This window comes from Chiloscyllium plagiosum, chromosome 9 (genome assembly GCF_004010195.1).
Source record: "Chiloscyllium plagiosum isolate BGI_BamShark_2017 chromosome 9, ASM401019v2, whole genome shotgun sequence".
Classification (NCBI taxonomy): Eukaryota; Metazoa; Chordata; class Chondrichthyes; order Orectolobiformes; family Hemiscylliidae; genus Chiloscyllium; species Chiloscyllium plagiosum.
In genome coordinates this window covers 40,017,759-40,143,231 of record NC_057718.1, presented here as the reverse complement: position 1 = coordinate 40,143,231, position 125,473 = coordinate 40,017,759, and the positions used below count along the sequence as shown (strand labels likewise).

Sequence of the window (125,473 nt, the reverse complement as noted above, 5' to 3'; positions counted from 1 at the left end):
TGCCATGCATCTTCCCACTCACCTAACTTGTCCAGGTCACCCTGTAATCTCCTAACATCCTCATCACATTTCACCCTGCCACCCAGCTTTGTATCATCAGCAAATTTGCTACTGTTATTGCTGATACCATCTTCTATATCATTAACATATATTGTAAAAAGCTGCGGTCCCAGCACGGATCCCTGCGGTACCCCACTGGTCACTGCCTGCCATTCCGAAATGGAGCCGTTTATCACTACCCTTTGCTTCCTATCAGCCAACCAATTTTCAATCCAATCTAGTACTTTGTCCCCAATACCATGCGCCCTAATTTTACTCACTAACCTCCTGTGTGGGACTTTATCAAAAGCTTTCTGAAAGTCCAGGTACACTACATCTACTGGATCTCCCTTGTCCATCTTCAGAGTTACATCATCAAAAAAGTCAAGAAGATTCAATCAACTCGACTGCAATATTTTAAATTTGTTTGGAGTGATCCACAAGGCTACATTGTTGTACATATAAGCCAAGGGTTTGAACGTAATTTTGTATACAGAAGGCTATCTCCTATTTTGAAAATATAACACTGTACATTCTAAGTTTACATTTTTGCTTTGTCAAGCAATTACAGGGTGAGGAAATATCCAGTACTTCACAACTGAATGAGCTGATGATGGCATCACACACTACATTGCTTACTGCTATTCCTCGGAACATGCCTGCAGAGTCAGATTTGATTGAAGGGAAGTTTGAAATCAATTTAGAAGGTAAACCAGTCTTACACTTTCATGTAATAGCCTAGAATTCTTGAAGAAACTTGTTGGAAGTATAAATTGGATGAAGAACTGGAATTGATCATTCACAGTAGAATAAATGCATTCTTGCTCAATGAGCAACTGCTATTAGGATCAGTTTTGAAGCCACTTATTCTGGAAATACAGGCACAGTTGGCTTTGTAAGCAAGTCCATGTTTCATAATTGGGTTTGATTTAATTACCATGTGGCTCAATACTAAGACTGATATCAACACCAAGACACTTCAAATCCATAATACAGAAGGTTGATTCAGTCATTACCTGCTGCTTTATTTAATTAACTACTTTGAAATATTTGTTTCATTCTTAGTGCAAAACAGTATATTAAGCAAATAGTAAACTTTTAAAAATATAATTAAAAATCACTGAAAACACCTTGGAAGGGTGACTGTGCATCATGTTGCTGTGAAAAGAATTGATATTGTAATAGTCTTGATTGTATGCTGATGATAGTTTAGGGTCATGATCAAAGTAAAATACCTTAAGCATGTAAAGGGTATTAATTATTTTTGTTCAATTTTAAAGGAAGAAAAAGCAATTTTCAAAACAAGCTTCACAATTCTTCCATCAATCTGATTCAGTAATTAAATTTAGTCCCACTAAAATTTGTATTAGTCACAAAACCATGAGGTTGTATGCCCCCATTGCCTGTAGCGGGCACAGAGGAGAACATAAAATTGTCATGATAGGGAAATAATCAATGGCAAGAAAAGAACTGCAAGATGAATTCAGTATTGAATAATACTAAGTGATTTGATTGATGAAGCATTCAAATTTCTATATATAATGGTAATTATTCCTATTTGTTTAGGTGGCGATATCATTGAGGAAACATCATACAAAGTAATTGTTAATTCGGCTACCAAAGAAAGATGTCCTCGCTGTAAGAAATATACATCGACATCAGCGCTGACACCCTGCCCACGTTGCCTGGATGTTATTGCTGGGAAGTGGAGTGTTTAATTTGTCAAGTTATTCCTGAATATAATAGAGATGTATGAATGAATATGCAACATAAAAGTAGATTCCACCATGGGGAACTAGCTATTTCATCATCACATTCCCACCTTTGAGATCTTGTGTTAAATTTTGGCAGGGCTTTGTCAAAATTACCAACCCCAGTTGGAGATCAGGGGGTAAGATGATTCTGCACAGATGGATATGACATATCAGGTGTTTCTGGAATTAAATTTTGACTATAGTTTTACAATTACCATTGTACAGAGGGAATAATAATAATTAATTCCCTGACTCTAGTATTAGAAAGAGTATGTTTTGATATTTGCTTTTTTAAATAGTTTATACAATTTGGGAGAATTTGCTATAATGCAAACAATTATGTCAAATCTAAATTGTTTAAGAAACAATGTTCACTAAGATTCCAGGTAATACAAATCTATTGGGGATCTAATGAATGGTTATGTTGCTTGTTGTAATGCAGGTTTAAAAGGAATTGTGGACTATGTGTAATAAAGGTTCACTGGATTTAATATATAGAAAGGCTTTTATGTTTCAAAGAACGTACAAAGTGAACTTTAAACGGCAATAGCAGAGTAGGAAAATTAAATATTGTTTGCTAAATATTTAATGTGTTAAGAGTCTGATGGATTGGATTAACCCCTGCCAGCTTTTGGCTACTTCAGTTCTATATGCAAGCAGTGTGCTTCTTGGACCCATTGTATGTAAATAGTCAGAATGCATTCCAAATAAATTATACAGATGTTAGTTTCCAAACAGACTCTTATAAAATAACAAGTCAGACAAAAAAAAACTTGTGTGCCTTCCATGACCCTGGTAATGGCATAAGACAATAATAAGTTTTTGACTAATCCCAGCTAATGCTATTAGCAACAGATGTGAAAATCCTTTGGGGTCACTACTTTCAAAGATATCACCCTAGTATACATTACTTATGTGTGAAGTCCCATTGATTTACTGACTCCTGAAATGCTTCATTTTAACCATCACCTACACCTGCAATCCCAAGAGAGTCTGTTCCATAGATTTGTCACCTGATGTTTTGGGGATCAGGTTTGAATTTATTGCAGGTACTGCTCTCTGGTTCAACTGTTAAAGTTATTAATTTCACTTGGTCTAAATCTATATTTAGTTCCTTTATGAAACAGCTGTTGGGGGAAATCTACCCAATTTAAAACGCAGCATAATGCATCCTTTCCATCCTCTCTATCTTAACCGTTGCCACTTCTTTTAACCATCACAAAGAAATGGACAGTTTTAGCCTTGGTACAATAACCAAGGGCATTTAAAATTCGATTTTCTACTTGACTGCTAAGTCATCAAGTAATTAAAATATCCTTATGTTACCAAATATTAGTGCTCGGGCATGGTGGAGCTTCTATTTTCATAGAACTAGAAGTGATTTATTTTTTAATTGGAAATTAGGCCACTCCAATTTTCGGCAGTGTGCAGATTACTGGAGAAAATGAAAGGGTGCTTCTTTTCTGTGCTTTCAAAACCATGGCCTTGAGGTTTTACAACATCTCATAAATACTACTGTTCCTAGGTTTTCAAAACTAACAGCTAATAAATCAATGCATCCTGAAAGTTACCACATTGTGAGGGCAATTATTTCCAAATCCCGCTAGAAATTTTAAAAAACTGCATCCTGTCAAACTAAATAGCATGGTGTAGGGGGAGTTGCCAATTCCAGCTTCCATGATAGCCTCAGCTACAAGGGGTTGTTACAGTCCACTGGTATTGTGCATACCCTTGTTCAAGTGCCATACGAAACTGTTTCTGCAACAGCGTAGAACACGAGAACAGTCTGCTGGACACTCCTCCAGTCTCCAACATCCCTTTTCGGATAATATAAAGCAGAACACTACTGCAACAGCATATTAGGTACTACTGATAATCTTGATACTCACAATCTGATCAGATTATTCCAATTACTTTTAACAAGCTTTTTTCAATAGGTCAATTGGATACCATTAGTTAAATGCACTTCTACAAACTAACTGCAAAGTCAGGTGCTCCATTTCAGTGCTACAATTTTCTATCACTTTAATTTTCTGTATTTCAGTTAATTCTCAGTTTCACTGTAATGTTTAGTTTGTTTTAAATAAATCAACATACAGTTCCCATTAAGTATTTTACCTGTCATATTCAAGCAATGCACTCCAATTATTTATACAAAAAGCAACTCAGCAGGGATTGAAGTTTTTATTTAGTTATGATCAATAATTTACAATATTACAATTGGTTTTTGTCCACTGATAAGTGTGGAAATGTATCTGTACACACATTAGTGGTGTCTGATCACTGTTCATTTTGTTACTTATACAAATCCAAAATAAATTGAGGGAATAAAAACTTTTGTCTTAATATTAACAAAATAAACTCAAATTTTCCTTTGTGTGTAATACAGTTGCGATATAAGGCTTTTTTTAAATAGACATTATCACTATTCTTAGTAGAATGTTTGGATTGTTTACTGCTGGGAAAACAAGTTGCAAAATTCCTCCCATTTTTTCAGACATTCCAACAATGGGATTAGAAATTATAGATGTATGGACCATACAATGCAACCTTGTTCACTACATAATACCTTGAGAACAGACTTGCTTGAGCTAACATTTAATGTGCATGGCTACAGCAACATAATATGCCATCTTCTAGCAATAAAATGATATGAGTGAGCTTTGCTTCAGCTGTATGTAAATATGGCCATGCAAACTATTTGGGCATTAGGATATCTCACATAATAGAACAGAAATTGAAGAGTCTAACAGAACTTTCAGTACCCACCTATAACAATAAGTATTCAAGAACATGATTAATTGAAACATAAATGGCTCATTTACATCAAAACGATCCAAGCTTTTCACAGCTGGTCATAGCTGAAGACCTATTTAAATAAAGATTGGTCAATTCTTGTCACAAGGAGGATATGGCTTCAACTGCTTCTAACAGGTGCAGCACCAGGCTGTACTGCCCATGGTTTTCAGGTAAGAGTTCTATCAGTTTGTTCACCAGTTTAGCTGTTGCTATAATTGGCACATCTGTGTTCTGAAGATCATGAGGATCCTATAAATAGTAAAAGCAAGAAATCTGATCATGTACAATACAAAACAAGGATTACATAATGAGAACCTCAAATCTATGAAATTTAAGCTCTTCAAAATAGACTTTCATAGTGACACCTCGGATAGCAGACAATAATCAAACAAACAGTATTCTGATTATTCAGTGGATGAGAAGATGTGTAAAGTGTTAGCAAAGAGTGATTTGATCAGGTAAACTATTGATTATGCCATCTCTACATTATAAAGTTGCTACAGCTCTTGGTTGGCTTTAGTTAGAGTCAGATTACAGCATGGAAACAGACTATGGGGCTGACCAGATATCCTAAACTAATCTAGTCCCATTTGCCTCTAAACCCTTCCTATTCATATACCCATCTAGATGTCTTTTAAAATGTTGCAATTGTACCAGCCTCCACCACTTCCTCTGGCAACTTGTTCCACACAGGCACTACCCTCTGCATGAAAAAGTTGCCTCTTTGGTCCCTTTTAAATTTTTCCCCCCTCACCCTAATGTTGAACATGATTTAGTGCTTGCTTACTCATTGCCCTGGCCTGCCATCTGTCGCCTCCCATCACCTCAGAAATTAACACTCAAATGTAGGCTGAAACCTCAAAAAAACAATTCGTTCTGAAGATAGATAAATCTATCTAACTAGGCTGGTGATTAGGACGCTGGTCAACAGGTCACTGTACTCTCAGTTCACACTGACGGATTACAACAATTTTCAAGTCTTGATATTGGGGTTACGGGGGAAAGAGTTGGGAAGCACTTAACTAGATTGCTCCGTACAGTTGACATGGACTTGATGGGCTGAATGGCTTTAGTTTGTGCTTTGCTTCCTGACATTCCATTTAGCACAAAAAAGCAGCAAATTCAGCACAAGAAACACATTGGAGGTATGTATTTTTGGTATTTTTGCACTGGTTCTGAGGTCATGGTACATGTTTGAGAGCTAAAATACTGTTGAACATAAAGGAAGCGTACATAGCATCTGCTTCATCAATTATAATCCCTATGCAGAGTTGCTAAGGTACCTGAGCCAGGCAATTTTGCAGTAACACCAGGGTATGTAAATGCAACCAGACAAGCTGACGAGTTAGGTCTGTGAATCATGGCTTAATTCTTCCCACAAGTCGACATTCCTTATTTGAGCAAACAAAAATTTAGGAAAGTAATGCATAATTGTTTTCCTGCCTTTTATCTCCTGAGTTAACTCAAATAGTCAGCTGAATAGTAATCAGCCTTTAAACCTCCCTTTTCACCAATTTATGTACAAATCTGTTACGAGTTAAATCTGGTACGCTTGATTCACATTAATGGTACCTTATCTGTCACAGGCAAGTAGTTCAGTCATACACTTAATCACTGAAAAATGTGAAGTCAACATTCAGTTCTTATAAAAACTGCGGATGCAGATATTCAAAATTAAACAAACTCCTGAAGAAACTGAACAGGTCTGGCAGCATCTGTGGAGTCACTAAGAGTTAACGTTTAGTCTGAAAGGATTATTCAGAAGTCCAATGGATCTACGGGTGACAAGTGATTGTTATAAACTTTTTCACTATACGTAAAGTGAAAATGTCAAAGCTCCCAAATCCCATGCAAACCAGTTCATGGTTTTCCATTAGATTTTCTTAAAGCAAACAGACACTAAGCTTTAAAAGATGATTTTCTTTTAAAAGGATTCAGCAATAAGACTACAGCTACTTGATGTACTGGTGCTTTTCTCATTACTGTATTTACTATGGAATTATCCTCAAAGAAACAGTCAACATGTTAAATGCTACTTTGTTTCACGCATAGAACCAAGTAACACACAGAACCAGATAATTGATTTTATGTTCTGCCAAATGAAAGTTTAGAGAAAGTTAATGATTTCAAAGTTTTTCTTAAAGTCAAATCATTTTTGTTCCCTAATCATAGAGTAACTGTAATCTTATTGCTGAATGTTTTAAAAATCAGTATTAACTTTATTGATAAAATAGATCCAATACTCACCATAGCCTTAAGCCATGTACACAACACTGGTGGGAGTCTGGCCAGCAGCTCCATGCCTTCCTTAGTCTGAGTATGAAGTAAAGTATATGCAAGTCTCTGTCCTGTCAGTACAAGGAGTTGTGATGCCAGAACCTCTTGATCATGTACCTGCAGAAGGGCCTGGACAGATGATAAACAAAAATCAGATTATAAAGATCCAGACTGAAATCCTGTTTAACTGTCAATATTAGTCCAACAAATGTCCCAAATTATTCCACTACTACATGGATAGCATTCATTAAAAAAGATAGCATACACCAAACAAACTTAAATTATTTCCATTGTACAGCTTTATAAGTAAGTTTGAAATGTTTAACACTTAAAGGCTCTTTGTAGAGAGGGCTTTGCAACTACATTTCCAAGTTCTCCATATACAATCAACTATAAAAGCCCATACAAGCTAGCCATCTATTCCTTGGTCCCACTATCACATGTAATGGGTGCTGGCTATTGTAGGAGATGCCACTTCAACAGTGACAATAATTGGAAGACTGGGTCAGAGTGTGAAAAAAGGCAAAGGCAGACCAAGTTTGCATTTGCAACCTCAGGTTTTAGAGCTGGAAGTACTTTTGAATCATAGGCAGTGTTGAAAGTAGTATTCTGAGTCAAGAGTACAGAATAGAGGGTAGGACCCAACCTTCAACATCATACAACATTATCCATACATGACAAAAGGTCCTGTTAGCAAGAGCAGGAGTTGAGTTGCAAGTTTTATAGCACAGAATTTAACGATTTCACCATACTTTCTGTCAATCAAAGGATTCTGATCTACATTTATCCCTCAAACACCATTTCCAAAGAGAGATCCTCTCCCTTTTTTCTATTTGTAAGTTTCCTACGTATAATTCGTCTGCCATCTTTGCTTCCATAATGGTGACTATAGTTCAAAAGTAATTCAATAGTCAAAGTATTTAATGACACATAGGTGGATTTGAAGGGCAATATATAAACACAAGGACCTGATCTGTTGGTGACCTTAAGCAGGTAATTAAAACTGCCACCGAATCAGATCCACTATTATTCCATAGATTTAATTCTCAATAATGTTGATCATCAGTTTGGCTACTGTCTCATTAGTATTTGTAGACCTTGCTGTGTAAAAAGATATTATTTGCCTAAATAACAGACTACAGTTCAAAAACAGTTCACTAGCTGCAAAACAGTTTGGGATGTCTTTAGAATATGAAAGGCACAAAATAAAATCATTAGTTTCTAATTTATTAGTTGTAATAAATGATCCATCCAGTCTTCCTGTTTAGTGAAAAAATACAACCAAGGAAATGACTTGGCAACTCCATTAATTAATTATATAGTTTAAATAAATGACTCAAAGTATAGATGTGTGTGTTACCTCTTCACCAATATGGTCAATTCCATGATTATACAGCTCACATACATAATGTCGGCGGATAACATCCTCATTCACTTGGAGGTTCTGAGACAGCTCCACTGCCACTGACGGCCAGTCTTCATTTTGTTCTCTATGTGATTGCTGTTTAGAAGTACATTCAGTCTTTGGAGGTTTGATTAGTTCTTTCACTGAAGCACTGACTAATTTCATGAGGAACTGGAAGACAACAATCGATAAGTTATTGCACTAGAAAGTATCAGGAAATAAGACAAAATGCTACAAACACATTGGTCCTTTGTTTTTCCTGATGTATATTTGTGAATGGCTTCAGTTCTGGAACACTTTACATGTTCAGTGACCTATCAGCATAACATGACCAAATTAGTACCACATTAATGATAGTTTTTGTGCTGTAGACTTAGGTACTCCAACCAACTTCATATAATACGACTGAAGTTGAATTCATGCTAGAAATTAATCAGTTTCTAAGCAATTATAAATTGAAACTAAGTTTTTAAAACCTTATGGTTGATGTAGTTTGCAATCACTGAAAACTCAAAACTGCACCTTTGTTACGAAGTACAGAATTTAAATTTTCATACAAAACATTTGCTTTGTTAGTGTAGTTAATGAAGCAAATAATTCAAAATGACAGTCTTAGAGCCACAATTTAGTAAATGATTTGCTTACCTGCTGTCTGAGAGACACTATATTAGGATCCATATCTCCACTTGGCAGCAGCTGAATTGAAGTTAGCTCCTTGAAAAATGCATTTTTACCCTGGAAGTAAAGATGCAGCATAAAATGAGACATTGCTTGTCCAGGACAACAATTTTAACTTTCAATTATGAATGGCAAAAATTCTTAAAATTCATTCATTAATTTATCCTTTGAAGCAACTTCACTTCCATTTCAAAACAGTACTGAATGGTTAGATAACAGTAATATGTAATAATACACATACGGAACATGGAAGGAAATAAAGTATAATGAGTGCTATGTGGACAAATTAATAAGTGTTCAGATGTATATTTTAAGAAAAGCAAATACCAAGTAATAGTTAAACACATGTATAGCAACGAACTTAGAACTTTTAAAACATTAGACTGCAAAACATTAGACAAAAAATAGGACAATACCTTACTGTCAAAGAGACTAAATATTTTGACAGACTTCATTCCAAACAGCATTATTCCATGCATGATAACAGCCAAAATATAGTGGTGCTGAACCAATGGGTAATGAACATGTCTTTGTTCTAGAGCCAGATCCACTATTGATGTTGGGCCTTCCACAGATGACCACGTATCTTCTATGTCTAGAGATGGTTCCTTCATTTCATCACTGCTAACTTCAGCCTAATAACATAGATCATATTAAAAAGGGCAAATTAGTATCACATAAAACTTTGCAACAATATATAAACAAAACAATTAAACCAGCATATTTCCAATTAATTACACAATATCCAGCAAAAACAAACTGATCCATGTTGGTATTAATGCCTCTTTTGAATCTCCCTCTATTCTCTGTATCAAAATCTTTCAACCTTTTTACCTTTCTCCTCTGGTGTTTAACTAGCTTCCTTGAAAGGCATCTATGCTTTTGCTACAACTGTTTGCAAACATGCCCAAAAACAAAAATTCTAAATTCCTTTGATAAAAGGCATTTCTTCAACTTATCCAGTTTCATTAATTTAATTAAGGTTCTTAAAATTATCACCATGTTACATTCTCTACTTGTAAATGCAGTAATTTTTGTTTTCACATGGTCTTGTACAACAATATGACAAAATGCTATTTTACACATTTTTTACCCTTTGTAAACAATGCATCATTATTATTGTTTATCACAAGATGGCATAAGAATGCTTATATGTTTTAAAATGTCAACCTTGCTCATGAAGATTTATTTGGAGCATATGATACATAGGAACATGAGAGTTAGGAGAAGTTAACCATTCAGTTCTTAAAGCCTGCTCCACCATTCAATAAGATCACAGCTGATCTTATGTGTTCCACAGTACCACCAATCCCAAGTAACGGTTAGGTAAGGGAATCAACGAGAACCAAATCTTCCACAAGAAAAGATATACTTGCCATAGGAGGAGTGCAGTGAAACTTCACCAGTTTGATTTCTGGGATAGCAGGTTTGTTATATGGGGAGAGATTGGGTCAACTGAGCCTGTATTCACTGGAGTTTAGAAGAATAAAAGTAGTTCTCAATGTTACATATAACATTCTGACACAGGGGTATGTTTTCTCTCACTGAGGCCTCCAGAACAGCCACAATGATGTTGAATAGTGGAGTGGGCATAAAGGGCTGAACAGTCTGTTTCTGCTCCTATTTTCTATGGTTTTATGTATCTACCAGCCTCCACCTTAAAAATATTCTAATACCTCCAACATCGTGGGGCAGAATTCCAATGTCACTGCAAACCCAACTAAACACTCATTTCCGTCTCCACCTACACAGTACACAATATAAATTTAGGACTAATTTCAAAACAACTTAGCACACTCTATTGCCAAGGTTGTCAAAGCACATCTTTAATAATATGAAGATGCCAGACAAGACTGGAATATTTACATTTTTCACATGCTAAAGCCAATCTCATGATCCTAGAAAATCCATTTCTAATGTTTCACAATATATATATGTTTATGACCATTGCTGTGGAGACCAGACGTCTATGCCTGGGAACTATTCCTTTCCTCTAGCATTCAACTTCTGTATTAAACACTCCTGGTTTCAGAAGAGATAGCAATGAGTTTAAAAATCCCACTCATGCAATTACTTAATTCCAGTTAAAATTCCTATTGTTGCCAGTAGCAGCCTGTTCAAGTTCGGGATACTCAGGTTAATAATGTCCCATTATCTGGTCTCAAACACACTAATAATTTGGTGGGCTGTTCAAGACCAAATACAAAAAAATCTCAACAGCTTCTAAATTGAAGGAATTTCAATCCCATTGGCTATATAGATTGAAATACAAATCCCAAAAGGTGGAAACAACATTCTACAATCTGTAAAAATTAATCCAAACATGTTAACTCTTAAAATGTAATGCTATTTCTTTACCTCCATTAAGGTTTGAAGGAGCAATGAACAAGAACCAAGGAAAGAAGTGATGGAGGTATCACTCATGCCAACATCCTGTCCAGAAAAGAAAAATCAAACTTTATAATCAGACACTTAAAAATCAATCAGCATTTCCATTTGTTTTAAGAATTTTCATGGCATGTTTCGCCTCATACAATCCCAATGTCCCAAACACAAGTCCATGCTGAATGAGTGGCCAGATGATCAGATTCCAAGCTTATGGTAACAGGATTTTACAGTACAGGAGGCCATTCAACCCATCATGTCTCCAAAGAGCTACCCAGGTAGTCCCATTATCCAGCTCTATGTGCACTGCACTCTGAATTCATCACTTTCAAGCATATGTCCAGCCCCTTTTTAAAACTGCTTTTAGAATTGGCAGAACATTCCAAATCCTAATAACTCTCAGTCAAGATGCTTCTCATCTCAATCAGAGCTCTTTTGCTGATTGTCTTGAAATTGTGATCCCTATTTACTAACATAGCAACTAGGAGAAACTGAATAACCTTCTTCACCCTGTCAAAATCGCTATATTTTGAACACTTCAACAAGGTCAACACTTCTGCTGTAAGCAGAATAGGTCCAATTGCTCTAATCTTTCCATGTGTCTAAAATCCCTCGCTCTTGATATCATTTTACTAAATCTCCTTTGCACTTTCACGAGGGCTTTTAACAATCTTCCTTAAATAAGGTTTGTAGAAGTGTAGCATCACTTCTGCACTTTTATACTCTATGCCTTATTTATAAACCCAAGGATCATATAAGCCTTCTTAATAACTTTCATCTTGCCTAGCCACATTCTGAGAACTATGCACATGAACCCCAAAGTCCCTCTGCTTCTGTACTCCCCTCAAAAGTTGCACCACTGGGCCTATATTGTCTCCAAGTTTCTTCTACCAAAATGCATTACCTTACATTTCTTTGCATTGAAATTCATCTGCCAGGTATCTGCCCATTTGGCCAACTTGTCAATTTCTCTCTGAAGTCACCCAGAGTCATCCTCACAATTCACTATTCTCCCAAGCTTGGTTATCATCTACATATTCAGAGACTTTGCTCCCAAATTGTTCTTTTATAAATTATAAGAGCCAAGGGCTCCAACAACGATCCCTAGTTTCAACTTTTCTCCAGTCTGAGAAATGCCCATCTACAAAAAACCCCTGTCTTCTATTAGCCAACTTCTAATCCATGTTGCAAAGGACTCAATCTCAAATATTTTTAATTTACTAACCAACCTGTCATATGCACTATAGGTCCAAATATACAACATCCACAGCACTACCATCATCCACTGCCTATATCACCTCATCAAAAAACCGAACAAAGCTTGTCAGACATGATCTCCCCTTAAAGCCATGTTGACTGTCTGGTTTTGATTTTTTTTTAACACTCACTCAGTTGGCTGAATACAGAGCTTCACAAGGTGCAAGATTAAGGCCACAGTTTGCAAACTCCACTTCCGAATTTATCTGCAAGTCTTGGCAGAACATTCAACCCTCACAGGAACCTAGTACAGTTTTATCCAACAGCACATGTGACTTCAATATTAAATAAAGGCAGAAATCCATTGGGTTAAGTTATACATTTATTTAAGCTGAATCAAAGACTTCAGCATCAAAATTAGATTTAAAAGTTATCAATTTTTTAAATAAAGCTTTCTATATACTTGTTAGAACCCTTGCCATTTTTTCATGATTTTTACTTTTTTTTGAAATCAAATGTTTAATAATGAGCTGAAAATGACTGACGGACTTTGATACAGCTTGGGTTAAAAAGTACATATGAAGACAAGCTTTGTTTATTTGAGAGGCCAGGCCTGAAGGCTAATTGCAAGCTAGGTCTTGATTAAAAGGGTCTAAAAGACAAACTGACTACCAGGAACTGCACTATATTTAAAGAGATTCAGAAGTTGGTCATTGACGAGGTCAGTGCCTGCGTGTTGGTTCCACCAAGTCTGAAGGAGACCTCATATTCAAACAGATGGCACTTGTGACTGAGGCCTCAGGGACAGTCTATCAGAGCGGAACCAGAGCAGACGATGTTTTCTGAGAGATAGTTTTGGAATGCTGCTTCAACAGCATGAGGATTTAAAAGTTCCCTGCCTCATCTGATACACTAGGTCAATGGGTAGAAAGCGGAGTTAGAAGTATCAATGACTTCACTTGTGTGAACTGAGAAAGTGACGCTGATCAACATTTTAGCAAAAACAGCCAAGGAGTCCAATGCATTCTGAAGGACATTTTGGCCAGATTTGTTATTTTGCTTTACTTATCCCTTTAATAGTTGTTTATCTTCATGTTTTTCTGTGAATGGGGCTGAAAACAAAATGTTTCGGGTTTAAAGCATAGATGTTCATCCATTTACGTTGCTGTATAATTTACTCTATGATAATGTTAGATTGTATTTAATAAATTTTTAAAGTCTTAAAACTGGTGTCGAGATGAATTATTCATGAAGTCTGGTTCGGAACTACTGAAGTGACTATTTCGATGTCTTCAACAGTTTAATTTTACTATTTTGCAAATACTGAGGTCGAAAGGCTGCTTTGCTTCAGCTCTCTGTCTCTGTGATATGAAGTACAATTGTGCAATTTATTGGGCAGCGAAGCTGATTGAAACACTGCAGGTTAATCTCTCTTTCTTCTCTTTCCAGGTAAGGAAAAAATTAGTCTCCACCTGTCTCGGCTGGATTCAAGTTCAGGTCCCAAAACTTGATTTATATTATCCTAATGTACAGGATGAGGGCATCACTGGCTAGACCAGCATTTATTGCTCATCCCTAATTGGTCAGAGGGCAGTTAAGAATCAACTACATTGCTATGGGTAGGCCAGACCAAGTAAGTTTCCTTCTCTAAAGGACATTAGTGAACAATATGGATATTTCTGACAATCAACAATTGTCATAATTAGATTCATAATTCAAGATTTGTATTGAATTCAAATTTCACCATCTGCCACAATGGGATTTGAACTTGGGTCTCCAGAACATACCTGGGTATATGGTAACACCACTAGGCTGTCATCTCCCCCTGTCCCATAGCTTCAATTCAAAGTAAACAAAGAAAAGCAGGAAAGGTTTCTAAGACCACTGAAGATTCATTAATGCATTCCCCAATCTTTCAAAAATACTCACTCTTCTGCACAGTCTGTCTTTTGGCGCCTTGCCAACCTATTAAAACAACAACATTGAAAAGGGGCATCAACGCTTTTCATCAATAAAAGTTGAATGACAAGAAACCTTATAATCGTTCAATTACTTAGCATGTAACAAACTCAAGTGCTCCAGGGAAAGCAGGAATGAAAATCTGACAATTTACTTTAGTGATGCTACTACCTACAAGATCTGGATGTAAGATGTGATGATGCTGCTCCTTTAACAAGGTTATGTTGTTCTTGGTTTTTTCTCCCTGCAAGAGAAGTCGGAAAAGACACAGACTCCGAAAAGTCTAAGCTTGAAGGGTTTTGGGGCCAGTTTGGTTATAGCTAACAGATACTGCCTCAAGAAAAAGGCTTTCGAATTTTTGGAAAAAAAAACTTGTACAATGAAAGGGGAGTGGCCAGTTCTCCCAGCTCAGCTTTTCTCTGATTGGAAGTAGTCAGGCATTGTGAAGCTGCTGGACCCAAGAGAGGCAGGTCCATGCTGATCCTCCCTCTCTGACTTCTCTCCTGTGAGACCCTGTGTTTGATTTTACCTTTTGTGCCAATGAGTGTTTATGGGGATTGTAGCATGTATTGGAAACAGCATCATTAAGTTAAGTTAACCTGTTGGGTTTTCAGATAGATTAAGTTATTCTGTTCTCTTTTGTTTGTGTTTAATTCGATAATCTTGTAAATAAATTCTGTTTGAAACAAAGTGGTTTGACTAACTGCATCCCTCCCAGAATATCCACCTTACACCTGCCTAAAACAATTAGCAAAGTTACGGTCTGGGCTACTTTCTTGAAAAGTTTTGAGGGGGTCTGGCCTGGTCTATAACAAAGACAGTCAGTGGCATTACAGCAATTCAGAAGCACCTACTCACTGGAGCAACAGGATATTGTAGTTTGACCAAGATGTACAAAAATAAAATCCTTTACTTTTAAACAACAGTCTAAAGATATAGCTAGTATTGTTACCCAATCGCAATGAAGTATACTGTTAATATTTCAGTCTCAGCATTATTAATTAGTACACCAGTAAAATTTCAGACATCACTGATTTAAATGAAAATGTCCACTAGATGGCAACAAAAACAAAGACCATTCAGTTTGACCAAATTGTGGGTTATACAGACAGAGCTGTATAGCATGGAAACAGACTCTTCAGTCAAGCTCGTCCATACCAAACAGATATCCTAAATTAACCTAGTCACATTTGCCAGCATTTGGCCCTTATTCCTTCTAAACCTTTCCTATTCATATACCCATGCAGTTGCCTTTTAAATGTTGCAATTGTATCAGCCTCCACCACTTCCTCTGGCAGCTCATTCCATACATGTACCACCCTCTGCGTGGAAATGTTGCCTCTCAGGTCTCTTTTAAACCTTTCTCCCCTCACCTTAAACCTATGCCCTCTAGTTTTGGACTTCACTACCCTGGAAGGAAAGACCTTGGCTATTCACCCTATGCTCCTCATGATTTTATAAAAACTTTTATAAGGTCACCTCTCAGCTTCCAATGCTCCAAGGAAAATAACCCTAGCCTATACAACCTCTCCCTTTAGCTCAAACCCTCAAATCCTGAAAACATCCTTATAAATCTTTTCTGAACCCTTTCAACTTTCACAAGCAGGGAGACCAGAATGGAACGGAATATTCCAAAAGTGGCCTAACCAATGTCCTGTACAGCCACAACATAACCTCCCAACATCTATACTTAATGCACTGACGAGTAAAAGCAATGATACCAAATGCCTTCTTCACTATACTGTCTACCTGTGACTCTACTTTCAAGGAACTATGAACCTGCACTCCAAGGTCTCTTTGTTTGGCAACACTCCCCACGACCTGACTATTAAGTATATAGGTTCTGCCCAGATTTACCTTACCAAAATGCAACACATCACATTTATCAAAATTAAACTCCATCTTGCCACCCCTCGGCCCATCTGATCAAGATCCCATTGTACTCTGAGTAACCTTCTTGGCTGTCCACTTTTGGTGTCATCTCCAAACTTACTAACCATATCTCTTATGTTCACATCCAAATCATTTATATGAATGAAAAAAAACTGTGGTCCCAGCGCCGATCCTTGTGGCACACTGCTGGTCACAGGCCTCCAGTCTGAAAAGCAATCCTCCCCCACCACCCTCAGTCTTCTACTTTCGAGCCAGTTCTGCATCAAACGGCTAGTTCTCCCTGTATTCCACATGATCTAACCTTGCTAATCTGTCTACCATGCCAAACCTTGTCCAATTACGGACGTCCATATAGTTCACATCCATCACCCTGCCCTCATCAATCCTTTGTTACTTCTTCAATAAAATTCAATCAAGTTAGTGAGACATGATTTTCCACCCACAAAGCCATGACTGAAAACTCCTAATCAATAAGTGCCTTTTTCAAATACATGTAAATCCTGTCCCTCAGGATCCCCTCCAACAACTTGCTCATCACTGATGCCAGGCTCACTGGTCTATACTTCCCTGGCTTTTCCTTACCAACTTTCTTAAACAGCGGCACCATATTAGCTAACCTCCATCCTGCGGCACCTCACCTGTGGCTATCAACGATACAAATATTTCAGCAAGGGGCCCAGCACGTCCCTAGCTTCCCACAAAGATCTAGGGTACATCTGATCAGGTCCCAGGTATTTATCCACCTTTACGCATTTTATGATGTCCAGCCCACTTACCTCTGCAATAAGAACACTTTTCAAATTCCCGCTATTTATTTCCCAACGTTTTCTATCTCCCATATCCTTCTCCACAGCAAACACTGATGCAAAATACTCATTTAGTATCTCCCCCATCTCCTGCAGTTCCACATATAAGCGGCCTTGCTAATCTTTAAGGGGGCCTAATCTCGCTCTAGTTACCCTTTCATCCTTATTCAAATTAAGGTTTTTTTTAAATATTAGTTGTGAAATTTTCTGTTCAATCCTAAAATGCAGTTTTTTACAAACCCTGTGGTTGGTTTACAGTGCTCTTGTTCATGACGGGCTTTTCTGTTCTACATCACACTGTCATTTCTTGGCATTATTAGAAACAATGTACAGGGAGAAACATTGTCATATCTGTTTACTCAAACACATTTTGGAAGTTTGATTCAAGACTAAAGAGCATTTTATAATCTGTTACACTAATATCGTTTTTGACTTGATCTTCTTAATATTTCATCTTTCTTTTAATCATAATTTTTGTATTAATGATTTATGTAGTTAAGCAATTAGGTTAACACCAAAATAGAAATTAAATATTAAGCTTTACCTTATCCATTAGATAAGCAGTGGCTGACAGTCTCTTTACAATAAAGGTGTTCCACATCATTACAGCAACTCCTGCAAATAAAACACGACTTACTAAGGTGTAGCTGATTACAATGACTCAACCCAATATTTCATCTACTAAGAATAACAATATTAAAATGTTCAATTTTATGAAATAAGCTTGAGTTTAATATTTAAATGTTGTTTTATAAATATCTACAATTGAAATCATGCTTGTAACAATAGGGTTGTGGGTTTCATCCACTTGGTGGCAACATGGAATGATTTTCTGTCATCTGTTACTTTATTTCCTGGACTGCACCAGTAACCCCACCTTGGGGCCTATAACTTAAAATTAAATATTAAATATTTCATTTGATCATTTTTTTAAGAAGTTTTCTTTCACTGATCCTGACATTTCACCCTTGCTAGTTTGCTCCATCTTTTGAGTTTTCAGCTGAACTCAATCTGTCACATCTTAAAAGTGTTCCTATTCAACACTTTATTGTTCTTGTGCTGGTTTAGGCACCCACTATTCCTACTGCACAAGATTACCCAGTTCACTTAATAGCCTTTCTGTTGACTCCAAATGCCACCATCGCTTTTGTAGAAACAAATAAATTAGAAATCCAATGTCAAAATGACTCCCCCATATGGGTGGCACGGTGGCACAGTGGTTAGCACTGCTGCCTCACAGCGCCAGAGACCCGGGTTCAATTCCCATCTCAGGCGACTCTGTGTGGAGTTTGCACATTCTCCCTGTGTCTGCGTGGGTTTCCTCCGGGTGCTCCGGTTCCCTCCCACAATCCAAAAATGTGCAGGTTAGGTGAATTGGCCATGCTAAATTGCCCGTAGTGTTAGGTGAAGGGGTAAATGTAGGGGAATGGGTCTGGGTAGGTTGCGCTTTGGCGGGTCGGTGTGGACTTGTTGGGCCGAAGGGCCTGTTTCCACACTGTAAGTAATTTAATACTGCTCATTGTATTGCTGGTGATTCTTAAAGATACAAATAATTCTATTGCTGCTTTTGGACCCTTGCCATCACCTAAAACTCAATATTTTTGATTGATGTTAAAAAAAATACATTTACAAGGTTTGACAATTTGTGTGCATGTAATCAGGAAAGCTAATAGAATGTCATGTTTTATTGCCAGATGAACCGAATGAAAGAGTAGTGAGGTTATGCTTCAGTTATACTTCATTAGCGAGACCATGTCTGGAGTACTGTGCACTGTACTAGTCACTATACCTGGTCATGCACTGGTAGTAGTTCAAAGAAGGTTTACTAGACCGCTACCTGGAATGAAGAGATTGCCTTACTAATTGGCTAAATAGGCTAGGCCTGTATTCTCTGAAGTTTAGAAGAGTCAGAACTGACTTAATAAAAACATAAAAGATCCTCCGGGGACATGACCAGGTGTTGCCTCATGGGAGAATCTAGAAATAGGAGTCATAGTTTAAAAATAAAGGGTCGCCTTTTAAGACAGATGAGGGAAAAAAATATTGTCTTTGGAATTCCCTTCCTCAAAAAGGCAGTGAAATGCACAATCTGTAGGTGTTTATAAGGCAGAGATTACCAATGGATGAATTATGATCTGGGGTATGCAGGAATATGGCGTTGAGGTTAAAATCTGATCAAACATGATTTACTGAATGGCAGAGCAGGCTCAGAGGCCTACTCCTGTCCTGTCCCTTGATCATATGTTCCTACAGCCTCTTTTTGCACATTAATAGTCTATGTTTCTGTGTTCTAACTTTGCGGTGATCTTTTCTTTAATATTTATTTATAAAATTGATTTATAGTTTGTAGTTTGAAATCTGCAGTTTTCTTTTAGCAACAATCGGAAAAAAAAGTGTGATATGCACTTTTAAGGGTGTAGGCACACTTTGATAAAACAATTCACTGTTTGCCCAACACAGTATTATCTAACGTTAATGACTTGCACTTACACAGGGCAGTTAATGAAAACAAGCGCACAAACTCATTGGGCAAGCAGATGTCGGGGAGGAAAAGATAAAAATGACAATCAAACACTTTCAAATAGTTGGATCTTAGGGTTATCAATGGTGATGAGGCAAATGGAAGGAACTGGACAGAAAGTTAGTCAAAGGAAATGAATGGCTAGGAAGTAGTATCAGCTGGAAGATAATAGAGAAAATGGCAGCAATTTGTAGCAAGGTTGGAAGCTTTAAGTTAAAATGCTCTGAGGCAGCATGGGGAGCCAGTATAATTCAGTGAGAATAGGGCACAAGGATCAGTGCAATTCACTATGTTACAATAAAAACACAGTAGTATTTTGGATAAACCAGAGCGTATGGAGGATGGATGGCATTAAAGTGGCTGTCAAGAGGTAATGAAAGCAAGACAAATGATTTTGGTACTGAAGGATGAGTGATCCTCCCACAATCCAAAGATGTGCAGGTCAGGTGGATTGGCCATGCTAAATTGCCCATGCTAAATTGCCCATAGTGTTAGGTGCATTAGTCAGAGGGAAATGGGTCTGGGTGAGTTATTCTTCGAAGGGTCAGTGTGGACTTCTTGGGCCAAATGGCCTGTTTCTACACTGCAGAGAATCTAACATGGATAAAAAAAGGTTTCCAATATTTTGGGCATAAAAGTGAACAGTTATAGGTATAAATTAAAATATAAATTCAAACAATTAAGCAGAATGTCAAGATGTCAAACAGCTTCAAGTTAAAAGAACAGCACAGAGTAGAGACTGTAGCAAGGTTAGGTAACTTCAGTCTTCTCCCACGTTGTGCTGAAGGAAGCGATCATTCATTGATAAACAAAAAGAGTGGCAGAAACTTTGAGTTATCAGAAGTGTTTATATCAAACATGACCCCAATTAAAACGATCAGTGCAATGTGAAATCTGGCCAACTACCAAGAACCTTTTGTGTGGTAAATTATCCTACCTCATCTTTATCTTTACACTAGTTGTAAAAAGGCTCAGAACTGTTTCTGGGGCTGTGAGATCTGTTGAAACTAAATTGACTAAGGGGTTGTGTGATAAATGGGAGGCAAGACTTTTGAATTAAGAAAGGGACATTCTGTCAGGCAATTTCTTTCCTCCTGACCAAAGTCCACGCTGGACTCACAAGAAGTGTGACTCTATGAAATTTGACCTCTAATCCGACAAACATCTGGAGACTGCCTGATCTGAATGGACCATATGAAGCCATACTGCACTCAATACTCGACTAAAATTATTCATCAATTCATCATCCTCCTCATCAGCACCAATCTCTTCGAGCTTTTCATCAAAACCGAGCAGTTTTATAAACCTGTTTCCTCTTCCATTTCCATCCACAAGTTCAAAAACGTAAGGCACATGGGCATTTAATCACTGAAATGGGAATCATCTGGTCAGCTGCTACTGTTATATTTCTCCCACATTCTCAGCTTATCCATATTCATCAAGCTAGAGCTCCGGTCCTACATCACCTCCTTTCCATCTCCTCTCATTCATCTTGTTCACCCACTTCCATTCTTGGCCTCAATGCCAGTCAATACTAAGTGGGTCCCTCTCCTCAGGTAGCCAAAGATCTCTGCGCAATTTTTTTTTGGCACCGATGAGGTCAACTACAGTACATTATTCATGCAATGATGTTTTTAACCATGGTCAGCACCTGATAAAATTACCACTACCTTTTGGAACAGTAAGTTGCAAACCACTTGAGTGCATTTTTCCTCCTGTATTATTGCCTAGCAAGTCATTGCTAATAACACTAGACAATGTCAAGTACAAATAAAACACATGTTCTTGCCTCGCCAACTGCTTAAACACTGACGAAGGCGGTTGTTGTAGGCTGGCTGGTTAAGACAGTAGTTCTTTATTTTCACATCTTTGACAAGTTTAAAAGGTGGCTGAATAACAGAATTACACAGTACTTCTGAAATCCACCTGTGATTCTGAAGATGTTTCTGCAAAACTAAATGGCCTCTATTATTCTGTGATGGATCATTAAAGTACTTAATAGTCATCACATTTTATCAATAAAAGGATATACATGAAGATTCCGTGGGAAAATAGTAAGAGTTGCCCAAAGATCCCAAGCTTTTAACAGCAAAGACAAGAACAAGTCGAAAATAACAGAAGGGATGTAACACTGAACTTATGGAACTAGGTTCAGAGTTTAGATTACAGATCCTTGAGTGGAATATAGTCATTTGCAGGTTTAAGAAAACTGGAAATCACTAGGTGTGATTTAAAGCATGGATTTCCAATCCTAGCTGGTGCTTGGTTCTCAGACACATTAATATTTCCTGCATTTATACACTTTTAACAGTATTAGTCGAGTTCTGTCTGGTACAGAATAGCAAGTACTAACCACGCTGAACATGAGCATTGCCAATGCATTTCAGATGGTCCACAGATATGCTCAAAAAACGATCTTCCTAGAAGCCAAAAGACAATAACAGATGATACTGGGAAATTACGCTTGAAATTTTTATAGAAAAAGCCCTTAAGAGGCAAATATTTATAAAATAATACTTTTGTATAGAGATATCAAACCAACTATATGCAATACAAACAGAATGTAGACAAAGCCTTTGAATAACAGTATTAAGTATATCTGCACATTCACAGCCATCATTTAAATTGCAAACTGTCTACAAACTTTTTATCGAAAACTCTATGGACACTCACAACAACGTTCATTCAGATATTTAACAGATAAACAACCAATCAAACATGGAGCCAAAAGGAGGAAAGGCAAGGAGTTGTGATGAAAAACCTAGTTAGGGAGGGCTGAGAAGCGAAAATGGTTTCCAGTGAGAATTCAATATTTTAGGATTTTGACAAAGAGGCACAAATGATGGATCAAATGAAGAATTGGAGTCTTAAGAATTGAAGTTATAAACAGTTTTCAGAGTAGTTGGGCTAGAGGAGGTTAGAGGAATTAGTCAGAAGAAAACTATAAAAATGATTGAACACAAAGATGATATTTTAAATTTGAGGTGGAGGTGGACTAGAAGACAAACCAAGTACTGGGGTAATTAGTGGGCAGGATTTACTTCATAGTGAAATACAAAGGTTTGGTGAATTGAAATTGGAGAGCGCAGCATGGAAGGATAGCATTAGGACTGTTAATTTTAGAGGTAACTGAGTAATGGATAGGCAGTCTTCATGATGGTAATGAAATTAATTTGGAAGTATTGCACTGGTTCAATAAAAATATCAACATTTCAAACAGTTTTGTTAAACAGCAGCCAGAAAAAGCAAATGGAATTGGATAGGAGGTTATGGAACACTTATGGAAGGAAACACTTCAATCTTCCCAATGTAACTGAGACATAAATGATAACCTGCAATAACAAAACTGGGTTACCCTTTATAACTTATAAAGGGGTGCAGCTGGACTGTCAGCTCAACAAGAGGAGGATCCTAAAATAATCCAACAATTCAGCAAGGTCTCCATATTTGGGGTGGCATGGTGGCTCAGTGGTTAGCACTGCTGTCTTACAGCACCACGGTCCCAGGTTCGATTCCAGCCTCGGGCGACTGTGTGGAGTTTGCACGTTTTCCCAGTGTCTGCGTGGGTTTCCTCTGGCTACTCTGGTTTCCCACAATCCAAAGACATGCAGGTCAGGTGAATTGGCCACGCTAAATTGCCTGTAGTGTTAGGTGCATTAGTCAGAGGGAAATGAGCCTGGGTGGGTTACTCTTTGGAGGGTCGGTGTGGACCGGTTGGACCGAGGGGCCCGCTTTCCACACTGTAGGGAATCTAATCTTTATGATCGGAACAAAAGAGCTGCTTCAGCATACTTCGATGTCTAACCAAAATGCATAGAATATTAATAGAAAAGCTTAATATTGCACTTTCAGCCTGCAGAATTCTCCCTCATAAATTTTATTAGCGAGAACTCAGGCTCGGTTATAATGAAATTCAAATACTGTCTTAGTCATCATTTGCTTTTGGAGTGCTCATTAAACTAATGGGCATCCGTGAGGTGCGTGTTACTGTATTTCCTAAGACAAATGTGCTTGCAGCAGACAGCAGTCAATTTCAGAATGCATTTTTATTTATGCAATTAAAGGCAAGTATTTTGAAATATATTATTATAGACAAATACTATTGACACAATATGGGGAAGTTCTTGAAAATAATATTTGTCATTTATGATTATCCTCTAAAATACAATTATTTAGTTCAGTCTTTTTATAACATAAACTAGACTGCAAATTTATATGAACACTGAATTTAGCTTCTCCTGCACTAACTTTCAGGCAGTTGTTATTTTAACAGAACATAAAGAAGCCATCTGATGAATTTAATAATGTACAATATTATAATCCATACAATGTGAAGAGTTGTAGATTTGTGTTTACCTCTGGATTTTTGTTCCATTGCACTACATATTCCCAACAACAATGAGCATGAAGAGCATCAGATTCTAGACTGCAGGGGAATCGCTCATAAGCCAACCGGAGCAACTCTGTAACAATAAAAACATTTTAAACAAAAAAAACCCCACAAACTAGCATTCTAAGAATCAGTTTTCTCTGTTAAAGCAGATAACATCAGTTACATAAAAACATAATTCCGATGTCCCAATTCGTGTAGCATTCAGAAAGAGAGCATATATACATTGAGAAAAATCTTAAAATAACGATTTTGACTCAAATGTCGAGGCCATGATAAAGATGTTTGCACAAGGCGAAGATACAAAATTAGTCGTGTGGTTGACCGTGGTGAGAAACGATTTAGGTTACAGGAAAATATCGATGGCATGGTAAATTGCAGTAAAATGGGAAATAAAATGCAATCTTGTAAATTGTGAGGAAATCCACCCTGAAACTTGTAACAAGGGAACACACAATAAATGGAAGATACTAGCAAGACAAAGCAGAGGGACTTTGGAGTTCATGCCTACAGATTCTTAAAAGGAGTTAGATTGGCAAGTAAGGTACCTAAGGCGGCAAATAGCATGCATTATTTTATTAGCTGAGGGATAGAGCAGAGAAGTTGAGGGATTATGCTAAAACTATATACAGCACTCGTTAAACCACAGGTCGAGCATGATAATGCAAATCCAATCACCATATTAGAAGATGATGTCAATAGGCACAAATCATGCAAAACAGACTTAGGAGGATGATGCCAGGATGGAAAAATGTCAGCTGAGAAGAAAAACTGACAGGAACGGGGTGTTTTTCTTGTAAAATTTACTATAAAATTCTGTCATAGCCATATAATCTGTGAACTGTGCATCTGTACAACTTGCTTAGTCCCCTTTTTTGGAACTTTTTTCAAAAAAAAGACTATTTAAAAACAAATCAGCAAAGTTGTACTCCAACAGAAGGATTATTGTACAACTAATGTTGAAAGTTACAAAGTGATAATTATGAAGAACATAAGAACTAGAAGCAGGTGTAGGATATCTGACCCTTCGGGCCTGCTCCGCCATTCAAGAAGATCATGGCTGATCTTTTCATAGCCTCAGCTCTACTTACTCACTCACTCACCTTAATCCTCAATTCCTTTACTGTTCAAAAATCTATCTTTGCCGTAAAAGCATTCATTAAAAGCATTCATAAAAGCCTCAACTGCTTCACTGAGCAGAGAATTCCACAGATTCACAACCATTTGGGTGAAGTTCCTCCTCAACTCAATCCTAAATCTGTTCCCCCTTATTTTGAGAGTATGCTCCCTAGTTCTACTCACCGGTGGAAACAACCTTCCTGCTTCTACCTAATCTACTTCCTTCATAATTTTATATGTTTCGATAAAATCACCCCACTCATTCTTCTAAATTCCAATTTATATTAACTAAAGTACAGATACAAACATTAAAAAGTAGTAATGATGAAAACAAGATAAACATAAGATCAACCTGTTACCATTGCAGGCCTGTTTTTCCTGCAAGACTTTCTTTCCAAAGTGAAGTGGCTGAAGATGAAGACAAAGTCAGAGCTGCAATGGCTTTTTCCATCAGTTACAGCATTTGCAGATTACCTGGACTCGCAACGGAACTGACATGCATCCAGTATCTTCCCAGTATCTGCACAGCCACACAGCTTAGCAGGAATGTTGTCAAGGGCTCACCTTTAATCAGAAATCTAACTAGGCCAACAAATAGTTTGCCCACAAGAACACATCAAGAGATCACATACTATGTGGCTAACATCTCACTACCGGGCTGTCCAAATACTTTCCACAAATAAAAGGTGTTTGAATAAATATTTCCCACCGTGACAAGCAAAACACGAACTACACTCAAAACAGATCTCTTGATTAGTATCCCATCCACCATAGATGTGTGACTACAGTGTAAACCATTTATAAGATGCAATGCAGCAAATCATTAAACCTTTCCAACTTTTTCAAAGTTAATCTGTACAACCTAAAAGGGCCAACAGCAGACGATGAACAGAAACACCATGACTGCTTAAAACTTTCAAAAGCCACACATCACAGTGACTTTGAAATATGGTTGTTTGTTCATCATCACTGGGAGACTGGGAGTAAGACCACCATCTCTTGGTATCTGAGGAGGTGGGCAGCAGGGGTTTGCTCCTGCTGCACACAGGTGATATGCTTCCCACTTCTCAAAGCTTGTGAAAAAAAACGCATGCCCACTGACAATATTATGACAGCAGGGATGAAATTAAGACCCAAACTCAAAAGGCACAAAAAGTGGTTGTGCTAGTAGGCACCTTAACCATCTACCATACAGTAAAGAATGAATCAGAGCTGGATGAAAAAGCCATGGGCTAGCCATCCATCAGACTTTAGATGCATGCTTCCCCACCCCTGCCACCCTCTGCAACTGGAAGGCCAATCTTTAAAGCAATGTAAAAAATAAAGGCCATCAATAATAGCAACTCAGGCTCTTCTACATTCTCCATAAAAGCAAATTACTGCGGATGCTGGAATCTGAAACCAAAAAAGAGAAAATGCTGGAAAATCTCAGCAAGTCTTGCAGCAGTTGTAAGGAGAGAAAAGAGCTGACGTTTCGAGTCTAACTGACCCTTTGTCAAAGCTCTGTTAGACTCGAAACGTCAGCTCTTTTCTCTCCTTACAGATGCTGCAAGACTTGCTGAGATTTTCCAGCATTTTCTCTTTTTGGTTGTCTTCTACATTCTCTTTAGGTTTAGTTACAGCGTATCCATCATAGAGAATCGGTAGGAGACTGACCACTCGCTTACTCTGCTGGACAATAAAGCTAAATATTGGTGGATTGCACATCATGAACACTGGCCGAGGAGTTGCTTCTGGGATGTGCAATGTGCCATGAAACAATTTATATTTTATCTTGCAACCAGAATTTTTTTTAAAAAGTCACTGTCCTACATTGACTGTTTGATGTACAATACTTGAATAGTCTAATAGATTATAATTTTTTTTTCTTAATAACCTTACACCTGATAATCAAGCAATATATTCATTAATGTTCCAGTGAAATTAATAAACACTCTTCTTACCAAGTATCCTTTCTAGGTCAAGCTCTTTGTACTTCTCACTCACAGGAACCCTGTTCTCTTCTTCCACTAGTTCCTCTGCATTCTCTAATCCCTTGGGTTGACGGGCCTGTTTCAAGATACTTGGAACAAGATTTAGGTTGAAAACCCATTTTGCCACTCCATCAGCAACAACTCCTGAGAAAGACAAAGGAATACAGACGGTTAATGACAATAAATTTCAGAAACATAAATGAGTTAATGAAATTCAAAACCTTTTGAAAATATAACTTCTTTTAACAGGCTCAAAACACTACTGTTCAATATTTTCAGGGGGCTAGATTACTTATAATTAAGGGTTTCATAAATATTGAAGTCAGAGTCTACAATAAATCAGAACCAATTATGAATGCTGCAAACAGGTTAACACAAAAGGAAGAAGTTAAACTTGTCATGTATTTTGCTGTGTTTGAGAAAGGCAAATGAAAAGACTGATTTAATAAAGAGCAGATTCCCATGTCACAATCAGCATCAGGCAGACCTAAAAATTAGGAGTCAACTTGACATAACTACAACACAGGACTACTTGTGTACCACAACACCACATGCAACAAGCAACAGACATTGAAATCTATTCCACAACCAACAAACCAGATCTAATCTCTGTAGTCCTGCCATATCTGGTGTTAAGAGTAAATCCCTCTGCTAATTTAAACCAGACACGCAGAAATACTATGTGGCTAACATCTCACTACCTGGCTGTCCAAATACTTTCCACAAATAAAAAGGCGTTTGAATAAATACTTCCCACCGTGACAAGCAAAACGCGAACTACACTCAATAAATATTTGCCTCATAATCTGTTAAATTTCGAGTGGCAAAGAACAATCCCAAATATCACTAAAGAAAAAAATTTAACAATTTTATTCTTGAAGTCCAAAAGAGAACATTAGACAACAACGGTTTACAACTCCTTTCTTAAAACTATCTTTTACCTCCCACTCCACAATACCGACAAAAACACTGATTAAGGCTTACAAAAAAAAATCAAGTTTCAAAACCAGCCAGCTGTGTTGGTTCTCCTTTCTGGATTTTCCTCTGTAGATTTTTCTGGGTCATCTTTTCTTTGGTCTTCTGCTGCAGTCGGCTGGTGCTTGGCTGCTCTTTGCTGTTTGCCCCAGTTGTTCAAAATACCCGATTTTATATACCCCAAAACATCGGGCTGTCTCATTGGTCTGATGTCATCAAAACATAAAAATTCAAATGAGATTGGATTTTGGTATCTTGGGGCATAATTTAAACTTATTGGCCAAATTAGAATTTTTTGTGTACCATGGCAATGTAGCTCCAGCTATTTGGTTCACAACCAAATATTATATTTTTCAATTGTTCAGCACACTATGCTTTCAGTCAATCCTTGCTAGCTTTCACTCTTTCAAAAAGAGTACAAACCTACACCTTCATAACACTAGTTATGAATGACTATGGGTAATTTAACAATTTACTGAGGAGGAAGCTCCACACATATCTCCATCCTGAACAATGGAGATGAACAACGAAATAGACCCAAGTGTGACTGTTTTGACATGAATCATGATGAATAAGTTTCTCAACCACATTCTCCCGCTTTCTCCTTGTAACTCTTGAATTATACAGTGCTGTGACTGTGCATTAGCAGTGGAAGGCATGAATGTTTGAGGTTTTGGTATCAGTAAAGCAAGCTGCTTTGTCCTGGACAGTGTCAAGCTTCTTGAGTGCTGTTAATACTGCAGTCATTCAGTCAAATGGAGAGCACTCATCACACTGCTGACTTTTGCCTCATAGATGGTGGAAATGAGCTGGGAGCCAGTCAGTCAATGAGTTACCTCCTGCAGGATTCCATGCTTCTGGCCTTTTCTTGTGGAAGTAGTATTTACATAGCTCGGTCAGTTCAGGGTCTGATTAATAGTAACTCCCAGGATTTTGATAGTGAGGTATTCAGCAATTATAGTGCCATTAGATATCCAGGGGTCAGGGTTAGTCTGTCTCTTGTTGGAGATACACATTGCCAGACACCAGTTGGCACAAATATTATTTGCCATATATCAGCCCAAGCCTGTATATTGTCCATGTCTTGCTGCATTTAGACATGGACTGCTTCAATATCTAAGTCGTCATGAATAGTGCTGAAAATTGTGCAATCATTAGTAAACATCCCTACTTCTGACATGAAACAGCTGAAGATGGTTGGGCTGGGCACAGCACCCAGAGGAACTCCAGCAGAGATATCCTGGAGTTGAGATGACTGACTTCCAATGACAGCAACCATCTTTGTACCAGACATCACTCCAACCAGCAAAAACTATACTGACCTCCAATTCCCTTTAACTCTAGTTTTGCTAGGGTTCCTCAATGCCATACTTGATCAAATTTACTGCCAATTCTTCAGTGTTGTTAGGTCAAAATCCTGTAACTAGCTCCATTGTAGCATTGAAAATTTACCTACAGGAAATGCACTGTAGTGTTAAAACAGCATTAATTAAAACAAATCTAACCAAATTTTGTAGAGGCAAGCAAGATGGAATAAAGCACATTCATGCCTGGTTGAGTAATATAGCAACTTAGCCAGCATGTTAGATGACTTTGCTAAAAATGAGGATGAGTGACATAGCATCTTGTTATTTCTTCACCTCAATTTTGTTTGCTTTTATGTTAATATCCAGCACTGCTTTCAAAATATGCTATGAAATAGGAAAAATCCATTTGCACACATTTGCCTATAACAAATTCTTCACTGTCAATTTTCCCTATGGGTGAAATTTAGAACAATTTAAAAAAGGCCAAATTGGATTTTCATAAACATACTTTCAAATCTGCAAATTAAGATACAAACTTCATTAAATGAATCACAAGTCCATGTAAATTCAAAACGTTCTGGATCAAATAGGACACTGGGTAACTGTGACAGCAAGAGCAGAATCCTCTTCTTAATTATGTTTGGCCAGTAAAAATAAAAGATCTGACAAAGTCAGTAAAAAAGACACTGCAAAGCAAACCAGTGTATTTTTAAATGACTGCTTAGCAGCAGTCTTACTTCAGTAGAACACAGTTTGATTTATTTCATTATTGTCATGTGTACCAAGATACAGTGAAAAGTGTTGCCTTATATGCTTTACAGGAAGATCATACAGTCAGTTTGAATGTACAGGCAATACTGAAAGAGAGAACGTCCAAGTGAATGTGTATACATTCGTGGAAAATAAACAGATCTCAAAGCTGATCAAACTGCTGGGTCTAACATCACTCACTCCAGAATGCTGGAAGCAAAAGTGAGGAATGTGTGAACAGAGCCCTGGCCTTATGCATTTCAGGATTAGAGACTAGAATTAACACTGAACTGGTGGGAGATTAATGCAATAGCAATATTTAAGAGATGTAGCAAGGTAGAAACCAATGGAAATTTACTAGCAACACCCAATTTGCACCAATAGGCTAGCACATTTTTAATAACAGCTTCCACTACTTTCCCCATGACAGATGCTAAGTTAACAGACCCATAGTTTCCTGCTTTCTGCCTCACTGCCTTTTTTAAATAAAAGGAGTTATATTAACTAGTCTCCAATCTAAAGGAACTTTCCACAAATCTGAGTTTGGAAAAATTAAAATCAATGCATCAACATCTCATGCACTACCCTAGGATAAAATTAATCAGGAATGACTTGCCTGGTAATTGTAATTTTCTTCAACTCCTTCCTCCTTTTCGATCGCAGATGCTATTTCCATGATATTACTTGTACCCTCCCTAATGTAATCTGCTGTTCAATTCACCTGCCATCACTTTATCCTCCATTATTATACTCCCCAGATTCATTTTCTATATGACCAATACTTACACTGTTAAATATCTTTTCTATTTGAAAATTTTTAAGAAACTGTTCGTATCTGTTCTAGACTTTGCCAACTGGCTGTCATTTTCTAATTTTTGGCTTCTTACTAATCCCTCAGTAATTCTTTGCTACATTTTATATTGTCCAATCGTTTTACTGGTCACCTATCTTTGTGCAAATATAGCTTTTCTTTGGAGTTTGATACTATCTTTGACTTTAGAGTCATAGAGATGCAGAGCACAGAAACAGACCCTTCTGTCCAACTAATCAATGCCAACTAGATATCCTAAATTAATCTAGTTGCATTTGCCAGCACTTTGCCCATATTCCTCTGAACCCTTCCTTTCATATACCCATCCAGATGTTTTTTAAATGCTGTATTTGTACCAGCCTCCACCTCTTGGTCTGGCAGGTCATTCCAAACATGCACCATACATTGCGTGAAAAAGTTGCCCCTTCGGTCCCCTTTAAATTTTTTCCTCTCTCACCCTAAACCTATTCAGTCGAGTTCTGGACTCCCCCTTCCCAGGGAAAAGACCTTATCTATTCATCCTATCCATGCGCCTCTATAAGGTCGCGCCTCTATAAGGTCACCCCTCAGCCTCCGATGCTCCAGGGAGAACAGCCCCAGCCTATTCAACCTCTCCCTATAGTCTAAATCCTTTAATCCTGGTAACATCCTTGTAAATCCCTTCTGAACTCTTTCAAGATTCACAACATCCTTTCCATAGGAGTGAGACCAGAAGTGCACAGAAAATTCCAAAAGTGGCCTGACCAATGTCCTGTACAGCCATAACATGACCTCCCTACTCAATGCTCTGACCAATAAAGGAAAGCATACCAAATGCTTTCTTCACTATCCTATCGATCTGTGACTCCACTTTCAAGGAACTATAAACTGTACTCCAAGGTCTCTTTGTTCAGCAATACTCCTCAGGACTTTCCCATTAAATGTATAAGTCCTGCTCTGATTTGCCTTTTCAAAAAGCAGCACCTCGCATTTATCTAAACTAAACTCCATCTGCCACTCCTCAGCCCATTAGCCCATCTGATCAAGATCCCATTGTACTCTGAGGTAACTTTCTTTGCTGTGGTGTCATCTACAAACTTACAAACTACACCTCCTAAATAGTGGCACCACGTTAGCCAACCTCCAGTCCTCCGGCACCTCACCTGTGACTATCAATGATACAAATATCTCAGCAAGGGGCTCTGCAATCACTTCTCTAGCTTCCCACAGAGTCCTAGGGTACACCTGATCAGGTCCTGGGGATTTATCTATCTTTATGCATTTCAAGACATTCATCACTACCTCCTCTGTAATTTGGAGATTTTTCAAGATGTCACCATCTATTTCGCTACCTTCTATATCTTCCATGTCCTTCTCCACAGTAAACACTGATGCAAAATACTTGTTTAGGATCTCCCCATCTCCTGCGGCTCCACACATAGAACAGCAAGGCAGCCTTTGAGGGGCCTTATTCTCTCCCTAGCTACCCTTTTGTTTTTATTGTATTTATAAAATCCCTTTGGATTCTCCTTAACCCTATTTGCCAAAACTATCTCATGTCCTCTTATTTAATTTCAAAATAGTAGTGTTGGATCCACAGTGCATGTAAAGTGCATGTAAAATTCAATCATATTATGATCACTTTCACTAGAAAAAGTCAGTAATTCATCTCAGTTTGGTCAAAAATCAGGTCTAATATACAAAAGCAGAAATTGCTCGAAAAACTCAGCAAGTCTGGCAGCATCTGTGAAGAGAAATGAATTAGCGTTTTGGGGCTGGTGACCCATCTTCAGAACTGATGATAGCTAGGAAAAAGATGCTTTTTATGCAGAATATATGGTTGAGGGAGGGGTTAACATGTAAACAATAGGTGGAGATAGAGCCCAAAGAGACAGAAAAATAATTGGACAACAAAGGATAGTACAGCCTCCTTCCTGGTTCATGTGAAAAAATCCTCATTTAAGAAATTCTCCTGAAAACACTGAATCAATTCATCATCTTGACTACTTTTCCAGTCTTTATATAAGTTAAAATCCCTCATGATAATCAGTGCACCCTTTTGACAAACTCCCATTTTGTCTCTTTTTAATGAAGCACTACTCCAAATGAAATAGTTAATTTTTCTAACTGTCAATCAAATCACAGTAAAATATTTAAAAATGTTATACTCCTGAGGTAGAATACTGTACCTCAGGAATAATGCCATTGCAGGATGCATCTATTTGCAACCAAAATGCTCAAAGTAGTTTGGTAAAATGTTTTGCGGTATCACTTCTTGATTAATAGCACTCAATTAAATACACTGTTATTCAAAAAACGTTTGAGGAAATAACAGGGTTTGACTTTTGATTCATCCTTGTATTTGAAACTTTTAACAGTCTCCAGTTTCAAGCCTTTGATTTTCACAAAGGCAGATACCCTCAGTGTTTCTCAAAATTCTTAACCACTGGAAGAGCCATTGGATGATTGAACCTTCAACTGAAAACCAGAATTTTAATTAAAAAGACGTACCTTTCACTGTCACAGATGTCTCTAAAGACAGAGATAATGAATTTATAGGGTTGAAACAAAGAATATTAAACTGGAGAGAATGAAAAGCAAGGTGGCAAAGGAGAAACTTAGTTGACGAGAGTGAAAAAGACAAAATCCAGAAATCAAGGCCAATGCTTATAAACAATGTAAGAAAGTTGATATTTAGAGAATGGGAGAAAAAGAAACAGGAAGGCCGTACTGAGAATATAACGTTAAAACAAATAGGAACCAAAATCCTAAGTTGATATCAATAAACAGCAAAAGAAGTGAGCCAGAGACCAGGATGATTAATATGTAGTTGCATGGTTGCAATGTTTTCTGAAGATGCAGGAAAACAAAAGTCAATCTGACTCAAATACACTAAAGCTGAAAATGTGTTGCTGGAAAAGCTCATGCCCGAAACGTCGATTCTCCTGCTCCTTGGATGCTGCCTGACCTGCTGCACTTTTCCAGCAACACATTTTCAGCTCTGATCTCCAGCATCTGCAGTCCTCGCTTTCTCCTCAAATACACTAAAGCCAAGAAATGAAAGACTGATCACTATTCTATTTCCTAGAGGGAATCACTTGAAAGCTTGCTGAGAGTTTAAGCTTGGCAATTAAGAGTGTAATTGTAGCCCATGACCAAACCAACAACTTGATTAGCCAAGATTCCAGGAACCAATCACAAAAGCATTACTAGTGTCCAAGTCTGCTGCTGTGCATAAGTTAGGGAGGATGACTTTGGGAAACATCAGAAATTATTCTCCAAGTTTTGAACTATACAAGAAAAGCTTTATGAGCACACACAAAGAGCAATGCTCCCACCTCGACCACCTTCCAAAAGCTTTTTTACAGAAATGCTGGTAAGTGGTTCAGAACGTTGGCAGGTTGTACTGGATGTTTTTTTCCCTCTGCTGTGTAGCAACGTTTGTAGTATAAGGCAATCCTCAAGCTGTCTCAGTAATAGATTCCAGTGTTCCATATCGAGAGACAATGCTTCCCAAGAATCGGTCATTCCATCTGAAGACATAACTTCCAGCTTTATGGAAACAAAAGAAGAAAAAGTCAGATGCAAGGGAGCACAGGAGCAAAAAGCTGGAAGCAAGTCCAACTAACTTTAAGGGAACAAAAACAATTAAATAATGCACCCCACTGAATTCAAATCCCAGCAACAGAAATTAGGTTTGAGTGATCAGCTCTTCAAATCCAGCCAAGATTAATTTCTAACAGTGGGGTCATTAATTCAACTGTCCAATGCCGGCCAAGTTTTCTTCAGCCTCAGCTGTTCTTCTACTTATGCAGATTTTTATATTGTTTAATATCCTCCACAGAGCTCTGCCAATTTAGATTCAAGACTGAAATTGAACTGCTGCAGCTCCCACAAGGACCATGGATATAGAGAGGCAATTTCTTTTCTATTATTTCCAAGTAACAGCAAGCCACATTTTCAACAGAAGTGAATAATATTTATCAAGCATGGCACAAGATTCCAAAAAAATTCCACAGTAATTATTAAAAATACAGAAATGACACACACAAACTGTGTGAAGAAGATGACATGATAACTTTTGCAGCCACTAGTACTACAGAATGAACTGCTTTGTTTCAAAAAGTTAACAATTAACAAAAGTTCTACTCACATCTTTTTCAACCAGGCTGTTTGTTGCATTGATGGCCACACTTCTTCCAACAAGTGCAGCTAACAACGCAGCTCCAATATTCTCAGACTGTGCACACACAGAACGCATTTGTTGCCACCACGGACTCACTGACTGAAGGTCCCACGAGTTATCTATTGCACCTGCAGGGAAACAAATTTCATATTACAAATGGATTAACAACAACTTCATATTTTGTGGCTTTTAATGTAACTGCCTATGAACAGGCCAGTATTAACAGGCAAAGGCACACGGACAATAGATCTACAGTCCTGTTACACAGCCAAACTTGACTTTCCTTCAAAGTCAACACTCAGCATGAAGAACTCAAAGTAAATGCTCTTTAATTAAATTAAATATATTTGTGGGAGACTGAGATTTTCAGGGTTAAAGAGGCCTGGCCATGAAAATGGAGTCAGGAGCAGCTTCATTAAGTATACAAGGGTTCTTATAGTACAGCTTGTGATTCAGCAGGAGCAGGTACACTCAGCTGCCACAATTGGTTGAACCCACCACCCAAGACCAAAATCTTTGATGACACCTTGCCCAAAGCAGCCCCATCCCAATTTCCTTAATTGTTTATCCAAATTTTTTTTGATCATTATTGAATCAGCATCCCACAACTTTCAAACCAGCCCACTCCATATTACAGCAGTTCACTGAGTAATTTTTTTACCCTTCATATTGCACTTAGTTATTTCGCAGTCATCAATCCTTCATTCTAGGAACAGTTTCTCCTTACTTATTTTGTGAAAATAGTTTATCGTTATGAACTCATCTGTCAAACCTCCTTTCTCGTCCCTTGAGTGAATACTTGATCAAATTGTTCAAAACTGTTATATGTGCAGATTTGGGAGAATAGAAAGAGCAGTGAAGCCAGAGAGAGTAGCAGAATGACCTCCTCTGTACCATAACCATTCTATGATTCTACCTTTCAAAGCACTATCCAGGCCTTAGTTGGAATACTGTCCTCCATTCTTGGCACCATACTTTAGTATGGACCTTAAGGCCTTAGAGAGGTTCCTAAAAGACGTTAATTTAGGATATGCCATGGATAAGGGACTTCAGTTACATGGGATGACTGGAGAAGCTGGGATTGTTCTCCTTAGAGCACAGAAGGGTAATAGAGATAATCAAACTTACGATAGCTTTCGATAGATAGGAGCAACAGTTCCACCTGCAAGTGAGCCAGGAGCTAGGTCACAAACTCAAAGCAAATGGCAAAAAAATGGAAATGAAGACATCCTCTTCCCCATCACAGCAGAAGTGTGATGATCTGGAGTTTATGTAATTCTACAGAAACAATATTAAAATTGCCTAAATGTCCTTGATTGCAAGATAAATACAAAGGTCATGTAAACATTCCTAAACAGTGATGCCAGATCAGAAACCAAAGAATAAAATGTTTGGAATGACTTTGATTTATTCAAAAACAGCCCAAATTACAGCACTTAGTTATTTTCAAGCTGTTTTTGGGCAAAAAGATTAACTAGGAGAAAATAAGATAACTTCTATTAAAAAAAAAGCACATGGAGGTATTATTATTTGCTACATTTTAATATTGTTGTGGTTGGGAATGCTATGAAGGCTGCAACTATTGTGAATTCCTTGTGGAATCTGAAGCTTGGTGCTGATAATGAATTCAAAATATTGACCCAGAATTGACAAACAATGGTACACATTCAAAGGAGGATGGCAGGTGATTTGATAGAAGTTTGGAAGTACTCCAAGAATAATACTGTTTTTGTCTCTTCACTAACAAGAGACTGAAGGAAAGGCAAATGCTTTTGAAGTAAGCTTGGCAAATTGTTTCAATGCAACCTGTACAGTGTATATTCAGCCAGAGTCTGACAGTAATGGAGAGATTGATAGCGAATCTAGTAGTAGGGGTACTCTTCATAGCCAAATGTTACTGAAATTGCATTTAGCCAGGGAAGTGGAAACTCAACAGGTCTGATAGTGTCTAATGTTTTGATTCCAGAGGTTATGCTTTTCTCTTCATAGATGCTACCAGACATGCTGTGTTTCTCCAGCACTTTGTTTTCAAAATGAACTATAATATGACTTATTGATAATGAATAATCGGCACCTTACCTTTCATCTGGTTTAAGACAGACAACGTCATGTGGAGGTTGTGAATTGATTCCTCACTCTTGAGAATTTCTCTCTCTTTATAGAGCCACATACTGAGAAGTAATGTCTTGGGGCGGGGGGTGGGGGGGGGGGGGGGGGGAAAGAGAGAGAGAGAAAATATACATGTCCTTAAAACTGCTATAACTGCCCATTCTGTCATCTCCAAAACATACAAAAATAAGACAACTATTGTCAGACTCCAATACTGACAATGAAGAATATAACCCTAATCCAGTTACACTGTTAGTGAGGGGAATATTCATTAATTGATTTCAATATGATTTAAACTACAATTTATAGGAGGAAAGAAATGGTTGTTAAATCAGTATACTAATATGAAATCAAGTGATGCACATCAAAAGGGTCAAGACTTTAGTGGCGGAATTAAAACTTGGTATGTAATATATTGACAAATACTTTGCTAAGAAGCTTCCCATTAGAAGAGTCATTGGTATCAATAATAGTCAATACTGGTGTTCAGTACAATCACTAGTTCCTTGATAAATAGTGGAAAGATAATGCAACACTAAAGGCAAAATTTATTGTTTTCATTTACAGGATTCAGTAAATAGTTATCCATTTTCAACAAGAAAGAAATTGACAGGTTTGTGCCTTTGGAACAGCAATAGAAATAATTGCTCAGTACAGTCATAGAACTTTAAGCATAATATTTTGTAACTCAATGTAAATTGAGCAGATTTATTTCCTAGACATACCTGCTAGCATATTTTTGCTGTGGACTGTATTTCTTCACAGACAAGTCATGTATTGCATCCTATTAATACCATATCACAAACATGAAGCAAATACAGAGCAAGGGTTTACAACAAAATACTGTATATAAACCTGGGCTTCTGTTTCACTTATCTTCTGGTGTGTACAAGGTCAAGACAAATTCATTTACCTCATGTACCTGCACGTACCAGAAACTTACCAAGAACTGTTGAGGCCTAGCTCCTGCAGACTCCAGCAAACGGCACATTTCCTCTGCAGAGCTTCCCCCACAGAGAGACTCCCAAAAAAAGAAATCTCCTGCAACAAGAAAATTTTTAAAAAATAGCATTGAAAATTTCATTTCAGATAGATTGCTGAATTCTTATTATATTTTTCACTTAATGCCAAGCAGTTTACATTAACTGTAATAAAGAAAAGCCATCAAATATACTAAATGAAAGCACACAAGGGCAATTTATATATACAACTTAGCACTGAAGGAAAACATGTGCACATATAAATCTTGTATAATACTGCAGTTGAGATTTTCCAACTAATTGAATTTGATGGGATGCTGCATTGCCTAAGAAGGGTAAGTTATGATGCATAATCAAATCTAGTTTCCAATTTAATTATGCAAGTCTGACAAACAATTCACAAACACAAACAATGTTTTATTAAGTATATGTCAAGGTTTACTATCTTTTTAAATATGCAAAATTCTTCTGAACTTTGTACTGTTCAGCCTTTCTCCATTCACAAATGCTAACCAGACTTCAAGGAGGGATGAAACTTCCCCTGTCATACTATTTTTAAGTGTTTGCACCCCACTTTTGTCCTTCAATCATCCTGCACTTGCTATTAAACAGCAAAATGGAGCAAATCTTGTACTATAGCATTATGTCATGACATTCCACCAGCTGCCATTTGAACATATGTCCCCACAGCATTAGCCTGATATTCTGGAGCACGTGCCCTGTGACGTTAGGACTGCCTCAACTATCTTCCAAAACAAATCAGTTTAGTTTTATATTAGTATTGCTGTCTAGAAAATGGACTTTGGATGGAGAAAATATTCAGAATGATTAGCTAATCCTGTAAAAAAAACATTATTATCAGAAACACAGTGTTAAACATCAAGTGGGTGCATTTCTCTGCAATAATTTTATATCAATTTTTGTGCACAACACAAAGCATCTAAATGTTCATAAGTCTCAAAGATTTATTTATGTATACTTACCCAAAGCCACACACTCATCTTCACTTAGTTTCTTCACATTGATTACTTCTTTTTCAAACTCAAGATATTCCAGAAACATTTGGATTGGTAGTTTATAGTTTTTGTCCTCCTCAAAGTGGACTGTACATCTGGTGTTTCCTTGTTTATAATTATCCAGCAGTGTTCGAATTTTTACAATTTCCCTTTCTTCCAATCGCAGCAAAGTAGCCAAGTCCTGCCAACAAACATCACCAAAAAAAGTGAAAGGAATAAATGGGATGTTAATGTTAACTATTGTCTGTAAAAGTTTATTTTTCTAGTGTTTTCTAATGACAAAATTATTCGAAGCAAAACATACTTGAGAAAACATTCATTGAAGACAGGCTACAAATAGTATAAATCAAATTCCAGCTTTTATTTTTATAAGTACCATCACAATTTAACAATTTAAAACACTATTTCCATTCAATCACACTGAATGCACCTTCACACAACTACTCACATTGCTAGTTTTGGCTTCACCATGTTCAAGTTCTTTAGCATTGAGCTTGTCCACACATGTATAAAGGTGAAGCAGTTTCAGCTGGCAGAGACTAAATTGCAACAATCCTTCATCCACACTTTCAGGATCTGATAAAGACACATGGGGGAAAATGTTGCATTCAATACAGAATTACAACCCATTATACATACTTTGGTGGTCATTTTAACGTCAAAAATAACTACTCTTGAGTAGCACAATCAAGAAAAGCATTCATAGCTGCACTGACACTTAATCCTAGGTGTGTGCTGGAATTACAAATCTCGAACAGGTTTTGCAAATAAAACAGTGCCATTACTGAGACCAGAATAATTGGTATTGGTTCCGGTCTCTCCTTACTGTCAAGTAAACTCTGCTGAAAGTGCAAACCCTTAAATAATCATGTTCTGCTGTGATATCTCCCAACATGGTGGCTCAGTGCAGGTGGCATAGTGGCTCAGTGGTTAGCACTGCTGCCTTACAGTGCCAGAGACCCAGGTTTGGTTCCACCCTCAGATCGCAGATGAAAGATTTACAAGGACGTTGCCAGAGTTGGAGGATTTGAACTATAGGGGAGAGGCTGAACAGGCTGTGGCTGTTTTCCCTGGAGCATCGGAGGCTGAGGGGTGACCTTATAGAGGTTTATAAAATTATGAGGGGCATGGATAGGGTAAATAGACAAAGTATTTTCCCTGGGGTCGGGGAGTCCACAACTAGAGGGCATAGGTTTAGGGTGAGGGGAAAGATATAAAGGAGACCTACGGGGCAACTTTTTCACACAGAAGGTGGTATGTGTATGGAATGAGCCGCCAGAGGAAGTGGTGGAGGCTGGTACAATTACAACAACATTTAAGAGGCATTTGGATGGGTATATGAATAGAAAGAGTTCGAGGGATGTGGGCCGGGTGCTGGCAGGTGAGACTAGATTGGGTTGGGATATCTGGTCAGCATGGACGGGTTGGACCGAAGGGTCTGTTTCCATGCTGTACATCTCTATGACTCTATGACTGTCTGTGTGGAGTTTGCACATTCTCCCCGTGTCTACATGCATTTCCTCCAGGTGCTCCAATTTCCTCCCACAATCCAAAGATTAGCAGGTTAGGTGGCTTGGGCATGGGAAATGCAGGGTTACTGAGATAGGGTGGGTGGGTGGGTGGGATGCTCTTCAGAGAGTCAGGTGTGGACTCGATGGGCCTAATGGCCTGCTTCCACAATGCAGGGGTTCTATGATTCTATGATCAAATAACCTCCCAATTTTCAGCTGCCAGGCTATACACATGAAGAAGTCCTATGATTTTCAGGGATATAGATCAAGTACTGGAAAACAGAATTAGTCTGGGTGGCAGCACTGACATAAATAGGAAAGGTGGCAGTCTTCTTCACCATAAATATTTCTATATTTCAAAATATGCTAAATATTCAGAAAGTAAGAACATGCAGGGTTGAGGAAATCAGCTCAAGAATGTTAAATAGGCATCCAGGATTAAATCCCAATACTCCAACTGTGGTTTGCATAATTACAAAGTCAAGGATTCCCTTGACTTTTTTTTGAACAATATTAACTTGTCCTCAAAAGATCTCTGCAGCAACATGCTCCAACTCCATGAGTCTGTCATAATTGTACCATTTTGTTAAACCTGCCTATTTTCTAACAAAATACTAATAAGTAGTTTGTGGATTCCCTTTTCACCCACATTAATATATTTATACACTCTGTTGCTCCTAATTTCCATTTTAGGTTCTCAACTTCACTTTCTGTACTCAGCTTAGGTTCTCCAATAATTTTTGACATTGTCATTAATAAAACTTTGCAATTAATTTAAAAGCTTTGTTCTTAATGAACACTTACGCTACTTCTATGTAATTATAATATACAAGATTGCACCAGTCTTTAAACAGTATTATTTGTTCACCTTAAAAAAAAGCATGTAGAAATAATGACACAGAACAAACCAATGTTAAAAGATTCTGTACTCAACTCAGATTCTACAATATTCACCAAAATATTAAGCATGTAGAAAACCTGAAGAATATAGAAGTAACCCATTCGACTGAATGAAAAATTTAGTATAAAAATCCCCATAATATAACAAATCAACTTAAAATCCTGAAACTCCAACATGCAACTTACTGATTTGCATAACTACTAAACTATGTAAACTACCCTCAAGGCTGAGAAGGGGAGTGAAACAGACTAAGCAGCTTGTGGTCTAAGTGACATAGTACAAAAGAAATCAAAGCACGCAGCAATGTGGCCAACATTTACAAAAGTCTTATTGCAAATCTTAACGATCAGGTAAATTACAAAAAAAATGCAAGTATTATAACATTATTCTCCAATAGAACTGGAGTGAATAGAATAGAAAAACAAAAAATTACTCCAAGTATATACTCATTTGAATTTATACCTACCTTGACTCATTAAGCTGTCCAACAAAGCCTGAATTAAATTTGTTAAGCTGGATAATGGGATATTTTTACTCGCCAACAATTTTTCTAAGGCCTGCATTTATAAGAAAAAAAACTTGAAATTACAAAATAGGAAAGAGAATTTATGGGATTATTTTTATAAAATGATTTAATTACCTGCTTTTTCATAGCAGGATACTTAATATCAAGAAGATGCATCTTTATTTCAGTTTCCAGATTTTCTGAAATATGAATATAAAATTCATCAATCTATCAATAATAGATTGCAAAATTAATTAAATAGAAGATACAAGCATTCACAGTCAAAGTTTTGCTCCTGCTTATTATTTTTATAAAATGATTTAATTACCTGCTTTTTCATAGCAGGATACTTAATATCAAGAAGATGCATCTTTATTTCAGTTTCCAGATTTTCTGAAATATGAATATACAATAATAGATTGCAAAATTAATTAAATAGAAGATACAAGCATTCACAGCAACAATTACAGTTATTGATCTTAACATTATCGGGTAGAAATTAATATCAGGCAATGGTGAAAACAGGCAGAAACAAATTAGCCACCATGTGGTAGCACCTGATGTTTAATTACAATTGTCGGACTTTAAGGAGTGTTGTGAATGCATGGAATGCGTTGCCAGTGGTGGTGGTGGAAGCAGAGTCATTAGGGACATTTAAGTGACTGCTGGACATGCACATGGATTGCAGTGAATTGGGGGGTGCATAGGTTAAGTTATTTTACATTAGGATTAATCCTCGGCACAACATCGTGGGCCAAAGGGCCTGTTCTGTGCTGTACCTTTCTATGTTCTATAAATCGGTCAATAGGATCAAATACCATGTGCTGCATATAATGGATGGTGATTTGCTTGTATTATGCAACTATTCAGTCAAAGTTTTGCTCCTGCTTCATTTAACATGTATCAATATACATAAAATTCAGAATTAATTCAATAATAATTCAAAATTAAAAGTGAATACCAAATACATTGCAAATATTAATAGCGACATGGATCAAGTTCAAAAGCTTTCAACTCCTCAGTGACATAAACCCAACAAAACGTTTCTATTTATTTGATTTGAGGCAATAGTGCTTTAATCTTGTGTTCATGAATTTCATGTACGCACAAAATTTAAGTCTACACTTCTTCGTATTTATAAACTTGCTAACATGAATCCATCTTGACACATGTGTCAGTGTTATCAAATCCTGGATGCACACTGTGATCTAGCTTAATCAGAATAAGACATTTTCAGTGCAGTTTACAATTTTGTACCGTCTATTTTACTACTGTATAAAAAGGTACTAAAATCTAACCTGCCTGCTAATAATATCTGATTAGATGATAATATAAAAATGCTTTACAACTACAAACAATAATTGCTTTACAACTTCAACCACAAACAACTAAATACAATAATTACCAGAACTTGAGACTTTGGCCTTCAACAAAGTAGTTAGTCGCTTCAATAGATGCATATCCTTCGCTCTTTCACTCTTCTTGTCACTGAAAAGTACTATGACATTAGTGGCCCTTTTTCTTAAAAACTCATTACAACAATAAAACAAAGAACTGTGGATGGTGCAAATCTGAAACAAAAACAAAAATTGCTGGAAGAGTCACTGGGCTTGAAACATTAACTCTGCTTTCTTCCCACTGATGCTGCCAGATCTGCTGAGTTTTGCCAGCAATTTCTGTTTTTGTCTCAATAAAAGGATAGCTCACTCCATTAAAATCAAACACCCAGAAAACTTTACTTTTCATAAATACTTAAGTAGAATACATATTTTAAAACATGCATCAGTAGGTATACATTTTGAAGTACTAAATACAAAACTGACTTGAATAACTCCAAACATATGGTCAAAATGTTCCTTCCACATGTCAATAACTTAGAGTAATTAACTTCAAGATTTATGTGATAGTTTAAAACTAAGTTAAACCTTTTGCATTCTAAGGTATAATTACTGATTTAAACACTAAGGGCACAATTTTGTTCAGCACGCCATCCTGTCCTACCATTTTCACCATTCTATTTACTAAGTAATGGTCATAAGATGGTGAAACAAGATTCCAGCTGGTCTTGGCCCTATAAATACTACTAATTACAGCGGAGAGGAGAAATTTGGATTTTAATTTGATTGCCAACTAGATAACCCAATCAGCAGCAAGACACTTATCACATATCAGCCGTTACTTCTTCAACACTCGTTATTGGTTGGGGGAAAAGACAGATCAACAGTTGCAAGGTATCAAAGTTGAGAGGCTACAGGCATCAGGAAAGAGTCAGAATCGGGCTGTTTTCTTCAGCAAAGCCAAAAAGGCAATGTCACTAAAGGTCATTAAAATTATGAAGAAGTTTGATACTTTATGAGTGGAGGAGGTTTTCACATGTGGGAGGAGTTCAGAACCAGGAGTCATAAATAAAAAATCTTTCAACAACTCAATAATTCAGGTTAAGCTTCTCTACAGGAAGGGAAGTTAGAAGTCGCTCAGGTAAATAATATGGATGCATTTAAGCCCGATATGTATGTGAAGGAGACAGGAATAGAATTACATGTTGATACAATAGGAACACCAACACTGATCCATCGTGCTGATTGGTCTACTTCTCAGTTCAAAGTTACTCAAATACTATGATATACATGTAGTACCTGTCCAAATACTAAATTGTACCAGAATCTTATTTGTAGTGGGGGAAAAAAAAATGAAATAAAAGTACCTCAGAGCAAGATGGAAAGGAACATTGACGGTTTTCACGTTACCATCTACTGGATCAATTAGACAAATCTGAAAGGTTTGTGGCTGCCAGCCCTGGCTGGTCACATTGTTCAATCCCATAATCTTGTATCCAGGATACAGTAACCTAAAAAGGGGGCACATTTAAAGAGTTATGAAGTGTTCAGAATACTATCTAATTTCACAATATACAGCAAATCAAAATCATTCAAACGTTTAGATGTGAATATATTTTCTAACTGCAGTGAGACTTTTTGAAGAACACTAAAAAAATTGAAGTTGGATGATTTTTTGTCTATCTATTCTGTCCATTCAACCATTTAATCCCATATCTTCCAACCACTTAAGAAATTTAATAACTGAATTCCATCAAACACCAGCAATTATTTCTATCTATTGAATCACCAACACTACATTTTGTTTCACAAAGAAAAAAAAGAAATGTGTATCCTAGTCTGGAATTCTCCATCGTACAAAATAACCCTGCACTTCTGAACTGTTTCACTATTTAAAATTTTACCAATAAATTGATTTCCACAATCTTAAAGGATTGCATGTGGAGTAGAAACTCTTGCAATAAATAACCTGTCCTTATTCCTTATCAAATTTACAGTACTGACTGACAGGATTTTAAGTCTATATCTTCAAAATGTCATAAACCACATTCCAGATTAAATATAAACATCACCCAAGAAAGCAAAAATTAAAATTAATTTGGATGGAAAAGAACCACCAAATGAGCAGGATGCATTGGCTTTATGTACCTCAGAAGACAGAGTTGCTCATATTGCTCATCAGCAATAGAGTCCTTTTAAGTCAACAATGTGTACACTTGTTAAGACTTATGACAATGTACTTTCTTTAAAAAGGGTTCAGTTTAGTTAATTTCTATTGGAGTTCAATAATTTTATTCGATAATACAAGCCTTACTGCATGAAAAATGCATGCTATTCCATGGCGGAATACAAGTTTCAAAATCTTTCGAACCATCTGAATGACAAAAAAAAGCCTTTTTTGCCCTGGCGCACCTCTCCCCTTAAAAAGAAATATTGTTACAAAAATGCCTAAAATTCCAACTCTGGACCATTCACCTACCCATTCCTCATGTACAGAAACAGCATTTATTACACGTGACTAAAAATACAACTTGCAGATGTTGTTCCACTTTACAAACCTGCAGTATTTCCCGACATTAAATGCCCCAACCCTTGGACCTTGCTGCGTGCTCCATACTTCCAGGATTCCTCTCCTTGGGGCATAGATCACCAGGAACTGAGCCACTCGTCTTAGGCCTGTGGGACTACTGAAAGGAGAGAAATTGCTCTTCTCTGTTTCTCTTTCTTGAAGATCTTCTAATACCTGGATCCAGCCAACCTGTGCATCGCGGTATCCTAGCAAACACAACAGAATTTTTTAAAAAAAAAACATACAACAGAGCAAGAGCATCCAGACCTCGAGCAAACTCAAATGGATGGCCTTTAATATAAAACTTTTATTTAAATCTTTTACACATTTCGCTCTCCTGCCTAATTCCCAGGGTAGTTTTTAATTATGCTTTAGGACTAAGTGTGCAATAATGCAGCTGCTCAATGCATCTTTCCTGCTCTCTTTCTAACATAATTACTTGGGTTGAAGGGCAGTACCAGAGGACTAAAGCATTGAAAACATTAAAAACAAAACAAGGGTGTAAAGGAAACCTAGAACAAACAGCCCAGTTGGTTTAACTTAGGCTTGGGAAGCATTTACAAATGATCATATGAGACGTTATTAATCATTTGGGAAAATGCAGGTTAATTTGAAGAAAGCAGAATGAATTTGTAATGGGAAATCACTTTTAACTAACTTGCTTGTGTTTTTAATAAGGTAACAAATTAGGTTGATCAAGGTGTAGGAGCAGAAGGATCAGGGTGCATGGGGCATTTAGTGTATGAAAATTTAATAAACCAGAAAACGCCAAGAGAATAGCTAATAAAGCATAGCTTACTCCAGACTTTCGCAATAAGAACAAAGAGTACTAAAGCAAAGAAGTTATATCCAACCTATATAAGCCACTGGTTCGGTCTCATACTGTTTCCAGTTGTGAGCGTCACACTTTACAACGTATCGAAGGTGTCACAGAGGGAACTAAAAATATTCAAAAGAATGGTTCCAGGTGAGAAATTTCAACTATCTAGAAAGAATGGAGAAGTTTTCCTGGGGAAGAGAAGGTTGAGAGATTTAATAGATGATTTCAAAATCATGAGGGGTCTAGACAAGTATATAAGAAGAAATTGTTCCCATCACTGGGGAAAATCAAGAACCAGAGAGAGTGCAGAATTAAAGTAAAATATCAAATGAAGCAATGATAACATGAGGAAACTCTGTTCCTCAGTGAGTGATTTGAATCACTGATGGAGGCAACACAACTGAGACTTTCCAAAGGCAATTGAATAATTATCTGAAAAAGGAAAATTTTGCAGAGCTGCAGGAAAAGGCAGAGGAGGGCACAAGGTGAACTGTTCTTTTAGAGGGCTAGCATATACCATGACAGATCCCAATGGCCTCCTTCTGCACTTCTAATCATCAAAATGTAACCATTACTTATGTGGAGTCAAGTTGATCTTTCAGTAATTGAGACCTGATCCAAAACATGATAAGTTAATTTAATGTTTTGTTCAATTGTGGTCTGTAATGTTCTGCTCCGTCACAACATTTGGCTCAGTGCTAAGTGGAAAGTGTAATCTGCCCTGGGATTAAAATAAACAAATGCAAGAAGATATCAGTTTCATGGTTTTATATATGACAGAACAAACATTATGTCCTTTGAAGTGAAAACTGCTTTTGGTTTCATGCAAAGGCTATGTCCTAAATTGGTTTACTTTTGAAACATATACAAACTCTGTAACAAATTGTGTATGGTTATTTTGAACTTTGTAATTTGTTGTACCTAGCAATATTATTTTGTCTCTTCAATGTTAACATACTTCAGTATAGTAATCAAGGTGCAAGTCTTGGTAAAATGCTGTTTATTTATTTTTGGGAAACAAAATAAGGCAGAACTGTCTTTTGAAAGTTAATTCAGCGAACTAAAACATATTGATATGCTTTGGAATTTTCTTAAATTTATTAGTTACAACATTTCTGACAATACTGGTCATTAGAATGGGCTGGATTGTGGGGAAAGCTGTTTGTTCTAGTCTCTGCATCACTGCTTCTGCTAAGATTCTGATACTGGCGATCCCATGGGTGTCCCGTTGATTTGTTTGTAGGTCTTGTCATTGAAGGTGAAGTGCTTAGTAAGGCACAGGTCTACCAGCTTGAGGATGCTGTCCTTGATGATGGACTTGGTGCTCTCTGGTTAGTTATCAGGCTAAACAGAAACACGCACAGGAATTCCTAGAAGGCCTGGCATTTAAACCAGAACTCCATGAATAAATACATTGATTTGGACCCCATTTACCAACCTCTGAGAAAAAAGAACCGGAAATGATATCACCCACCTTAACAGACCAAGACACATAAATAGAAAGCGGGACAGAACACCTGCGCTTCAACAAAGACTCAGTGACCATGTTAGCTCGCATGGTGATGAAATGTCTGAGAACAAAACTACCAGCTCAGTGAGCAAACTTACAACCTGAACCTCAATCTGAGCTACAAATCTTCTCAAAAATCGCAAAGACCTGTAGAGGCTTAATGCAATCAAAGTTATATTTTGAAAAGCAAAATTTACTATAATGAAATTTCTGGTGTATACATTCTACAAAATTATCCAAATCATTTCACAGGATAATTAATCCCCAACAATGACATAGCAATCATTCAAAACAATGGGATAAATGCAAACTAAAATATTGTTTACAGTGAGAGACAATTATAAGCACATGAAGTAATACGTAAAAATCTTTAAATCTTAAATTTAAATCTTTAAAAATATGAGATTTTGATACTTCAATAACTGTTGCAGGAATTGTATACAAAATGTCAGCCTCACCTTTCCACATGCGTATTGCCACACCTCTTGCCACATCTAATAAAGTGACTCGGCCAAAATCATCTGTCACAGCTGCCAGAGTATTGCAGGGTGATAGACAAATATTTTCTCCACGCCGACGAGAGTCTGGAATGCCAAACCTACAAAATAAACAGAACACAAAAGCATAGCTTACTAACAGCTGTAACAATATTACAACAACTCATTTCCATTCTTGTAAAGAGGAGAAGAAATATTCAAACAGGTCAGTGGAACAGCCCATCAAAACTAATAGCGTGCTGATCAGACAATACCTGGCGTACTGTTTTCAGCTACCATTGCTAAGATGCATTAAAGAGCTACAGGTAGTGTAGTAGAACCAACTTCTAGGGTAGGGTTTTAAACTAAATAGCAGGGTAGTGGGTTCAGCTGCTTGGAAAATGATGGAACATGTTAAAGAGGGAGGAGGGCTCAGCAGAGGTTATTAAGGTTTCCAGAACAAGTAATAGGACAGAGTACGGAAGGGGTCAGGAATCTAAGTTCAGGCACAGCAGATAAGGAGACAACTATGATAAGGGGGCAATCAACACAGGACTGTGCTGTACTTCAATGCACAGTATAAAAAACCAATTAAATGAGCTTGCAGTGCAGATTAAAATGGGCAAGTGTGATGTTGTGGGTATCACTGAACAGTGTGTACAAGGGGATCAGGACTGGGAACTATATATCCAAGGATACTTGCTCTGTCAAAAGAACAGGCAAATGGGCAGGAGGAGTGGGGTTGCCTTGTTGGTATGAAATGAAATTAAATCAATAGCTAGAGGTAATACAGAGTAGGAAAACATAGGATCTGTGTAGGTGAAATTCAGGAACCACAATAGGCAAAAAGACTCTCATTGGAGTTATATACAGACCTTGAACCAATAATCAGGATTTGGGGCAGAAAATAAATCAGGAGATAGAAAAGGCATGTAAGAAAAACACTATTATGATAGTGATGGGGGAACTTCAAAATGCAGGTGGGCTGGGAAAATCAAGTTGGCAGCTGATCAAAAAAAAATTTGTGAAATGTCTAAGAGATGGGTTTTTTTAAAAAGAGCAGCTTGTGGTACAGCCCACTAAGGAACAGGCTATTCTGGATTTGGTGAATGTGTATTAAGACAGACTTGATTAGGGAACTTTAGGCGAAGCAACCCCTGGGGAGCGCAACCATAATATGATAGAATTCCCTCTGCAGTTTGGAGAGAAGCTGGAATCAGACCGAATGGTATTACCATTGTATGCAAAGACATGAGAAGGAGCTGGCCAGACTTGAGTGGAAGGGGGGCTTATCAGGGAAGACGATGAAGCAGCAATGGAGTGTTTTAGCATGATTCAGGAGGCACAGCAGAAATTCATCCCCAGGAAGAAAAAGCAAACTAAAGGGGAGGACAAGGTGACAATAGCTGACAAGAGAAGTCAGGTACAGCACAAAAGCAAAAAAAAGTATACAATGTGGTGAAGATTAGTGCAAAGCCAGAGGATTGGGAAGCTTTTAAAAATCAATAAAGGTATCTAAAAAAGCAGTAGGGAGGGAAGAAGATGAAATAAAAGATAAAAGAACATTGAAAGAGATTTTTTGGATTTATAAAGAGACAGGAGAGGCAAGAATGCACACTGGACTGCTGGAAAATGAGGCTGGAGAAGCAGTAATTGGGAACAAAGAAATAGCAAAAGAGATGAATAGGTACTTTGCATCATCCCTCATGGTGGAAGACACCAACAGCATACCAGATCTTCAAGATGGTCAGGGGCAGAGGTGAGTGTCGTGACCATCACTAAGGAGAAGGTGCTTGGGAAGTTGAACGGAGTGAATGTAGATAAATCACCCAACAGGATGGACTACACCCCAGAGTTCTGAAGGAGTTAGCTGAGGAAACTGTAGCAGCATGGGTGGTGATATTTCAGGAATCACTGGAATCAGAGAGGGTCCCAGAGGACTGAAAAATGGTGAACGTAACACCCCTGTTTGTGGGACGGAGGGAGACGGAAGGTAGAAACTATAGGCCGGTTGGCCTGGCCTGTCATTGGTAAAGTTTTGAATCCATGACTATGGATGAGATTGCAGAGTACTTGGAAGTGCATGGTAAAGCAGACTGAATTAGTATGGCTTCATGAATGACTCCCTCGTTAGGTCCACACTCCCCACCAACCCTCTCTCCACACCTGGCACCTTCCCCAGCTGCCGTCAGAGGTGCAAAACCTGTGACCACGCCTCCACCCCCTCACCTCCACCCAAAGGATCATTCCAAATCCAGCAGAGATTTACTTGCACATTCTCGAATTTCATTTACTGCATCCATTACTCCCAGTGTGCTTTCCTCTACTTCGTAGAGACCAAGCGCAAACTCGCAGAACAGTTCAGGGAACATTTCTGATCCGTACGCACCAATGAATCCCACCTTCCTGTGACCATCCATTTTGTTTCCCCCTCCCACTCCACCGAAGACATGTCCATCCTGGGCCTCCTCCATCACCTAAACAAGGTCACCTCATCTTCTGCCTCAGGAGGCAACATCTACATGGCCTCAACACTGAATTCACCAACTTTAAAATCTCCCCTGCCCCATCCCATCCCAGATCCAATCCTCTGACACCACCCTTTTGACCTGACCTATCTGTCCATCTTCCTGCCCACCTATCTTCTCCATCACCCATCTATTGCCATCCCACCTACCTTTCCCTTAGCCCCACATCCCTCCCACTATTTAGTTCTCAGCCCCTTCCTCCTCTCCAGTCCTGATGAAAGGTCATGCCCAAAACGTCGATACCCTTGCTCCTCAGATGTTACCTGACGTGCTACGCTTTTTCCAATGCCACACTTTATTGATTCTAGCTTCTCCAGCATCTGCAGTCGTCATTACATCCATTGGCAAGAGGAGGTCATGTCTGACAAGTCTGTTAGAATTTTTTGAGGAGGCAATGAGCAAGTTAGACAAAGGAAAGCCAATCGATTTCCAGAAGACCTTTGACAAGATGCAGCACAGATGGCTGTTAAGTAAGAGCCCAGGGTGTTAAAGGCTAGATGTTGGCATGGATAGAGGATTGGCTGACTGGCAGAAGTGGGGAAAAAGATGCCTTTTTCAGGACAGTAGCTGGTGACTAGTGGAGTTCCGCAGGAATCACTATACATTAACGATCTGGATGAAGGAACTTAGGCTATTGTTATTAAGTTTGCAGATGACACAAGATTAGGTGGAAGGGCAAGTAGTCTTGAGGAAGCTTGGAGGCTGCAGAAAGACTTGCTCAGACAAGCAGCATGGACAAAGAAGTGGCAAATGAAATATAATGTAGGAAAGTGTGAGGTAGAGTACTTTCATAGGAAGAATAGAGGTATTGACTATTTTCTAAACAGGGAAAAGCTTTGGAAATCTGAATCATAAAAGGGATTTGAGACTCTTGGTTCAGGATTCTCTTGAGGCTAATATTCAGATTCAATTGGCAGTTAGCAAGTCAAATGCAATGTTAGCATTCATTTCAAGTCTAGATTTACAGGAGTTCCAGAGGAGGTTTACCAAGAATGATCCCAGGGGTGAAAGGTCTGTCATATATGAGGAGCGGTTGAGGACTCTATGTCTGTACTCGATGGAGTTTCGAAAGATGAGAGTGGAGACCTCATTGAAATTTGCAGAATACTGAAAGGCCTGGATAGCTTTGGAGAAAGGTTTCCACTAGTAAGAGAGACTAGGACCTGAGGGCAGAGCCTCAGAGTGAAGGCACAACCCTTTCAAACTTCAATGAGAGCAATACAATACTGGGCAGCATGGTGGCTCAGTGGTTAGCACTGCTGCCTCACAGTGCTAGGAACTCCTATTTGATTCCACCCCTAGGCAACTGTCTCTGTGAGTTTGCACACTCGTACGGTCATAAAATCCTTAAAATGTGGAAGCAGGCCATTTAACTCGAGTCCACACCAATCCTCCAAAGGGCATCCATCCAGATCCATACCCCTACCCTATCCCTGTAATCCTACATTTCCCCCCGTTAATCTACCTAATATGCACATCCCCGCACACTATTGACAATTTAGCATGGCCAATCCACCTGGTCTGCACACTACTGGATCATTCTCCTCATTTCTGCATGGGTTTCCTCTGGGTGCTCCTGTTTCCTCCCATAGTCCAAACATATGCAGGCCACTAATATGTATTTGTATGAAGATTTGGTGTGTGTTTAGAATTCTCACGTCTTTATAAAAGAATATATTTACTTAGTCTCTTTACCAAATTTGGAAGAAAGGTGATCAAAAGGAACAAATTTAAAGTGATTGGTAAAATGTTTTCCAGCACATGAGGAAAACCACTTACATAACGAATGGTTAGGATTTGGAATGCAAGACCTGACATGAGGAAAACAATTGCAGGGATTAGGAAAGAGCTATGGAGTAGAACTAACTGGATTGCTCTTCAAAAGAACCAGCACTAAACTCACTCCATCAAAGAATAAACTCTGAACGACACACACACACACACACACACACACAAAAGATTTTGCAATACCCCTAGATACGTTCACCAATAATGGCTCATCTTGTAGAAACAATGACTTCACGAGGTTATTACAAACAGTCAGAAAACATTTGACAAGGTGACATGATGGAGATCTTAATTTTCCTTTTTTTATTTTGTTGTTAAAGACACATTCGCCCACCTTACAGCAAGCGGAGTTGCTGGCTCAACTTTTGGTTTCTGTTTGTGCACCAGCTCTTCATCATGTTTGCTTTTCCAACCAAGCCATCCACTAGAAAACATACCAAGAAACTCTCATAAAAATCAGAGTCTGGCAAGATTTAGTCAGAACATAAATGTGCCAACCAAACATTTACTTACTTTCAAGTATAATCTTTACATAGTTAAAAGAACCAAGCACTTGACATTCTTAAATCAGCCAGTCAATAAAAGCACTAGCATTGAAAAGAACACCTACAATGTTTGACCCTGAATCAATCTTATGAACTATGCCATTTTCATTACACAATTCTATTTAAAGCCTTTCCAATACATTTACAATTTCTACTCTAACTACAAGATTCTATCACTAAGCATATTTTTGATTGTGTATAAATATTTTTTTTACATTTTTGTAACAAAAGACCTGATAAAAGGACAACTGTTTTATAGACATGGGTATTATCTAACATTTATTCCAGCCAATATCCCGGAGACTGGGTAAAAGGTTACAGGAGGCATCAATTCAACACAAGCCAAAGTGTGATCAGTGCAACAGATGGACATACATCATTCATGACGATGTGAAACATAAGAGGATGAGTAAGTTGTATTTATTAACTGGAAGAGGAGATATTAAGACTGAAATCTCATCTTCTGCAGAAAATGATACATTTATCTATCACACCTAAAAATTAATCATGCAATATACAAACCAAATTAGAAAACAATTCAAAAACAAAAAACGTAATTCAAGATTAAATCTGAGAAATTAAATAATGTATTCATGAGGATGCAGAGGTAATCAAGAGGTTAACCAAGTCAAAAGAAGTTTCAAAATTGAAACTAAAAATAATCCAGCATTAATTTAATCACTTAAATGTAATTTTAACAAGTCAAAGAAAACTGCTTTCTTACCTAGCTGCATTAAATAAAGCAGATGTAAGCTTGCTGGCAACTGCTAAAGCAACATGTGATAGCAATGGCTGGGTGCTACCCTGCAAATAAATAAACAAAATGTTTCATCAAAGTAGTGGAAACGTCCTTTCAAATGCTACAACTAAGTATGTTCCCTGATGGTAAAGTAATTAATTCTAAATGGATTTCTTCTACAGAAATTTTAAACTGAGATAAACTCAAACAAAAACTCACTTCCAAAGCATAGAAGAAACCAGCAAATGGGCCAGATCCAACAGTTACATATTCTGACATTGCTGGTGGACTGCTTTTTACTGTGGCATTAAATCCACCTAAAATAGAGGCAGTCTTCAACTGATCAAATGGACAAAGGGTCATAATACCTAATGTAAAACAGGAAAATGTTATAAGTATATTAAAGCTTATTCCACTGTGAATATAACAAATAAGGTATAAATGCTCAAGCATATTGGTTTCTCAGTTCTGTTCACAGTTCAAATAACTGAGTGAAGAAATGCAAGAAAATCCAAGCACATCACGGACATTGTAAACAGATCTATGGAAATACATACATACATACATGAGGATCATTTGGAAAGCATTGCACAAGTAAAGTTCCTTCAGTGTTGCAAGAATACAAATAAAACAATGCATTTTTATGACTCCATCAACATAACAAGGCATTCCAAAGCTCTTCAATCAGGTAATTCCTTTTAAAGCCTGGTCTATTTTAGTAATGCAAATATGGCAGCCAATTGTACACTGCAAGATTTCATTAACAGCAGGGAATTAACTTGCCACAACGCACTGGGGTATTCAGATGGTCAACAAATCTGAAGCCTGTTAATAAAGATCAAATTATTTCTGAATATGAATCAAGTAAAGTTCCTTCAGTGTTGCAAGAATACAAATAAAACAATGCATTTTTATGACTCCATCAACATAACAAGGCATTCCAAAGCTGAAGCCTGTTAATAAAGATCAAATTATTTCTGAATATGAATGCAAATCCTGAAGAGGCAACATAGATCACCAAATTGGAAATAAACTTTAAATGAACGTCGAATCCCACAGGAATCAGTGCTTCACACAGGAGTTAGATTTCACAGGGCTTTCTTCAGAGGTAAACAAGGTAAAACATTACTCCTGTACGCCAGGTTGAAATTAATTTCATCTGTACTTTAAATGGCTAAATTCCTACTTTGGTAGATGCAAGAAGAACATAAACTTAAAAGCGTAAAATTCAACAGTACTGAGTATTGTTAGGTAATTGGCCTCCCAAGAGTACCTGCACTGACTGTATTCTGCCATTAGGTGGAGTCCCAGTCTCAATTCAAATCCAGAAGGGCAGTGAGGACACAGGAAGAAAGCAAAGGGATGTTACACCAGAAGCCGAAAGGGCAAGAATGGCAGCGGTGGAGTGGTAATGTACTTATTTCTGGACCAGGTTCAACTCCCACCTTGCTTCAGAGGCGAGAGTTAGCATCTATACAGGTTGATTATAAACAACCAAAAACAAATGGAGATGGAAAGCAAGTCTGGGGCAAAAGAAACAGGTCCAGGAGAGTGTAAGGGGACAAGGCCATGGGGACAGAATGAGCCTCAGCATAAGCGAAGGCTAGATTGAGAGAACAAGGTTGTACAGGACATTGGTTAGGCCACTGTTGGAATACTGCGTGCAGTTCTGGTCTCCTTCCTATCGGAAGGAGGCTGTGAAACTTGAAAGCGTTCTGAAAAGATTTACAAGAATGTTGCCAGGTTTGAACTATAGGAGAGGCTGAACAGGCTGGGGCTGTTTTCCCTGGAGCATCGGAGGCTGAGGGGTGACCTTATACAGGTTTACAAAATCATGGGGAGCATGGATAAGATAAATAGACAAGGTCTTTTCCCTGTGGTAGGGGAGTCCAGAATGAGAGGGCATAGGTTTAGGGTGAGAGAGGAAAAATATAAAAGAGATCTAAGGGGCAACTTTTTCACACAGAGAGTGGTACCTGTATGGAATGAGCTACCAGAGCAAGTAGTGAAGGCTGGTACAATTGCAACATTTAAAAGGCATTTGGATGGGTATATGAATAGGAAGGGTTTCGAGGGACATGAGCCAAGTGCTGACAAATGGGACAAGATTAGGTTAGGATATTTGGTCAGCATGGAGTTGGACCGACGGGTCTGTTTTTGTGCTGTACATCTCCATGACTGTACAAGTCTAAGAGAAGAGAAGGCTGGGAAGTAACGAAAGGTTGGAGCAAGTATTGAGATGAGAAGCTAGGGAAAGATGAAACCTCAAGTGATGTAGCCAGGGTGGAGCAAGTCAGGAGACTGGGCCAGGCAGCAAGGCCCGGACAGAGGCAAGATGCTTTGCCCATGGCCAGAACAAAAGGAAGAGCCTGAGTCTGGGATGTGGGTAGTACAATTCTGGGCACTCACGTGCGATGGTAACAGATGCCAACAATTCCGGCTCAAAAATAACAATGAAAAATACACAGGTCATAAAGAACAAACAACATTAAGACGAAACAACAATAAGCAGGGCACCATTAAATGAAGATTACCGATATGACTCAAGCAGTTTACTTTCCAGGTACTCAACAATTCAGAACTTCTTTTCCCATCACATTCTATATTGAGCGATCATACTGAAGGAAGCTTGACCAATCAAATGGGAAATTGCTCCAAAATAGTTCAAAGAAGATGGTCAGATGCTGCTACACTTTGGGCCACAAGGTTAGACCACTGGTGACACAGAGAAGTTATCTCTCATGATAACTTTCCCCAAATTTAGGCCAGCTCCTCCATCTTACCTCCACCTGATAGTCAGTCATAAGTGAAACCATGCTCTTACGTCTGCAGATAATATTTCACAAAATTAAGCATTATGAAATATTGCATTTTTTTTAAAAAGGGATAGTTTTATTACCAATGCTTGCATGATCCACTATCATATCAACATCCTGCAGGCCCCATTTCTTGTAAGTTAGTGGTGGAGGTTGTACGCTTTCAGCACCTGAAGCTGCAGCTGCAAGGAAGTGTAATGTAACAAGAAAATTAGTAAAATGTAATGCTTTATAAGGAACTAAATTCATTTGTTTTATGCAGTAAAATAAGTCACCAAATTCACTCATTAGAGAAGGACTGTTACAGAACTAAAAAACAAATTCCACTAGAGATATTGTAATTTTCAGTACTGTATTACTACCAAATTATGGAATGCAATTAGGAAGTTTCTACAATAGGATCTGGTGGGAGATGCTCCAGAGAGATGGCCTTAAGGTTGGTGGTACAGTTTTAGGACTAAATTCTAGTCACAGTGGGTTGGGGGCTATATAATATGACTTGCAGCAAATGAAATCCTCATTATATAAGCATTGCCAACAATAATAGAATTAATTTCTGACCTTGAGAAAAAGGTGAAGGTTTCTGTGCTGTATGACTCATTAAATTGCTGTAGTCCATGTAATGAGGCTCTTTCAATGCCATACATTATGAAGCTCAAACCAGAGGTTCCATGACAATGAAAAAAAATGTAAAAACATTCAGCTCCTTGAGCCTGCTCCAACATTTAATAAGTTCATAGCTGATCGGTTTGTTTCAAATGTCGCATTCCTATCTATCCTAACAATATTTGATTCCCTTTTCTTAGGACTGACAGGTAAGAATTTATTTTAGGAAGGATTCCTCTAGTTAACATCGTATCTAAACAAGGATATCCACAATCTGGCAGCATATGGAATACAGCCAAAGGACAATCTAGTCAACACACAGTACTATAGTCACCTTCTACAATCTTGTGAAATCACTATGACCAATCATTACCAGACCAAGGTTATGCTCTCATATTACCCAACTTCATTATTAACTTCTTTCAACTTTCCCTTTTATCATTCACCTATAAAACCAACTGACCAATGCTGATGGGTCTGGAATCTAGTTACAAAAAGACAGTAAATCCTACATCTTACAGAACAACTTCCAATCCAGCTTCAGAAATCAGAATTGTTAACAAAGCTGAAAACATTTTTTTTTACCTAGACTAACCAAATGGATGTAGTGATTTGAAGACAACTAGAAAAGTATGTACCTGTTAGGCAAGGAGGAAGCTGTAGAGCACGGGAGCCGTGGTTTACGAAGGAAGTGGAATCTCTGGTCAAGAGGAAGAAGGCGGCTTATGTTGGGATGAGATGTGAAGGCTCAGTTAGGGTGCTTGAGGGTTACAAGGTAGCCAGGAAAGACCTAAAGAGAGAGCTCAGAAGAGCCAGGAGTTGTTGGCGGATAGGATCAGGTTAAACCCTAATGCTTTCTCTAGGTATTTAAGGAATAAAAGAATGCGAGAGTAAGATTAAGGCCAATCAAGGATAGTAGTGGGAAGTTGTGTGTGGAGTCAGAGGAAATAGGGGAAGTACTAAATGAATATTTTTGGACAGTATTCACTCTAGAATACGACAATGTTGTCGAGGAGAATACAGAGATACAGGCTACTAGACTAGGTGGGTTTGAGGTTCACAAGCAAGAGGTATTAGAAATCCTGCAGAGTGTGAAAATACATAAGTCCCCTGGGCTGGATGGGATTTATCCCAGGATTCTCTGGGAAGCCAGGGAGGAGATTGCCGAGCCATTGGCATTGATCTTTAAATCGTCATTGTCTACAGGAATAGTGCCAGGAGACTGGAGGATAGCAAATGTGGTTCCCCTGTTCAAGAAGGGGAGTAGAGACAACCCTGGTAATTATAGACCATTGAGCCTTACTTCAGTTGTTGGTAAAGTGTTGGAAAAGGTTATAAGAGATAGGATTTATAATCATCCTAATGATTAAATTTGATTAAATTTGAAAAGAATAATTTGATTAGGGATAGTCAGCACAGTTTTGTGAAGGGTAGGTCGTGCCTCACAAACCTTACTGAGTTCTTTGAGAAGGTGACCAAACAGGTAGATGAGAGTAAACCGGTTGATGTGGTACATATGGATTTCAGCAAGGCATTCCCCATAGTAGGCTTTTGTACAAAATGCGGAGGAATGGGATTGTGGGAGATATAGCAGTTTGGATCAGTAATTGGCTTGCTGAATGAAGACAGAGGGTGGTGGTTGATGGGAAATGTTCATCCTGGAAACCAGTTACTAGTGGTGTACCGCAATGGTCAGTGTTGGGTCCACTGCTGTTCATCATTTTTATAAACGACCTGGATGAGGGCATAGAAGGGTGGGTTAGTAAATTTGCAGATGACTCGAAGGTCGGTGGAGTTGTGGATAGTGACGAAGAATGTTGTAGGTTACAGAGAGACATAGATAAGCTGCAGAGCTGGGCTGAGAGATGGCAAATGGAGTTTAATGCGGACAAGTGTGAGGTAATTCACCTTGGTCGGAGTCACCGGAATGCAAAGTACTGGGCTAATGGTAAGATTCTTGGTAGTGTAGATGAGCAGAGAGATCTCGGTGTCCAGGTACACAGATCCTTGAAAGTTGCCACCCATGTTGACAGGGTTATTAAGAAGGCATACAGTGTTTTAGCTTTTATTAATAGAGGGATCGAGTTCCAGAACCATGAGGTTATGCTACAGCTGTACAAAACTCTGGTGCGGCCGCACTTGGAGTATTGTGTACAGTTCTGGTCACCGCATTATAAAAAGGATGTGGAAGCTTTGGAAAGGGTGCAGAGAAGATTTACTAGGATGTTGCCTGAGGGAAGGTCTTACGAGGAAAGGCTGAGGGACTTGAGGCTGTTTTCGTTGGACAGAAGAAGGTTGAGAGGGGACTTAATAAAGACATATAAGATAATCAGAGGGTTAGAGAGGGTGGACAGGGAGACCCTTTTTCCAAGTATGGTGACGGCGAGCAGGAGGGGGCATAGCTTTAAATTGAGGGGTGATAGATATAGGACAGATGTCAGAGGTAGTTTCTTTACTCAGAGAGTAGCAAGGGTATGGAATGCCTGCAACGGTAGTAGATTCGCCAACTTTAAGTACATTTAAGTCATCGTTGGACAAGCATATGGACGTACATGGAATAGTGTAGGTTGGATAGGCTTCAGATTGGTATGACAGGTCGGCGCAACATCGAGGGCCGAAGGGCCTGTACTGCGCTGTAATGTTCTATGTTCTATAACTCCTGCTATTTATTTTTTCATATGAAAGAAAACCAACTATACACACAAAAATTTTTTTTAAAAACTCATGCCTACAGCATTTCTACTTTTGGTGGTTTCATGCATTCCAGTGCATAAACCCTACGTCACATAAGTTGATTTTCCAAATTCAAGATTCATCTTAGGTGAACTCTACAAATACTGAAATTATACTACAGTATGAGAGAAGCTTACAAATATGGGAATATAACATTGCTGGGGTAAAAATAATGGATTTCCTCAAAATAGAATCATATAGCATAGAAAGAGACTCCTTCGTTCCAACTCATCCATGTTGACCAGACATCCCAATCTGACTTAATTAATTTAGCCCATATCCCTCTAAACCCTTCCTATTCATATACCACTCCAAGTGCCTTTTAAATGTAATAACTGTACTCGCTTCCACCACTTCTTCTGGCAGCTCATTCCATACACGCACCACCGTGTGTGTGAAAACGTTACCCTTCAGGTCCTTTTTAAATCTTTCCCCACTTACCTTAAACCTCTACCCTCTAATTTAGGACACTCCCACCCTAGAAATAGAGACCTTGCCTATCCACCCGATCTGTGCCCCTCATGATTTTATAAATCTCTATTAGCTCGTCTCTTGCTCTTCAATGCTCCAAAAAAAAAAGCCCCAACCTATTCAGCTTCTCCCTATAGCTCAAATCCTCCGGTCCTACCAACATTCTTGTAAATCTTTCTGGAACCCTCTCATGTTTAACAATATCCTTCTTATAGAAGGGGAACCAGAATTTTAACCAGTATTCCAAAAGTGGCCTTAATAATATCTGGTACAGCCACAATATGACATCCCAACTCCTACACAATGCCTTCACTGGTCATAACAAATGTGCCAAACGCCTTTTTCACACCCTTTCTACCTGCACCCCTACAACTCTTTGTTCAGCAACATTCCCCAGGCCCCTACATTTACTGTCAAAGTCCTGCTAAGGGTTTTAGCAACTGATGATTGAATTCAGGGAAAAAAAGGTATTGTACTGCAGATACTGAAAATCTGAAATAAAAGCAAAATGCTGGAAACACACATCTAGCCACATCTGTGGGAGAAATGGAATTAATGAGCAGTATTCTGTCAAGGCAAGAGGGTCAAACCAACAGTGACAGATCCAGCAGAGATGATCTGACAGAATGAAAGTGACCACTAGTAAATGTCTTATTCACACAGGCCTTCTAACCAATCAGAGGTCAGCAGGTCCTTAGTGTCATCAGCGCCACAGCAAATAATGGCAGGTGGCAGTAATGGATGCACAAGAAGACCAGGATCTTCAAGCGACTCCAGACAAAGATGACTGTAGGTGAGATGGGGATTGCAGGACAGAAAATCACATGGGAGGTCAGGGGCAATGGCAAAATAGTGGTTTTCAACAGTCAATCCTCTCCAGATGCCCGATTCTTTAGGAAGGCACAGAGTACCTAAGAGAGATCCTGCCCCTCTCAGGAAGCCACTTGCAAACCGAAAATGATTGACTGAACAATGTTTTGAGGGCACAGGGAAGTCACGTACCCCTATTTAGTTGCACAACCACCAAACCATGGAGGGCTTGGGGGAACCAGCAGTCAGGAATCTGCATCAACACTTCCTTTGCGACTTCATTAGAAAAAAGGTTCTTCTGCTGCTGCAAAACCAACTCCAGCTTCACCGGTGACTAAATGGAGCCCAGTCGTAGTCATCACTGTGTTTCCTGCCGTGATGAAATCTAGCCCACTATTTCAGGTTGATGATCCTTCATCTGATGAAGGGCTATCAACCTGAACTATTTTTCAGAGCAGATAATGCCTGATCCACTGAATATTCATACCCTTGATTTCAGGATTTGGGTTTTGGAACATTAGTCTGCATCCCTAACAATCCCAGCCCACAATGGGGCTTGAAAACTGCTGGAATAAAAGAAATTCACATTTAATTATTTTATCTAAATCACAAAATAATACTGCAATCATATTTCTGGAAATATTACCTCTTGCGACCTGGTTTCTACAGGCCCGAAGAGACTGAAAGAGGCTGAATCCATCTATTGTTACAAGGGCAACTGGATATAGAATACTCAATTCTTCATGCTTGGAAAAATAAAAAAAAATTATATAGTCAGTAATCTTGCAAAACATTTATAGCGTAAATTATAAATCTCAGAGGCACTTTGGCTGTGTTTTATTTAATTCTCGACACCAAGCAAAATATACCCTTTCAGGAATTTCTGAAAATCAAACACCAAAACCATTTTGCACTTTCCCATTCAGAAATCCAAAGTGGCTTCCTTCTATTAGCTGACAAAAACCACGTGGGACAACAATCTTGGGGTAAGCTACTCTCACAATATTACAATGCAAAAATGATAACAATAATAATAATAATAATAATAATAATAATTGAATATGTACTTAAATATGCAAATATTCTTAACCCAAACCTCACTAGGTTGAATTATTCCACTGTTATCTACTCATACATTCAAGTATTTCACATAAGAGCAAATGTAACTAATTTAATATTTTTTCTATACACTTAATAGATATTTTTACTAATAAAATGGCATACAGTACCGGATACCCAATAAATAGTTCAAAACTAAACATTCAGATAGGATTATCCTTGTGTTGTATATGCATTAGACAAGTAATAGATTATCTTATACGACTAGTTTCTTAAAATGACATGGATGTAATCACCTGCTCTGTAACACCAGGATGTCTGGGAATTTCATAAGTTCGACATTTCAGTTGCAGAACTGGATCTTCATTTAAAAGTTGTGCTAAAAGAAGAACTCCATTCTGAAGAAATAAAAAGGGAAAATTCTTCAAACAAAGTAGCAACAGTTGTTCCCACCCATTTTCTTAAGCAAACAAGTTTTATGACATCTTTAACTTCACGTCCAGTACAGGCTGGGTGGAGACTGAGGGTAGCATTAGTTGGTGTTATTCTCCATTTTAAAATTATTCATGTTTAGTCAGATCTTGAAATGGAGTAGTTGGTTTTCCCAGTTCAGAGATGTATGAACCTAATCAACAGGGAGTGAATTTCCAAGCAACAACCAGGTGTGCATCAATGTAAAATGAATTAAGAGCAGCATGGAAAAACAGAAGAAGTGAACAGGTTCTGGAAGAATACAGAAACAGTTTAAGACTTTGAGAGAACACCATGGGACACAAAAACAGCAGCACAACAGGGGTCAGGTAATTCCCTCTAAACAAGATCAACATAATGCAAACCACCTCCATATCCATTTTCAGCACTCTGGAATCATTACCACCACCACTGAGAATGTACTTTCATCTCTAAGTTTGTGTGGGATGGTAATTTAAATTTATACAAAGTGATTACTTTGCTCATCTCAGTTGGTGAAGAACATGGTTTTCATATTTCATGATTACTCGTCAAACTACCTTCTTAATGCCACAAAATAAAGAATTCTAGACTTCCATCTTTTGCACAAAATATTTCCCAAAGGTCAATTTTGATCCTCTAACCCAGGGCTTCCCAAAGTAAGGGTCAGGAACCCAAGTGAGTTCATAAGCTTATGGGTAGAGTCTCACATCAGGACTGCAGAATCCTCAATGCAGCAGGTTCCACTGGAACTACCCAGGAGATGGGTCACTATATGCGTAAAATGGATTTTAAAAAATGACCAAAGCTGCTATCCGGGAAAAAAAATCTGGGGTGTAGGTTACAATCTCATCTCCTCCCCTTTCCCTATATTTGTTCTTGCTCAAAACATTGCATCTCTATTTTGTTTCCAACTCTGATAAAAGATCATAGACCTATGTTTCTCTCTTCACTGATGCAGCCGGATATGGATATTTTAAACATTTCATTGTTTTTATTTTGCCATTGTATTAACTTTTAAATTCACACATGGATCTCCAAAAATGAAAATCTGAATTAATTACCTCAGTGTAAAATCGAACATATCCAGAGTTAAAACCAACAATTATACATGTCCAGTCTGGTCGGCCAGTGGAGCTTCTGTCAATCATTGCAAAAGTTAATTAACTCAGAAAATTTTCACACAAAGCATATAATGTCACCAATTTTTCAAAATCATTAACCAAATATTGTACAGCACATATGTTATTATCATATAACTACAGCCCAAGTCCAAAGTCCAGGCACAACTGCATGTTCTTAGCAATCTGAGAACAGGGAAGAAACTCAAATATCTTTTTAATATATAAAGGATGTTGACAGTTATCTCCAAGGATTTCAGAAATACTGCCATCTGTTTAAGAACTATATAAAGGAAAAGACTGGCTTCAGTTTATCAGTGACAGCCAAGTATTGGCAGGACATTGTACGGGATATCTAACCAAACTTCATAAAGCCTAGGTCATGTCTGCCAATTTAAGAAAACAACACAAATTACTTAAAATGAAAACAGACAAAGTTAAAAATGGATTTCAAAAGAAACATATGAAATGAAGGTTTGATAAATTAAGGTATATGCTTGACAGAAAGTTAGTCTTTTTTCCCCTGCAGAAAACCTAACAGCTATTGTTTCAAGAAAAATGGATTACAACTTGCAGAGATTCAGTTTTGGGACTGTGAACTTAAAGTTCAAGAGTCCAACAGGCAACATATCAAAATTTGCAAGTAAAAAGCAAATGGCCAAGTGAAGATGAATCGTCTGGAGTACTGACATTATAGTAGATAGGGCATACTACTTCAGAATTCAGATGGGAAATCTGAATATAGAGAAATGAAGAGAAATACACATACTTACTTGCAAGTAGGGATCAATATTACCTCAAAACAAGTCGTCATGGCACCTTCCTGCCACTACCATTATTGCCTAAACCCTCAAACTCACTATTGTCAAGTCGCTTACTATTAACTTGATGGATGGCTACTACTGACCAGAAGCTTGACTGAAGCAGCTGCAGCAATCATGGCACTCTAAGAGCAGGGCAAAGATTGGGCATTGTGGAAAATGGCTCAACTCCTAATCCTAAAAAGTCTCTACATCATTGGAAAGGCACAGCAGTAAATAAAAATGGCCTTATCAGTTACAGCTACATCAATACTACTTAAAATAATGCCAAAAAAACTCGTACAACCAAACAATTTAGCTGACATTGATATCCTGAATCACATATTCTCAACAAAGAATCCCAATTGTTATAGCAGCAGTGCAATTACAAAACAATAAAACTATAATTTGGTTATTGAAATTAACCAAGTATTCCTGGACCCCTAAGAAACCACATCCGGAAAAAAATAAATTTTAACAAACCAAAATCTTACAAATGTAAGGTTTCAAGGCAACAGCTAGTGTTGCTGAAAAACAGCAAAATGTTAATTAAATTCTGAATAGAACAAGGGTTGCATAAGCTGTTACTTGTTATAAATGGCATTACTTAAAACTCTTGGATTACTTTAAAGCTTCAGTTTATTCTAATTAAAAACAGAATACCTTGCAGATGGGCTGATTAATAATTTTAGTTTTTGCACCTTTAAACATGGTGCCTACAGGATTGCTTTAAATCAAGGTCACCTATTGACAGAAAACTTCCGAGTAGATCTTTGCACTTAAGTTTTAGACTAGCAAATAAGCCAAAGATTTGCGTACCGTGATTACAGAAAGAATATGGAAGAATCAATCTTCACCTGTATTTGTTTTTTGAATGAAAACAAGATTGTTCAAGTACCATTAAAAAAAATTTTCTTAATTACTATTTTGTGTGTTTTGACCATACTTAGATATAAACAGAGACTCAAGTATAAAAACACTTACCTTTTCTGACTTGCAAGTGGAATACAAATTGCACTACTGATGCATTCCCTGTCAAAAAAAAGATGATAAGCAATCAGATTAGATGTCACTTCTCGTCATGCACCTCACAGATCAAGTGGAGCAAAAACCTCATTCAAGTCAAACAGCTAAACTCATGGGTTAATTTAATAATTCAAACATAGACAAGCAGTTCACTCAGACAACTAGTCTCAACTCTGGCTTTAATATTCATATTTAATAAGAACAAAAATCAAGTATTCATCTTAAATACAATTTTCAGATAGATTGCCTGAATCATCAGACCCAAAAGCACCAGTTTAGTTTTCAAAATCCATTTCTGTGGTTTTTTTAATTATTCATTCATGGAATATAGGGAAGGCCAGCAATTATTGCCCATCCTTTATTCAGAGTCAACCACATTGCTTAGGTCTGTGTTACATATAGACCAGACCAGTTAAGAGTGGCAGGTTCCCTTCCAGTTGGGTTCCAATGAACCAGTTGGTTTTTATGATTATATTCTCACCAGTAGGTTTTAGCTTTATTCTAAATATTTATTAAATTCAAATTTCACAAACTACCATGGTGGGATTTGAACTCATGTTCAGGGTCCTGGATTTCTCGTCCAGTGACATTACCACTACAACCTGGCTTATAGTATTTGGTCATACAATCCCTGAAATCACAAGATAGACTACAGCATGCCACTGTAGTATGTGTATATTTTTAATATCTACTTTATACACTGTATCTTGTGTATAGCACACTTGCAAAAAATAATCACACAAACTTTGCTTCCTGTATCATGTTTAAATAAATAGCAACACAACGTGTTAATATCACACTGGGAATGCCTTAACAAGCTGCTAGCAGCAAAGCCCGACATTAATATTTAATAATCATATTTTGACAAATTAAACAAATCAAACTTTTAAAAAACTTTCACCCTTGTCTCCCAGCATCTGCCCCAAAAAAGTACTGCTTCACTTAGTCACAAAAGCTTATTTTTGAAATTTGCTCTTCAAATTAAATCCATGTTGAGTTTAGAAAAAAAAAGGACAGAATGAAAATGAGACATGATGCTCCAACTGTTGCATTTTACGGTTCCAAAATGAATTGCATGCAATTCTGCCCAAAGAAAGCTGAAGCTATTTGCAAGGTTTCTAATTGGGTCATGCAGGGAGATAAAGGGATCACTGAGAGCAGAGCCAGGGTCAGTCAGGTGGAGGACGGAAAGACATATTCAGCAGAGCTGCTTTCAGCTGTGCTAACTACTCGGGCTATATGTAGTGAGCACTTGGTGAAGTCCACAAGACCATGTATGGAATGAGCTGCCAGAGGAAGTGGTGGAGGCTAGTACAATTACAGCATTTAAAAGGCATCTGGATGGGTAGATGAATAGGAAGGTGAGACTAAATTGGGTTGGGATATCTGGTAAGCATGGACGAGTTGGACCAAAGGGTCTGTTTCTGTGCTGTGCATCTCTATGACTCTATAAGACATAGGAGTGGATGGCCATTCAGCCCATCGAGTCTACGCCACCATTTAATCATGGCATTTCAACTCCATTTATCCGCACTCTCCCTATAGCCCTTAATTTCTTGCGAGATCAAGAACTTAGCAATCTCTGCCTGAAGTCATACAACAATTGAATGGTTCTGGGTAATGAGGACATAGTACTAAGAGCCCTGAAGGATTTGATCTAACAAGGGCATGTTCCTAATTAACAGTTACGAACAGCTTGGGATGGAGCAGTGGTTAAAGGCCCAAAAAACAGTATTTCTTTGATATAACAGAGCAAGATTAGGGTTCAGGAAAACAGGAACATACCTAGCTGGGTGAAAAGCTGCAGTGTCTGGTGAATAATACTGGGAGTGCAGTTTCAAAATAAATGGGAGCGTAGTTTCAGGAAAGGAGGGTAACTGAGCAGAATAGGAGGAAAGTCCAATGACAGGAAGTTTCTTGTGATGAAGTTACAGTTTTAAATTTAATTCGGTCACAGGATTGTGGGTGCCACTGACCAGACCAACAATTTTGCCCAGAGGGCAGTAAAGAAAGAAACCATATTGCTGTGGAACTGGAGTCACATGTAGGTCAGTCCAGGTAAGGATGGAAATTTCCATCTCTATAGCACTAGATGAACCAGATGGATTTGTATGACAATCAATGCACTATCCCAGGCAACCATCTCCCGGAGAGTGAGCAAGACAGAAAGACAGCATTCAATTATTTAATAAGCAGTAACCAAGACAAATCAATTGGAAGAAATTTATATCCTAAATTACAAATAGTCCTCTGCAAAAGACTACATATGGAGTTATCAAACTGGCCTCACTATACGGATCACTCTCTCGAATGGAAACTTCCATTTCATGCTATCTGGTACAATCCTACTCAGTGGGTTCTGGGGAATTCTGGAGGCTTCTAATTGACATACAATCAAACAACCAGTTGCTTTAGACCTGCTATGTGCAGCAACTTTTTCCACAGATGAAGGGTCCATTGATCTTTTTCATTCATTCTTTCTTGGTGTGTGGGGGTCACTGGCAAAGTCACCAATTTTTGGCCATCCCTAATTACCCTGAAATTGAGTGGCTTGCTAGATCATTTCAGAAGGCAGTTAAAACTCAACCACTTTGTTGTGGATTTGGAGTCATAGATGGGCCAGATCAGCGAAGGATAACTGATTTCTTCCCTCATGTGACATTAGTAAATGAATGGATTTTAATGACAATTGGTAACAGTGGTCACCATCACCGAGACCACAGGGTCAGAGAATGGCAGGAAGGGACAGAGGGAATCAAGACTAGATAACAAAAATAACAAAAACAAATAAAGTTTCAGTGTATGAATGCACATAATATTCATAAAGAAACAAATTCTAATGCACACTGAAGTAAATAATTATGATCTGAAAGTCATTATAGGGCTATGGCTGAGAAGGGATGGGTCCTGAATTTTTATTCTAATTCACAGGATGAGGGAGTCACTGGTGAGCCATCCCTAATTGCGCAGAGGGCAGATAAGTGTCAAACACATTGCTGTGGGTCTGGAGTCACATGTTGGCCAGACCAGTTTAGGACAGCAATTTCCTTCTCAAAAGAACATTAAAAGAATCAGATGGGCTTTTTCTGACAATTGACAACAGCTTCATGGTCATCATTAGACAAAATGACAGATTTTTATTGAATTCAAATTTCACCAACTGTTATGGTGGGAGTTGAATCTAGATCCCCTAGTGGTATTATCACTGGACTGTTCGTCCAGAGACCTAAGTAATATTCTCAGGACCCTCATCTCTCCCTCCCCCTTCGGGTTGGTTCTTGCTAAATGAAAATTTTTCCCCCAAATACTTCCACTAGTTTCTAAAAGGCTGGTTCACTTACAAAGGTCCCTGACTTAATCAATTTCAAATCACAACGTAGCTTTAAATTGAGGGATGATAGATAAAGGACAAATGTCAGAGGTAGTTTCTTTACTCAGTAGTAGCAGCATTGAACCCCTACCTGCAACAGTAGTTCACTAAACAACTTTAAGGGCGTTTAAATGGTCATTGAATAAATATATGGATGAAAGTGGAGTAGTGTGGGTTAGATGGGCTTCAGATTGGTTTCACAGGTCCACGTAACATCGGGGGCCGAAGGGCCTGTACTGCACTGTAATGTTCTATGTTCTAACATGCAGCTTCTGCTGAAGGGGAGATAAGCTGATTTTCTTCAGATTGAAAGTGGATTACTGCAGAAATTCAGGGTTTTTAGCGGGTGATTTCTCTTCTGCTGTGACCTTTTTTCTCCATCATGTTCACAACCCAGTTACCAAACAACCAATTACAGAGTTGTTATCAAGCAGAGATCTTTCTCATTGATAACTGGTTTGTGGACTAGGGACCAATCAGATTCATTCATAAAAACATCTCCTTGGCTCGAGTTTGCACGTTGCTAGAACCCATAGCTATACAAAGTGTTCACAATAGGTAGTTAATTCTTTGTTTTCAAAATACACAGTGCCACCCTTGAAAATTCTTGGGTTTCAAACTGTTCTCTCATTTCAGTCCACAGTTTTAAAAAGCACATTAATAAAAAGACAGTCTTTACAGTCTAACAGGTACTGTTTCCTAGTTAAATGATAATATATTTTCTGATCTCAAACAGGATGATGACAGATTTGCTACTCTGGTCTAGGCTAATAAGATACTTAATATGTGAATCATGGGAGTATTCTCAGCAGAGATAGAGATGTATGATACTGCATGCAGAAATTTACTCTAGCATGCCCATCATCCATTAAGCCACTTGAAGCATTCACTATTCCTTAGAACTATATTAATGGCCTTGAGAAAATTACACTTTTAGGCTAAACTTAGATCTGCAACAGTAATCAGAAATCTATTTTAGGCAAATTAAAACATTTTTCTCACCATCCCCAAATTATTAGTTTCCCACCATTCAATTTTGACCTTAAAGGATACAATATTCAAACTAAAACAAACAATGGGGTAGGCAATGAGCCAGGGGTAAACAAGAGAGTAAAAGAGAACCTGCAAACTGGAACACGAAAGGGTGGAATTTTACCAGGCATTTGGATCAGTGCGAAAGAGGCTGGAAAAACTGTGTGAAGTATTAGACCAGTACTATCTTTCCACCTCCCTTCTGGATTTCCCAGGATCAACATAACAATACAGACAGGAATCCCTGTGAGTGAAATGCACAGGCAGCTATGGTAATTAAAATGCTTATAAATCTCACTTGTGCAGTACCTCTTTCCGAATGCTTCACAGCAAACTGAAGAAGGCATGTGCTCAGTGGGAAGTCACGAAGCTCAGCAGACCATCACAGAAGCAACATACAAAAGGGAAATCAGAAGTAAATAGGTTGGAAATAGCTTACTGCCAAGCATTTTCCTGAATTGATAATGTAAACCTAGTATGCAACCATCATAAATAGGTCCTGGAACTAATGAGACTTTTCAGGAGATACCATGATGCCTTTACCATCCAGCAGTTGAAAGGCCTCAACACATTCTCAGTGAATGGCTGCTGGATGGGAAGATAGAACACCTGAGGATTTGGTTACTGATACCAGCGCACCACACCTCATGTATCTCTGCAGTGAAGTTCAGTAAGAGTTGTACATCTACCAGAGGCTTAACACAGCAAGCAGTTCAAATCTAGCAGAGGATACTGGTTTCAGACAGGTTTCATCAGAGGAGAAAGAAGATGAAGGATGGGCTGATGGAGCATGAACAGAAGCGCCACTGACACATCCAGGCATAGATCTGCATGCCAGAGTCCCGTGAACACCTTCATCCAGGTCACTTCAACCGAGGGGTGTATAACCACAATTTCCCTCCTGCCAGTGATTTCCCTGGCACATACACTACACCTTCACATACATCCCTTTCCTGCAGGTCTGTGGCAATCTTGAGATGGGTCCTCAATACCATCACCCCTGCTTACTTCTCTCCTGTGCCAATCTCCCAACTCCTTGCAAACAAAGCAAAAGTATTTCAATGCACTTGAGTATAGTACTTAGCCATCTAAGCCGCTGCTTACTTAATGCTTTTCAAATGAAGCCACCATTACATGGAGACCATTGCTGTGCATCTTCATCCACTCGTTGCCTTACTTTTTCGCAGGTCACTCATGGAAATAATGGATCTTGCAACTTCAGCACAAAAGTGCATCTCGTAATTAAGCTCAGCAACTATGTCCAGCTGAGCAGAGCTGGATGCCTCCCTATTCCCTGGAGAGTTTTCAAACATCTCCAGATCTACTCCTGGAAAAATACTTTGCACTATCCTTTCTATCTGTGCTGCTGGACCCTTTGAGCTGACAGTATTGTGCTTGTGGAGGTGCATGTCGTATGATGGTGCTGATCCTCCTGAAGTTTGGTCAGTCTCTTCCCTTATCTGCCACTGTAGCTGCAGCAAGTTTCAGGAGAACAAAATAAATGATCAGCAAGTTGCTGGAGGGAATCCCGAGGGACAGGAAGTACATGTATTTGGAAAGGCAATGACTGATTAGGGATAGTCAGCATGGCTTTGTGCATGGGAAATCTTGTCTCACAAACATGATTGAGTTTTTTGAAGAAGTAACAAAGAAGATTGATGAGGGCAGAGCAGTAGATGTGATCTATATGGACTTCAGTAAGGCGTTCGACAAGGTTCCCCATGGGAGACTGGTTAGCAAGGTTAGATCTCACGGAATAGATGGAGAACTAGCTATTTGAATACAGAACTGGCTCAAAGGTAGAAGACAGAGGGTAGTGGTGGAGGGTTGTTTTTCAGACTGGAGGCTTGTGATGAAGTGCCACAAGGATCGGTGCTGGTCCACAATTTTTTTGTCATTTACATAAATGATTTGGATGCAAGCATAAGAGATACTGTTAGTAAGTTTGCAGGTGACACCAAAATTGGAGGTGTAGTGACAGCGAAGAAGGTTACCTCAGATTACAACAGATCTTGACCAGATGGGCCAACGGGCTGAGAGGTGGCAGATGGAGTTTAATTCAGATAAATGAGAGATGCTGCATTTTGGGAAAGCAAATCTTAGCAGGACTTATACACTTCATGGTAAGATCCTAGATAGTGTTGCTGAACAAAGAGACCTTGGACTGCAGGTTCATAACTACTTGAAAGTGGAGTCGCAGGTAGATAGAATAGTGAAAAAGGTGTTTGATATTCTTTCCATTATTGGTCAGAGTATTGAGTACAGTAGTTAGGAGGTCATGTTGCGGCTGTACAGGACATTGGTTAGGCCACTGTTGGAATATTGCGTGCAATTCTGGTCTCCTTCCTATCAGAAAGAAGTTGTGAAACTTGAAAGTGTTCGGAAAAGATTTACAAGGATGTTGCCAGGGTTGCAGGATTTGAGCTATAGGGAAAGGCTGAACAGGCTGGGGCTGTTTACCCTGGAGCGTCGGAGGTTGAGGGGAGACCTTACAGAGGTTTACAAAATCATGAGGGGCATGGATAGGATAAATAGACAAAGTCTTTTCCCTGCGGTCGGGGAGTCCAGAACTAGAGGGCATAGGTTTAGGGTGAGAGGGGAAAGATGTGAAAGAGACCTAAGGGGCCACTTTTTCACACAGAGGGTGGTGCGTATATGGAATGAGCTACCAGATGAAGTGGTGGAGGCTGGTACAATTGCAATATTTAAGAGGCTTTTGGATGTGTATATGAATAGGAAGGGTTTGGAGGGATATGGGCTGGGTGCTGGCAGGTGGGACTAGATTGGGTGAGATATCTGGTCGGCATGAATGGGTTGGACCGAAGGATCTGTTTCCATGCTGTACATTTCTATGACTCTATGTACTGAGTTGACTGAAAGCTTAAGTCCTTGCACTTCTCTGATCATTATATTTTTCCGGCTTACATACTCATGTCAGAGGCAGCTACAGGTATCATCTTTTTGGAATTTCACCTGATACTATGACACTTTCTTTTTTATTAGTGATAAACTGAACTGATGGCACCTTGTCAACTGAGGGCAAACTCCTCTATTGATGACACCAATTGCCCGAAATGTCGATTCTCCTGCTCCTCAGATGCTGCCTGACCGGCTGTGCTTTTCCAGCACCACACGCTTGACTCTGACCTCCAGTATCTGCAGTCCTCACGTTAGCCTGTTGATGACACCATGTCCAAGGATGCCTCTACATCCTTGTTTCTGCACCTGACCTGGTATTTGTACTCTCCTGCAGTGAAAGATGAATCCACATCCTGTGCCTGACTTCAGCTGCTCACCATCTCCATGACCTCCATGGTCTGCTATAAAAGATTGGCTGGCTGCCCTTTCCTGCCATTTTCTCTCCAGTGAAAATGGAGAGAATATATATTTATAATATATTTCCTATAACAGGGTGACCAGAACTGCACACAGTACTTCAGAAGAGACTTAAGTCAGAAGTCACACAACGTCAGGTAATAGTCCAACAAGTTTATTTGAAATCACAGACTTTCAGAGGCCTGCTCCTTCATCAAGTGAAATCCTGGTGTCATGTGACTTCTGACGTTTTCCACCCCAGTCCAACACTGGCACTTCCCCACCAGAAGAGGCCTCAGCAAATCCTTTACAACCTCATCATGACATCCCAACTCCTATACTCAAAAGTCTGAGCAGTAAAGAAAAGCATACTAAATATCTTCTTAACCACCCTGTCTATATGTGACACAAATTTCAAAGAATTACGAACCTGAACCCATAGGTCTCTCTGTTCAATAATACTACCCAGGGCCTTACCATTAAATGTAGAAGTCCTGTTCTTAATTGCTTTACCAAAATGCAATACTTCACATTTATCCAAATTAAACTCCATCTACCACTCCTCAGCCCACTGACCCAACTGATCAAGATCTCTTCATAATCTTAGATAACCTTCTTCACTGCCCAGTGTACCAATTTTGGTGTCATCTGCAAACTTACTAACCATGCCTTTTAAATTCTGATCCAAATCCTTAAATCAGTCCTTGCCTCTCCAAATGCATGCAAACCCTTTTCAGAATCACCTCCAACAATTTACCTTGACGTCATTGGTCAGACTCATAGGTCTGTAGTTCCCAGGCTTCTCACAGCCTTCCGTTTGCTGCTTCAAATTGCAAGTCATTCTCAGAGTTGCAAAATTGGCAAGTCCTTGCAATATTCACATAGAAAGCTATACACACTACACCAGAAATGAAGTTCTTAGGATACAGTTCAGGTTTCAGCCTAGTACCTTTTAGATTGCTCACTCATAATATATGTTTGTTCTAATTTGCTGCAGCGTGCTTGATCATTAATTATATGGTATTCAAAATTCAAATAAAGCTATACAGCTTATTACATTTTAAAAATATAACTGCAGAAAATGCAATTTAATAGAAGTAAATAACCAACCAAGGTCACAACAAATCAATACCAAGTGCAAAACAGCTCTTCTTTCCATGTGCAAATTTTTCCAAGTTACAAGTTTACAAGTTCCTGTGGACGGTAAATTGATTTTAAAATATAGTCAAATTTATAACTGTATGTATTCTACTGCATGCACTATCATGCCATTAAATCAGTTCAGCAAGTACAGAGTTTTTCTTCACACCATCCTGGGATTTGATAATTTTTTAATCGCATAGTCACAAATTATTCTACGATCAAATCAACTGCTCAGGCCACTGCTAATCAAGTACATCTTAATGATGGCATCCTAAAGGGAAATCCCTCTGAATTTAGCCTCCAAGGCATCTGCATTTTTCCTTCTCTATTGCACCCTATAAGCAATTATTTGCATGGAGAAATTAATAATGTTAAATACAAATGATTCATGGTTTTGCAGCACATAATATTGGAATATCGACACACAATCCAACAGATCCTTTTTTCACACACGAACATTTATTTGGCAACTGAACAAAGTATACTGGCACAAGATATATTACACAAATATCTTTCCAAGATTCATAAGTTTTTTTTTACTTCATCCATTTAAATGAATAAACTGATTAAAAATACCATCATTAAATCAAGCACTCTCACTAAACCATACCTACCCTTCTTCAGTGCTCAAAATACCATTCCACGTAACACAATACTGCATTTCATCTTTAGCCTTTTCATTAGGCTTCCATTTTGCTTAGAAAGAAAGAAAATTCATAAATTAGAAAGCAGGCTATTTCTGCAAAGGTCATACATTTTACAAGCAGAGCTCCACATCTCAAAATTAAATTATACAATAATTAAAAACAGAAAATGTTGGAAATGCTCAGGAGGTCAGAGAGCACCTTTTGAATGAAGAAAGGCTTCAAAATCATGAATCAGAACCAAATAGGTAGCAACATAGGACATATTCGGCTCGATAGGGAGGCAGCGAAGGCAAATGCATGGAGGGGAAGAAATAACAAACTCTTTCTCCCGCCATAGATGTTACTTGACCTGGTAAATATTTGCAGCATTTTCGGAGGTTCTTCCCCCCACTGTATCTATAAGTGTATTGCTTTTGAATTATCCAGTTTTATATTCGAATAAAGGTAAACGTAAGCCACAAAATTATTTTAAACATGAATTGTAAGCAAACAAATATTCATAAAAGGGCTAATACTTACGGACTAGAAATACAGCTTTCTGATTCCTTGCTATCACCATAAGATCATTTGTTGGTGACAGTGAGATCACACAGTCTTGAAGCCATGACAACGTGGGTGCCTTGCTTGTAGAATTATCTTCCCTCTGCAACAGATTTCAGTGCTTAAGTCAAATGTATTACTAGCAAAAGCAAAATAAAGAAAGAAGTCCTCCCAGATCATTTGACTGTTCTCTCATTAGAGGGACAACTGGTGGTGATTTAACCTGAAAATCACCATCCCTCAGGTGGGGGAAACGTCCTTCATGGTACCATAGCTAGTGTGGAAATTGAACCCACACTGTTGCTGTCACTCTGTATTGCAAAAGGCTAACGTACCACCAAAAAAGAATGTAATAGCATTAATAACATTAGAAACAGAGAAAGCATTTATGTCTATGTCTACATAATATGAAGAGATGACTTGCATTATCAATGCTGTTTAATGAGCTGACTCCAAAACAAATAATTTTGATGGTAATCTCACTCACTTCCTCAGCATATCAGCCTCAAATACTAAGACCATTTGCTAACTTTTATCTTTACATTCCATCTGCAGACACAAACCCACAAACTGCTGCAGAAAAGGGCACCTAAAATGAGTTTGCCATTAATATTATAAAAAAATATGAAGTTGATAAATATTCAGGGGCTGACGATGTCACAGCAAGGCAAATTCAGCATCTGAAACCTAAGCAAGAAGGACAGATAATCACTGATATTATCAGGAGAGGAATAGGGGTGAATTAGCTCCCTTCTTTTCAACATCCTTGATTGGCCATCAATGATCTATATTGCATATCTTAATTCAATAATTATGTAAATTCTAGTATACTAGAAACAAGTTAAGGAGTCAATTAAAAGGTTCTCCTTGAGTGAAAGGAAGGACAGTTTTGATTATGTGCTAACTTTTCCAATGTCACACTTTATGACATAGACTTTGAATTCATTAGTTTCCAAATCTCCCCACCCCCCACCCCATCCAAGTTCCAACCCTCCAACTCAGCACCACCTCTTGACCTGACCTACCTGTCCATCTTCCTTCCCGCCTATCTGCTCCACCCTTTCCACAGACCATATATCACCTCATACCTTCGCCTATCTATTGCCTACCTTTCCCCTAGCCCCACCATCACTTCCCCATATTTATCTCTCAATCCCGCCCCCACCCCCACCCAGAGTCCTGAAGAAGGGTCCTGCCCGAAACGTCGACTCTCTTACTCCTCAGATGCTGCCTGACCCACTGTGCCTTTTCCAGTGCGACACTTTATCTATCCCTCAAGAAATAAAAGTTACAGAAACAGGTACAAAGTTTTAAATTGCTACCTGTCCTGTAGAAAAATTAAGATAAAGAACATGTTAGTTCAAGTGCTTAAGGCACTCAAGGTGTTAGGCTTTTATCTGAAACCTCGAATAGTTAGAAACGTCCTGGATCAACGGCAGCTGTGAATACTGCAGATATTGGTGTTCTCGGCTTGGTACAGAGTCAGACTCATTCGGCACGGAAACAGACCCATCAGTAACTGGATGTTTCTTCAGAGTTGTGTCACGGGATGTGTATATATGTGAGAGGACAAGACCTCCTTACCAAGTCACAAATCAATCACACATCTTTGCCAAAAAAATTCCTGGAAATACAGCTGTTTTCTGTATCCTAATATCAGAGTGTCTGGTTTTCAAGTGGATTAATCACAGGAGCTTTTTTCATCCCAAGGAAAGCCCAACTCAAATTCGAGGTACAGATCTAATTGATTGATTTCAGTTTCTTGGATAACATGTGGAGTTCCGACTAGTTCCTGTTTATTGATTGCTTCGTGAAGGTTAGATCAACCTGGAGTCAGGGTATCACGATAGCCGTTTTTAAGTCAGTGTTTTTTTCCCTCCTCTTTGAAACCATTTCAGTCGATGGAAGTCACAAGCATTAAAGGGGCGGTCTGGTGGCTCAGTCTGGTGGCGGTCTCTGCCTAATTGCCAGGGACCCGAGTTCATTTCCACCCTCAGGCAACATTCTCCCCAGATTTGCATGGGTTTCCTCCAGTAATCCAAAGATATGCAGGTTAAGTGGATTGGCCATGCCAAATTGCCCATAGTGTCAAGGGATGTGTAAGTTAGGTGGATTAGCCATGGGAAATACAGAGTTACAGTGGTAGGGTAGAGGGGAGGGTCTGGGTGGGATGGTGTTTGCAGGGTCAGCTTGTGGATTCTGAACCAAATGGCCTGCTTCCACACTGTGGGAATTCTATGATTAAAATCAGATGATGAAAGTCAAAAACTGATAGTCCATATTTTATTACCATGTCTCACCTTAACAAGTCAGATCAAAAGAATTGTGAAAGTAACAGTGCAAGGACCAAGCAGAAATCACTTATAATAACAGGTGAATTCAATGTCAAATCTGGTACAGAAAGAGAAATGAAGAAAATGAATAAATGTTGGATTACGAGGACAGGAGTGTAAGTAATAAAAAGGTAAAACAAGATAAATTTACTTCCTTTAAAATCTTCACCAATTAAAAGTTAAAGGAATGTACTCCAAACTTGACTTAATTTTCAGCGATAGAGATTGACTGGCAATAATTAACAATGATCAGGGTGCTTCAAGGGTGAGTAGACTAAAACAGGTTGTGTTTAAAAATTTGCCATGAGAAGTTTACTTACCTACCACACATGATCCCAGTGAAGACCAATAAGCCAAAAGAACCTAATTTAACAAAGGAATCCAACCAGAAACTAATGCACAATATTTCACTTTTTATAACTTGTGCTTTATCAATGCAAAATCAACAAACATGCACAAACAGATAAATCAGCTAACACATATGCTGTTATCCATTTCACATACAACATTGGGCTCTATTAAAATGATAAAGAGACACACAAAAACCAATGCAGTGGAGGACTTGCACCAGACAGAGTTCATACAAACACTGTGCAAAGCAACGTCGCAAGGCAAGAGTTCCCAGCTATTACAGTAAAAGCATTTGCTTTTAAAAAGAATGTCACTTTCATAAAATGCGCCAAATCAGGATACAAACACAGAGGAATGTTAAAAAAAACTGAACTACCCACACAAAGAAGTAAATAAAATAGAAAAGTTTCTAGTAGAAGTCAAAATCAAAGTTTCTGAAGGGAATTCAATGGCCCAGCGCAATCATTTTGGCACGCTGACATGTACGTAATGGGCAAAGTCACAAATTTCAAGCTGTACACAGCAAGTGTTAAAGTATTATGATATAGTGAGTTTTGATCAAAAAGAAACTGTTTACATTCAAGATACATTCAAATACATAGTCGGGGCAGGACACTTAATGTTAAAACATGCAAGAAGCAAATTTCCAATACAGAGAAGACCAAATTCTAGAAAACCTGTGTGCACTTCAGAACTAGTCATTTTCACCCCTAAATATAAAAGGTACGCATTGATGTCAATCTTATTCAAAAACCTGAAGAGTTTAAGCAACAGAGGTGGTCAAGGAACACACAGTCAGAAGATTTCTTAGGGCTCCATTATGTCATAGCAAAATCTAAATAAAAAGAAAATCTGAGGTTATGTTGAAAGTTTTGTTTTAAATATAAATGCCAGCAAGATAGAAGGTGGTAACTATGCAGGTTTGGCAGAAATATTTTCCACTGCTATCAAAAGTGGAAAGAGCAACAAACTTTGAGAAGATAGATAAGCAAAGAGACAGCAACTGAACAGTATGCTTAATTCAAGACAAATGAAACATCCGTAATTGTATTCAGTCAGATTTCAACATGGCGCTGTTAAGAACTAGGCATGATAGATGCAAATTACACATTAGATACCAAGATGATTAGGAAGGGAGAAGTCAAAATAAAATATCTGATCTCCCCATCTTCCAAAGAAGAATCTTCAAAAACCATACTGGATATCACTTCAAAAGCATGAAGGAATCTTCAAATAACACAACTGAGGAAGTGCACAAGTTAGTCTCACCTATAGTTCAATTACTGAGAGCAAACAAGGAAGGCCAAACTAATTAACAAGTGGAAGTAAATGTGGAAGGATCAAGAAGAAAACTCCACTGAAGAAATTCAAGACATTCATACCATTCCTTGGAAGGCAACACTAAGAGGAGACAAGCAATGCCTAAAGATTCAAAATACTACAAAGAAAATAGGGGCTGTTCTAGCAGAGATGATATTCTCAGTGAAAGAAATATAAGAGTTTAGAGATCCTCCAGTTCAGAAAATGAACCTCAGATAACTACCCTCTACCAAAAGTGTTATTCTTCCAAATCCTGAGAGATGTTGAATAGTAAAGCTTTCAGTTCATTTGAGTTGTAAAACACAACACTTAGAGGAGATACATTAGTGATAAGTATAATTATATAAACAAACATATAACAATAATAGCCATCAAAAAAACTTGGTGCAGAAGTAAATGAAGGAGTTAATAATTGATTTGAGTGCAATAAGCACCACCTACTTTGATAGCGTCATGAGGACTTGGTGACAAAGAAAAGTAGGATTTTGTGGGAGACAGTTTGAATGCTGGTCCTCCAGTCACTTTCCTAATGTACAGCTTATTTGTATAATCTGTAAATAATTACTGAAATGCAATAAACTAAATCTCATTCACTCCAAGTTTCTACTCATTAGATCAGAAGGTGGCAATTCTTGCATATTCTAGACTATGAAAGCATTTAAAATATGTGTATACAATAGTTTCCTCAGGGCTGTTGGGGTGCAGTGGTAGTCTCCCTACCTCTGGGCTAAAAGGCCCAGATTCAAGCCTCACCTACTCCAGAATATTTATTACATCTCTGAACAGATTGATTACAAAATATCTGGAACCAATTCTTTCACCAAACTAATTCCTGTCACTAATCCCACAAGGCTCAACAAAATGTAAATTAACAATTTAAATACAAAAACACAAAAAGAACAATTTGGTCGTACAGGTTCTTTCAATTCACCATCCTCCCATGCTCCCCAGTCTTCATCTTCCCAGTTGTGTTCTTTATCTATAGGAAAAAGAAAACAAAACATTAAATTAGTTACAGCCCATATAACTGGAACAATTTTAACAAGAAATTAATAGGTTTACCATAGCATATTTCACTAGAATGACTATGTTGCTTTGTAATATTTAAGTTCGAGTTTGTTAAGCTAAAGCTGTAGCAATAGTGAAGCAACACTCTTTCATGGAGAGAAATCAGAGTTAATGTTTCAAGTCCAGTAACCCTTCCTTAGAACTGATGGCAACTAGGAAAATATTGTTTTTTTAATGCAGAAAATTGGGCAGCACGGTGGCACAGTGGTTAGCACTGCTGCCTCACAGCGCCAGAGACCCGGGTTCTATTCCCACCTCAGGCGACTCCCTGTGCGGAGTTTGCACATTCTCCCAGTGTCTGCGTGGGTTTCCTCCCACAATCCAAAAATGTGCAGGTTAGGTGAATTGGCCATGCTAAATTGCCTGTAGTGTTAGGTGAAGGGGTAAATGTAGGGGAATGGGTCTGGGTAGCTTGCGCTTCGCCGGGTCGGTGTGGACTTGTTGGGCCGAAGGGCCTGTTTCCACACTGTAAATAATCTAATCTAATCTAATCTAATCTAATCTAATCTAAGATGGTGGGGGGGTGGGGGAGAAGAAGGGGTAAGGAGTGGACGATAGGTGGAGATAGAGCCCAAAGAGAGAGATGGACAGTTGGACAGACAAAGGAGTAGATAACAATCAGACAAAGGGGATGAATTGCTGGACCTGAAACATTAACTCTGATTTCTCCCCAGAGATGTTGCCAGACCTACTGAGCTTTCCCAGCAATTTCTGTTTCTGAATTCCAGCATCTGAGGTTTTTTCGGTTTTTAACGTTCTTTCATGTTGTACTGATGCTGGTCTTCAATTGTAAATGCATCAGAATCTAGAGTCAGTTAAACACTTTCATGGATTTAGTAACCGCATGTTATTTTAAAAAGCTAAAATAAACATTTTGTACAAACATTTCGAATGTGGCTACACTGTTAAGTGTGGAAATGCCCCAGAGGATTCGATGGCCTAAGATCTTTAGATAACAAGCCCAAAGTCAGCATAAAAAATTAGAAATGGTGGTAGAAAATACGACTGACTGGGTCTTTCAGCCAGCCAAGTCTACTTGACCCTTTAATATATTCGTGCCTGTTTGATGTGTTAATCTCTTTTACATACACTATTGTCATAATCCAGCATACCACGAATAGTCATAAATCTATCTTCTCTAAGTTTGAGCTCTGCAATTCAGAAATCCAAAAGATTCACGATGTTCTGAGTAAGAAATTTCTCCATCTTGATCCTAAATGGTTTTTCACTTATTTTCAAATTATATCCCCTGGTTCCAGACTCTCCAAAAAGGCAAGCATCTATACTGTCTATCTTTCGAAGTATTTTGTAGGTTTCAATGAGAACATCTGTCATTCTTTGAAACTCTAGAAAATTCAGGCTCAATTAACCCAATATCCTGTTCATAGAACATTTCCATCACCCCAGGAACAAGGCTGGTGAGCATTCATTGTGCTCCCTCTATGGCGTATTATCTTTCCCCAGGTAAGACAACCAAAAGCGTGCACATTATTCTCGGTGTAGTCTCACCGGACTTTTATTCAATTGAAGAAAGACTTCTCTACTCTTTTCCTCAAATCCCTTTGCGATATAGGCAGATATTGTATTAGCTTTCTTAATTTTTTATCACATCTAGATGTTAGCCTTCAGGGGCTTGACAACAGGAACACACAAATCCCTTTGCATAGCTATATTTTCCAGCTTCTCATCATTTAAGAAATACATTGCACATCTGTTCCTCTAAGGTAACTTCAACTTTCCATATTTTCTGCAATTTTCATGTCTGTCATCAAGCCTGACAAATAAAACAGAAAACCCTAGATTCTCAGGGACAGAATTAATTTTCACTTGAACACACAAGGATTAATCAAAGGAAGTCAGCATGGCTCTGTCAAGGGAGATCATGTCTAACAAATATGATTGAATTTTTCAAGGTGGTGACTAGGTGTATACATGAAGATAGTACAGTTGATGTAGTTTACTTGTACTTTAATAAAGCTTGGATCAAGATCACAGATGGCAAGCTAGTTAAGAAACTAAGAGCCTACTGTATCCAGAGCAATCTGGCTAATTGAATCAAAAATTCGTTTATGGGAAGAAGCAGAGGGTGATGGTTGAAGGGTGTTATGTTACCATTGTATCCAGTGGCTCAGTCCTGGGTCTCCTATTTGTTGTATACACTAATGATTTAAACATTTGTAGATAGTACAAAAATTGATGGGCTGTTAAAATAGCAAGGAGAAAAGCCTTAGACTACAGGACAATATAGATGTGGTAGTCAGAGGGCTGAACGATGGCAAATGGAATTGCATCCTGAAAAGGTGTGGGGTGGCACACTTTGGGAGGACTAATACAGCAAGGGAATACTTGGTGGGTGGAATGATCCTGGGAAGCACAGAAGATCAGAGGGGTCTTGGTGTCTAGTCCATAGATCCTTGAATGCAGTGTGACAGGTAGACATAGTGATTAGGTGGCATATATCTTCATTAGTCGAGACATTGAAAACAAGAACAATGAGGTTATGATGAAGTTCTATACAAAGTTAGGTCAAAGTTGGAATACTGGTCAACACACTACAGGAAAGATGTGACTGTACTGGAGAGGTTGCAGAGAAGATTTACCAAGATGGAGCAATGCAGCTATGAAGAGCGTCCAGATAGGCTAGGGTTGTTTTCCTCAGAGCAGAGACAGCTGAAGGGGGATCTGATTGAGATGTACAAACTGGAGGGTCACAGACAGGGAAACTGTTTCTCTTAGTCATTAACCAGGGGACCCTGTTTTAAGTTAAGGAATAGGAGGTTCAGAATGGGTTGGAGGGAAAATTATTTCACCCAGAGAACTCACTACCTCAAAAATGGTGGTAAATGGCAGGAACCCTCTAGACACTTTATTTGAAACATCATAGCACACAAGACCAAATACTAGAAAATGAGATTAGAATATTAGATACCTGATGATTGGTACAGACACAATGGACCAAAGGGGTGTCTTTCTGTGCTGTAAAAACTCTGACTCCACATTGATCCCGATTTGAGGTGTGAAGCGTCAATCTACTGTCTCAGAGATAATGATGTTATCACTAAATTACTTTAGCACTCAATCAGTGAACAGTAGCCCGACAAAGGTCTCCAGTACAGTAGCACAAATTGAGCATATGTTCCTGGTTAGCATATCACACATATATCACGTTACAATCCATCCCCATTTAATAAGAATATAATTAAGCCAACTGTAAGCTCAAGTCCTACCACTGCTAACCTACCACTGCTGACCAAACATTTACCCACCTCGGCTTTAAAAATTGTGGAAACAGAGACTTTGAATATCTTTTCAGGAGAAGGGTTCTAAAGGCCTACAAACCCCAGAAAAAAAAATTAGCTTTGTCTGCGATTTGAATGAGTGATCCCTTATTTTTAAAGGATGGCTCTATAGTTCTAGATTACCAATAAACAAGAAATATTCTCTCCTCATCCAAACTGTCAAGGCATGACAGGATCGATGTTTCAATAGTCATTTTCTAAACTCCAATGGATACAAGCCTAGCCTGCCCAACCTGTCCTCGTAAGTTAACCCACACATTCCTAGTAATAGTGTGGTAATCTTCTCTGAACTGCTTCCAATGTATTTACATCACCGCTTAAATAAGATTTCTCCATGCTATTAATATGTACTTGCTGAGCTGAAAGAAAAAGACTCATGCTCGTTACTTAAAAATCCATTCCTGATCTATTGGTTAATACAAAGTACTAACTTATTCAGTTCTTCAATTTAAAAAAAATTAGGAAGCTACAAGAAAATACCTGCTTGCAATTGGTGATACCTGGGTGCAGTTCAAGGCATTTCTGAACCACAACCATTTCAAATTATAGTCCTCTAGAAAAGCCCAATGCCACACTTGTTGAAGCAATTTGTGCTCAAGTTCAGGACTCTCTAACTAAGCACGTGTGACTGATCAGGGTATCCTAGAAAAAGCCACCCATGATCAAGCAATTTTGAAAACGAGAAACCTACAATGATGCCAATAACTGAATATAGACTGAGCTTCACAAATTCTTTTGCTTGTAATTCAACATTCCTCAGAACTTTGTAGTCTAATCATCTGATGTGATCACTGAGTAATATCAGGTAACACTCCACCACTTCAACAGTTAATTAGCAGCTATGAAAGTATTGCAGAAAGGTTAACATCATGTATTCCTTTAAAGCATGGTGATACCTCATCATGGTCAAATTAAAACTATCAACTTTCATTACGTATGATGTAGCTGATAATCTATTGGGTTTTAGTTCCAGGATGAAAAAACAGGAACATTAACCTGATTAACAAAAACAGCAACAACTAGCATTTATATACCTCCTTGAACAAAGTTAAATGACTCGATGCATGTATTAGGCCAAATGACCAAAATCTTAATCGAAAAGACACTTAAAAAGCAGGGAGGTGGAGGTGGAAACATTTTGCAAAAGGAATTTGAACACTGAAACAGGGAAGTTAAAAGGCACAACTGTCAATGGCAAAACAACTGAAATCAGAGTCATATATGAGGACCAAATTGGAGAAATGCAGTATCTTAGGTGTGTTGTGGCTGCACAAGGTCACAGAGATAGAAAAAGGACACACTTACAGAGGGATTTGAAGACAACCCATTGTATTTACCTATCAGCTTTAATGTAATAAAGCATCACAGAACTTGGCAGCTGAAGATATGGCAATTAATCCTGCAGCTTTAAAACTGGAGGAGTACAGATAACTCATGAGGATACAGGACTGGATAAGATTGCAAGCATAGAGAGGGCATCAAGAGGTTTAAAAAGAATGATCAGAGTTTAAAATCAAAGCATTACTTAAATGAAGGCCAATAGAAGTCAGTGAATACAGGGGTATTGGATATAGAGGACTTTATCCAAGTTGGGGCATGCCAAGTTTATTCAGGCTAGAATGTGGGAGGGAGGCCAGGAGTTCATTTGGAATGGTGATATCTAGGGGAGATAACTTAAGGCACGAGGGAAGGTTTTTAGCAAATGAAACAAGGCAGGGCAAAGGATATAGTTATAGTGATGTTTGGAGTAATTTTTTTCCCCCCTTTTCTTTACTCAAGAGCTTAAAGACTAAAATTTCAGTTTCTGGGAAACATCAGTTCACAGCAGAGATTGGAGTTCAAGCTGCAGTCTTCCTAGCTCATGTAACTCAATTAGTTAATGGCACTTAAATAGCTTTCATATTACAACTAAAACACCCAACTTTGTATTTCATGGTTAATCCACTATCAGCAAGAAAAAAAAGGTCAATGGTCTTGAGTACAGAATGAGGCCATTTGGTACATCACGTCCAATACTCAGTAAAAATGCTCATTTGAAGATCTGGTACAATGTCCTGCTTTTACTCCCCACTCCCCCAAACACCCTTGCACATCATTTTTATCCAAATTAATCATCCAATGCCCTAATGAATAGGTCGAGAGACAAAAACAAAACCTGCAGATGCTGAACAAGGTAGACAAGCAGGAGGCTGGAAGAACAGAGCAACCCAGGCAGCATCACGAGGTGGAGAAGAAGTCGATGTTTCAGATGTAACCATTCTTCAGGACTGGCACTGGGTGTAAGAGGAGCTGCAGATAAAGGGGGTGGCGGGGCAGGGTGGTGAAGTGGGGATAGGTGAAAACAGGTAATGGGTACAACCTGGTTGGTCAATGGGAGGAATGAATCTGACAGGTGGCTGGGAGGAGTGGAAGGGGTGGGGGGCTGGGAATGGAGTCACGAGAAGGGAAGGGAGGTCATTTCAAATTGGAAAACTCAACGTTGAGCTGCCCAGGCGGAAGATGAGATGTTGTTCAACCAATTTGCACCTCCACTTCTCGCCTTTAAAACAACTGCCAAACTTTAACAGATGATTGTTTGCAAACTGCCCAGCCTTCAGGACAACATTGACCACAATACTGTAGAAATCCATCATGTCAACCACTGCAACATGTGTCAGAGTATCAGAGTATCGACACAGATAGCACCATTACCCGTGGGGACATCATCCATAGTGTACGCGGCAGATATTTGTGTGACTTGGCCAACATTGTCTACCACATACACTGCAGGCAAGGACGCCCTGAGGCATTGTAGCATCTGCTTGGCCTTGCCAATAATACATGAATGGTCACTGCACAATAATCAATAGATAAGGGTGTTCCCTCCCAGTTGGGGAACACATCAGCGGTCAGGGACATTTGGTCTTGGATTTTTGGGTGACCATCCTCCAAGGCGGATTTCGGGACTGGCAACAATGCAAAGAGGCCGAGCAGAGGCTGATAGCCAAGTTTGGTACCGATGGGATGGTCTCAACTGGGACCTTGGGTTCATGTTGCACTACAGGTGGCTCCACTACACTATACGCTCACACAAGCACACAAACACACACATACCCAGCCCACACACTCTCTCACAGGCTTATACTCCATCACACCCACACACTTTACGAAGCTTTCACACACAAACACACTGTCTCATGTGTACTCACACATGCACATTTTCTCTCACTCTCTCTCATGCACACAAACAAGTCTATGGGATGAATTTGTATTTGCAGATACACTCTATTCAGCTCAAAAAATTGCACAATCTGCAGGCACTCAATACATGCAATATTTCACAAATTCCACTTTGAAAACAGAACCAGTCTGACTCAAGATTGAGATACACAGTGACTCTGACCTCACACCTTTAATGCATTGTCTGAGTGGAGAGGTTACCTTTTGCTCTAAAACCTTTGTTATCTTAAGAAGGTGGTATTATTATTAAAAGATTAAATTGTACTCTCTCTCTTGACTCTGACCTCACACCTTTAATGCATTGTCTGAGTGGAGAGGTTACCTTTTGCTCTAAAACCTTTGTTATCTCAAGAAGGTGGTATTATTAAAAGATTAAATTGTACTCTCTCTCTCTGGACATTAATGTTATATTAAAGTGTTAAACTGTACTGTCTTTCTCCAAGAAGCTGTTCTGTCTCATAGACAGGATGCAGGAATGTGGGGAACTATCCATTGTAATTCACACTTCATTCCGGCAGCCATTTACTACTATTCTACTGCTATTATCAAATTAAACTCTCATTCAATCCCTTCCATTCAGAAATGCTTTCATAGCCATCTCCAGTCAATCAAAATCGTTTGCATGATCATCCCACAAAGCTAGGTCATATCACACCTACATTGTCGTCTTTGGGAATCACAGAGTCAGGAAACCGTTTGCATAATGATTCCCCAGCACGGGGACATTTACATTATCCCCGAGGATGACCTTGTGGGAAATGGCTGGAGTAGCTGTGAGCATTACCAACTGACCTATATAAAGGGGATGTGTTTCCTTTGTTCGGGGCTTCTTTTCACACGCCTGCAAAATGTGTCAAAGCATGAGGGGGGGAAGAGAAACAACTAGCTTGTACAGACTTTAATAACTGATTGTAGAAGTTAGTGCGTGCGAATTGCATCTCATGTATGAAATCTCAGGAAAAGAACCTAACAAGATGATTTAAAAGTAGTTCTGGGGTTTACATATTAAATGAACCAAAATCTGCATTCTTACAAAAAATGAAAGGCTTTACAATCCAGGTTTATTCAATGTAGCACTGCATGACACTAATATGTTTGCTAAATTTCTGTCTCTTATGATCTTATATTCCACAACCACCTGATGAAGGAGTGGCACTCCAAAAGCTAGTGCTTCCAAATAAACCTGTTGGACTATAACCTGATGTTGTGTGATTTCTAACTAATTACTACTGCATAATTGCTGAAGTTGACAAATAGACTAATGGTGGATAAGATTTGTCCTGCTTTATGGACAGGGCAAAGCTGGGCAATTTTCTCTCATAGCCCAGTAGATGTCAATGTTCAAAATCTATTGCAGTGGCTTGGCGAGGCATGTAGCTAGTTCTGGAGCATAAGACTTCACCATTAGAGCTCGGGTGTTGTCAGGGCCCATGGTCTTTGCGATACACTAACCTCTCATATCACACCATCAACCAAATTGGCCAAAAAACTGGCACCTGTGATGATGGGGTCCGAGAACACAGGGGACTCGATTTTCCTGAGGATAACTGCAAATGCTTCAACCTTATCTTTTGAATTGATTTTGTATGCTCCTCCAACATTGAGAATGAGGACACTTGATGGATTTCCTCCTCTGGTTAGTTTAGTGTCAACCATTGTTAAGCACTGAATATAATAGGACTGCAAAGCATTTAATTGATCCACTGGTGCAGAATCACTTAGCTCTCTACAACAACAGGTTGCTTCTGCTATTTAGTGAACAAATGATCTTATACTGTATGTTCACCAGGTAACCACATATTCAGTTTGCTCCCTGGTATTGATGCTGTGCTGGCATATACTTCTATACTCCTCATTTGGCCAAGTTGGTCAGCTACATTTGATTACTTCACTTAAGAGAACTGTGTACATTAATAGCCAAGCTGTTTCCAAACTGCATCAATAGTGATTGAACTAAATGTTTGTAGGTGCTGGATGGAGTACCAATCAAACTGGCTGCTTTGTCCTGGATGTCATCAAGCTTATTGGAGCTGCACCCACCCAGTACCATCTTCAAGTGGGCAGTAATCCATCAAACCACTGACTTAAATCTTGTCAAGTTTTAAGATTTGTAGCTCAGATTGAGGTTCTAGATGTAGGTTTGCTCACTGAGTTGGATGGTTCATTTCCAGACATTTCGTCACCTTACTCGGTAACATCTTCAGTGGGCCTCCGGGCAAAGCAGTGCTGATAACGCCTGCTTTTTATTTACATGTTTGGGTTTCTTTGGGTTGGTGATGTCATTTCCTGTTCTTTTTCTCAGGGGGTGGTAGATGGGATCTAACTGTGTTGTCCCAGTCAAAGTGGTGTCCTTGCTTATCTGTACGTAAGGATACTAGTGAGAGAGGGTCATGTCGTTTTGTGGCTAGTTGGTGTTCATGTATCCTGGGAGAACACATCCATCCTAGGACAAGCCAAACAGAGACACACGAGAATGCCTAGAAGCATGGCATTCCAACCGGAACTCTATCAACAAACGCATCGAGTTAGACCCCATCTACCACCTTAGGAAAAAAAAAGCAGGAAATGTCATCTCCAATCCAAAGAAACCCAAACATATAAACAGAAAGCAGGAATTATCAGCAGTGCTTCACCCGGACGCCCACTAAAGATTAAACCTTGTAGATGGTGAATAGACATTGGGGAGACCGATGGTGAGTTGCTCACTATCAAAATTCCCAGCTTCTAACCCACTCTTGTAACTACAGTATGTACATGTCTGGTCCAGGTCAGTTTCTGATCAATGGACACATTAGGATGTTGATACTTGTTCCTTGATGCCACACTCGATCAAACGTTGCCTTGATATCAAAAGGCCACAACTCTCACTTCTGGGAATTCAACTCTTTTCCATGCATGCAATGAGCAGGTTACTCATTTGCAAGTGCCACTTGATAACACTTCTCTATGATTTTGCTGATGGCAAAGTAGGCTGAATGGACTGTAATTGGTATGTGGATTTGTCCTGCTTTTATGTACTGAACATACCTCATTATTTTTCCACATTAATTGTTAGATGCCAGTTTTGTAAGTGTAATAGAACAGCTTGGCTTGGGAGTGGATAGCTATCGAACACAAGTCTTCAGTATTTTTACTTTTTGTAGTGACAGATTGAGTGGTAAGATGTTTCAAATCATGACACAGAAGTCTGTTGCTGCTGAAGCCACATGCAAGTCTAGTTTAGCACTTGTAGATTTATTCTAAATCCAGCTCTTTTAGCACAGTGGCAGTGTTAAACAACACCATGCAATGTCCTCAGTGTGAAGCCAAACTCGATCTTCATAGGAACCAGGCAGTGGTTATTCTGACCAAAACGGTCACATAGACCTACGACAGATAAGTTGGTGAGAATGAGGTCACGTGATTCTTCTCATACCAGCCACAGAACATGTCCAGCAATTACAATCTTCAGAAGTTAGTCAGCTTGGTCTGTAATGTCACCATGGTGTTAATCTTTTACTTTCTAAGAGTACATTCTGTCCCCTTTTCTTCAGTGCTTCATCCCAATGATATTCAACATACAAGAGTATGAATTCATCAGGTGAAGGGCAGTGAGTTGAAATCAGCAGAAGATTTCTGAGCCCGCATTATACTTGACGCCAAGAAATTTCATATGCAATCCACAGTGAACATTGAAGAATGCCAGCTGACCTCCTTTTAGGTTGAATGCCACTCTTCTTCCATCATTAGTATGTCTGTTCTGCTCAAGACAAGACTCTATAAGGACAGTGACAATGGAGTTTTGGATATTGGTTGAATTGCATGATTCGGAGTGTGGCAGTGCCAGGCTGGTGTGGTCTGTTATTAAGAACATTGTAAGGCCTCTGTCATCACCAAACTGTAGTGTTCTGAAGTGGTAATAGCCAGCTTGGTCATTGCAGAAGACAGTCAAGAGAAAAACATTACTGTGTCTGGAAGTGTACGTGGGCCAAATTAGGCGAGTGTGGCAGATTAGTGAACAAGTTGGGTTTGTATAAGAAACTAAATCGGTTCATGGTGGCCAGCACAAAAACTGACTGTATGAAAAGCTAATCACATTTCAGTTCTGAAATTCAGCAGGGTCATGTGTGGAAAAAGACTGAGGTCTGGAGATGAATGGTCCTGAGAGCTCCAGACTGTGTCAGTAAGCAATTTATTGATGTGCAAGGGCCATTTGGTGTCACAGCCGATGACCTTGTCCTTATAATTTGCAATAAAAGTTTATGAAGCAAATGGAAGGTTGGATTCTTCCTTTTCTTTGTGCAAATTACATCCATGCTTTTATTCAACCTCTTTTCAAACTGTCAGTGAAGGATGGCAATATTCAAAAAGCCTTTTCCTTCTGGTGGTAGCTTATTTTAAGTCATCCAATTGTGAATTATCCTTGACCAGCCACATATATACTGTGGCCATAAAAGGTCATAGGCTGGGAATTCAGTCAAAAGTAACTTATCTCCTAACTCTTCAAAACCTGTCCATTCTGCTTGCAACAAGACAGGAATATAATGGAACACTCTCCTTGCCTTGTTGCGTACAGCTTTAAACAACACTCAAAACTTTCACCATCCAGATAACTTAATAAGCTCTGGTGGTAGCTTATTTTAAGTCATCCAATTGTGAATTATCCTTGACCAGCCACATATATACTGTGGCCATAAAAGGTCAAAGGCTGGGAATTCAGTAAAAAGTAACTTATCTCCTAACTCTTCAAAACCTGTCCAATCTGCTTGCAACAAGACAGGAATATAATGGAACACTCTCCTTGCCTTGTTGCGTGCAGCTTTAAACAACACTCAAAACTTTCACCATCCAGATAACTTAATAAGCACTCCATTTAGTAACATAACACTCATTCAGTCACCACAGCACATACAGTGCACACACAAGACGCACTGCATAAATTCTGTAGTGTTTCTTCAAGAACAAAACCACAACCTCTCCCACGGAGAAGGTCAACAGCATTAGCACATGGCAACACCATCTCCAAGTCCCCCTTCAAAACACAAACCATCCTGCCTTGAGACTTATAGCACTATTCATTCATGATGACTGAGTCAAACTCCTAAATTTTCTACTTAAAAGTCCTACGGAAGCAACTACACCAAATGGACTGGAATTTTAAGGCATTCCTTACCACCATCTTCAAACACATGTTTGGATAGGCGATGCATTCTGATTTTGATAATAATACCACCTTCTCATGGGTGATGTCATACAAAAAGTTAGGGGAAGAAATTTATTCAAATGAATAAAAAGGCAAAAGAAAGAAGATGAAATTCTTTTTCAGCAAAAGTAGACAGACTCCAAAATAGCTTTAAATATTTGAAACTAAAGGGTATGCAGAAAAGTGAATGAACAGGTTGTCTGCATAACCTGCAAAGGCAAAATGAGTTTTCTCTCCCTCATGATTTTAACACTTGTGGGCAATCTTGTTAAATAGAGTCAGAGAGTATATATCAGTGAGAAATAGGAAGATATATTTGGATGGCAATGAGATGAGCAGAATAAAAAATACATTATGTGGATGATAAACACCAGTGGAAATGTCTGGTTTTCTGTTGCAATTTTTTTAAAACATAATTTCCAAAGAATTCAGATGTATATATAAATACAGATTGGTCACTGCAGTCAAATATAGGTTTGTAAAATAGAGTGCTTTTAAAAATTCATAATAGAAAATTAAATAGAATTTTACTGTAGAGAAGGAGGCCATTTAACCTATCATGTTGTACTGGCTCCCAAAAGAGCTACCCAGCTAGTTCCATTCCCCGTGGCCCCGTAAATTCATCACGTTCAAATATATATCCAGCTCTTTTTTGAAACCTCCAGTGGAATCTACTTCCACCACACTCTCAAGTAGGCTATTCCAAATCCAAACAACCAAGTAAATAAGTTTTTCTGCATCTCGCTCCAATAATAGGTTTCTCTTCTTCTCACTCAGAACTCTTTGGCTGACAATCTTGAAATTGTGACCCCTATTTACTGATGTGCCAAGTAGTATAAGCAGAGCATCCTTCCTTATACAGTCAAAATTATTAATCATTTTGAACACCTCAATAAAAGGTTACCACTTACCTTCTCTGCTCCAAGGAGAACAAGTCCAATTTCTCTAATCTTTCCTTGTATCTAAAATCCATCATTCTTGGTATCATTCAAGTAAATCTCCAATGCACTCTCACAAGGGCTTTAACATCTTTCCTTATACAATATTCCAAATGTGGCTTGAAGAAGTGTAGCATCACTTCCTTGACTTTATACTCTATGCCTCGGTGTATAAACCCAAGGATCATATAAACCTTCTTAATAACTGTTTTCATTTGCCTGCCTAGCCTCCGAGAATTATGACTATTTGTCTAAGCTCATGCTGGTTAATTTATCAAACTTCATAATTCATTTACATCAAATCAATACATTTAATGCCAAAATAGCCAAGAGCTGGCTCTAACGCTCCATTTTGCACTCAGACATACTGCCTTTGATAGGAATTATGCTGCATGAACAACATGTCAATTTTTATCCATACATTACCATAGATTCTTTTAGTTTTTTTGGAATCAATCAAAGGCCTGAAGACTCCAGTAGCTGATGTTTCCCATTTGATACCAAACCTTGTAACTGCAGACTCATATGAAGTGAAATTGGTGAAATTAAGTTCAGAATTAAAGTCTTTGTAAACAACACTTTCAAAGGCATATTATTATGAACAAAAAAAATTAAAGCAGACCTTAAATTTTCATTGGATTTAAAATGCTTCTTTTCTTCATGAAATCCCTCAATATCCTGTCTTTTGCCATCTCCAGATTCTCCTCCAGTCTCATAACCTTTCAAGACATTTCTGAGATTTCATGTCAGCCAGTACTTACCTGGACAGCAGCCCAAACACCTCTACAAGGGGGAGTAGCACAATAAAAAACGTGGCTGCAGCTGGAGCAACAAATCGGTGCCAAGTGAAACCAGGAACTAGCTGGACAAGATCGGAACACAAGCAGAAACCTACCTTCTCCACTAAGTCCTAAGCACACTCCCTCCGATAAAAAAACCACACAGTAAATTACCTGCTACACTGGGTCCTAAGCAGACCCTCTGCAAAAATACACCAAACTGCAACTTATCTGCTCTACACAGAGTCCGAGGAAGGATCACTTAACTGGAAACAGTCAGAATCTACTCCACTAGATCACTCAAATGTAAGAAACCTGCGAGGAAGCGGGGTAAGCATGCTGGCCTGCTAGTAAGACTGAGACTACGTGGTTTCAAGACCCCTCCGCCCCCCACTTCCTACCTTACTCCCAGCAAATGTATAATCTCTGGATAACAAGATGGATGAACTCAGATCACGGCTCAGCTTCCAGCATGAACTGCAGGACTGCTGCGCACATGGTTCACAGAAACCTGGCTCAACCCATTCATTCCCGACTGCACACTTCAGGCTGATGGTTTTTCTATCCATTATATGGAACACACAGCATCATTGGGTAAGACAGAGGGTGGAGGGGTTGGCTTTTTAATCAACAACTTGTGCTGCATGGACATTGCAACCCTGGACAGCCATTACACCCCAAATCTTGAACTCCTCACCATCAAATGCCACCCTATCTACCTACCACGGGAATTTACCACTGCTATACTAACTGCTGTGCACATACCGCCACAAGCAAAGGTTGAGGAAGCTCTGGATGTGCTGTACTCTACTACTAACACCCTGGAAACGGAACACCCTGAGGTCCTGTTTACTGTGACTAGTTAGATTGAAGTTGCCAATCTAAGGAAGGTGCTGCCCAAGTACCACCAGAACATTACCTGCCCCACCAGGGGCCCAAACATTTTAGACCACTACTACACCTACCGTTCTATCCACGCCCTCATTTTGGGAACTCCGACCACAATGCCGTGCTTCTTCTCCCAGCTTACAAGCAAAAGCTCAAACAGGAGACCCCCTTGCGGATACCTTGGACAGGTATGCCACCACCATCACAGACTTCATCAGCAAGTGTGTGGAGGACTGTATACCGAGCAAGTCAATCCGGGTGTTCCCAAACATGAAACCCTGGATCAATCAGCATGTACAGAACCTGCTAAAAACTAGGTGTGAGGCCTTCAGATCAGGAGACTCACTTAAATATAAGAAATCCAAGTATGACCTTCACAGAGCCATTAAGACAGCCAAGGACCAATACCGATTCAAACTAGAGACCCAGACACCCGGCGACTGTGGCAAGGACTGAATGACATCACAGATTCTAAAAAGAGACAGTGCAAGATAGCAGACGATGACATATCCCTCCCAGATCATCTCAACGCTTTCTACACTCGCTTTGAGTAGACGTTCGGTGGAGAGATAACACCTATACTGACAAGTCCTGGCAAACTTATCCCAACAGTCACTGCATCAGACGTCAGATCAGTTTTGCTTTGTGTGAATCCTAGAAAAGCGATGGGACTAGACAGAGCACCAGGCTGTGCATTCAGAGCATGCGCAAAGCAACTGGCAGAGGTCTTCTCGGACATCTTTAATTTCTTCCTGCAACAGGCCACTGTCCCTGCCTGTTTCAAGAGGGCCAACATCATCCCTACGCCCAAGAAGGCTCATGCAGCATATTTCAATGACTATCGCCCAGTGGCCCTAACTTCAGTGGTCATGAAGTACTTTGAAAGGCTGGTCATGGCATTAATCAACTCCAGCCTCCCCACTACTCTTGACCCACTCCAAGTTGCCTATCGGACCAACAGATCCACATTAGATGTCATATCACTTGCCCTTCATTCCTCCTCAAACATCTTGACACCAAGCTACGTAAGAATCCTACTCGTTGACTACAGTTCAGCCTTCAACACTATTATCTCCTCGACACTGATTACTAAACTTAGTGATCTCGGACTAAGCCCCACTCTCTGCAATTGGATCCTCAGTTTCCTGACTCACAGGCCACAGTGAAGGTTGGGGACAAGATTTCATCCTCACTAACACTCAACACTGGAGCCCCCTAGGGGTGCATACTCAGCCCCCTACTATACTCACTGTATACCATTGACTGCATCCCCAAATACCAGACTAATGCCATTTATAAGTTCGCTGATGACACCACTGTGGTCGTTCGAATCCCAGATGGCGACAAAAGAGACTACAGACAGGAGGTGGAAGCCCTGGAAAAATGGTACACTGAGAACAACCTAGCTCTCAATGCTGGCAAAACCTAGGAACTCATTATTGACTTTTAGCGGGTTGTCACTCATGCCCCCCTCCACGTTAACAGCACAGAGGTGGAATGAGTGGAGAGCGTTAAGCTCCTGGGAGTGGTCACCACAACAAGCTTTCTTGGACTCTTCATGTGGACGCACTGGTTACAAAGGCCCAACAACATCTCTTCTTCCTCAGGCAGCTGAGGAAATTTGGCATGACGGCAAAAACCCTTGCCAATTTTTATAGGTGCACCATTGAGAGCATTCTGCCTTGGTGTATCACTACCTGGTATGACAACTGTACCATTCAAGATCGGAGACAGTTATAGAGAGTGGTGAACTCAGCCCAGACAATCACAAAGGCCAACTTCCCATCTATAGAATCCAGGCCCGCTGTCAAGGAAAGGTCACCAACATTCTTAAAGATTCATCCCACCCCAGCAATGTTTTTCCACAACCTCTACCATCAGGGAGAAGGTACAGAAGCCTGAACACACGCACCAGCCGGTTTCGTAACAATCTCGACACTACTGTTGTTAGAATACTGAATGGACTCTCAAACTCTTAACATTCACCTGTACCTGTGTTTTTGTTGCTTTTTACCTATTATTTACTATCTATGCTACTTAACTATGTGATCTCCTGCATTGCTCGCAAGACAAAGCTTTTCACTGTGCCTCAGTACACGTGACAATAAATTCAATTCAATTCAATTGACAATCCTCTAATTCCAGTCTCTTGTACCTTCCCAATTATAAATGTTCCACCATTGTCTGTGCCTTCAGTTACAGAGACCCTAAGCTCTGGAATTCACTCTGCTTCTCGATATCACTTTCCTCTTTCAAAAACCAAGATTTTGGTCACCTCATCTAATATACAGTTCAATATCATTCTTTTATTTATAATCCTCCTGAGAAGGATCTTGACCCCGGCAATGTTTTTCCACAACCTCTACCATCAGGGAGAAGGTACAGAAGCCTGAACACACGCACCAGCCGGTTTCGTAACAATCTCGACACTACTGTTGTTAGAATACGGAATGGACTCTCAAACTCTTAACATTCACCTGTACCTGTGTTTTTGTTGCTTTTTACCTATTATTTACTATCTATGCTACTTAACAAGATTTTGGTCACCTCATCTAATATACAGTTCAATATCATTCTTTTATTTATAATCCTCCTGAGAAGGATCTTGAGAAGAATCTTGAGACATCACATTACAAAAAGGCACTATATAAATACAAGTTGCCATGATATAACATAACTTTATTGTATCTAATTACCTTATACAAGAATTTACATAGATCATTTAGAACTGTCAAACTTAAGTACTCCTATAAATTTCCTGAGTAGCTCCAAAGTTCCATTTCGTTTTGTTGACATTTTAGAATTTGCAATTGCTGGTTTACAATGGGTAAATGCAGGGTCTTTTTTTTTCGCAAATACCAGACCAAACATTGTGGCAAGTATATACCCCTTGTGTGTACACACCAACAGATAACATTTGATCGGTATAATCTTCCATCAAAAACACTGCTTAAACTAAGAACATCAACAGCCTGATACTTCATGAATGTAAATATGATGGGTTATATTGGCAATGAAACATACCCAGTGATAATACTCCCTTAACTAAATATTGATCAAACAGATCATGCGAAAAATAGCTGGGCCATTTTTTAAAGTGCGTTCCTAGTCCTCTACTTGGTGTCTGATCGCATCGTAAACATGACAGCTTTCATTTGAATATGATGCTGCTGAACCAAAGTTGTGGTCTGGAACTGAAAAAATAATCTGAAGACTGGGCCCAGCTGCCCTGGGTTTCCACTTCCAAACTCAAGTGACATTTAGCAGGAGGCCTTTCCCAGCGTCCAGAATGAGGAGACTCGGGGAATGGGGACAACACCAAGGGGAGACAGTCAGTCAGTGAGTGAGTGAGTGAGTGTGTGAGGCCGCCGGGTCGGGTCGGGCCGGGCCGGGCCCCTCACCCATCCCGCGGTGCCCACTTCCCCCAGAACATCACCACAAACTGCCAGGACTCTGCTGTACCTACCGCCGCTGCTCGATTCCTCTTTCACTTGAGGAAAGAGGAAATCACGGACGGTCCCCAGGTCCTGGAAGGAGCAGAAATGCAGCAGGCTGCAGGACATGGTGAGTGAGATTGACACCCACAGCCGACTCCCTCCCCTCCGCTGCCCGAGAGTACGGCCTGGTCCTCCGGCTCCAGCTGAGGCAGCGGCGATCACACAACAGCCGGGGCGCATGCGCGCCTCCCTTCCCTACGTCGGCCAATTATTCTCACAGGCGGCCACGTGGACGCGCCTTAAAGACATTCCCCCCACCCCCCCCGCCTTCAGCCGGAACGAGACTGGACTTTAAAGAGATAGTTGTCCCCTTCTGAACAGCTTAACTGGGACGCTGCATTTGTTCAGTCATCCTGATCATATTCCCTTGTTTGACATTAGATTTCATTAAATACTCAAAAAAGAAAGGCCTTCCAGTGTTTTGGGGAACCTCACAGTGCCAGGGACCTGGGTTTGTATTCAATCTCAGGTGGCTGTGTGGAGTTTGCATATTCTCCCCGTGTCTGCATGGGTTTCATCCCCATGCTCTAGCTTCTTCCCACAGAGTGAAGATATGTAAGTTAGGTGGCTTGGCCATGCTAAATAGCCCATAGTGTCTAGGGGTGAGCTGATTAGGTGGATTAGCCATGGGATGCCGTTTGGAGGGACAGTGTGGACTCAGTGGGCTGAATGGCTTGCTTCGAGACTGGAGAGGTCCTATGAAAATCCATGGATGTAAATTGTCCGATCCCAATGCTTGAATCACCTCAAGTTCAAATCCTTTCTTTAGTAACAACCCTGGTTCAGTGACACGCTTATTTGTGAAAAGAAAGATTGGTTGTTCTAGCCCTACTCCAGCAAATTCAGCACATCATTTGCACTGACTCCTCAATGCAGCATTGAGGGAGTTTTGCACTTGTAGAAGTATTGTCTTCCAAGATGAAATGTTAAACTGTGTCCTGGAGTCATACAGTCATACAGCAGGGAACGGACGCTTCGGTCCAACCAATGCATGCCAAACATAATCCAAAATTAGACTAGTCCTACCTGCTTGCCCCTGGTCCATGTCCCTCCAAGCCTTTCCTATTCATGTACTTAATCAAATATCTTTCAAATGTTGTAATGTGTAAAAAAAATTGTCCCTCGTCCTTTTTAAATCTCTCTCCTCTCACCTTAAAAATCTGCCTCCAGTCTTGAATTCCCCCATCCTAGGGAAAGATCAGAAAAGTTGGACAGAATTTAAAGCTCCTCTGAGGAAGGGCTTGGATGCTCGGAATAGTTTATGAGATGGGAAGGTATAAGGAGGTTGCCCCTTCTGTTTATGTGCTGTGCAGGAAGGGCCAAGCCTTCCCACTCGGAAGTCAATTAAGGCCCTCAAGAATTTCAGCTCAACACTGCCAGCTTTCAAACAGCAGTAGATGGGTCTATGCCTAGTTAGCAAGAGCTAGATGATAAGCCTGCAACCTGGTAGAGGTGGTTTGTCATTCTCAACAATCCTAACCCAGCTGGAGGAATACACTGGTGGAGTCAGTTGGACCTCTGGGAAGACACTCTCCTGCCTTTGACTATGACCCACCTCCCTCATCCCAGACTCCATGACTGTCCCCAACAATCCTGTCCAACTCACTGTGGTATGCCACTGCAGCAACAACCTTTCTGCCATACCCTATTGCAATACCAGCAGTGGCCATTGATATCAGTGGCACTACTATTAACAGAAAGTTGTTGGCATCTAATCAGTTAGAAGCTATTAGAAGTGGGTCACATGCCTCTTAACAGAAAGACTGATGGAAAAACTGCTCCTGGTGGTGGAGCCAAAAGCTGTGACAAGCTAGATGGCTGTCCAGTTAGGACTCAATCCCAATTGGTGCCCTCAAAACTGGATACTGGGACAGGAACCAGCCATTGACACATTCATTGCAACAACCATTAAGTTCCACCTGTTAAATCAATTCTCTGACCATAGATGCTGCCAAAACTGCCAAGTACATCCAACATTTTCTGTTAGCCTTTTATGTCTTCCTTCTCAGAAAGATGCATAGTGTCTTGAGGCCCATCTTGACATTGTGATCATCTTGCTCTCTCTTTTCTGCTTTTCACAAATGGTATGACAAGATTTTCACTAAAGGCAGTGGTGAGGTACAACTGATAGTCATTATTGATTGTTAACTGTATTAATGCACAGCCCACCTCATTAATATTTAGACTGCCTTCTTACTAAACTCACCAAACAAAGCTAGATGTTAGCAAAATAAACACAAACAACTGTGGATGCAATTTGAAGCAAAAACAGAAAGCACTGGAGAAACACAGTGAGCCAAGCAGCATTTATATAGAGAAAAAAAGGTAGTATTTCAAGTCCACTGCCTGTTCTGACGAAGGGTCACTGGATTCAAAATGTTAACTGTTCTCTCTCTGCAAATGCTGTTGGACTTGCTGTGTTTCTTCAGCACGCTCTGTAGATGTCAGCAAACCTTCAGCAAATGTAAGTCTAACCTGTCCAACTTTTCAATAAGACAACCTGCCAAATCCAGCTATCAGTTTAGTAAACATTCCCTGAACTGCATCCAATGTATTTGCATAGAGTCATAGATTCATACAACATGGAAACAAACCCTTCAGTCCCGGTCATCCATGCTGACTAGACATCCCAATCTGGCGTGGTTCTATTTGCCAGCATTTGGTCCATATTCTTCTGAACTTTTCTTATTCTTATACCCATCCAAATGCATTTTAAATTATGTAATTGTACTCACCTCCACCACTTCCTCACACTCTGTGTGAAAAAAGTACCCCCTCAGGGCCTTTTTAAACCTTTCCCTCTCATATTAAACCTATGTCCTCGAGTGTTGGACTCATCCACCCTATTGGCTATTCACCCTATCCATGCCCCTCATGATTTTATAAAGTCACCCCCTCAGCCACCAATGCTCCAGGGAAAATAACCCAGCCTACTCAGCCTCTCCCTGTAACTCAAACCCTCCAAGCCCAGCAATATCTTTGTAAGTCGTTTCTGCACCCCTCTCAATTTTGACAACATCTTTCCGAAAGGAAGATGACCAGAATTGTACCCAGTATTGTAAAAATGGCCTCACCAATGTCCTAGACACCTGCAACATGACATTCCAACTCCTTTACTCAATGTTTTGACCAATGAAGACTAGCGTGCAAAATGCCTTTTGCACCACCCTGTCAGCTGTGGCTCCACTTTCAAGGAATTACGCACTTACTGATAGTGTACACAGTATTCTTGACAAGTTTTCACCAGTGCCCTGTATAAATGAAGTATAACTTTATATTCTATTCCTCTCAAAATAAAAAAATAACACGTCTATTAGTTTTCCTAATTACTTTCTGCATCTGCTCATGAGCCTTTTGCAAACTATGCACTAGTACACTGAATCCCCCCTGCATCTCAGAGTTCTGAGTAAGAAAGTATGAGGAAATGCTCCCTCTTAAGGTAATATTTGGAACTGGCAACCAAAGGTTTGGTGAAATAAGTCTGTTTTAACAAAATTCTTAAAGAGAGGAGATGAAATGAAGAGAGAGAGAGAAACGTAATGGTTAATTACAGAACCTAGTGCCTTGATGACTGAAAACATAACCATCAATGTTGATCAGCACAGACTTGATGGGCCAAAGGGACTTTTTCTGTGCTGTAAACCTTAATGACTTTAACAATCAAGTTATTCTAATCAGGAGGGCCAAGGAGTTAGAATTGGAGTGGTGAAAATATTTTGAAGAGTTGCAAGGCTGCAGGAAATTTCAAAGACAGGAAATGGATAAAGATGGACGTGGGTACAGTTGCAACATTTAAAAGGCATCTGGATGGGTATATGAATAGGTAGTGTTTAGAGGGATATGGACCAAATGCTGGCAAATGGGACTAGATTAATGTAGAATATCTGGTCAGCATGGATGAGTTGGACTCAAGGGTCTGTTTCTGTGCTGTTCAACTCTATGACTCTATGACACTATAACAATGAATTTCAAAACAAGGGATAATTTTAAAATCACACTATTATTAAACTGGATTTGATGTAATGTCCAAAATCATATTCTTCGATAGTTCCCTTGAACTCAGAATTCAATTCAAAGTTTGTGAGAAGATTTGTAGCTCGGGTGCTCGTTGTTGTGGTTCTGTTCGCCGAGCTGGGGATTTGTGTCATCCACAGATTCAATCAATAAGCACATCGACCTGGACCCAATATACCGACCACTGCAGCGGACAGCTGGAACTGACAACCGGAAGCGACAGATACGAATCACTACAAATGCCGGAGGAAAGATCACAGAAGCGCTTCAAAGGAGGCTCCTAAGCACTGAGGATGTCACCTAGACAGGGGACGAAATGTCTGCAACACAAATTCCCAGCTCGGCGAACAGAACCACATCAGAATTCAATTATTTAGGTTTCTTATTTTTCAAAGACATTACATTTAAAGTAGAGTTTATAGATAACACTTAGCTTGCTTCTTATGTAGGTAGCTGTGATTCACACAATATCAGCACAAATGTGTTTGATTATTTTCCAGGAGTCTGTTGTGATGGATGCATTCTATCTCAGGCAATCAAAGCAAACAACAGCTTGAGATACAGCTGTTTGTTGAAATGTATGATTTTGCACAGTTTTATATGCCCCAATATATCAATCTGTTCACAAAAATATCTAATATCCCATTGTGGACAGTTGCACTTGGACCAAAAAGATATTTGATCATCCCATCTATATACGCATTTGCTATGTACCACACCAGAAAGCCTACCATGAAATAAGTTTAATAGTTAGAAGGCATAATTCAGTTGTTTTGACAGATTGTTGCTTACAATTATAGAGGTTTACAGCATGGAAACAGGCCCTTCAGCCCAACTTGTCCATGCTGCCCAGTTTTCACAATTAATCGAGTCCTATTTGTCTGTGTTTAGTTCATTTCCCGCTATAGACTGCAGATGCTGGTGATCAGAGTCGAAAGTGTGGTGCTGTAAAAGTACAGCAGGTCAGGCAACATCTGAGGAGGACGAGAATCGATGTTTCGGGCATAAGCCCTACATCAGGAATCCTAGGGAAAAGTTGTTGGCTAAGTGCCTTATGTATGCCTCTCATGATTTAATAAACCTTTATAAGGTCACCCCTCAGTCTCCTACAGTCGAGGGGAAAAAAATGTCCCAGCCTATCCAGCCTCTCCTATAACTCTAATCTTCCAGTCCCGCTAGCATCCTACTAAATCTTTACTGCACTCTTTCCAATTCAGTTATATTCTTTGTATGCAGAATGAATTTTGTAAGCATGGTGTAACCACTTAGACCATGAATTCCATCAATGAGTAAACTTGTTGAGCAGCCAAGATATATAGATTAGATTACTTACAGTGTGGAAACAGGCCCTCCGGCCCAACAAGTCCACACCGAACCTCCAAAGAGCAACTCACCCTGACCCAGTCCCCTATACCTAACACTACGGGTAACTTAGCATGGCCAATTCACCTAACCTGCACATTTTTGGACTGTGGGAGGAAACCAGAGCACCTGGCAGAAACCCACGCAGACACGGGGAGAATGCACAAACTCCACACAGACAGTTGCCTGAGGTGGGAATTAAACCCAGGTCTCTGGCACTGTGAGGCAGCAGTGCTACCCACTGAGCCACCATGCCACCCTAATATAAATCTAGAACATCTTAGGTTGTGTATCTGGACTGAAGTTATCTGATCGCAACTGGAATGAAAGTAGGAATGTTACAGTTGGCTTTAACTAAGCAGGAAAATAAGGTTTGTATCTTCACTACTGATCAAATAAATGCTATACAACATTTTTGCGTAGATATGGATACCTGTGAGTATAGAACAAGTAGGGACAGGATTGACTTTGATAGCTGTGAAATGAAATAGCCAAACGGTATGAGTTTTCAAGTTTGAATTATGAGCAGGAGAATGAAGTGTAACCTGGATTCTCAGAACTATACTCCAAAATGGAAGGGAAAAGAGGAAAAGTAAAAAGACCCAAGACATATTGTGAATGTACAGTTCTTTCAGAGATCATATAGCTCAACATACACATAACAATCTTTTAATCAAACTGCAGTGGGTATTAAACATTACATTTTTTAATTTTGCCATGTTTTAAACACTTAATTATTAATGCTCATGGACATTTGTTAAATTTAAGGGTAAAAATTTATTTTGATAATACCTTCATTCAATAAAGCCACACATCAGTAGCACACGTTTGTATTATCAACTACAAATAATTCTTGCATCATCTTATTGTTTGTACACTGAACAATAAAGTTAAGTAAGGCCCTTTATAATCCCAAAAATGTCTTCCTGCTGAACAGATGGTGCAGAATCCAGCATTTGTCTCATTATTGGTATTAGTGAAGTGCCTGCATAATATTAATCCATTTGTCTACATTCTTAACTGAAACCACACAATAGCACATATGTTTATAAGGAGTTTTAATTCTACTTCATGTTATTTTTTGGTCTGGGGGTTCCTGGAACTTTTTGATATAACATTAACAGAAGAGTTATATTATGAAATGTTTTGTGAACAAGTATTACTGACTCACTCCAGTTTTATACAAAATATCAGTAAATGTGAATATAATTGATCATTTACCAAAATCTTCTGGAAGTCACTTTCATAGCCAATGCCCTTCCTTTACCACTTTCCCACACCATCTTGAACACACCCTGTCCAAAAGAACAGTTCGAGTGAGTATCCCACTTTTACACCCTTATGTGCTATTGTAGATTTATAGCCAAAACATTAGGCACAGCATGCTCTAAAATCATTGGACAACTACATAACAGATATTTCTGGTTATTATTTGTGATTTTCTTTGTAAGTTAATCAAACATCTTATTCAAACCTTTGCTTTACTTCAGCAAGCCTAAAACTTTACTGCCCCACCCCCACATATTGAGAAGGAAGAAGCAATGAAATGACTGATGCAATATCATAATCCTGCATAATAATCTAAGAGGAAGAGGAGCAGCAGAGACCAAAAAAGCTCTGACAGTATGGCATAAACAGTAGCCAATTGCTGTTATCCCGATTGATCATGGCTTGCACTATTTATGGAACACTGAATGAAATTTCAGCATAGGTTCAACTGACTCGTTTCCTGCAAAAACTGGCATCACATATGCATTCTGACAAGCCAGAAAATTTTGGCCAATTATTTTTCTTCATAGCTGATCCCTTTGAAATTCTCCGCAGTTACATTGTTTTAAGTAAGTATTTTCAATGACCAGCATTAGAAACCTGACCTGACACTGGCTTCGCTATTTATCAAGTTTCCTCATTTGGATTGTGGGAGTAACCAAAACACAGATATTTCTGAATACATGAGGAAAGTCTTCACAAAGCAGAAGGCCTTGTTTTGGCTGTTTATGCAATGCATGACATTTAATCTCCCACAGCACCTGAGCCAAGTTAATGAAATACAGTGAAATCCACCTACACAGTCACTTATTTATCCATATCTGACGCATAAAGGCTGACAATACGATCATAAATTTTGCCCACACAATGAATCAGAAATTGAGACTTACTATGAGCATAAACACTTTGCCACAGTGACATTTAGTACATTGGGCCTACTACAAGTCTTGTTTAGTTCTAATCAGTTCTATAGAATGCATGCATGCTGCTCTGCTAACATTGACCACATTTCAACTGCACCAAAACAAAATCAAGATAAGTGTCACTATCTTCTTCTTCAGTGGTCATTACAAAATAATTTTCAGTCACACTACAAGAAACTTTCATTAATGTTTGTTGACACTGGAATTTATCAATTGACTATTCCTTCATATGATCCATGAGGTGTGAAGGAGCTATATGAATTTTTTCAAGAATCTTTAATATTACAAATATGTGAATAAATTGACTAGCAAACAACTTACTCCATAACATGTAATCTACACTGTAAGTAATCCAAAACAAAACATGTCCTGATGCTGTTCACTAAGCAATTAGAAAGAAGTGCACAGGTAGCAAGATGAAGAGACACAGATTCAAGGTCGTGCACAAATTCAAGGTTGAAGGATAATTAGGATTCATATCAGAAGATTGAATCAACAGAGAAGGAAACGAATATTTCCAAGGCAGAGTGCTCAAACACTTCACCACTATGGGAATGCAGAGCAATGGGCTGAACTTTACAATTTTTGGGGTTGAGGTTTTTGAATAGTTATTCACTGCAGGTTTAGCATGTTCTCTCGCCATATCTTACCTAACTCCCTCATTAATTACCTATATGCTCTAATTGCAACTCTCTGTCTGATTTTCACCCAATCTTGCCAGCACTGTTCCCAGAAGAACTTGCTGCTCAGTCGATATTATTGTGGAGAAAATGTAGAGAATCACCAGGAGATGCAGAGAGTTCTTCAAGAAGTAGGTCTTTTATTTGCAAACAAAAAAACCATGACACTGACAAAGCAGATTCTCAAATGCCCCCGAACCTCTGGGTCCATGGATTTTAATTTTTTTTTATCATGTTTCTGTTAGCTTATCAGCATGTCCAACTATATTAATCAAAGTACCTCACTCCAGCTACACAATAAACCAGTGATGTTAGTTCCCATTATCTCTTTAGTTGTACATGCTACTTAATGTTACTCTAATGTCACGGTTAGATATTTATTGTCACCTCTGCTACAGTGATCTTCCATTCCAGACTGTCATGATTAGATATTTAGCTATTCCACCTATTACAATAGTCTTCCTGTCTCAAGCTGACTCTACTAACTATTAATTAGATATTTAATGTCCTGTCCCAAATATTTATGGTCCCAATCTTGTCATAATGACACTTAACAGGGAGACTATCTTTACTGTTATCTATCTCGTCATAGTGACCTTTCAGCCTCAACCTTACTCTGCTCATTGGTGTAAGAGCATTCCACTATTCTTATCCCATCCTGCCTTCCACAGACCACAGATCGCCAGTGGTCTTCATGCTTTAACCCTTCCCATGCTTTCATGCTCTTTATTTTCCATAATATCCATCAAAAGACTAGCATCTCCTGTCAGAAGAGTGTAAATGACTTGCTCCACCAGCAGAGGTTTCTCTCTGAAACCTGCTGCTGTATCCACCTCCCACCAAGGCTCATAGTTTACCACTCTCACAATCGTCGGCAAGATTTTTCCTCGCCTGCACTCAACTACCGCAATTCCCAACACCAATACTGAATGACTTCTGCACTGCATCCTGAGCAAAGACTATCTGTCTTGACCTGACCGAAGTCTGGTGATAATCATAGTGAGCTTCCTGGCCTTCTGTCTGCTCTAAATGGAATGGCGCAACAGCAATCAGAGCCTGGAGTGATTGAGGGGACCACGTGCAAAAGACAAGGCCATGCAAGGTGGGGATGCTCTGAGCATCGCGATAAGCTCAGAGTGAGTGAGCAGTATGACAGTGAAGAGCCCAGAGATACTTCCTGGTGCAGTTAGTATTAGAGATAGGACATGGATGTTCATTAAATTTATTTAGCCTTCGCTTCTGTAAATACATATTTACTTGCATTATTGTAATGTGTGTTATATCATTAAACCACTAGGTGGTGACATTTTTGTCTGAAGTGAAATGAGTATAGTTTCTTTCGCCATCAGTGCTGATCATCCATCAGCACATCTCAACATTCTAATATCAGCAACAATGTGTGAGCCCTAAAATTATTGAACTCAATATTAAGACCAGAAGGCTGCAGCATTCCCAAGCAGAAAATGAGATGCTGTTCTTCCAGCTTGCGCTGAGTTTTGCTGGAGCACTGAAGTAGACCTGAGACACAGATGTTGGACAGGGCATACAGTCTTGTGTTGAAGTGGCAAGCAACAGGAGGCTCAGAGTCATTTTTGCTGACAGAACATAAGTGTTCCACAAAGCAGTCACCCAGTCTGCGTTTCATCTCCCCAGTGTACAGGAGACCACACTGTGAGCTGCAAACACAGTAGACTAGATTGAGTGAAGTGCAGGTAAATCACTGCTTCATCTGCAAGTTTGTGTGGAGTCTTTGCTTGTGAGGAGGGGATGTTACACCTGCTGCAATTGCACGAGGGGTATGCGTATGGGAATGTATGGGGAGACGTTGGACATGGAGAGCAAACACCAATATTGAGTCCAATAATTTTAGGGCCTGAGCACCTATTGCCATGTCCTTCCTCCAAACCTCCACACATCAGGCATTGACATCACATGGGCTGCTACCACATTGTCAGCTAATAATAGTCCCAATTAACAGCTATTGTTTCCTCCAGGCTGACCTTTACCCATTCCTTTGTCTGTCCAGCTGCTGTTCTCTCTCTCTGGGCTTCATCTCCACCTATCATTAACTTCTCACCCCTCCCTTGCCCCATCTTCAGCATATACACCAACCTTTTTACTAACTACAATCAGTTCTAAAGCAGGGTTGCTGGACCCGACACATTAACTGTGCTTTCTCTCTACAGTTGCTAGCAGACCTGCTGAGTTTCTTCAGCAATTTTTGTTTATTTCAGATTTCCAGCATCTGTAGCTCTTTGTTCATTTTTCACCTTTGAGTTTATTCTCAGTCTGAATTTTTATTCATCAGTAATTTCACAGTCTTGACTGCTTTTTCTGGCTCTTTGTTGACTGATGGAGTGGAAAATGTGTCACTTGGTTGATGCATACCTCTGAAGTGAATATATTGAAATTCCCACTCACAAATTGGGATCCACTGTCCAACAGTAATCCATAGAACCCCTACAGTGTGGAAACAGGCTATTTGGCCCAAGTCCTCATCGATTCTCTGAGGAATATCCCATCCAGACCCATTCCCCTGCCCTATTACTCTACATTTCCCCTGACTAATGCACCTAACTTACACGTCCCTGAACACTATGGACAATTTAGCATGGCCAATTCACCTAATCTGCATGTCTTTGGACTGTGGGAGGAAACTGGAACACCTGGAGGAAACCCATGTGGACACAGGGAGAATGTGCAAACTCCACGTTTACAGTCACCCGAGGCTGGAATTGAACGTGGGTCGCTGGTGCTGTGAGGCAGCAGTGCCAACCACTGAGCCTCTGTGCCACCCATTCTTTCAGAAAATTGTATATCTTAAAGATTCTTCTCAGTGCTCTGATGAGTGAGTCTGCTGTGGTTGAATAAAGTATTGCCACCTTCAATCTATCTTGAATAAGAATCAATGAGGATTAAGTACATCATTTCTCTAAAAGTAAACAAATCTGTTGTTAGCCTTTCGCATGACCTATCCATAGATCCTAATTGAATCATTGGCTCCGTAGGCAATTGACTGTGTACAGCACATGTTTGACACATCAAAATGCAATTCGGTATGTCTTTCAAAATGCCTGGCCAACACACTGATTGATGAGCTCTTGCTCTGCATTTCATGATAGTAGCTGTCCCCTGTGGAGTTTGTGTAGGATTTCTCTGTTCATTGAGTCTGGTATAACAATACAACAATAAATCTTCCATGACAGTCCAAATTTTTTTCTTTGTTTGCACAGAGGCATTTTTGAAATTTCATTTCATCCCAATAATGTTACTCAAGGCTTGTGATCCTATTCGACTTTTTAGATCCCCATGTAACTGCTAATGCTTTCTTGTCTCTCATTGTATAGATCTAAAAGCTCTCAATATAGAATAGATCAGTTGTTGGCATTCTGTCAGTTTGCACTTGAAGAAATACTGCCTCATAATCCTGTGGACAATGCATTCATGGCTGCTATAATGAATAAGCCTGGAATGTAATATGCAAAAACATTAGTAAAAGGTAACTTCTCTTTTATCCTTTCAAAGCCATAGTCCATTCCTGACTCCAGTACCAATGCAGGCTTTTCTTCAAAAGCCCTCTTATGAGTTAAGTAAGTCTGGCTAAGCTGGGGAAAATCTTTCTCAATTGATTCACCATGCCTAAGAAATACTGCAGATAATTTACATTGTTCAGTGCCAGAAATTCAATGACAGTCTTAGAGTCATTGAGGTATAGAGATGTACAACACAGAAACGGACTTGTCCATGCCAACCAGATATCGTAAATTAATCTAGATCCATTTGCCAGCACTTGGCCCATTTCCCTCTAAACCCTTCCTATTCATATACACATCCAGATGCTTTTTAAATGCTGTAATTGTACCAACCTCATCACTTCCTTTGGCAGCTCATTCCATACACACATCATCCTCCGTGTGAAAAGATTGCCCCTTAAGTCCCTTTTAAATCTTTCCCCTCTCATCCTAAACTTAAGCCCTCTAGTTCTGGACTCCCTCACCCCAGGGAAAAGACCTTGTTTATTTACCCTATCCATGACCCTCACGATTTTCTAAACCTCTACAAGGTCACCACACAGTGTCTGATGCTCCAGGGAAAGCAGTCCCACTCTACTTAGCCTCTCCCTATAGCTCAAACCCTCCAACCCTGGCCACATCGTCCTTGGATCCACTATGATGTCCTGTTATTGAATAATGTATCCTAGAAATGTAATTGTCATTCTAGAGAATTGGCATTTCCCATTTAGTGCAAGGCATGTGTTCTATAGTGCATTTAACACATTCCTCTGGTCATGTTGCTTCTACATTTTAGCAGGTGCTAAGGTGTAATCCATGTTGCGAATGATTCCTTGTTTGGTTTTTATTCGTCCATGGGATGTGGATGTTGCTGGCTAGGCCAACATTTATTGCCATCCAATTGTTACATAAGGGACATACAAACAAGGAACCGGAATAGGCCATTTGGCCTTTTGAGCCTGACCCGCTATTCAATAAGCTCGTGCCTGATTCGATTTTAACCTTTAATCTATATTCCTATATTTGCACTTTGTACTCAAGAATTTGCTTTAAAAATATTTCAAGATTCTGCATCCACTGTTTTTGGAGAAAAGGAATTCTAAAGACTTACAACCCTCTCAGAGAAAAGAAAGTTGCCACCTCTCTGTTTTAAATGGGTGCCCCTTATTTTTAAACTATGACCCTAGTTCTAGATTCTCCCACAAGAGGAAACATAGTTTCAACATCCACCTGGCAAAGTCACCTCAGGTATTTTTATGTTTCAGTTAAGTGACCACTGACTCTTCTAAACTCCAGACCATAGAGGCTTCACCTGTCCAGCCTTTCCTCTGTCTAGTTCGCTTTCTCTGAAAAGTGCCTGAGCAGTCTTGCTTTCTGAACAACATTTTGAGCAGTCCAAATATCTGTTGAACATGTTATAGCTATCCTTAGCATCATTCTGAGGATTCCTGGCAAGTGTCATTATCCAGGGCATTGGGCTGGGGTGGGGGACAGCTTTTTGCCTCCCAGCAGCCAGTCCTTTCTCTGGTATTATAAACACCAGCTCCCTGTCAGTGCTCCAGAATTTCAGGATTGTGACAGTTCCCTCAACAAAGTGCGCAATCCTGGGGGATTTGGCTCCTACTCATTTACATAGCTACTATTGCCCTGGACATTGTGTTTCTGCATTTGACTTCAATCTGTGCCCACTACAGCAACCTACAAGGCTGGGTCTTAATCAGCTGCAAGAAGAAGGACAAAGTTTACCTGTGCTATTGTGCAGTCGGTTTGTGAAGTTAGATCATTGATAATTAGATGATGATATTTCTGTCCCCTCACAATAACTATACCTATGTTCCTGCAACCACCTTCACCAAGCCTCATAGTCTTTCACTCTCACTGTTACCCAGAACACCTTTTCTCACCTACTCTGATGCCACACTCTTCCCCTCCTGCAACCATGCACACTACTAATCCTGCACGTTGTGCACACTGCCTATTTACTCCATGCCATCATCTCACCACCTTTCCTCCACATGCACTAGCCTGAACAGCTCTGCCACCCACTTGCAGTTTACTCATTCCAGGAAAAGATGGCCTACAATAGGGCAAAAAGAGCACAGATGGTTGGAAGGGTACATCATTCCTCATTCCCTGCAAAGGAACAATATGCGAGGTTTCGGGTAAAGGCCAGGGGAGCTGTTCTTTTGGAGAACTGGTACAGAGATGATGGGCAGAATGTCCTTATGCACTGTAACAATTCTGTGATTCTGTGAGATAACAGATCAAACTTGTGTTATGACCCAGATCAAACCCCCTGCAAACATTTAAGGAGCATGACTAGATCTTAACTTTTATTTTATTTAAAGGCACATGTAAGGTACAGTGTTCCAGATGTAATTTGATATGTCCCACTACTCGGCTTTAAGCAAAAAACACTTCATTCTAAACCCCAGTTGAAATACAAACAAAAGAAAAATTAGAATAACTTAACTCTACTGAGAAACTTAAAGAATAATAGACAATTTAGCTACTAAACAGCAACTATTCTAACATCCCATAAATATAACTGTGCAAAGGCAAAGTCAGTCAAACCGATTGTCTCACATGTGATTCTGGCAGAGGGAAGAGAACCAAGTGTTTAGCTGTAACAGAGAGAGAGAGAAAGAGAAAGAGAGAGACAGATTCCACAGCCAGCTCTAAAACCCCAGCAACTGCTGAAAACTAAATGAAAGCCCTGTTTTTGTGGGAGCCTGACTCCACTCATTCATGCTGCTTCCATTGTTCCAACTTTCAAAAAAATATCAAGGCCTTAAAAGCTTTTTTTTTGGCTTGGACAAGACAGTTTATCATTTATGCCTCAAAATCTCTCTTCAGAAAAAAGGACAAAAGACCCCTCTTAAATTCATAATATTGTCATACTTGACTGGCTGAATCGCCTACTCCTGTTCCTATGACTTTAAGCATGTGGGAAATGGGCACAAGGCCATACATTTAAACAAGAAAGGGTACTTTTAAGATTGAAATTGCTCACGCACAAAATGATTGATATGTAGGTTGGACTTCTGGCAAAGTGATATGAAAACTTTGAATCATTTAAAAAACAACTAAATGCTGCAATGTGTCAAGTGTACTTGCTCTGGATGTATGAGCTTTGATGAAGCAAAAGTCTTTCTTCGACAACAGCGAATGAAACTGAATTTAATGCTGAAAGCCCAGTAGGTGGCACTATGTAACTGGTGCAGGAAATTGCAGAAGATTTATTTCAAGTTTTTGATCATTTCTCATTTCTACCTGTGGAATTGTGAAGCAAGAATCCTGGTCAGGGCCAATGATTTCACAGTTTGCATCGGATCAGAAACCAGTATTTCACAGCCTCTGGCAATATTAATGTAAGATTGCAATAGTCAGAATTATATATCCTGACCATTCTTTGATTCCACGAGATGAAAGATCAGATATGAAGAGATGCATGGTCTACTCCTGTCCCTACATAGATCCATGGCTTTCTCAGAATGAAAAAGAAACATCTGAGACACAATCTGTTGAAGTATATAAGGAAGCAAATGATATGAAACAGCCAGGAGACCATAGGTTTAAACAGGAAAATGTTCTGTCAAAACTGTAAAATCACACCGTGTGGAGCAAGTGGAAGATTATAAGATCAAAAGAAATTACAGCAGGAGTAATTTATCCAGATCATTGAGCCTGCTCTGCCATTGAATAGATGGTGGCAAATCTCCATTTTCCTGCCTCTCCCAAGACCCTTGACTCCAGACTCGATCAAAATTCCTCCTAACTTACCCCTAATATATTCAACGGCCCAGCCTTCACTGCTTGCTGAGGAAGAGAGTTCCACTGAGTATTCATTATTAGAGAGAACAAATTTCTCCTGATCCCAGTCTTGAATGAATTATTTTTTAAATTGTGCCCATTGATTTTATGTTCCTCCATGATAAGAATCATTCTCCCAGCCAAGACCCTCAGAACCTGACATGTTTCAATAAGAACACTTTCCTTTCTCCTTGTGCAATTACAATGGAACATTATGGTGCAGCAAAACCTCAGCCCAAACATTGGATCATGTTGAATGATTCACTTTATTCGTGGTTAATTCGAGTTGTTTTTATGTAAAGATAGTAGTTTCCTGAAATATATCACTCATTTTGAGCCTGGTAATACTGTGTCTTGGTTCCTTTAACATACACATTGCTCAATGGAAATATTATAACTTATTGGTTCAAGTGCTAAATGAGAATAATACAACATAGGGGAATGGAAAGTCCACTAAAGTATTCACACTCAGTAATCTCACTGTTGTAGCTGCACATCTTCAAGAAGCATTTGACATTTTATGATTCATCTAAAGATTTTGGACAGGGTTTCCATGAATTCTGACTGTTTGTCAAATTCAAATACTCCTAACATTAACAAGATCTCTCTTGGTGAGGAATGTCATCCTAACTCATCTCTTCAGAAAAAAAAAATTCTCCTATTATCTCCCATTGCTGTACCTCATTCTTTAAGAAATGTTTTTACCTCCTTGACTCAACCTGGTGTGTTGGTCAGACTTGGTGTGAAGAAGAATTTTCTGACTTCTTTCCATTTGCTTTTTACATTGTTGGACCCATTTGCTCTGTCCTGCTGTCATTGTTTTTTCATTCATTCGTGCATCGTGTGTCTTGGGTGTCACTGGCTGGTCAGTATTTATTGCCCATCCCTAGTTGCCCTAGAGAAAGTGGCAGTGAGCTGCTTTCTTGAACATGCTGTAGGTTGACCCACAATGCGGTTAGGGAGAGAGTTTCAGAATTTTGACCCAGCAACGTGAAGGAACAGTGATACATTTCCAAGTTAGGATGGTGAGTGGCTTGGAGGGGAATGTACAGGCGGTGGTGTTCCCATGTATCTGTTGCTGTTGTCCTTCGAGATAGAAGTGGTTGTGAGTTTGGAACACACTATCTTACACTCTCTATTAACCAGGGCTGATCCATTGGTTAGATGGTAATGGTAGAGTGAGGATGTACCAGGCCACGAGGTTACAGATTGTGCCGGAGTACAATTCTGCTGCTGTTGATAGCCCATGGCGCATCATGGATGCCCAGTCTTGAGTTGCTAGATCTGTTCATAGTCTGAACATGTAATACAATGATTCTCCCTGCTTAGTGGTTCCCTCACCATCTGCCGCAATCCCAGTCTAGCAGCTATGTCCTTTAGGACCCCACCAGCTCAATCAGAATTGCTACTGCTGAGCCACTCTTGATGGCACATATTGAAATTCCCCACCCAGTGAACAATTTGTTTCCTTGCCATCCTCAGTGCTTCTTCCAAGTGGTGTTCAACATGGAGGAGTACTGATTCACCAGCTGAGGGAGGTAATCAGCAGGAGGTTTCCTTGCCCATGTTTAACCTAAAGCCATGAGACTTTATGCAGTCCGTAGTCAATGTTGAGGACTCCCTGGGCTACTTCCTCATGACCGTATCCCATTGTGCTGCTACCTCTGCTGGGTCTGTCTGCCAGTGGGACAGAACACACCTAGGGATGGTGATGATGGTGTTTGGAACATTGCCTCTAAGGTATGAGTCCATGGGTATGGCTATGTTTGGCTGTTGCTTGACTTGTCTGTGAGACCACCCTCTCAATTTTGGCACTGGACCCCAAATGGTAGTGAGGAGGACTTTGCATGGTTGTATCTGTCTTTTTCTTTTCCGGTGCTTCGGTTGATGCCAGGTGGTCTTTTCAGTTTCACTTTTTTATTGAGACTTTGTAGCAATTAGTACAAACTGAGTAGCATGCTAGGTCATTTCAGAGGGCAGTTGAGAGTCAATCACATTGCTGTGGGTCACATGTAGGCCAGGCCAAGTAAAGTTGGCAGAATTCTTTCCCTGAAGGACATAAATGAACCAGATGAGTTTTTCGAACAATCGAATGACACCAAAATTGGAGGTGTAGTGGACAACGAAGAAGGTTACCTCAGATTACAACAGGATCTTGACCAGATGGGCCAATGGGCTGAGAAGTGGCAGATGGAGCTTAATTCAGATAAATGCAAAGTGCTGCATTTTCGGAAAGCAAATCTTAGCAGGACTTATACACTTAATGGTAAGGTCCGAGGGAGTGTTGCTGAGCAAAGAGACCTTGGAGTGCAGCTCCCTGAAAGTGGAGTCGCAGGTAGATAGGATAGTGAAGAAGGCATTTGGTATGCTTTCCTGTATTGGTCAGAGTATTGAGTGCAGGAGTCGGGAGGTCATATTGCAGCTGTACAGGACATTGGTTAGGCCACTGTTGGAATATTGTGTGCAATTCTGGTCTCCCTCCTATTGGAAAGATGCTGTGAAACTTGAAAGGGTTCAGAAAAGATTTACAAGGATGTTGCCAGGTTGGAGGATTTGAGCTATAGGGAGAGGCTGAACAGGCTGGGGCTTTTTTGCCTGGAGCGTCAGAGGCTGAGAGGTGACCTTAGATTAGAATACTTACTGTGTGGAAACAGGCCCTTCGGCCCAACAAGTCCACACCAACCCGCCGAAGCACAACCTACCCAAACCTTATAGAGGTTTACAAAAGTATGAGGAGCATGGATAGGGTAAATAGACAAAGTCTGTTCCCTGGGGTCAGGGTGTCCAGAACTAGAGGGCATAGGTTTAGTGTGAGAGGGGAAAAATATAAAAGAGACCTAAGGGGCAACTTTTCACGCAGAGGGTGGTACGTGTATGGAATGAGCTGCCAGAGGAAGTGGTGAGGCTGATACAATTGCAACATTAAAAAGGCATTTGGATGGGTATATGAATAGGAAGGGTTTGGAGGGATATGGGATGGGTGCTGGCAGGTGGGACTAGATTGGGTTGGGATATCTGGTCAGCATGGACGGGTTGGGCCGAAGGGTCTGTTTCCGTGCTGTACATCTCTATGACTCTATGACAATGGTTTCATGGTCATCAATAGTTTCTTAAGTCCAGATGTTTTTTCTTGAATTCAAATGCCCCTGTCAATTCTGGTGGAATTCAAATCTGCATTTGCAGAGTTTTTGGATTAATCATCTTGCGATAATAACACCAGGCCATCGCCTCCTCAATCTCATATAATATTACTAAATTTCCTTCTCACCTTTCTTTTATTTTTCAAAAAACTGACAAGGTTGTGTTTATTCCCTTGTAGGGTGTGTTGAGGATATGATGGTGGGCCATCTTGGATTCTGCAGTCCTTGTTCTCATGATGACCTGTCTCATAACGAACATGGATCAGATACTTCATTCATTGTTGCTGCTGTTCTTCCTGTTGTTCCCATTCTCTCCATCCTCACCACCACTGTTCTTTGCTCACCTTGCTGGCTGGCTTAACACTCCCCCTCACTCAGGAAGTGGGGCAGTGAGAAGGCAGCGATGGAGGGAGGGCTCCCTCTGAGAGCTCCATGGTCTTGCACACACTTTATAAAAGCAAGATTTCGAAAGAAATCATTGAGGCAATCTTTTGAACTTATCAATGTGGTGAGTCTGATATGGGAAGGGACACTCTTTACTAAACTTGGGTTAACTTGTTAGAAAAATGTTCAACTACAGACAGCTACCTGTAGTGTCACTTGCAGTCATGCCTTAGATACTGCATGGGTTTAGATTTCGATTAGATTAGATTACTTACAGTGTGGAAACAGGCCCTTCGGCCCAACAAGTCCACACCACCCCGCCGAAGCGCAACCCACCCATACCCCTACATTTACCCCTTACCTAACACTACAGGCAATTTAGCATGGCCAATTCACCTGACCTGCACATCTTTGGACTGTGGGAGGAAACCGGAGCACCCGGAGGAAACCCACGCAGACACGGGGAGAACGTGCAAACTCCACACAGTCAGTCGCCGGAGGCGGGAAGGGTGGTGAGGGTACCTCTCTATAGCTGTGGAGGCAGCAAACACAACCTTTGATTATATACCTTAATATTACAGCCTTTTTTCATTACATGAATTGCTTTGGAAAAACAGGAGCACAGGTCCAATTCATCTCTCAATGTACTTCCATGCCGTTTGAACCTGTGGACGCTCCCAATAATTTTAAAATCAAAAATTTTACACTTTTGCATTATTCCTTGACTTAACTCACGCTGAGGTTAATGCTGTTTTAGACAGCTAGAAGGTTCATCTAAACATCTGAAGATTCAACGCAATGATTTTTCCAGAATGACTTTACTTCAATCATAATGTAAAATTAAACCCCTTTTTAAATGAAGTCCCTGAATGCAGAGAGAGAAATTAGAGCAAGCCAGTAGCCAAGATTGCTGCTGCTGTGCTTTCCTATAATTTGTCTGGTTTCTTTGTGTCTTCCATCTGTTAATTGTACATCTTACCAGATGCCTGTTTGAACTGTGACCAGAAAAAATGTATCAACTCTGAATCTAAAAACACTCTAGTCTGCCTGGCTCACATGCTACCTTAAAATGACAAAATCAGAGCACCAAGGGAGATTAAAACACGTGAGGCTTTTTTTCCCCCAAAAAAGAACATTGGCAACCATTGTCTTTGCTGACCCAATGAACCATTTAACCATTTGAAGACTTGCCAATAAAACCTATTCCTTTGTTCTAAAATATGAAGCACTTGGCTAATCCCTCAAGTCAACCATGTTGCCAAAAATTCATTTACTTTTTCACACCCCATAAGCATTTCACATTCTTTTTTTCCTCTATGTTGATGCCAAGGCAGAGGGTATGCACACGACAGTGAAACCGCACAGGAGGATTTGCAATCTGAACAGGATAGTTCCACTAATTATAATTGAATTTGTTTGGGCAGGCAGAATGTTTGCTGTTTTTTGCTTGGATGGTAAAACATTTGATTTGAACTGTAATCTCGCACAGACTGGGGAGCTGCCAATCTTGTTCATAACATTGTGCGGAAATAGCAAGCATAGGTTGACGAGAGGCCAAATGCTTGTTTTAGGACAATGACTTTGGCCCTCTCAATATTTAGCTGGAGAAAATTATGGTTCATTGAGACAGGATGTCAGAAAAACAGTCTGGCAGCATAGAGTCAAAGAATAGTTACAAGGAGTTGATGGAGACGGTGTCATAATCTCAGTTGAGACCAAAAACAGTTTCAAGAGATATCTGAACTTCCAACTATTAGCTGAAAAGATGACATATCAAAATTTCAATTTTTTGAAATAACATTTAACGTATCAATAACTGAAGGACAACACAGTGTTCATTGTACACCATTTACTTTAAATAGATAACATGTACCTTAAACAACTGGGAAATGTTTGTCCCTTTCTACCTTTGCTGAAAACCAAAAACCACAATACTGTTACATTCCTCAGTCTCTTAAGTAGATATTCACTTCACAAATCTGAAGTGCTTCACTCTTCCCAAGAATTTAATATTATTTTTTTTCCCTAATGTTACATTCCCACTCTGAAAGATATCCCTGGAGATTCTCTCTCAAGCTTCAGCTCGATGAACTGTCCAGCCTTGTTAAGACACCTCCTCAAAACAAGATTTTCAAATTGGGCACAAGGCCCACAGGAATTCTATGTGGTGAATCATAGAGTCAGTATTTTCTCTACTTAAGGCGCAGATTTGGCTGACATCGATCAAATTTCATCCCCAGCAACTTGTTGGCTGCAAATCATCCAAGACCTTCCCTTCTGCCAATGATGCCTCTGGGTTTATGGCAAAGTCTAATCATCTCCCAAAATGGCTTCCACTACTCCTCTTGATGACAATGGGAAATACACCAGCCCAGATTCCAAATAGGAATATTGATCACCTGTCTCTAATAATACTAATTTTTAACTTTAAAAAGGGAATGGATTCCAGCATCACTATTTATGACTTGATAATTAAAAGGAGAAAGTGAGGACTGCAGATGCTGGAGATCAGAGCTGAAAATGTGTTGCTGGAAAAGCGCAGCAGGTCAGGCAGCATCCAAGGATCAGGAGAATCGACGTTTCGGGCATGAGCCCTTCTTCAGGAATTGATAATTAATAACACCATTTTATGATTTAGGAGATTCAGGATTTTGTTACTGAGGATTGACAAACAGCTGTCATTGTACTCGGGTGTCAATATTTGACACTTTCCCTTCAATAAGATAATATGACTCAATTTTTGATCTAATTATTGCAGGTTTATTGTCAGACTCAGCATAGGACACATGGCTCATTTCACTTAACCTACCTTTAATGATGTAGCTCCAGCGAACATAATCTTGTAAGTCAAAAGATATAGTTCTAAACCACAATAATCATATAAACCTTGTCCAAGTAACAAGGAGAAGGTTGCATGCTATCAATGCATTTATAGAGTCATAGAGTTATGCAGCATGGAAACAGACCCTTCAGTACAACCTGTCCATGCCAAACATAATGCCAAAGTAAACTAGTCTCAACCACCTGCTCCTAGCCCACATCCCTCCAAACCTTTTCTATTCATGTACTTATCCAAATAGTCTTTTAAATGTTGCAATTGTACCCATATCCACCACTACCTCAGGAAGTTCATTCCACACTCAAACCACCCTTTACGTAAAAAAATTTGCACCTCATGTTTTTTTAAATCTCTCTTTTCTCATCTTAAAAATGTGCCTTCTAGTCTTGAAATCACCCATCCTAGGGAAAAAAAAACTACCATTAACTCTATCTATACGTCTTATTATTTTATAGACTTCTATCAGGTCGCCTTTCAACCTCCTACACTCCAGTGAAAAATGTTCCAGTCTATCCAGCCTTTCTTTATAACTCAAAACTTCCATAACTGGCAACATCCAAAACTCTTCTGAACCCTCTCCAGCGTAACAATACCCTTCCTATAATTGGGTGACCAGAACTGGACACAGTATTCCAGGAGATGCCTCACCAATGTCCTGTTGCACCTCATCATAACTTCCCAACTCCTGAACAAGCTGGGGCTGTTTTCCCTGAAGCGTCGGAGGCTGAAGGGTGACCTTATAGAGGTTTACATGAGGGGCATGGATAGGGTAAATAGGCAAAGTCTTTTCCCTGGGGTTGGGGAGTCCAGAACTAAAGGGCATAGGTTTAGGGTGAGAGGGGAAAGATATAAAAGAGACCTAAGGGGCAACCTTTTCATGCAGAGGGTGGTACGTGTATGGAATGAGCTGCCAGAGGATGTGGTGGAAGCTGGTACAATTGCAACACTTAAGAGGCATTTGGATGGGTATATGAATAGGAAAGGTTTGGAGGGATATGGGCCGGGTGCTGGCAGGTGGGACTAGATTGGGTTGGGATATCTAGTCGGCATGGATGGATTACTGAAGGGTCTGTTTCTATGCTGTACAGCTCTATGATTCTATGACTCTGTGATTGAGCAATGAAGGCAAGTGTGCCAAATGTCTTTTTAATCACCTTGTCTACATGTGACGCAAACTTCAAAGAATTCTGTACCTGCACCCCTCTGTCCCTTTGTTTTACAACACTAGCCAAGGCCATACCATTAATTGTATAAACCCTATCCTTGTTTGTTGTACTAAAATGCAATACTGTGCATTTATCCAGATTTTTCAGTCCATTGACCCATTTTGATCAAAATCCCTTTGTAGTCTTAGAAAACCTTCTTCATTGTCTACTATGCCACCACCTTCAGTGTCATCCACAAACATATGAACCATGTGATCTATATTCTCATCCAAATCATTTATATAAATGACAAACGATAAAGGACCTAGAACCAAGCCTTGCGGAACACCACCGGTGACAGGTCTTCAGTCTGAAAAACAATCCTCCACCATCACTTTGACTCCTGCCGTTGAGCCAATTATGTATTCAATTGGCAAGCTGAACCTGAATCCCATGTCACCTAGTCTTACCAATTAGTCTACCACACTGAACCTTGTCAAAGGCTTTACTAAAGTCCAAACAAACAATATCTACTATTCTGCCATCATCAACCTTTTTGGTAACTTCCTCAAAAAACTCAATCAAGTTTGTGAGAAATGATTCTTCTTGCACAAAATGATGCTGACTATCCCTCGTCAATTTTTGTCTCTCTAAATGTCCATAAATCCTATCTTTTATAATCACCTCCTCACAATTTACCCGCAACTGAAGTCAGACTCATAGGTCTATAGTTCGCTGGTTTCTCTTTACAACCTTTCTTAAACAAAGGTACAACATTGGACAGCCTCCAGTCACCAGGCACCTCATCCATAGTCATAGATGATGCAAATATTTCTGCAAGGGGTCTCACAATTTCCTCCCTTACTTCCCACAACGTTCTGGGATACATTAGATCGGGTCCTGGAGATTTAGATGCTGATCCCATTTCTGTAGATGGTTTTGCCAAGGACCTGCTTGTAGATGAGGGAAGGAAGCCATCCAGAAGTTGGATCTTAGAGGTGTACTGAGAGGTGACTGTGGAGTAGGAAGAGCTGGTAACACCAATAATCAGTCAAAATAATTGTGATTTTCTATTAAAGGCTGGATATTGTAATTAGAGTAAAGGTCAGGCAAACATATATTTCATCATTTGTTTGATAGTAAATTAGATTCATAATGATTGAAAACTCCATTTACTACACAGTGCAACATAAAAGCAATTATGACAAACTGCATATATTTTATCTTTTTCAGAGTTGTGTTGTTTGTAACATACTAAGAATCGCTAAAATTGCCCATTCTTATCACTTTAATTTTCTCCTGATAATTTCTACTCAAGCACAATGCAGAAACTAATTTTCAAGCTAGTTCTTGACTGACCTAGTAAAATATTTTACAATCCATTCAAAGGTTCTAGAAGACAGCATAGACTAGGTCAACAGTAAAACCTTTTGAGTTTTAATATCTAATTTCTCTGCAACTGTCAGAAAAAATATATGTTGACAGAGCTTGAATTCAGGCTGAAATGAGTCATTTCAGTGTTTGCGAAAGAGGAAATGAAGTATTTATCATCTTAGCCCTTTTCATGGAGCCTTTCAGATTAGGAACATCTCTTTGATAATCTCTCCCATTTAGGTTTGAGAAAGACCTTCCAGATGCTTGCATGGGTCTGAAGAACTGATCTAACTCTTCATGACGGAAAGGAACCAGCCAAGAAATTTAGTATCCTTCTGAGAGCATTTGTAGCAGATTTTAACAGTCCAGATATCATAAGAGTCCAGGCATCCCTTCTCAATATTTCACTTCCTCACTGAAGCATGTTTGGAGATTGGCTCTTGAGTTTGGACACAGAAGGCTATATTAGACACTATATCAAAGTGTATGAAAGAACTGAATATACAATTCACATAAAATGAAAAGTCTATCGCAATATTGATATTTCTGGGAAAAGTAAGTATAATCTTCTTTCTAATTCATATAGATATTTAAGACATTCATCAACATTTAAACAACAGTTCCTTGAGCAGAGTTTAACAAGATATTTCTATCCTAACTGGGGGGGATATACAATCACAGTTCAGTATCTTTAACATGAGAGATGCTGGAGTGAATCCAACAAATCTAAATATCCAGTGTGATTCCAATATTTAAAAAAGTGAATGAGCAATAAGCATGTACTAGTCAACATCTTTTGTGTTAGTTAACATCTTTCATCTAGTCAACATTTCTTGAGCCAGCAGGATGCAAAAAGGTGCAGAAGGTATTTTCAAATTAGAAGGTGTTGATAATAGCTTGGAGTGTGAACTCAGAGTGTGTGTCTGCATACTGTGGTTCAACGAGAGAGGATAAGATGACATTGGAACTAACCTGGAGGCGATGGGAGCTCAAGGTGTATGAAAGTAAGGGCCTTACACTAAACATTCGTAAGGGTAAGATTCTGTGCCAACCTGCCCCCTTCAAAATTCATGATGAGGATTTGGACAACTTTTCATACCATGGAAACTTACTGCCAACAAGGGCAGACATCAATGATGAAGTTCAAAACCACCTTCAATGTGCCATAGCAATCTTCACTCACCTAAGGAAGAAAGTGATTAGATTAGATTACTTACAGTGTGGAAACAGGCCCTTCGGCCCAACAGGTCCACACCAACCCGCCGAAGTGCAACCCACGCATACCCCTACATTTACCCCTTACCTAACACTACAGGCAATTTAGCATGGCCAATTCACCTGACCTGCACATCTTTGGACTGTGGGAGGAAACAGGAGCACCCGGAGGAAATCCACGCAGACACGGGGAGAACGTGCAAACTCCACACAGTCAGTCACCGGACGCAGGAATTGAACCCGGGTCTCAGGCGCTGTGAGGCAGCAGTGCTAACTGCTGTGCCACTGTGCCGCCCACTAAGTGTTTGAAAACCTCAGAGCATGCACAGCAGGCAGCTGAAAATCCTGGAGAAGTACCACCAGTGCTGCTTCCCAGAGCTCTCACAAATCCAATGCTATTGTTCTCATTCAGGCCAACATCTCCAGCATCAAGGTATTGATCACTCACAACCA

At 39.3% G+C, this 125,473-nt stretch overlaps 2 protein-coding genes across 3 annotated transcripts in view; one reads left to right on the top strand and one right to left on the bottom strand.

Annotated features, from left to right (window-relative positions):
- iars2 (isoleucyl-tRNA synthetase 2, mitochondrial) overlaps nt 1–2,617 on the top strand; it is a 96,919-nt gene extending 94,302 nt beyond the window's left edge. Inside the window, exons 22-23 of the mRNA XM_043695778.1 lie at nt 602–746; nt 1,606–2,617. Of these exons, the coding sequence (XP_043551713.1) occupies nt 602–746; nt 1,606–1,757 (297 nt within the window). The 3' untranslated portion in view covers nt 1,758–2,617. The remainder of the gene's footprint in view (nt 1–601; nt 747–1,605) is intronic.
- Nucleotides 2,618–4,194: 1,577 nt separating this feature from the next.
- On the bottom strand, nt 4,195–99,531 carry rab3gap2 (RAB3 GTPase activating protein subunit 2 (non-catalytic)). Of its 2 annotated transcripts, XM_043695776.1 has the most exons (35): nt 99,320–99,531; nt 81,395–81,459; nt 76,456–76,579; nt 75,904–75,985; nt 66,388–66,435; nt 64,547–64,622; nt 63,329–63,430; nt 62,620–62,719; nt 57,437–57,535; nt 54,757–54,905; nt 54,523–54,602; nt 53,588–53,677; nt 48,920–49,059; nt 46,121–46,337; nt 44,930–45,073; nt 43,631–43,713; nt 42,554–42,618; nt 42,187–42,277; nt 39,757–39,884; nt 39,276–39,489; nt 38,256–38,353; nt 37,283–37,388; nt 35,171–35,331; nt 34,356–34,569; nt 27,166–27,339; nt 24,070–24,176; nt 22,067–22,133; nt 17,737–17,807; nt 14,464–14,499; nt 11,311–11,385; nt 9,369–9,587; nt 8,920–9,009; nt 8,230–8,445; nt 6,840–6,998; nt 4,195–4,841 (listed from the first exon to the last, which is right to left on the bottom strand). In XM_043695776.1, the coding sequence occupies exons 1-35, from the start codon at nt 99,528–99,530 to the stop codon at nt 4,692–4,694; spliced, it is 4,251 nt and encodes a 1,416-aa protein (XP_043551711.1). In that variant the 5' UTR covers nt 99,531; the 3' UTR covers nt 4,195–4,691. The 2 variants fall into 2 exon arrangements, with proteins under 2 accessions (XP_043551711.1, XP_043551712.1); XM_043695777.1 differs by lacking the exons at nt 62,620–62,719; nt 63,329–63,430; nt 64,547–64,622; ... (3 more) ...; nt 81,395–81,459; nt 99,320–99,531 and adding an exon at nt 62,166–62,520.
- Nucleotides 99,532–125,473: the final 25,942 nt, after the last annotated feature.

Coding starts and splice junctions, on each gene's coding strand:
- rab3gap2 (XM_043695776.1), bottom strand. CDS start 99,530: ATGCGCCCCGGCTGTTGTGTGATCGCCGCTGCCTCAGCTGGAGCCGGA. Junction 57,536..62,619: donor TAGAAACCAGGTCGCAAGAG/GTAATATTTCCA, acceptor ACTTCCTTGCAG/CTGCAGCTTCAGGTGCTGAA. Junction 11,386..14,463: donor AAGACAGACTGTGCAGAAGA/GTGAGTATTTTT, acceptor TTTTCTGGACAG/GATGTTGGCATGAGTGATAC.